The sequence below is a fragment of the Pan paniscus genome, chromosome 8 (assembly GCF_029289425.2).
Source record: "Pan paniscus chromosome 8, NHGRI_mPanPan1-v2.0_pri, whole genome shotgun sequence".
Classification (NCBI taxonomy): Eukaryota; Metazoa; Chordata; class Mammalia; order Primates; family Hominidae; genus Pan; species Pan paniscus.
In genome coordinates, this window is record NC_073257.2 from 70,389,741 (window position 1) to 70,529,137 (window position 139,397).

The 139,397-nt window shown below is 38.3% G+C and overlaps 2 protein-coding genes, 1 non-coding gene and 1 pseudogene across 4 annotated transcripts; 1 reads left to right on the plus strand and 3 right to left on the minus strand.

The window, feature by feature from the left end:
- Positions 1-6,631: 6,631 nt before the first annotated feature.
- On the minus strand, positions 6,632-86,794 carry IPMK (inositol polyphosphate multikinase). Of its 2 annotated transcripts, none has more exons than XM_003821170.5 (6): positions 86,251-86,794; positions 55,628-55,713; positions 44,939-45,035; positions 34,057-34,229; positions 14,287-14,368; positions 6,632-11,802 (listed from the first exon to the last, which is right to left on the minus strand). In XM_003821170.5, exons 1-6 carry the CDS (start codon positions 86,438-86,440, stop codon positions 11,180-11,182), a joined length of 1,251 nt encoding a protein of 416 aa, XP_003821218.2. In that variant the 5' UTR covers positions 86,441-86,794; the 3' UTR covers positions 6,632-11,179. The 2 variants fall into 2 exon arrangements, with proteins under 2 accessions (XP_003821218.2, XP_008972889.2); XM_008974641.4 differs by having other exon boundaries at positions 55,619-55,713.
- LOC129393212 (translationally-controlled tumor protein-like) lies at positions 19,416-32,617 on the minus strand (annotated as a pseudogene).
- LOC112441092 (small nucleolar RNA U13) lies at positions 56,556-56,659 on the minus strand. Its single transcript, XR_003029068.1, has one exon. It is a non-coding gene; the product is annotated as a small nucleolar RNA U13 (small nucleolar RNA).
- Positions 86,795-87,833: 1,039 nt separating the features above from the next.
- CISD1 (CDGSH iron sulfur domain 1) lies at positions 87,834-106,486 on the plus strand. Its single transcript, XM_003821171.5, has 3 exons — positions 87,834-88,116; positions 95,610-95,815; positions 106,060-106,486. Exons 1-3 carry the CDS (start codon positions 88,086-88,088, stop codon positions 106,147-106,149), a joined length of 327 nt encoding a protein of 108 aa, XP_003821219.1. The 5' UTR covers positions 87,834-88,085; the 3' UTR covers positions 106,150-106,486.
- Positions 106,487-139,397: the final 32,911 nt, after the last annotated feature.

The following is a 139,397-nucleotide window of genomic DNA, read 5'->3' on the forward strand; positions in this document are numbered from 1 at the left end:
TTTGCTTGGGAATGGAGAGAGGAAAGAGGGATGATGAGGAGGGTCTACAAGCAGGATTACCAATGGGCATAAGGAAATTTTTACAATTGATCAATATGTTCATTTTCCTGATGGTTTCAAGGGTATATGCATATATCAAAATTATCAGATCGTACATTTTATATATGTGCAATTTATTGTGTATTATGTAATAAAGCTGTTAAAAAACAAATTGATCATATTTGCTTGTGTCTACTTCTGAACTTTCTTTTCTGTTTCATTTATCTATGTATCTATCTCTCAATACCACAGTGTCTTTCTTTTTTGTAGCTTTAGAGTGAATCTTGGAATGTGGTAGTATGAATTCTACAACTTCATTTTTCTTTTTTTTAGACAGAGTCTCCTTCTGTCACCCAGGCTGCAGTGCAGTGCCACGATCTCAGCTCACTGCAACCTCTGCCTCCTGGCTTCAAGCAATTTTCCTGCCTCAGCCTCGTGAGTAGCTGAGACCACAGGCATGCACCACTACGCCCAGCTAATTTTTGTATTTTTAGTAAAGACAGGGTTTCACCATGTTGGCCAGGATGGTCTTGAACTCCCGACGTCAGGTGATCTGCCCTCTTTGGCCTCCCAAAGTGCTGAGATTACAGGTGTGAGCCACCACACCCGGCCATACAACTTCATTCTTTTTCAAAATAGTTTTGGCTGTTTTATTCCCTTTGCCTTTCCATACATATTTTAGAGTATAGATTTTTTTTAAAGGGAAAAATATTCTGCTAGGATTCAAATCACCATTGTTTCAAATCTATAGATCATTTTGGTAATAATCGACATCTTAAAAACTGAGTCTTTCAATCCATAACTATGCCATATCTTTAATTTATTTAGGTCTTCCTTGATTTTTTATCAGTGTTTCATGTATTGATTTTTAAAAATCATATGTGTGAAAAGATTATATTACCTATAAGTTTCAGTTCAGGATAGCAAATATGGTTTTATAAAGTAGTCATTATTGGAACCTATTAAGTCTAATAGATTTGAGAACCTGACCTAAAGAAGTACTACATAAAAGAGAAGACTGACTTTCAGAATACACCAAGACTCAAGGGTTGGTGAAAAGAGAATGATTCAATGAAAGGTGCTGAGAAGATAAGAGGTGGGAGAAAAATATGGAGAATGAAAGTCAATAAGGCCAAATGAAGAAAGAGAACATTTATAAAGGAGAGTACATTCAACTGTCTCCAAAGCTATTACATCACATAAAATGAGCAGAATTGAACTTCAGATTTAATAATATAGAAGTTGTTCTTGTCAAGAACTATTTCAATTTACGGGGGTGTCAGGGCTGGGGTGGTGAGAAAGCCTGATTGGAGTGAGTTAACAGAGAAAAAAAGGAGAATTGGAAATAAGTTGAGGCATTTTGATGAAAAGGGAGAAAAGAAATAGGGTGGTAGGTGTAGGAGCAAAGGAAAAGTCAATAATAGATGCTTAAGGGGGGAATATCACAGGTGTGGAAAATCTTACATGTATACTAACAGGAATGCCACAGCAGAGAGAGAAACATTCCAGTTGCAGGAGAAAGGAGTGAGCATCGCAGTAGTAATGTTTTGCTGTTGTTTTTGAGACAGGGTCTCATTCAGTTGCCCAGGCTGAAGTGCAGTGGCACCATTGCTACTCACTGCATCCTCCACCTCGTGGGCTCAAGTGATCCTCCCACCTCAGCCTTCTGAGTAGCTGGGACTACCAGCACATACTACCACAAATGGCTTTTTCTTTGTTTGTTGCTCTTTTAGAGGCAGGATCCCACTATGTTGCCCAGGTTGGTCTCGAACTCCTGGGCTCAAGAGATCCTCCCTCCTTGACCTCCCAAAGTGCTAGGATTACAGGCACGAGCCACTACACCTGGCCCAGTGATGTTTTTTAATATGTGTGAGAGTATTGGATCTAAGGGCAACAGGAGAAGAGAACTTCACATAGAAAATGGCAGTGTTCATCCATTATAACAGCAAAGAAGAAAAAAATATGGACCTAGAAGGAGGTGGATATGTAGGTTTGAAGGTGAGATGATGTGCTAACATTTTGATTACTACCATTTTCTTAGTGAAAAAGTAAAAACACGGACTAAGGGAGGCTGAGGGAGGAGGCATGGTGAAACAGCCCTCTGGAAGGCTGGTGCGGTAATTGGCTTTGAAGGTGTAGTAAGATTGCCTTGACAGTAGTGAAGGCAATCTTCAAATCACTTGGAGTTTGAAGTAATAAATTTCAAGAGACACCATGAAGATGGCTGTGTTTTTCTCCAACCATTTTCATCTAGCTCTTTTTATTAAAATAATTTCAACTTTTATTTTAGATTCAGGACGTACTTTTGCAGGTTTGTTACCTGGGTATATTATACTGGGTGATGCTGAGGTTTAGGGTATGATTGATTCCATCACTCAGGTACTAAGCACAGTACCCAACCGTTCTTCATCCCTTGACCCACCCCACCCCCAGTAGTTCCCAGTGTCTGTTGTTGCCATCTTTATGTCCATCAGTATCCATTGTTTAGATCCCCCTTTTAAGTAAGAACATGCCAACTCTTTTCATCTCTAAGGTACAGGTACTGAGTTGGTAGAAAATAAGGAAAACCAGGGTTTGAGTTTTCCAGGGAAACGCAATGAAAGGTATAGGGCTAGAAAGTCTGTGGCGTTGTGTATGGGAGTGACTATAATGAAGGACTTTTGAATCCAAGTTGTATAAGGCTTAAAGTAAGAACAGGAAGATGATGGACAATGCAAAGGTTAGAACCAACGCACTGGATCCTTGTGGGTGAAAATAGTAGAAAGAGGAAGTTGAAAGTATAGGAGGAGATAGAGTAGGATATTAATCAGTAATGTCTAGGGTGCCCATGAGAATGAGTGGCTGAAGTTGGGGTAGAAAATAAAATCACTGGAAGTGAGGAGGTCAGGGACTGAGAGGTCAAGGTATTGGAAAAATCACCTATGGGTACAAAAAATCATCAAGAGTAACTTCAGAAACTGGAATGTGGAGTATGAATGTGAGCCAGGTACTGTGTCTGACATCATTGGAGGGGCTATGGATAGATGACTGAAATAAGGAGGGAGAGCAGGTACTTCAGAGGAATTTGCCTTGTTTTGTTAAAGGAAGGAGTAGGAATAATGATGATTCTGAAAGTGGCTACAGAACATCTACCACCTCCTAGCCTGACCTTATTTAAATATGGTGAAAAAATAGCCACTGTTTACCTTAAATATCTCCTTCTGAAAATATAAGGAATTGTGCAATATCTTTTGGAAGGATTATTATAAACAGTTTGAGAACACCGTAATACTTGAAGAAATACACTTCAGTTATTTGCAGATTTGTTATGTGGAAGCTTCTAATATGTTATCTGCTATTTATGGCTTCATCTCAAATGGATAATATATTTCAAAAACTCAGATCCTTGAGCACTTTTTTGAAAGCAAGGTCTCTACAAAAGCTATATGGAAAAAAGTAAAAATTAGCCTGGAAAAGCTACATAGCACATATTTGTGTAGTAACTGAGCACAGGTCTGATTAATCCTCCTACTTAAGATTAGGCAAATTTACTTAGAGCTAGAAACTAGAAATTAGGGATAAACACACTGACATGTTTGGATAAGGCCAGAGTGCTAGACGTTGCCATTTTTCAAAGAAGATTTACTAATTTTATTATCCCCAAGAAATATATTCAAAACCAATTATTACATATGCAAATGTACATATTATTACCAATAATAACAGGGTAAAAACTTAATAGTATCCCCTCTGGGGAAAAAATGAATGGGAAGTTCATGGGAAAGGGACATTATAAATAGGCATTCCTCCTAAGACTTTTCACCCTCTTTGGTACATTATAAAGAAAAAAAATAGCAGGGAGAAAATGACAATGAATTAATGTGAAATTCTGATTTAGGATGATGAAAATCCAGCTAAACGGAAATAAAACAGCATATTCAAGTTCATCTAAAAGCTGAACTAAAACTACTAGATCTGTGAAAAGAGTTTCAACATTAACTAGTGAAATGGTGTTTACAACACATAGTAGAAGATATGCATTCTTTTGCATAATTTCTGTCATAGAAGCGAACAGTTTGTTTACACTTGAAATAAAATCAGTTGACATTGATCACCAAGGAAGCTCATGAATAAGACAAGATTGCTTAGGATACGAAACCATTCTCCAAACGATAACATCATAATTTAAAGTGGAAGATGGCAATACTCTAGGACTGCCCAGCGGGCTCTACCTAGAAGAGGTAACGGATGAAAGAAAAAAAAAAGAAACATTTTAGGGATTTTAAAACTTGCATATGCTGCTTGTCCTGCTGCCTCTGTTCTGATCCACAGAACTAAATATCCACATTGTCTAACTTGTTCTGACATTGCTGCCCCATAAAGCCACGGACTACGACAAGACAGACTTTCTTGGTGCCCTGTGTGAGTTAATCTGAGGTTGGAGCATGTGGTTGATTGTACTGTGGCTTCCCTGTATCCAAACCCTTCTTCAGTGTCCTCCCACTCTGACTCTGGATTCAGCAACGGTAGCAAACTTAAACAGAAACTTGAAACCTGTTTGCATGTTTTCAGCTTCTTCTTCTGGACTCCTAACTACAACTAAGAGAAATGCCTGGGCTAGCCTGCTGAAATATGAGACACATCGTCCTACCCGCACCCCCAGATGACCTGCCAGCTGATTCTAGAGACATAAGTCTAGCCAAGATCAGCAGAACTGCCCAGCCAACTTGCAGATCCATTCAAATAATAAAGGGGGTTAAGACTTACGCTGACACTTCGGGGTGTTATGCAGCAATAATTGCGGATAGAGTGGTCAGGCTAGTCCATGATTTAGATTGATTATCCCCTCCACCTCTGACATAACTTGGGTGGGTCAGGGCCAACCACTATGAAGAGTGGAAACTGAGAGTTAAAACGAGTAAGAATGAAAAGTTATGGTATTACAGTTTCTTTATGAATTTATAAATATGAGGATGTTCTTTGAACTGGATTCAAGACTCGAAAGCTATAAACTAGGTCTATTTACCTGAAGTCTATGATCTTTAAAATGTATGAGGTGAGACTGGTTATTCCTCCGTGCACTATCTCCACAAGATGCTTCCACACTCATCATTTTCCTTGAGTCCATTCCAAGGCACTTTAACAATTTATGTTAACTTTCATTAAATAATAATTCTAAAGACCTTCCTAGCTCCTCTTAGAAAGACTTGGTTTTCAACATTTCTTGGCATTTGAGCCAATTGTACCACGTCATTTACGCCCAAAGCACCTCTAGAATGTTGTCAGATGACAACTACAATGTAATTAACAAGCATATGCAGATTATTTTCTTAGGTTGGCAAAGTAGTAACTATTTACACAGAAATAAAAAAAGGCCAATGGCACAAATAATAGAAAATAACAAGTTTATCATTACAGGACTCCCAAAACTTGTTGCAGGAGGCATGGTTTAATGTCCTTGACATTAACTTTCCAATGAACTTTTTCTTCCAACTAAGAGTGGCCGGCGTTATATTAAGCCATTTCTGGCTGTATTTTCTTCACATTCTAAGCCCATTTCCTTTTCTGTTGCCAGCACTCTCTCTTGGCTTTCCAACAGCTCTGGTTGGGCCTCTGTTCAAGTGGTAGTGCACACCCTACCTACAAGGAACTTGTTGCAAATCTTGTTAGTCAAAAGTGTGGTCCATGGACCAGCATCAGAGTCCAGTCCAGTCTACTTAATCAGAATCTGCATTTGAACAAAATCCCCACGTGATTATTTTTACTTATTTTATAATTATTTTCACTTTTTATTCTTTCTCTTTAGCTTTTATTTAGTCTTTACACTTAGCTATAACTTGGGGACTGTGGCAGTGGGGTTCCATGTTATTCTTTCCAGCAGTTAGGCAGCTTATCTTAATCAGGAGGGAAAAAACTACTAGATCACATAGTATTGCTCCTCCCCATAGCATTCACAAAGAAGCAGGCATTAAGGTGGAATTCAATACAACCTTCTTTAGCACTATGATGTTATAAACCACACTCTCTTCTTCCTCTTGCATGCTATAGAATGACTTCTCTATCTTCACAACCCTGCTGGATATTGAGAAGTCAATCATAATTCCACTATTTTATCCCACATTGACATGTTTTTTTTCTCTTCCAGCCAGTATATATCTTGATAATAGGTACTGAATCCTTTTTAACTAATAATGAAAATAATAACTTGGTCACTAATTCCTGAAATTTCGAATACATGCAAAAAAAAAAAACAAAAAACAAAAAACCTTACCTACTTAAGCTTAAGTTACTGCATTTTCATAGCCATATCAATTTGTTTCTCCTATGGCCCACTTCTCCCTTCTAGGTTGATTCCAAAGATTTGTTTATGTGACAGAAAAAATAAATATCCATGGAAAATGGTTTACATACTTTATCATTTCCAATGTGTACACTTAAAAAAAAAATCCCTTCCCCAATTTGTCTGAAAGTATGGATCTTTCCACTGATGCACTTTGTCATCTTTGATTCCCCAGTGATTCCTATAGTTTCTGATACACAACATTCAAATATCTGTTGAATGAATGAGTTATTTTTAAACCACCATGTTAGCATGTTAAATTAATGAAAAAAGTTCCAATGCAAAACATTTTAATAGGTTGTCAAATATACAGTTATTAGAATTATGTAAATATCACTTATAAAAATTGGTATATCACATTAGATGATTCTATAAAATAAAAACACAAATCACACATTGACAATAACCCCTGCAGTCCAAGTATACCCCCACAATAGTACAAATTACAAACACATTTAAAAAAAAACCCTAAAGACATTTATACATTTAAACCAAAGTAACTGTGACTAAATACATTCATTCATCAAGTACAATAAATTTAGCATTGCTGCTTATAGTCACTAATAACACAATTTTAGGTGCAATTTCACATGCTTTCATAAATCTTCCAGTACAGTTCCCATAGTAAAGTGTCTTTGTGCACGCCATTTTCATTTATATGCAGGTGCATCATACATCATACTTAAAACTATTTCACTTTACAAACTGTTAAATTATATTTAAGTGGACAGTAGGTAAAAAATTTAAACTTTGATGACAAAATCTAAAATTAAAGAAAAGTCTTAAAAGCCTATAGTGACTTGTTTACTTGCATAAATAATATTTTCACTTAGTACAGGCTATTAATATAAGTAATGAGAATTTAAGTATTAAAAAAAGATAGAGGCTCCAAACTTTTCTAAGAAATTAATGCATTTTCAAAGTAATAATATAATCAATCTGTAAGTCAAAAGTAATTTCATATTCATTGCCAAATTTAAAATACCAGTGATGTTAAGATTGAGGCCTAAAACTGTTGTACTAAATTGTAAAATACAGTAAAGAAGATGCAGCTCATTTGCTTGGGAATATGTAATGGAATGTTTTTCACAGTAATGTTTATGTTAAACATTACTTTAAATGGACAGTCTAAATAAATGTACCTTTGCCAGCAAGGAAAGTGAAAAATCAAGGCTTTTTTATGCTATCTGTAACTAATACCCAAACTTAAATAGAGGTTACAATACTGTAAAATATTACTTCTAACTTCAACTATTGTTAGATGCTTCATTTCAACCCCACATTTATTATCTTATTTAGATGCCTATTTTTCTATATCTCTATTTTAATTAAGTCCCCAATCCCACCCCATCCACAGAGAATGCTGAAAATGGTTAGGGCCTTATCCGTTTGGTTCACAGTTGTAATACTGGGGGCTAAAAATGCTTAACACATGGCATAAATCCAAGGAATATTTTTGAATGAACTAAGAAGCCTGGCCTCCAAAGGCAACCCTACTTGTTTTTCCAAAGCATTAACAGACAATTGTTACCTCTTTAAATAATCAGATTGACAATTATTAAAAAGGAATCAATGTTTCCTAGGCTATGAAAACATCAAAAACATGTAATAGAAAGGATAACTGAGGGTACAAACATATCAAATCAAGACTAAAGGCACTGGAGAAAGAAGGTAAGCATTATAAACAATTTTTAAAGCAAAACAAGTTTTAAAGTATAAAATGCCAAACTACTAAGAGAAAATGTACTAAAATGACAATGCTTTACCATAGTGGACACAATTCCTGTAATTTCACAAACAGAATTCTTTCGTTGTTTTATCGTTTTCTTTCATCCTACATCTTCTATAATATTCCAACTCCCAGAAACAAATGTATTTTCAGTAGCGTGAAACAAAAAATTGCAACTGAAGTATCTGTGGAAATTCCTTTTTCTTAAATGATGTTATAAATTTGATACATAGACTTGATAGACATAAGAACATCATCTTGGAAATCATAAAATACTAAATTATGCTCAATGAAAATACAGACAAAGGTTCTTCAGTTGAACAGTTTAGAGCCCCATAAGAGCAAACTGTAGTGTAAAGAGGAAAAGTAAGTACAATCTTTCCAGACACACAACTAATAATGAATACTGAGTTGAAATACCACAAGCTCCACATTAGAGCCATTTAATATACACATTTTCATAACTGTTTCTTGAAAAACTATTTAGATAAAATATTTAGCATTTATCATTGATTTTATTTGAATCTATGCAATGTCTATCCATATTAAAATATCAATTAATGTAAATATTATAAAACTATTATACAATTTAAATTTTTATTAGAGAAAGGTATTATTCACATCCACAATTTCTTAAAGTCCTTTTTAAATGAGTGTATTCCATAAGAAATACACTAAAATCATTACTTATGTTTCATAGGGGAAAAAAAACTATGAGAATCCTATTAACCCAAACTATATCCGTATTATGCTTATTTCTTAAGCATTTACATGTTCAAATATACTTGGTGAATAGCGATCATTCATCCCCACAGTAGTAAATTTCAGCATAATATTAAGTGACCGAGAGAGACTAAGATAGTCACATGTAGATTAGATAAACAGATACTTATTCTGTTATACCTAAGCCTACTTATAAAGCAACATAAAATGAGCATTGGATAACAATGATAACAAATGTAAACAAACAGAATTAAATGTTAATCCCTTCCCTGAAAAACAACAGATAAAAGGGCTTCTTGCTTTATTAAAAACAAAACATGATCTATTGTATCAAAAAGGTAAGACATTGATTTTACAAAATTATATTTCCAAATACAGATAAAAAAAATCTTGAACATTAAGATTTTATTGAGCTAAAATGTGCGAAAAATCTGACAATACTTAAGTTTATTAAATTCATTGTACACAGGTTGATATCATCCCATACAAAAAAAGCCTCAGTATCTTGTTAAGATTCAAAATACTGTTTAATTATCTGAGCTTAAGATTTATTGAACCACTATCCAAATAACAACAAAATCCATATTGTAAAAGAAAAAAGTAAAATTAAAAATTTTGATTATTATGACTTGAAACTCATTCCCATTAAAACATAAAACTATAGCCAATATCCATTCAAATAGTGAAGAAAAATTGGAAGTCCCTACGATAAATACACCAATTCTAAATAAAAAATTAAAATCAAATTTTGCTATTACAAAATGAACATGATCTTTTAAGTTATTCAGGTTTAATAGATTTACTAAGGATAAAGTTCACAGAGCATTTAGTTGGTACTTCTGTTTGGACTCAGGTATTTGCAAAGTGCCCTCAGAGAAGGCTGAGAAGGTAAAATAAACATAAAATTGTGATAATTTTCTCCACACCACAATAAAGGTGCTCGGATTTAAAAATTCAATTTGTAACTCCAGAAGAAAAAGAGGAGAAAGAATTTTCAACCCCAAAATATTTTCCAGGAATATGACAAAACTGATAACTACCTAGAAATGGTATTAGTGAATGGAAGTGCAAGTAATGACAGCATTAACATCAAATGTATTTGAAGACTCAAAGTTTTAAATGTTTTAAATGACAAATAACTAGTTGATTTTTTTTTAAGGTAGTGGGTGTGAAACAAAGATAATACAAATCTAATTTTTCCAGGAACTGTAGCACTGCCCGTCCCCAGGAAATTAAGTTACAATTTCACTGGTCAACATAATATAAAACTGTTTTGAGGAAGAGTGAAATAGAAGCATGAATATAGATACGCACCAAACCCTATATTATGGACTAATTTACACACAGTATTTTTGATAACAACCTAATTAGATATTGTCTTTCATTGCTTACTATAATTCTGAGAAACTGTTTTTAACAACATACATTTACACTACCACTTAACTAAATGGGGACATATAAATACATAAATTTTTAAAGAAAAAAATTCAAGTTATTTAGAGGAGAAATAAAACTTCAATTATTTACTTTTTTGAAGCTGCATTTAGATACAAAGGTATATGGTTTATGACACTTTCACAATGTAATAAATTTATATTCCAATTTTCTCATGAATGAAAGATTGTAAAGGAAAATATTTTGTTCCTTGAAAATAACATCTCTCTTCCCCTAACCCCAGTAAGGACAATTAGTGTGCCCTTAATTTCAAGACTTTGTTGTTGTCATCCACATCAATTGTCTTTTTCATGAAGTACAATATTTTGAGAGAGAGATGTAAAAATTAAAGAGAAAACCTGCTTTTGGAATGCAACAATTCTAAATCATTTCACTAAGAAGCACCCTTCGATATGCTGGTCTGAACTTTTAATATAAAACCTAAACAGTACTTATTTCTGAAGTAGAATTTTCTCCAGTTTTAGTAACTTCATACAGAGCAATACTAAGGACATCAACCTGTGCTTTCGAGATTTTGGTAGGTGTTCTAATAATGTAATATTTTAGATATGGCTCATTGTCAAGGCTGGGTGGACAGAGATTTCATGAATTGGCTACAGAAAGCTAACTAAACTCTTAATGACTGAATAATGGTTTGCATTTTGCTTGAGCCAAAAAAGATGTTTAAGCCATGTACCACCACATTCCCTGCTTAACATTCCTAAGTTTCTTTATTCTTCATAGTTTTCTAATGAACAAATAGTTAGTTTTCCTGAGTAAGATTATAAAAAAGTTAACCATTCTTCCAAAAGTATAAAGACAAATAAAATGTCGACTCACAATACAAATTTTTTACATAGCATTAAAGGTGCAGATATTGACTGCTCCTCTTCATTATGATTGGCCCACCCCTTAAAAAGACTGCAACAGAGGATTCAATTGTCTAAAATACTTCGAAGTACAGAAATTAAATGCTTTAGCCCATAAACATATCCCTCATCTATTGTGTTGCTAGGGAACACATGAGCAAAATCTATCATTCGCACTTCTACTTCAGCAATCTCTTGGCAACCAGTGGGAAGATGGTAGAAAACTTTTTCCAGTTGGGAAAGTACATTTCCATTTAAATGTTCCTGTGACATGCTTTTCCACCCATTGTCTTGCTCCAGATTTTCAACTTTCAATGAAGTCTGACTGTGATGCTTTTTTGTATATATTTTCCTGTGACGTGCATATATCTTGGACAAGCTTTTGCCCACTGAAGACTCTATTTTTCCATTAGCTGTGGAACTTAACACATGAAAGTTATTATTGTACTCTAGTACTTCTGTGTCTGACAGTTGTCCTTTGGACAAAAACTTTTCTGCCAAAGTTCTGTCATTCAATTTTGTAGTGGTTGGCTGAGATGAACCTTCATAAACAAAGAGTAATGAACTTGCGTAAAAATTAAGCTGCTTCTGGTTTTCAAACCACTGCAGAATTTTCTCAATCTTCTGAATACTGGCAGCAACAGCATCTTTTCTTAAGCAGTACCCATTATGAAAAAATCTGGAGACTCCTATAAAAAAAAAATATGAGCGTTATAATCAAATTATGAAATAACTATTATTTGGGAAGTAAACTCATCACAGAATTCTCCAATATTTTCCCCATCATCCCTTAGAATTAAGTGAACAGTTAATCCTAGAATTCTAAGAATTCTAGTCAGATATAGAAGTCTGACCTCAGCTTGATTTTTGGTGAAGATGCTCTTATTAGAAAACATTTAAATTACACTAATATAATATGAAATATCCTATTTAGACAAAAGGAAATTTATTACAGGTAGACTGGTAGTTTACTTCTCTCACTATATTCTCTTAAGAAACAGGATTCCAGGCTGGGCACGGTGGCTCACGCCTGTAATCCCAGCACTTTGGGAGGCCAAGGCGGGCGGATCACGAGGTCAGGAGATCCAGACCATCCTGGCTAACACGGTGAAACCCCGTCTCTACTAAAAATACAAAAAATTAGCCGGGGATGGTGGCGGGCACCTGTAGTCCCAGCTACTCCGGACGCTGAGGCAGGAGAATGGTGTGAACCCGGGAGGTGGAGCTTGCAGTGAGCCAAGATTGGCCACTGCACACTAGCCTGGGTGACAGAGCGAGACTCCGTCTCAAAAATAAATAAATAAATAAATAAATAAATAAATAGGATTCCAGGCCGGGTGCGGTGGCTCATGCCTGTAATCCCAGCACTTTGGGAGGCCGAGGCGGGCGGATCACGAGGTCAGGAGATCGAGACCATCTTGGCTAACACGGTGAAACCTCATCTCTACTAAAAACACAAAAAATTAGCTGGGCATGGTGGCGGACGCCTGTAGTCCTAGATACTCGGGAGGCTGAGGCAGGAGAACGGTGTGAACCCAGAAGGCGGAGCTTGCAGCGAGCCGAGATCGCCCCACTGCACTCCAGCCTGCGCAACAGAGCGAGAATCCGTCTCAAAAAAAAAAAAAAAAGAAAGAAAGAAATAGGATTCAAGACTTGCTCTATTTGCTATCTTGAGCAATTTTACAGTAAAATTACTTGTTCGGGCTGGGCGCAGTGGCTCACGCCTGTAATCCCAGCACTTTCGGAGGCAGAGGCGGGTGGATCACCTGAAGTCAGGAGTTCAAGACCAGCCTGGCCAACATGGTAAAACCTCGTCTCTACTAAAAATACAAAAATTAGGCATGGTGACGCATGCCTGTAGTCCCAGCTACTTGGGAGGCTGAGGCACGAGAATCACCTGAACCTGGGAGGTAGAGGTTGCAGTGAGCCGAGATCGTGCCACTGCACTCCAGCCTGGGTGATACAGCAAGACTGTCTTGAAAACAAAAAACAAAAAACAAAACAAAAAACAAAAACTTGTTATTAGAATCTCATTTAGAGCTAACTAAAACCTAGAGTCAAATTTAATTATTTTTTAATGGTACCATTACTAAATACCAAACCATAACTCTACTAATTTTCATTTGCTCTCAATAATATTGATTAAGTCAATTTTTCCAAAAAGTTAAGCTCACTTTTGGGAATAGCACTTTCCCACGTTAGGTACATTATTGAAAACTGAGACCTTTAAATGTTTTAACCTATCAGATTATTAGGCCTTTTTAAAAACTATGCCTATTTTATCATACTTGGGAATTTATAGGTATATATAATTTGATTTCTGCTTTCAAATAACTTGTTCCCCCAATTTGGGACAGAAACTATTAAAAGATATATTCAGATATGACTAAATTATTAGCCTGGGAAAATATTTTTTAAATAGCCCAGCTGAATGTTATTTTGTTAAGTACTCCAAAGCAAACACTAATTGTTAAGCTCATGCTATGGATGTTTGCTTTCTATATATAAAATAAGAATTCTTCTACAAACTTTTTACACTATGCATAAGTTCTTCTCTAAATATCTTAGTAGAGCTAAGAATAAACTTGTAATATAATGTTATTTCCAGGAATCTAGGATATTGTTGCTTTTGTAGTATCTTGGCCATAAATATTTTAGAAGCATGTATGTATGTTAACAGATTTTATTTAAATCAGTTTAATGCCACTTAATTATTCATTATGTAGCTCTAGAAACTTACATAGCTCAACTACACATGGGAAAATTCAATAAAAATACATTAAATGCTACAACACATATTTTAAAGCCTCTTATGTAACAAGCAGTTTTAATATACTATGATCTATAACGTTTACTTACAAAATAATTTTATACACAACCTCTAGTTCCAGTATTGAGTTAGATGGCTGGTACACAGCTGTTCATTTTTTTTTTAAGTATATTAATAAGAAATAAATGAAAATGTAACAGAGGGTCATTCATAGTCCCATGGTCTTGATGTACTATGAACCAGGGCTTATGGTTAATCCAATTCTGTAAATCTAAGTTTCATTATTATTTTAAAAATGTTTATTATGAATCAAATCACTTTTCCAAATGACAACTAAGACTGAAATAACTTCAGAAGTATTTTAACTGTTCAATCATAAAAGCATTAGTTTTTTAGTCCTTACCATCCTTTATAGTTTCTTTTGTTAAGCTTCTTCCATAATGCTGGTTTTGTGTCTCATAGCTATCGGAATGAACATGATAAACCTGTCAAAAAAAGCAGTGAATATTAAAAAGCTAATACTCCTTGACCATGTGGGGTTATCCCAGCCACAAGGGTGGCTAAAGATGAAATCTACTCAGGTAATTCATTCTAATAGATTTGAGAAGAAAAAAAAAATCACAGTTATATCAATGGATGCTGAAAACGCACTTTACAAATTTAACATCCACTACTGATGAAAACTCTTTGTAATATAAGGATAGATGAATATTTCCAATATGATAAAACTATCTACCTCAACCTACCAGGAGTTAGTCTCAAGTTTAAAGGAGAGAACTGAAAAAGCACTTCTTTTAAAATACAAGAAGCCTTCACAAAAATATTTTATCATGATGTCTTTTATATTATTATCATCTAATATTCTGGAGTTCCTAGTAAATGCAATTAGAGAGAAAGAAATTAGAGGTATAATAATTTGGAAAGGTGGAGATAAAGTTAAAACTCTGAAGATAATAGTTGTACACTGGAAAATAAAATTAAAGACAAATACAAATAATAAAATATGTGACATGGCATTTGAATACAAATTAGTAAACAGAAAATAAGCTTTCTAAACACAAATAACTCATTAGAATATGTAATGAAAGACCCCATTTATAAAATGTAACCCCCAAAGAACATGAAAATAAGCTAGATAAGTAAAAGATGTAAAAGAAGATATCTTTAAAACATTCCTAAAACACACACCTATGTTCTCAAAAAAGATTCAGCATAATAAACTATATCAATTTTACTTAAATTAATCTACAACTAAAGTGAGATTATAATAAAAATATCAACTTTTTTTTGGTTGGGGGAGGGACGGAGTCTCTCTCTGTTGCCCAGGCTGGAGTGCAGTGGCGTGATCTCAGCTCACTGCAACCCCTGCCTCCGGGATTCAAGTGATTCTTGAGCCTCAGCCTCCCGAGTACCGGGATTACAGGTGCGTGACAATACGGCCAGGTAATTTTTGTATTTTTAGTAGAGGTGAGGTTTCACCATGTTGGCCAGGCTGGTCTCAAACTCCTGGCTTCAAACGATCCACCCGCCTCAGCCTCCCAAAGTGCTGGGATTACAGGTATAAGCCACCACGCCCGGCCTCAACAATTTTTTTTAACCATAAGCCAACTCTGAAGTTCACATATTTAAAAATAAATAAATAAATAAGAGCCAAGAAAAGTTAAAATAAGATTAATAAGGTAGAACTAACCTTGCCATCCTACCAGATATTAAAACACATTTTAGAATCAAACATATGTGAGAATTTAGTATATGATAATGGGATTTTAAATCAATGGGAAAAGATTATTTATTAAATTGTGTTAGTCTGATTAAACAGGGATCAGGAAAAAAGTAACTTGTATTCATACCTGATATCTTATGTCAGGATAAATTCCAAATGTATCAAAGACTGAAATGATAAAATGGTCCCCGAAAACATATAGGAATCCTTGAGTAACTGATAATAACTAGGGACAGCATTTCCAACTAAAACTCAGAAATGTCAGTTGGTTCTTTTTGGTAGATAATATTTGTACATATTTATGGGGTACATGTGATTTTTTTTACAGGCATAGAATGTGTAATGATAAAGTGAGGGTATTTAGGGTATTCACCACTACAAATATTTATCATTTCTATGTGTTCACAGTGTTTTTCCCACGCAGAAATCAAAAGAAAAATAGAGAAAAAAAACTGTTTGAAATTTATTTGATCAACAAAGGACATGTTTACACTTATGGGGGAAAAAACAAGAAACAAAGTGTTTAAGGTAGGTTTTGTAATAAACATATATGCAGTATTTGCATGTTTAAAATATCTCTGGAAGGGTATATAGAGAATAAGTAAGTATAATATGATATCTTGTATGGAGGCAGACTATTCAACTGTACAGGTATACCTCATTTTATTGTGTTTCACTTCATTGTGCTTTACAAATATACTGCATTATTTACAAATTGAAGGTCTGTGGCAGCTTGAGCAAATCTATTGGTGCCACTTTTCCAACAGCATGTGCTCATTTCATGTCTCTGTATTACAATTTGGTAATTTTTGAAAATTCTCAAACTTAAATATCTGTTATGGTGATCTGTGATTAGTGATCTTTGATGTTACTCCTGTGATTATTTTGGGATGTCATGAAGCACATAAGATGGCACATAACACGCACATAAGATGGCAAATTGGATAAATATGTGTGTCCTGACTGCTCCACTGACCAGCTGTTCCCCCATCTCTCTTCCTCTCCTCAGGCCTCCCTATCCCCTGAGGCACAATATTGAAATTAGGCCAATTAATAATTAGTAACCCTCCAATTAATTAATTAATAACCCCCCAATGGCCTCTAAGTGTTCAATGAAAGGAAATGTCACGTCTCTCACTTAAAATCAAAAGCTAAAAAGTGATTAACTTAGTAAGGAAGGCATCCTGAAAGCAAAGACAGGCCTAAAACTAGGCCTCTTGTGCCAAACAGCCAAGCTATGAATGCAAAGAAAAAGCTCTTGAAGGAAATTCAGAGTGATAACTACAGTAAACACACAAATGATAAGAAAGTGAAACAGCCTTACTGCTAATATGAAGAAAGTTTTAGTGGTCTGGATAGAAGACCAAACCAGCCACAACATTACCTCAAGTCAAAGCCTAATCCAAGGTAAGACTCTCTTCAATTCTATTAAGGCTGAGAGTCACCATGAGGAAGCTGCGAAAGAAAAGTGCAAACTAGCAAAGGCTGGTTCATAGACCCTAGCAGAAGTTTATGGAAAGACGTTGTTTTTAACCTAAAATGCAAGGTGAAGTAGTTGTAGAAGCTACAGCAACTTATCCAGAAGATAACTGATGAAGGTATCTACCCCAAACCACAGATTCTCAATGTAGATGAAACGGCCTTCTATTGAAAAAAATGCCACCTAGGGTTTTCATAGCTAGAGATAAGAAGTCAGTATCTGGCTTCAACGCTTCAAAGGACAGGCTAACTCTCTTATTAGGGGCAAATGCAGCTGGTGACTTTAAGTTGAAGCCAATACTCACTCATTTGTCCTAGAGCCCTTAAGAATTATGCTGAATCTCCCAGCCCTTTGGGAGGCTGAGGCAGGAGGATTGCTTGAGGCCAGAGGACAACTTGAGGCAAGGAGCTCAAGAACAGCCTGAGCATCACAGTGAGACCCCGTTTCTACAAAAAATTTAAAAATTAGTTGGGTGTGGTGGCATATGCCTGTACTCGCAGCTACTTGAGAGGCTGAGGTGGGAGGACTGCTTGAGCCCAGGAGTTGGGGGCTGCAGTAAGCTATGATTATGCCACTGGACTCCAGCCTGGGCCAAGACCCTGTCTCAAAACAAACAAAAAAATGTGCTGAATCTACTCTGCCTGGGCTCAAAGCCTGGATGACAGCACATCTGTTTATAGCATGGTTTACTGAATATTTTCAGCCCACCATTGAGAACTACTACTCAGAAAAAAAGATTCCTTCCAAAATATTACTGCTCATTGACAGTGCACCTAGTCACCTAACAAGATTACTGATGATGTACAAGGAGATTAATATTGTTTTCATGCCTGCTAATAACATTCCTTTTGCAGTTCTATGGATCAAGGAGTAATTTCAACTTTTAAGTTCTATTATTTAAGAAATACATTTTGCAAGGCTACATACAGCTGCCATTGATAGTAATTCCTCTGATGGACTGGGGCAATGTAAATTGAAAACCTTTTGGAAAGAATTCACCATTCTAGATGGCATAAAGAAGATTTGAGATTCATGGGAGGAGGTCAAAATATCAACATTAACAGGAGTTTGGAAGAAGTTAATTCCAACCCTCATGGATGACTTTGAGGAGTTCAATTCAAGACTTCAGTGGAGGAGGTAACTACAGATGTGGTAGAAAGAGCAAGTGAACTAGAATTAAGACTGAAGGCTGAAGATGTGACTGAATTGCTGCAATCTCATGATAAACCTTGAATGGATGAACAGTGACTTGCTTGCTTGTTTTATTGATTGGCTGACTGAGATAGGGTCTCACTCTGTCACCCAGGCTGGAGTGCAGTAGCACGATCATGGCTCACTGCAGCCTCAACCTTTTGTACTCAAGCAATCCTCCCACCTCAGCCTCCTGAGTATCTGGGACTACAGGTGCATGCCACCATGTCTGGCTAATTTTTGTATTCTTTTGTAGACGGGGTTTCACCACGTTGCCCAGGCTGTTCTCAAACTCCTGAGCTCAAGCGATCCACCCGCCTCAGCCTCCCAAAGTGTTGGGATTACTGGCATAAGCCACTGCCCCTGGCCTCAGAGTGGCTTCTCATGGATGAGCAAAGAAAGTGGTTTCTTGAGATGGAATCTACTCCTAGTAAAGATGCTGTAAACATTGTTGAAATGACAATGAACAATTTAGAATATTACATAAACTTACTTGATAAAGCAGTGGCAGGATCTGAGAGGACTGACTCCAATTTTCAAAGTTCAACTGTGGGTAAAATTCTATCAAAGAGCATCACATGCTCCAGAGAAACTTTTCATTTAAAAAAGAGTAAATTTATGTGGCAAACTTCATTGCTGTCTTATTTTAAGAAATTGCTGCAGGCACTCCAACCTTCAGCAGCCACCACCCTGATCAATCAGCAGCCACAGGCAAGAGCCTCTACTAGCAAAAGGAAACAACTCACTGAAAGCTCAGATGATCATTAGTATTCTTTAGCAATAAGTATTTTTTAATTAAAGTATACACACTGTTTTTTAAAAAACATAATGCAACCAGGCACAGTGCCTCATGCCTTTAATAACAGTGCTTTGGGAGGCTGAGGCAGGAAGACTGCTTGAGTGTAGGAGTTTAGATGAGCCTGGGCAATATGGCAAGACCCCATCTCTATAAAAAATAAAAAATTAGCTAGGTGTGGTAGCAAAGATATTTGTAATAAAAAGTTAACATTCTCAACCTAAAAACATGTAAATATGTAACAAAAAAGTATCCAAATTTTTTTTAATGGAAAGAAAACTGAGAAACAGGTGTAGGAGGACAGAATGATAAGCAAAAGCAAGCTCCAGCTTTTCCTCATACGTCACCATATTAGTTGCTCATTTTGTGACTTCTTTGCAGAAACTGACAAGCTGATCCTAAAATTCATGTGGAAACTAAAGGGATCCAGAATAGCCAAAACAAATTTGAAAAAGAGAGCAAAGTTGAGGCCAGGTGCAGTGGCTCACACCTGCAATCCCAGCACTTTGGGAGGCCAAGGCAGGAGGATCACTTGAGCCCATGAGTTCAAGACTAGCCTAGGAAACAAAGTGAGACACAGCCTCCACAAAATAATTTAAAAATTAGTTGGGTGTGATGGTGTACACTTGTAGCGTCAATTACTTGGAAGGCTTAAGTAGGAGGATTGCTTGAGCCCAGCAGTTCAAGGCTGCAGTAAGACACGATCATGCTACTGCACTCTAGCCTGGATGACAGAGCAAAGACCCAGTCTCAAAATAAAATAAAATAAAATTTAAAAAAGAACAAAATTGGAGGACTCATAATTCAAAACTTACTCCAAAGCAACATTAATCAAAACAGTGTAGTACTTGGCATAAGGATAGACAATATGAAAATGGAAAACATTTATGGTCAAAAATTTATTTCCAACAAGGGTATCAAGAATATTCACTGAGGGAATAACAGTCCTATCAACAAATGGTGCTGGGACAACTGGATATCCATATGCAAAAGAATGAAGTTTGACCCCTTCCTTAAAGCATACAAAAAATTAACTTAAAATGTATCATAAGTCTCAATACAAGAGATAAAATTATAACATTCTTACAAGAAAAATAGGAGTAAATCTTGATGAGTTTGGGTTAGGCAATGGTTTCTTAGATTTTACACCAAAAGCCTAGGTAACAAAAAAAAGTAAATTGGACTTCAAAATTAAAAATTTGGAGGCTTCGACAAATACTATCAAGTAAGAAAATCAGATTAGAAAAAATATTTGCAAATCAAAAGTTTGATGAATTTATATACAGCTCAATAATTAAAAACAAAATGTCTGAATAGACATTTTTCCAAAGAAGACATATGTAGTCAAAAATATTGCACATGAAAAGATGCTCAACATCATTAATCATTAGAGAAAGGCAAATCAAAACCACAAGGAGATGCTACTCGACACCTACTAGGATGGCTTATAGCAGAAAAACAAAAAGGAACAAAGGTTTCAAGAATGTGGAGAAAATGGAACCATCACGAATTGCTGGTGGGAATGTAAAATGAACGGTGAAGCCACCATATGTTCTCACTTACAAGTGGGAACTAAGCTATGAGTAAACAAAGGCATACAGAGTAATACAATTGACTTTAGACACTTGGAAGGAGAAGAGTGGGAAGGGTGGCTAGGGATTTAAAAAACTACATATTAGGTACAATGTACGCTACTCAGGTGATGAGTACGCTAAAATCTCAGAATTTACCACTATATAATTCATCCATGTAACAACAACAAAAAACTGTACCCCAAAAGCTACTTAAATAATTTTTTAAAAAATTAAATAACTAAATAAAATGGTGAAAATTTTGGAAAAACACTTTGGCAGTTTCTCAAAAAGTTAAACATAAACTTAACCTTAGGACCTACCAATTTCACACTTAGGAATCTACCTGAGAGAAATAAAACATATACCTACACAGAAACTTTTATACAAATGTTCCTAACAGTTATTAGTAGCCCAGAAGTAGAAACAACCCAAAGTCCATCAATGAATGAATGGATAAACAAAATGTGGTATATCCATATAATAGAATATTATTTGGCAATAAAAAACAAAGTACTGACTTATATGACAACATGGGTGAACTTTAAAAACACGAAACTAAATCAAAGAAGCCAGTCACAAAATACCACACATTGTACTGTACAATTTGATTTATATGAATTGTCCAGAAGGGGCAAATCCATAGAGATAGAAAATAGATTAGTGGTTCCCTAGGGACAGGGAGTTTGGAAGGAAATTGGTAGGGACTGCTAATGTGTATGAAGTTTTTGCAGAAGTGGTAAAAAATACTGTAAGTTGAATGTGGTAATAGTTGCCCAAGTCTATGAATTGATTAAAACCAGTGAACTCTATACTTTAAATGATTAACAGAATGGTATGTAAATGACATCTCGCTAAAGCTATTTTAAAAAACTAAACCTCTTTAAGAAATAAACCTCCATTTATGTCTAGGGAAACAATAAATCCCAGCAGAGTGAAATCATACAATACCCTATTTGCTTATCCTGTCCATGTACCCTAAAGGTAATGCAAACCCAAAGAAAAGTTTACTATTATTATTATTTTATTTCAATAGCTTTTGGGGAATAGGTGGTTTTTTTGTTACATGCATAAGTTCTTCAGTGGTGATTTCTGAGACCTTGGTGTACCTGTCACCCAAGCAGTGTACATTTTACTGAATGTGTAGTCATATCCCTCACCTGCATCCCACCCTTCCTCAAGTCCCCAAAGTCCATTATCTCATTCTTATGCTTTTGCATCCTCAAAGCCTAGCTCCCACTTGTGAGAGCCTATAGTATTTGGTTTTCCATTCTTGAGTTCACTTAGGATAATGGTCTCCAACTCCATTCAAGTTGCTGCAAATGCCACTATTTCACTCCTTTTTATGGCTGAGTAATAGTCCATCGTGTATGTATGTGTGTGTGTGTGTATATATATATATATATATATATATATATATATATATATATATCACATTTTCTTTTCTTTTTTTGAGACAGAGTCTTGCTCTGTTGCCCAGGCCTGGAGCACAATGGCGCGATCTCAGCTCACTGCAAACTCCGCCTCCTGGGTTCAAGCGATTCTCCTGCCTCAGCCTCCTGAGTAGCTAGGACTACAGGCACCCGCCACCAAGCCTGGCTAAATGTTTTGTATTTTTAGTAGAGATGGGGTTTCACCGTGTTAGCTAGGATGGTCTCGATCTCCTGACCTTGTGATCTGCCTGCCTCGGCCTCCCGAAGTGCTGGGATTACAGGCAATGACATTTTCTTTATCCATTCATTGGTTGACAGGCATTTAGACGGGTTCTGTATTTTTGCAACTGCAAATTGTACCGCTATAAACATGCATATGCAAGTGTCTTTTTCATATAACAACTTCTTTTCCTTTGGGTACCCAGTAGTGGGATTGCTAGATCGAATGGTAGTTCTCCTTTTAGTTCATACTGTTTTCCATAGTGGTTGCATTAGTTTACATTCCCAGCAGCAGTGTAAAAGTGTTCTCTTTTCAACACATCCATGACAACATCTGTTATTTTTTGATTTTTTAATTATTGCCATTCCTGCAGGAGTAAGGTGGTATTTCCTTGCGGTTTTATTTTGCATTTCTCTATTAGTGATGTTGAGCATTTGTTCATATGTTTCTTGGCCATTTGTATATCTTCTTTTGAGAATTGTCTATCCATGTCCTTTGCTCACTTTTTGAAGGGACTATTTTTCACTTGCAGATTTCTTGGAAATCCTTGTAGATTCTAGATAGTAGTCCTTTGTCAGATGCATAGTTTGCAAACATTTTCTCCAACTCTGTGGGTTGTCTGTTTACTGTGCTGATTATTTCTTTTGCTGTGTGGAAGCTTTTAAGTTTAATTAGCTCCCATTTATTTATTTTTGTTTTTGTTGCATTTGCTTTTGGGTTCTTGGTCATAAATTCTTTGCCTAAGCCAATTGTAGAAGAGTATTTCCAATGTAATCGTCTAGAATTTTTATAGTTTCAGGTATCAGATTTAAGTCTTTGATCCATCTTGAATAGATTTTTGTATAAAGTGAGAGATGAGGATTCAGTTTCATTCTTCTACATGTGGCTTGCCAATTATGCCAGAACCATTTGTTGGACAGGGTGTCCCTTTACCCAATTTATGTTTTTGCATGCTTTGTTGAAGATCAGTTGGCTGTAAGTATTTGGCTTTATTTCTGGGTTCTCTATTCTGTTCCACTAGTCTATGTGCCTATTTTTATACCAGTACCATGCTGTTTTGGTAACTATACCCTTGTAGTGTAGTTTGTAGTCAGGTAATGTGATGCCTAGAGATTTTTTCTTTTTGCTTAGTATTTCTTTGGCTATACGGACTCTTTTTTGGTTGCATATGAATTTTAGCTTTTTTTTTTTTGTAGTTCTGAGAAGAATGATGATGGTATTTTGATGGGCATTGCACTGAATCTGTAGCTTGCTTTTGGCAGTATGGTCATTTTCACAATATTGACTCTACTCATTCATGAGCATGGGATGTGTTTCAATTTATTTGTGTTATCTATGATTTCTTTCAGCAGTGTGTTGTAGTTTTCCTTGTAGAAATCTTTCACCTCCTTGGTTAAGTATATTCCTAAGTACTTCTATTTTTTATTTTGTGGATGTTGTAAAAGAGATTTAAGTTCTTGATTTGATTCTCAGCTTGGTAGTTGTTGGTGTATAGCAGTTTGTGTACACTGATTTTGTATCCTGAAACTTTACTGAATTCATTTCTCAGATCTAGGAGCTTTTTGGATAAGCCTCTAGGATTTTCTAGGTATACAATCATGTCACTGGTGAAGAGTGACAGTTTGATTTCCTCTTTACTGATCTGGATGCCCTTTATTTCTTTCTCTTGTCTGACTGCTCTGGCTAGGACCTCCAGTACTATGTTGAATAGAAGTGGTGAAAGTGGGCATCCTTGTCTTGTTCCAGTACTCAGGGGAAATGCTTTCAACTTTTCCCTATTCAGTATGATGATGGCTGTGGGTTTGTCATAGACAGCTTTTATTATTTTGAAGTATGTCCCTCCAATGCCAATTTTGCTCAGAGTGTTTATCATAAAGGCATGCAGGATTCTGTCAAATGCTTTTCTGCAACTACTGAGATGATCATATGATTTTTATTTTTAATTCTGTTTGTGATGTATCACATTTATAGACTTGTGTATGTTAAACCATCCCTGCATCCCTGGTATGAAATCCACTTGATCATGGTGTATTATGGTTTTGCCATGCTGTTGGATTTGGTTAGCTAGTATTTTGTTGAGGATTTTTGAATCTATGTTCATCAGGGATATTGGTCTGTAGTTTTCTTTCTTTGTTATGTCCTTTCCTAGTTTTGGTATTAGGGAAATATTGGCTTCACAGAATGATTTAGTGAGGATTCCCTCTTTATCTTACAGAATTTCAGTAAGATTGGTACCAATTCTTCTTTGAATATCTGCTAGAACTCAGCTGTGAATCCATCAGGTCTTGGACTTTTTTTCTTGGTAATTTCTTTATTACTGTTTCAATCTTGCTACTTGTTATTGGTCTGTTCAGAGTTTCTATTTTTTCCTGATTTAATCTAGGTGGGTTGTATATTTCCAGGAATGTATCCATCTCCTCTAGATTTTCTAGTTTGTGCACATAAAGGTGTTCATAGTAGCCTTGAATGATCTCTTGCATTTCTGTGGTATCAATTGTAATATCACCAGTTTTGCTTCTAATTGAACTTATTTGGATCTTCTCTCTTCTTGGTTAATCTAAAGGTCTATCGATTTTGTTGATCTTTTCAAAGAACCAGCTTTTTGTTTCATTTATATCTTGCATTATTTTTTGTTGTTGTTTCAATTTCACTTAGTTCTATTCTGATCTTTGTTATTTCTTTTCTTCTGCTGGGTTTGGCGGCTTTGGTTTGTTCTTGTTTCTCTAGTTCCTTGAGATGTGACATTAGGTTGTCTATTTGTGCTCTTTCAGACTTTTTGATGTAGGCATTTAATGCTATGAACTTTACTCTTGGCACTGCTTTTGCTGTATCCCAGAGGTTTTAATAAGTTGTGTCACTATTATCATTCAGTTTAAAGAATTTTTACATTTCCATCTGGATTTCATTGTTCACGCAAAAATCATTCAAGGGCAGATTATTTAATTTCCATGTATTTGTATGGTTTTGAGGTTCCCTTTGGAGTTAATTTCCAGTTTTATTCCACTGTGGTCTTAGAAGACACTTGTTATGATTTTTATTTTCTTAAATTTATTGAGACTTGCTTTGTGGCCTATCATATGATCTATCTTGGAGGATGTTTTGAATGTTTATTCTGCAGTTGTTGGGTAGAATGTTCCGTAAATATCTGTTAAAGTCCATTTGTTCTAGGGTATAGTTTAAGTCCATTGTTTCTTTGTTGACTTTCTGTCTTGATAACCCAAAGAGTGCTGTCAGTGGAGTACCGAAGTGCCCCACTATTATTGTGTGTTATCTCATTTCTTAGGTCTAGTAGTAATTACTTTATGAATTTAGGAGCTCCAGTGTTAGGTGCATATATATTTAGGATTGTGATGATCTTTTTGCAATGAATTTCCTAGGATTTCTTTGCGTTTCTTGTAATTGATGTCTAGATCTCTAGCAAGGCCAGAGAAGTTTTCCGTAATTATTCCCTCAGATAAGTTTTCCAAACTTTTAGATTTCTTTAGGAAGACCAATTATTCTTAGGTTTGGCCATTTAACATAAACCCCAATTTCTGGGAGGCTTTGTTCATTTTTCTTTTTTTTTAGATGTAGTCTTGCTTTGTTGCCCAGGCTGGAGTGCAGTGGCGCGATCTCGGCTCACTGCAAGCTCCGCCTCCCGGCTTCACGCCATTCTCCTGCCTCAGCCTCCCCAGCAGCTGGGACTACAGGCGCCCGCCACCACGCCCGGCTAATTTTTTGTATTTTTAGTAGACACGGGGTTTCACCATGTTAGCCAGGATGGTCTCGATCTCCTGACCTCGTGATCCACCCGCCTCAGCCTCCCAAAGTGCTGGGATTACAGGTGTGAGCCACCACACCTGGCCCTGTTTTTAAAATTTAAGTTGCTTTTCACCTTTCTCTGGTATCTCCTTGAGTAGCTTAATAATCAGCCTTCTGAATTCTTTATATGGCAATTCAGAGATTTCATCTCGGTTTGGATCCATTGCTAGGGAGCTACTGTGATCTTTTTGGGGTGTTATAGAGCCCTGTTTTTGTCATATTACCAGAATTAGTTTTCTAATTCCTTCTCGTTTGGGTAGACTGCGTCTTCAAATTGTTCTTGAATATATTTTTGATTTGACTGTTTTTTATTTACTTTTTCTCTCTCTCTCTTAAGGATTAGACTTTAATGTTCATTTTAGTCTAAACTGATTCTTGGTATTTGTAGGGATAAAGACTCTGTATGAGTTCCTTAGTTATAGAGAGTCTTTGTGTGCTGGCTTTCCCTAATGCTGGCTATAGTAGTTATATTATTAGTGTGTGGGTGAGTTCACTGTCTCCTATAGAGTTGGAATGGCAGGTATCTCTTGAAGCTTATCTTGTTCTCTCATGGTGTACACCTTATATATTTAATTTTTTCCTAAGTTGATGATTCCGGCTTCAGGCCCATAGAGGGTGTATCCCTGCGTAGGCAGCAGGTGTGGCTAAGGCAGGTGAGTAGATGTAATACCCAATGGTGGGCCAAAGTCCCAGCCTTGATGAGGGTAGCTGGGGCGGCTCTCAATTAGATGTGCTGAGGATTTATCAGAGTGAAGAGTGGGAACTACCACAGCTTCCCTACCAAGTCAGCGGGAAAACTATTTACCTCACAGCCTCACTCCTATACTAGTGTTTCAGCTATTCTGATCAGACAGGCACCTCTTTTCATCTATAGGAATGTTGGTATTCCAAACAGGGAGTGATTGTGACTCTGCCTCTTGTGCAGGCCTGAATCTGGGGGGTGCTCCTCCTGTCAGGCTGCACTCACCCTGGATTATTCCAGAATGGCTTTCTATAGGTGCCTCCATGCTGCATTCCTGTAGGAGATGCCCCAGCTATGTCTACAGTGGAGTGCTGGGGAGAACAAGGACCTCTTCTCCAAGGTCCTTCATGATCACAGTGGCTGCCTGCCTGTTGCGGTGTATGTGCAGACTTTCCCAGTTGTACCTAGCACTGCAATTGTGTCTCTGCTGTGAGAAACTACCCACCAGTGAAAAGATCTGAAACTCAAGGCCTGCTGTTCAGATTCTTTTGTCCCACAGGGTGATCCTTTGATGTGGTGCTCTCCCCATTCCCCTGGTGATGGGGCTTCCTGAGAGCCAGACTGTAGTGATCGTTATTGTTCTTCTGGGTCTAGCTACTCAGCAAGGCTACCTGGCTCCAGGCTCCGGTTTGTGCTGGGAATGTCTGCCTGTGATGCGATCAGTCTTCAGGTCTCCCAGTCATGGATAACAGCACCTGCTCTAGTGGAGGTGGCAGGGGAGTGAGGTAGACTCAGTGAGAATCCTTCATCGTAGGTAGGTTTAGTGTGCTGGCTTTCTCGAATGCTGGTTATGCTAGCAGTAAAGTTGTTACATGGACAGACTGAGGACCACTGGTTAGCCAGGGTGTTGGAGGCAGTAGCTTTAGCGGTTGTTTTCTCCTTCCTGGGAGCAGAGTTATTCTGTCGTGAGTTGCTGTAATGGCCTGAGTTGGTTGGCCTCCAGCCAGGAGGTAGTGCTTACAAGAGAGCACCACTTGGCAGTAGGATCTGAGCTTGCCCTAAGTTGGCAAGGGGGAATTATTCTGATTTCTCACATGATGGGCAATGCCATAAAGCTCCCAAGAGTTTGTCTTATCAGGGCAGGTAGAGAAAAACCATCAGGTGGGGGCAGGGTTAGGCAGGTCTGAGCTCAGACTCTCCTTGGGTGGGGCTTGCTGCAGCCACTGTGGGGGATGGGGGGTGGTTCTCAGGCCAATGGGATTATATTCCAGAGGAACGTATTGCTGTCTGCGCTGTGCTGTATAGTTTGCCAGAGAAGTGGGGAATAGCCAGTAGCGAAGGGACTCACCCAGCTCCCACGCAGTTGGCGAGGCTGGTGTTGCTCCCACAGTGCATGTTAACAGCCCCAAGTTTAGATCCAGGCAGCCTGCGTGTGAAACACAGACCTGCCCTGGGCCATAAGCTTCCCCACTGAGAAAGCAAGCATGGCTTTCAGGCTACACCCCTCCTTGTCTGCCAACAATGGTGATGACTCCTGTGCTCCTATCTGCAGCATTTCCCATTTGCCCCTGCATTCTGCTCAAGTAAGTTCGTGCCCACTTGAAATTGCCACAAAATTCAGCTGCAAGCTTCTTTCACCCTGTGACTAGTCCCTAATTCCGCTGGCTGCCTTCCCTGAGATCCCATGTGAAATATAGTCAGGGATTACTTCCCTGGGCTTGTGCTGGAGACTGGGAGTACCTACGAGGCTGTTCCTGCTGTTGCTTCTACTTTTACATTTTACGTGGCCCCCTAAATCCATTCCACCTCTAGGTAAGGTTAAATCCTCCAACTGTGATCTGGATTCTCAGATTCACTCAGGGGGTATGTGTTCGAAGGCAGGTTTTCCCCCCTCACACTTTGGGAATTCACAGTTTTTCACCTAACTCACAGAGTTTGCAGTGATCCTTTCAAAAGATCTGTGAATTCGTTTGGTTTTCCTGGTACTCTCCTGTGGTGGTTTTTGGAATGATAGTTCACATTGTGAATCTCCACACACTGCTCTGTCCGTCCACGTGGAAGATGCACATTAGCCCTGCCTCCCATCCACCATCTTCCTCCCATCTGACAGAAGAGTTTTTGAATAGGGAACATCATGATTAGATACACATTCTACAATGTTTAGAGAAAGAATTATAAAATAACAAAACTGAACTTGAGAGACTAGACTCTGGAGAGGGATAATAGTGATAATGGGACTCGAGAAGTTTAGGAATCAAGATCAGTAGGATTGATGGATGGCTGACAGGTAACAGTGATTACCCGGTTTTTTTTTTTTTTTTTTTTTTTATGAGACAGAGTCTCGCTCTGTCACCCAGGCTGGAGTGCAGTGGTACAATCTCAGCTCACTGCAACCTCCACTTCCTGTGTTCAAGTGATTCTCCTGCCTCAGCCTCTTGAGTAGCTGGGACTACAGGCGTATGCCACCATATGCAACTAATTTTAATATTTTTTATTAGAGACAGGGTTTCGTCATGTTGGCCAGGCTGCTCTCGAACTCCTTACCTCAGGTGATCCACCCACCTCGGCCTTGCAAAGTGCTGGGATTACAGGCATGAGCCACCCCACCCAGCTGACTACCCGGTCTCTAATGTGTAAAACTGGTTATATGGTGATTCCATTTACTGAGACAGAGAATAACAGGGATTTGTTTTTAGGCTGGGCACAGTGGCTCATGCTTGCAGTCCCAGCACTGCTTGGGATTGCCCAGGATCACTTGAGCCCAGGAGTTCAAGACCAGCCTGGGCAACGTGAACCTCATCTGTACTAAAACCTCAGTGCAACAGTGAAACAGTGCACAGTAGCAACAATGAAACCTCATCTGTACTAAAAAAAAAAAAAAAAAAAAAAAATCAGCCAAGTGTAGTGGCACATGCCTGTAGTCCCAGCTACTCGGAAGAAGGCTGAGGCAGGAGGATCCCTTGAACCCAGGGGTTGAGGCTGCAGAGAGCCATGATCTTGCCACTGCACTCCAGCCTGGGTGACATCTCACCAAAAAAAAAAAAAAAAAAAAAAAAAATTTGTTTTCATTGTTGTGGTTGTTGGTTTGCAAGAGGGATAATGAGTGTGTCAGTTTTGTGGGTTTTTTTTCCCCAACTAAATTAGAATCTTTTTATTCTCTTAGTAATCTCTTCCAGAGTCAACTACTTCCATTGTAGGTGATAAAATGTATAAGGCTCCACTTCAGATGTTGGCATTGCTATGAGCATGGTCTCTCCCCTTTACTGCAACTCAGAATTAAAACTTTTGCTTCTTATTTTTTATATTCCAGTTCCAGAAGCAGTTTCCACCATGAAAGTTATTTAACAACAGTCTTTTTCTTTCTAGTAGTGGCTTACTACCAGGCTCCAGCTTCTTCAGGAACGTTAGAAGATGGATTTAGTTTAAATATGTATTAAAGTAAAAGGTATTCTATCAAATGAGTTTAAATGCATTTTATTTTTAGATAACCTACATGACACGTTTTTCTTAAAAACAATGCATCCACTCCATGCATCCATAGTCAAAATAAACGAAGAGCTCAAGATGACATCAGTACCATTTGTCTTAAGTCCTGGTGTTGTATGGATGACAAGCAGCAGCCAGTTATGATGACAGGTGATAGATCCAAAGTAATTGCCGAATTTGTTAACACTTTTCCATTTCTGAACCACCCTTAAAGAAAATCATTTATGGGATCACTATCCTCATGATAGTCCAACAGAGCAACCATGCCATCTGTATTCATGTTTTCACCAGTAAAGAACTAGTAGCTTTTGCAATCAGCAAGGATGTGCAGCCTCTGTCGCAAAAGGTTTTACTTTTTCTGGTCTCTGTTCTTCAAGTTTGCCTTGGATTGTTTTCATGTAATCTTTGATGTAGTTCTTGTAGGTGTTTTTTGTGAAGCTGGTTTCTTGCAAGTGATAGTCTGTGACAGTATCAACAGTGATAACTGTGGTTTTGGTACCTTTGCCCTCGGGACCTTCAGCAGAGGCATTTCCACCAATGAGCAAGTCATCAATGTTACCCTCTGTCCTACTGACCATATTCCCCTCCACCACCAGGCACAGCCCACCTGCAATCTCCCAAATCTCATAAATGTGGAATAACACCTATCTCATCATAGCTGATGAGATGCTGGTAAACAATCATGATGGCAGCTGAAGGGAGACAGAGGACAGCAGTGCTAGCTTAGCAGGAGCCGGGAGCTCTGGGCGACAGTGGTGGAGCTAGAGTGCTCCAGGAAAGGGGAACCATGGAAAAAGCTATGTCAGTTTTTTATGTACTGAGTTCAAGATGTCTTTAAGTACTTAAGATATTTAAGTAAGGTATCCAGTAAGTTGTTAGATGTACATATCAGGAGATCAAAGAAAAAGCAGAGCCTGATGATAAACATTCATGAGTTATGTGTGTAACTAAAATGAGAACAGAGAGCCCTGCTTAAGAAGAAATAGAAAAGGAAGGCAGATGTTAAAATGGAACCAAGAGGAATACCTCAGCATTTAAAGAATAAATAGAGGCTGGGCGTGGTGGCTCACGCCTGTAATCCCAACACTATGGGAGGCCAAGGCGGGCGGATCACAAGGTCAGGAGATTGAGACCATCCTGGCTAACATGGTGAAATCCCATATCTACTAAAAAAAATACAAAAAATTAGCAGGATGTGGTGGCGGGTGCCTGTAGTCCCAGCTACGTGGTAGGCTGAGGCAGGAGAATGGCGTGAAGCCGGGAGGCGGAGCTTGCAGTGAGTGGAGATGCGACACTGCACTTCAGCCTGGGCGACAGAGCGAGACTCCGTCTCAAAAAAAAAAAAAAAAAAAAAAAAAAAAAGAATAAATAGAAATGGGCTGGCAAAGAAGATTGCAAAGTGGCCTTAGGCAGAAACCAGGAGAGAGATGGGTGTCATAGATTCAAAGAAGAATGTTTCAAGGAGGGTGTGGTTGGCATTGAAAGCTACTTTTCAAAGTAAAGTAAGGCAATGAAAAATGCCATTTGGAATTAGTGGCATGGTGGTTTTTAATGAAGAGCTAATCCATTAGCATGATGGGGCAGAAGCCAGATTAGAATGAGCCAAATACTGAATGGGAAACAGGGAAATAGAAATAACGAGTTTGGTTGTAAAGCCGAGACAAGCTAAATCTGCAGTTGGAAAGCAAAGCAGGTTAAAGGTGGGGTTTTGATGTTTTGTTTTTTAAAAAACTTGACAGTGATTTGAAGATATTTAAAGCAAAACGATAAAAGCCAGTAAAGAGGCAGAAGTTGAAAATATAAGAAAGATAAGAGAAAATCAATAGTATAAGGTTCTTGAAGAGATAAGAAGGAATGAGATTCAGAGGGCGTACAGAGGAACTGTCCTTAGATAGGACGGAAAATTCTTCAATGTGACGGGAAAGAACAATGAGGGAATAAAAGCAACTGCAGGTAAGGCATGTGCATCTGTTAGCAAGAAATTAAGGGAAATCCTGTTGGATGATTTTTATTTTTTCTAAAGCAGAAAGCAGTCATCTGCTAAAGTCAGAAGGAAAGAGGGAGGGTGAGAGATCTGAAAACAGTGGAGGCTTAAATAGTTGCCCAGTCAGATTCCTATGGGATGTTTATTTCTTGTTTGTTTTAACTGTATTCCATTACCGTTTTTTCTTTTTCTATACACTCAAATTTAATTATAGTTTTCTAAAATGAAATAACTGCTTGAACAGTTTCTCTGGTTTTATACACAACCCAAATATCAAATTCAATTTTGCTATTACCATCACAATGACAATTTATCTATCATGCTTCCTATTAGCTCTTCTGTTTAAAACTCAAAAAGGAAGATCCATATATCATTTTACATGAATTTCAGAACTACCCATTATGCTTACATATAGATAAACAAGTATTTGGTATATCCACAAATTTTACCTTCACGCATCTAGAAGGCGCAGCATTTGTTTAGAGGACTTTACACCACATTACTTTGTTTTTTCTCTTTTTTATCAAAATGGCCTCAACAAAATTCTCCTCACCCTGTGCACATTGCTATTCATGCTGTGACTTTGCCTTTCCTACCATCGGAGGTGGAGTCTGTTTTCTCGCCCTATAAATCTGGGCTAGCCCTGTACTAGATTTTGCCCTATAGAATTTCATAGAAGTGACAGCAAATAACTTCCTAACCTAGAGTTTAAGAACCCTTATATTCCTCCTTCTTAGAATGTGGTACTTCAAAATTAAAAAGCCCAAGCTAGACTTCTGACAGATAAGACCACAAAGAAAAAGACCCAGCCAACAGTACCAACTTCCTGACACAAGAACCATTCTCTGGTTTTACATACAACCCAAATAAATGAGAGAGAGTCATTTTAGACCATCTATACCCAGTTGAACCATCAGATGATTGCAGAAGGAACCCTAAATAAGATCAGCAAAAGAATTGCACACTTGAGACTAGCTCAAATTGCAAATTCACAGAATTGTGAGAAAATGAAACAACTGTTTTAACCCCAAAAGTCCGAAACAATTACCTATATTTTTTTTGGCGGGGGGGTGGCGTTGTTTGTTTTTCTGAGACAGGGTCTCACTTTGTCACCCAGGCTGCAGTGCAGTGGCATGATCATGGCTCACTTCAGCCTTGACCTCCTGGGCTCAAGTGATCCTCCCACCTCAGCCTCCCGAGTAGCTCGGACTATAGGCACACGCTACCTCTCATCCAGCTGGTTTTTGCATTTTTGTAGAGATGGGGTTTTGCCATGTTGCCCAAGCTGGTCTCAAACTCCTGAGCTCAAGCAATCCACCCACCTCAGCCTCCTGAAATGCTAGGATTATAGGCATGAGCCACTGTGCCCGGCCACACAATTACCACATTTTAAATTTCTTTTATATTTTGAAAATGCAGAAAAATGACTGAATATATATATTTAGCACTTTTCTCATGGGAAAATCATAAACAATATCACATTTACATTTGATATTTGCTTGCACCTAAATTTAAGACTTCTTTAAAACAAAATTACCAGAATTATAGTCTTGAGATTCAGCCATCCATCCATTTATTTATCAATCACCCTACTATGTTCCCGAACCAGAGAAACTGACCATATATCAGTGAACAAAAAAAAAAATTTTAAATCCTTGCCCTCACTTTTCACATTGGGGAGTTACAGACAACTCAATTCCAAAATACATTATTTTCTGATATATTAGTACTATAATGACATCCATAATTTTCAAGGGAAGAACATGTACAGAGAAATGTGCATATTATACTAATAAGCACTCTTACCCTCATGCCAAGCACCAAGAACCCAATCTCTTCCATTAATGGGTACTTGCTGACCTGTTGCTGAATCTTCTCAGATGAGGCAAAAGGATCATAGCTTTTTTGCCCTATCTTTACATCCATTATACAGGGCTTATTAAATTTATGGGTCACATCTTCCAGTTTTAGGTATAAATCTGTTATTAAAGAAAAATATTAATTAGTAATAGGCAAACATAGTACTACTCAAGTACTTGCCAGGGAAAAACAAGATGAGAAAATCCTAAAACAGAGAAAAAGTTAAAATAAATGTAAAGTCAATAATTATTCTTAACTCTACCCAAAAAAAAAACCTAAACAACAAATTTATAACAAGTATAAACATCACAGAGAAACTCTTGCAGGAGGTGAATTAAATAAATTCAACCATAAGCAAAAGACAGCAGATACAAGGTTTCCAACAATATTAAAAAGGCAATGGGATCATTTCAAAAGCTTTTCCAGAATGCATTCCCCTTGTGAATACAATTTATGCCATATGTTTCAGCAGAACTCTTAGTATTTTAATAATTTTTAAAAATTGATTCATTTAAAATTAGTAATAGGAATAAATCCTTCCCACAGAGTAATACAACAGAAGTACAGATTAAGAAAGGGTAAACCTATCCAAATGATGATAATTGTCAAATATACATTCAAGTCTCACCAGTTTCAAAGGAAAAACACAAATCTTGCTTTTTATTTTTTTGAGACATGGTCTTGCTTTGTTGCCTGGGCTAGACTGCAGTGGCCGATCTTGGCTCAGTGTAACCTCCGCCTCCCAGGATCAAGCAATTCTTGTGCCTCAGGCTCTCAAATAACTGGGATGACAGGCGTGTACCACTGCCTGGCTAATTTTTATATTTTTAGTAGAGATGGTGTTTTGCCATGTTGGCCAGCCTGGTCTCGAACTTCTGGCCTCAAGTGATCTGCCTGCCTCGGCCTCCCAAACTGCTGAGATTACAGGTGTGAGTCACCATGCCCAGCCCATATTGCTTTTTTTTTTTTTTTTTTTTAGAACACAGGCATTCCCCAAAAGTTGGTCTGTATATCATGCTGGCATCCTGCATACATCTTTCCACAAAAAAATTAAATAGAGATTCAAATACAGTATTATAAAAGCCCCAGTTATCATACACGGCTGACCTGCTTTTAGTTTTAGTTTGAAAGCCAGGGTCCAGGTCCCGAGGGAAACAGTAAGGAAAGAAATTCTTCCCTCCTTTCCTGGGTTAAAGAATCGTCTCGGCCAGGCGAGGTACCTCACACCTGTAATCCCAGCACTTTGGGAGGCCGAGGCAGGTGGATCACCTGAGGGCGAGAGTTTGAGACCGGCCTGACCAACATGGAGAAACCCCGTCTCTACTAATAATACAAAATTAGCCAGGCACGGTGGCAGGTGCCTGTAATCCCAACTACTCGGGAGGCTGAGGCAGGAGAATGGCTTGAACCTGGGAGGCAGAGGTTGCGGTGAGCTGAGATCGCGCCATTGCACTCCAGCCTGGGCAACAAGAGCAAAACTCCATCTCAAAAAAAAAAAAAAAGAATCATCTCAAAGTTCTGAATGAGATCATGACTCATTTTTTAGTTAGGAATGTAACAAGAAGTATTTCTCCTCAAACACAGAAAAGATTACTATCAACGAACATGACAAATAAGGTTAGAGAAGGTGTTTATTTTCTCTGAATTAAATAAAAGAGTACCGGGGTAAGAGAAGCCTTACTCTCTGATGTCCTCTCATTATTCCCATTGCACCAAGACTAGCATAGTTGCTGAATTACAATAAAGAAGTTTGTGCTCAAACAAAAGTGAGAACCCAGTTAGGGCTTGAAAAATTTTTAAGCCCCTCAGATTTAAAAGGAATAAATCTTCTTCAAAGGACAAGAGATACTTTTTATGCTTTAGTCAAAGAAGAGAGCAGGGTTATAACTCTGTAGAACTAAGTGAAGTTAAGCCCAAATATGACAAAAAAGTTACTGCAGTCCAAGGAAGAAGCACTGACACACCCAAGGAGCCTTCCACACTTGAAAGAAGGGTTTTCCCAGACAGACAATTTCAGGATAAGAGAAAACAAAAGATCTTGACAGAGATATGAAACTGCTGTCTGTGAAAACTAATGGGACAAGTGGAAATATCCTGCTCAGGGAGTTGGAACACACCCAAGCTTCTGTGTCTAAAAGATAACCATGGATGGTATGAGAGAAGAAAGAAGCACAGGACATTTACCTTCAGATTTTCTCCTCCCATCTCCAACCACCTTAAGCAAAAAGGAAGAAAACAGATCCGGCCCCACTCTAGGGCTGCACAATAATTTCAGTAAAAAGACTTGAATTTCAAATATCAGAAAAAAAGCTAATTAGATAGTAATACATAGTACAGTAGATCCTTGGCATTCAAAAATTTATTATCATTAATTTAGACTCAAGAGACTCCAGAAATCTTACTAGGGTCAAGTTGTATATGGGAGTATAAAGATAGTGAGAGAACATAGCTAAATGTCACAGCATCTATATCTCACTGTAGGGTTAGTGTCTTCTACCTGTCAACTTGACAGTGATTAAAAACAAACAACAAACTTTTTATGATAAGATAAAAATAAGAGAAGCTAGGGTAGAGGCTTTGCAACTCTGAAATAAAATCTCCTATCTCTTACTTTTTCTTTTTGAAAGGAGGAAAATACAAATGCAAACTCTATATATAGTGGAAATACAATAAATGTTTGCTGAATGAATGAGTGTTTGCCCTTCCCATTCCTATTGTCCAGTGAAACTTTAGACTTGGCCTTCCTCACACTATAATAAATTGAGGCACCCCTTCAGTAAATAGGGATGAATATCATGGGTTTTATTTGATATTTTGTTAGACTATCCAAATGTGTTTTTCTTTACTTTATTTTCAGGTCCTTTTTATGTTTCATATGGTTGGAATTACCAAATAACTGCTAAATTATTTCTTATTAGCCTTCAGAAATAAAACCATAAGTTAAGCCTAGTGAAGAGTGGTTTGGTGTTTTCTTTCTGTTCTCTAATCTTACATTTTTTTAAGTGAAAATAAGAATTTGAGATTCTCATTTCTATCTTTCCCTCTGAGTTAAAAAATAAACATCAAAACCTGCTTTAGAGATGCAGAATTCTTATGAAAGAATGCGATACCATGTATTTCAACAACTTGACTGCAAGTGCTTTTGAAAAAGGTAAATAGAAAAACAGGGCATGATCTGAGCATTGAGATTTTTACTGATTTACAGGCTGTCATTAATAGAAATAAATCTGATTATTAATTCACCCTGAAAAATGCTATTAGCAAATTCTTTCCCTAGAAGAGAGTTTAATTCAAGGTAGATCAATCCTGAGACTCAGTTACTTAAATGACCAAAGACATTTTACTACAGGCAGCCTCACTTACAAAGCAATGCCAAATTCTGGATTAACAAAGGACACCTTTTCGGCTAGGCCCCTCTGGGTGTATAGTGGAGCAGTATTTTTCCATTTCTAGGTCACAACCCATCATTGGATTATGAATTCAACTTAATAGGTTGTAACTAAGTTTCCTAAATGAAAGAGAAAAGAGAATATATGAGACTATCTCACAGATAGTAAGACTAAGTATTGTTGTCTGGGTTGGTCTGTCTTATAAACATTGAGTTGCAATGTAAAAATGTATTTATTACGTATCATAGACAAAGAAGTTTATTCCCCCCATGCCTAAAGGCCCAGTGTTTTCTTGTTTTTTTCCTTTTAGACAAAGAAGTTTTAAAAACACTTGACTAGATAGAATGTCACTCTGTCATTAGCATGTCTTCCCAGCTCAAGAACTATCCTCAGTCCTACAGAAGTGGTCCCTTTGCCAACACCATCATACTTTGGGAATCCAGCCCATGGCCCACAGTCACTGACTGGGGCAGGAGCAAATATCTGATACAAGCTTGGTCAGTCTTGCCAATTTGGAAATGGAATGCAGAGAAAACCTGTTGCTGACCTCTGTGGGTGACTGGTACTGTAACATGTAAGTCCCTTGGTAGGGAGGGGAGAGGTGTGGATAGCAAGGAAGGCAGAGGAGAGAAGAGGAAGGGTTAAGTAAATATGCAGAGAGAGATCTCCCTGGGCTTTGATAGGGTTCAGATTCTAGTTCCAGTCCCATCTTAGACTCAGATGCATGGCCCTTGGCTTTCATAAGACACCCTCATATCCTTATAAGAACTTTTCCTTGTTGCTTAATCACGTTCAAGTTCATTTCCATAACTTGTGCCCAAAGAATCTTAACTGAGATGACAAAGTTTAAAGCAACTGCTTTAGAAGAAGAAAAAGGAGGCTCAAATCTCAACTGCATAACTTGCTAGCCTGTGACCTCAGGAGCACTTCTCAAAACCTCAATTATATGTAAAATGCAGATAATTACAGACTCTACCACAGGGATATTAAGAAGACTAAATGAGATAATATACAGTAAAGCACTTAGCATAGTGTCAGTCCTCATCCCATAAGTGCAGGTTACACATTCCCACATCCCCTCCAAAATAAAATTTCATACATTCCATATATAATTACTGTCAAGGCACACAGGTGAAGAAAAAACCTGCCTTCATAGAGCTGCTTTTGAAGAGTTGAAATCGCATTACACTTAGCATAATTGCTGCTACGTATTTGGTACTCACTGAATATTTATTCATTTTACCTCTAAGTATATATAAATATTAAACAAGCAAGTCACTGATAAATATTAAAACCTGCTAACCATGTTAGGTCACCAATGAGTACAGGTCTAACTTTGATATTCAGTATAAATAAAAATAGAAGATGATTCCCTGGAGTCTATTCTTACCCTTCCAGATGAGACAAGCATAATAAACACAAAATTAAAAGATGTATTCATAACTCAATTATGCACTTGATAATGGATATTCTCCAACCCTCAGGCTAATATCAAGCCTTAGCCTTTAGTTATATTAAAAAGAATACTTATATGTAATAAACCTACTTATTACATATTGATTTCACCTCAAGTTAAAGTAACTCTCTTTTGCATGTATCATGACTGCAAAACACACTCAATCTGACCACTAACCTCAAGTATGCCCTTAAAGTTGCTCAACTATCATGATCTGTTTCCCAAATCTCCTCACTTTTCCATCCTCTGAGACTACCATTTCATCCTTCCTTCCCCCATCATCCATAAGCTCAGCTTGCCTATTTTTTTTTTTAATTCTGAAGAAAAAGCTACAGATTAGTCAAGGTTATAGATAGTAAAGATTACTACAGTAAAGATTACTACAGCTAGGTTTTCTTTGATGCAATAATAACATAAAAAAGATGACGGCAAATAAGAAATTTGTTCTAAGACTGATCCAAAAAAATCTAATGAACTAAAAATAAGATAGATTTCTGTTGCTGTTGTTGTTTGAGACAGGGTCTTACTCTGTCACCCAGGATGGAGTATAGCAGTACAATCATGGCTCACTGCAACCTCAAACTCCTGGGCTAAAGTGATCCTCTCGCTGCAGCCTCCTGAGTAGCTGGGACTACAGGTGCATGTCACCACACCCAGCTAATTTTTATTTTTTTCTTTTCTCTTTATTTTTGAAACAGGGTCTCTCTCTGTCGCCCAGGCTGGAGTGCAGTGGTGTGATCTTGGCTCACTGCAACCTCCACCTCCTGGGTTCAAGCAATTCTGCTGCCTCAGCCTCCTGAGTAGCTGGGACTACAGGTGCCTACCACCATGCCCAGCTAATTTTTGTATTTTGGTAGAGACAGGGTTTCACCATGTTGGCCAGGCTAGTCTTGAACTCCTGACCTCAGGTTATCCACCTGCCTTAGCCTCCTAAAGTGCTGGGATTACAGGCATTAGCCACTGCACCTGGCCTAATTTTTAAAATTTATTGTAGATATAGAGTCTTGTTATGTTGCCCAGGCTGGTCTTGAACTCCTGCCTTAAGCAATCCTCCTACCTTGGCCTCCCAAAGTGCTGGGATTACAGGTGAGAGCCACTGTGCCTGGTAAGATAGATGTGTTCTATCTGGAATAGTTTAAGTTCACTCTGTTCAAGGTCAAGAATATAAATTAGGCTATATTAATATGATGATTGGAAAATATCTTGTAAAATAATTATAATATGATTATTTCACATGATGTAGTTTACAAGTAAAGGCAGAATTCTGAATATTAGAATAGAGCTTATTTTTACATATCTATATACCCCTCATAGACGTGTGTGTATCATAAAGATAGCACAATTAACTAGATTTACTTTTATAACTCTGGAAACTCTATTTAGGACTCTTATGAAGTGAGTCCTGCAGAAGTCTAAGGACTGGCGCTTGTAAACCCCAGATCTAAGACAGAGAGTCTGTAAAGCTTAGTGCTGGTACTTGTATAATAAATAAAAGGATATCTACTCTTCATAAATATGTGGAGTTCATTTCAAGAGGTAACAATGTTTAGAAATAAAGCTACATTTAAGAGGCTATGGCTAATAACCTATCACTTATTAATTCATAGAAAGTATATAAAGAATTTCTATAGTGCCTTAATTTTTCTGAGGTAAAGATCATGAAAATACCACGTGTTCAGAAATATAACACTTCCTGCTGTTTTAAGTAGACTACATAAGATCACTCTGTGGTTTTACCAAGGATATTGTTTTCATGCCCAAAATATTTACGTATTTCATGATGCTGATGATAGTATGAGATTATATTAAGTGAAGTAACTCAGGAATGGAAAACCAAACATCATATGTTCTCACTCATAAGTGGGAGCTAAACTTTGAGGATGCAAAGGCATAAGAACAATACAATGGACTTTGGGGATTCCGGGGAAAAGGCGGAAGGTGGGTGAGGGATAAAAGACTACACACTGGGTACAGTGTACACTGCTCTGGCGATGGGTGCACCAAAATCTCAGAAATCACCACTAAATAACTTATTTATGTAACCAAACAGCACCTATTCCCCAAAAACCTATTGAAATTTTAAAAAATTTAAAAATAAAGATTACACAAGGTTACTATGAAACTTTTCTATCGTGTTAAACATACATAATTAAATATAATTATCTTAAACATAAGTTAAATATACATATTGTTTTATAAGTGTTAGGTATAAAAAAAATTCCTTTAGCTAATTTTCTACTGCTAGTCTTGATACCCTAAGAAAAAGAGGCAAAAAGAGCCCTACAGAAAAATCTCAAAAAATCTACAGATCACTAAATAGTAAAGATGAAATAACTAGTTCCTTTAAAGGGAAGGCAACAGGGAGGGCATTTAGGGAATTGAAAGAATACTTATTTACAGCCCCTTAATCAATATTGTTGATTTCATAAATTGTGAAAATATGGGTTTCAAATTTCATTAAGGTTTTCCTCATCCTATCTGGAAAATCTACTAGGTATCAGCTACCATCTTGATTTCTAAACCTCATAAAAAAGGAGGAAAAGCCAGATGAAGAACCACTGCTCGATTATGAAGCCAACTGGAAAAACAGATGATATGGTTTGGCTCTCTGTCCCCAACCAAATCTCATCTCTAATTGGAATCCCCATGTGCTGAGGGAGGAACCTGCTGGAAGGTGATTGGATTATGGGGTGTTTTCCCCCAAGCTGTTCTCGTGATAGTGAGGGAGTTCTCATGAGATCTGATAGTTTTAAAAGTGGCAGTTTCCCCTGTACTTTCTCTCTCCTGCCACCATGTAAGACGTGCCTTGCTTTCCCTTCACCTTCCACCATGATTTTACGTTTCCTGAGGCCTCATCAGCCATGCAGAACTGTGAGTCGATTAAACCTCTTTTCTTTATAAATTATCCAGTCTCAGGCAGTATCTTTAAAGCAGCATGAAAATGGACTAATACAATAAGACCTTTCTTTTCCACATCAATCTTCAGCTATTCCTGAGAACAATACAAGTTGAAAGCAGAAAGAATAATAAGTAGAGACCTTGGGTCCCCAGATTAGGGGTGAAGGAAGAGGGATGCAACAGACATGTATGTCAGCTTGTTTCAGTTCATGCCTCCTGCAACATGACTAGTAGCTAGCTCCAGAAAACTACCAATCAATCAGACTAGAGATTACATTTTGAAAACTCTCAATTTTTTCAAACCTACTCGATGTTATACTTTTCTATCCCTCCAAATAATTATATCCAACAGTTTTTGATGCTACATGTATTAGCCTTTTATGTGTTTATACACAGGTACAAAAGATATTTACTATATATAACTAGCATGAAATGTTCAAAGATAATTGCCAACAAATGTTATATTTTTAAAATTCCACTGCTCATGTTCTAAAATTAGATAATTGTGATGATTGTATAATTCTGCGAATATACTAGAAACCACTGAGTTGTATGCTTTAAATGGATCAGTTTTATGGTATGTAAATTATATCTCAATAAAACTATCATAACAAAATTAAAAGAAAAAACCTCATTGGTCAGAACATTCTTATTCTTCAAATTATTATATGATAATTTGTTGAACAAGTTGGCTTTCAGCATTTTACTACTTTGGATTATTAAAAACAGTATCAGCTTTATAAAACTCTACTCTGGACACATAAGAAAAGATACCCAAACAACAAGAACAAAAACCAACAGGAAATAATGTCATTAGTTTCAGACTACATAAAACACAGTAACGCAAACCATAGTATTCTACTAGAACTCAAGCAAATATGTTTTCATGATCCTGTGAGCTAAACATGTACATAAGTTTGCTGTCTTCTATTTCTTTCATTTGCAATCAAAAGGATAAAAACAGAAAGATGATTCTATGAAGTTGCTAGTAAAATCAAAAGAAAACAATCTGCATGGTCCAACAGTTTTGTCCCACTTCTTCCAGAGCTAACAAAGTAGGAAAGAAGTAGAAAATCCCTTGAGGCAACTGTTGGTACTACTGGACCACTCTGTTATCATATATACTTTATTCCTTGTCCTTTTTTCCCTTCAGTTTACATTTTCTCCTCTCTTCACTCAGCTTCCTCACTTCATCCTCTCATCTTAGTAGCACCAATATCTCCATTTATTTTCAAATGAGAGAATTAGAGTTTATAAAATATTTTCACATAAGATAACATGCATCTTTACAACTCGGTGGTATTACTTTCTATTTGTAGAAGAAAACGTGGAGCTCAAAAAGATTACTGAGTTAGCCAAGTTCACAACATTTGTAAATAACCAAGATAGAGGCCAAATATTTTTACTTCAAAATTACTGCTCCTTCTATATTAGCATAGCTGAACTTCAAGATTATATAGTACTGAAGACCAAAAAGGTTGATTACTAGCAATCCCTTGATTATTTAAATCATATGCTAGTAACCCTAAACTAAAAATGCTATCTTTAATTAAAATGTTTCTTCTCTTATCCAAATTCTTTCTGTACACTCTATTCATAGTAATTATGCTGTATTTGCTAGTTACTCTACTCTTTCCAAACAATCTTTTAAACTAAGCATTTAATTACGTAGATTTTCAATCAAACACCATCCTCAGCAACCGTCATTAATTTTTCAGCGTCACTTTACTGAGGAATAATGATTTACTCTAAATTAAACAGCAATCAGTAGCAAAGTTCATTGGAATCTAGATACTGTACCTTCTCCTTTCCTTTATCTCATTTATAGCATTCCTGAAAACTTCCACTTACAGCAAAGAGGGAAAAAAAAGGAAGGCATTAAATGGGTTTGCGAGAGATTATATAGGGAATGATGACCAAAGGGCAATCATAGTGACTTGCAAACTAATTTAAGCAAAATGTTGATCTGAATCATAGACAAATAGATATAGTTAGGACTAAAAAGACCTGTAAGCCCACAAAAAAGAAGGAAGGAATTAAGGGAGGGAGGAAAAAAGACAGTTAATAGAGCTTTGGCTCACTTTCTTTTTTTCATACAATTAAAGTACAGAGGAATCATAAATACTCAAGGGAGCCATCGATTTACTATCAGCTAGCTGAGGATACTCACAGAGAGATACCAGGGTTCCCTATTAGTGAAACCTGGCACACAAAGTCATTAAGTTAAAGGAAGACAAGAACTGACAAAAGGAATAGGCAGGCTCACACTGGAATCCCCTTCTCTTTCTGTCCTCAAAGTGTGGTTCAAGAACTATCCACATCAGAAACACCCATGGCTTTTATTTAACAGGCATATCACTACACTCCAACATAGACCTGTATAAACAAAATGTCTGGGAGTTGGCCTTATATATTTGCATTTTAACAAGACCATAGGTTATTTTTAAACCCACTGAAGTTTGAAGCCCTTTCCCCTCAATTCACCTTTGTCAATGGTCAGTCAGGCAAGCTGCTTGTTTAATTAAATTGTATGTGTTTTGGCAAAGGCCTTCTGGGGGCAAATACTGCTTCAGGTATTAGTTATTTAATACCTGAATTTCTCTTAAAAAAGAGAAATTCTGTGCCCTATTTAGGTCATTTTATTCTCTATGAAACTTACCAGTGTTTTTCAAAAGACTGTAATTTAAAGCCTGGAGGTGAGGGATGAAGGAACAGGATAAGAGACAGGGAGGAAGTCATGCAGAGACAATATTTTTCTTGATTTTTAAAAAATTACTCAAAATGGGAAAAGAAACTACACAATAAATTAGGACAGAACATCTGCAAATTAAGATAGTATTAAGTATATATGCTTCCATTCAACTATAAGAGATTGGCCATTTACTTGTATATGCCATTTTAAAAATGGTTATGAAAACAAAAGTATTAATAAGTTTCATTTAGTGAAAGAAAGATTAGAAAGCAAAACATATATATTTTGTGTTTTTATAATACATACTCAGTTAAATTTTAATTTTACATAAGGCCTTTAAAGAAGCTACACTCATGAATTAAAACTGAAAGATAATTTTTATGACAAGATTACCATTTGGTGCAGTGGGAGGTGACCAGATGCCATAATATTTTGGCAAATATTTTCGTAGCTCTAGAAGAACACCATCAAAACAGTCAGCAGCATAAACCTGAAACAGAGAAATATAACATTGCTAGATTCTTACAATGCTTTGTAACTGCCCTGCACATTTCTCAAATAAAATTTATTTTGAATTATAATTCATCTGGTATGGCTTCAATTGCAAGTAAATTTGGAACAAGCAAAAAATATTACTGTGTGTTTCCAATGAGTAACTATGTATTTAGAGTACACTCTTCTTGGTTATCTAATTCTAGCCTTTTACTATCGAACTATTTTACAACTTTGTAAGTTATAGATACTGATAGCAAATGCAAAATAACTCTTGTCCATAAACATGTAAATAAATTCTGGCTAGAGGACATTCTTCTGACTTTCCTCCATGCACCCTGAGAGGAGGAAATGTAGTGGCAATATGAAAATTCACATCAAACTTCCATTATTCCAGATAAATGTGTGTTTCTTTAACTTCTCTTTTGAACAAGTTTTAACATTTATCTGGTTCCCTCATTAAATAATATGTTAAAGCAAATCTTTAACACATATTTATTTTATATCTACATGGTGATTTTTGCTTTTATCTTTTTAAAAAAAAATCCTTTAACACAATGTAAGTCTAATTGCTGCTCATTTAATTCCTTGATTTGTAACCATTAATAATGCTAAAAGATATTAGAAAATTCTAATATCCTAGAACTAGATTCTAGTTTTCCTAGAAGACAGAATATTTTTTGTTTACAAAATGGCATGTAAGACATGTTAACCAGTGATCTTTCCTAAATATTCTCTACCTAATTATCTAAAATCAATGAAGTTTACTGGTGTAAAATGCTTACGAAAACTTAGTATTAGAATCTAATTATATATGCCAAACCATATTTATGTCAAGTAGTTGTATGCAACATAATTCTTCAGAATAAACTCAAGTGTGGCAGACTCTTGGCAGACCAAATATCCAAGTGGTACATTGTATCTCCCAGATTCCCCTGTTGAAATGTTAGAAGTGATTCATATTAGTCACTTCCAGGCCAAGGTAATTTAGAGTAAGTATACCTGAACGTCCCTCTATTCCTAGCACAATGACCGTGGGTGCAGTGCTGAGGATGAGCTAATTACAAGACGGAGGAATGAAGTAGATCTCTGTGTACTGATCTAAAGAACTCCATGCTATATTTATACATGAAAAAGATAAAAGGCATATTACATACAAATATATATAGCAGGTCTATGAAATTAAGTAAGATACATATGTGTGTATCACCTCTGTAAAGGCACAGAAAAAATTACAAATATTCATTTGAAACTACTCATAGTTTAATTCTGGAATGGAAATGAAAGAGAGATAAATTTTCTCTTCTTATTTAGAATATTTTTTAAAAGTAGTGGGACTGGTGTTTACGGCAACATGCCAGGCAAGATAACCTAAAAACCTTTCTTTTTTGTGTATGTGTTTTGTTTTTTGAGACAGAGTCTCGCTCTGTCACCTACACTGGAGTGCAGTGGTGCAATCTCAGCTCACTGCAAGCTCTGCCTCCTGGGTTCACGCCATTCTCCTGCCTCAGCCTCCCGAGTAGCTGGGACTACAGGTGTCCGCCACCACACCCAGCTAATTTTTTATATTTTTAGTAGAGACGAGGTTTCACCGTGTTAGCCAGGATGGTCTCGATCTCCTGACCTCATGATCCACCCATCTCAGCGTAAGATAACCTAAAAACCTTTCTATCTTGAAATGTAGAATAAAATATAACAAATATTTTCTTAAATGCATAGCTGAGCTCTCAAGGAAAAAAAGGGGAATTCTTCTTAGTTTTGCATGCCTATGAAACAAAAGTGTTAACCCAAGCAGTGATGTTTGGGCTTCACAGAAGTTCACTCAAGACCTGAACCAAAGGATCTCAGAACTCAGGGATGAGGCAGACCTGAGGACAGAGTTACTATACTGAAACATGGAGAGTAAATAAAATTCAAAATCCTGAAAAATAAAAATCTTGGCTTACTTCTCTCTCCCCCAACCACTGAACTCCAAGAATGCTGGCAGCTAAGCTTACAGAGAAAAACAGAGAAGCAGCAAACAAACAATATTAGGAAACAAAAGGGACTCTCAACTGATAGAGCAGAATTTTTTTTTTTAAATACTAGGAAAAGCTTTGTCAAGAGGGCAATTTGTATTTAAAAAATAATCTAGGCCAGGCATGGTGGCTAACGCCTGTAATCCCAGCACTTTGGGAGGCTGAGGTAGGTGGATCACCTGAGGTCAGGAGTTCCAGACCAGCCTGGCCAACATGGCAAAACCCCGTCTCTACCAAAAATACAAAAATTAGCTGGGCCGGGTGGCATGCACCTGTAATCCTAGCTACTCAGGAAGCTGAGGCAGGAGAATCACTTGAACCTGGGAGGTGGAGGTTGCAGTGAGCAGAGATTGCGCCACTGCACTCCAGCCTGGGCAACAGAGCGAGCCCACGTCTCAAAAAAAAAAAAAAAAAGTAATCTAAATATATTGTACTATCACATTAACAAATAAAATAAAAATCTGAAGAACTTTAAGAAATCAAATCACTGGTTAGAAATCTATCCTTCCCAGGAACAAATGAAAGAAAGAAAGCATGAAAAAGAGGAAAGAAAGAAAAAGAAAGAGGGGGGTGTTCCAAGATGGTCGAATAGGAACAGCTCTGGTCTGCAGCTCCCAGTGTGATCGATGCAGAAGACGGGTGATTTCTGCATTTCAAACTGAGGTACCTGGTTCACATCATTGGGATTGGCTGGACAGTGGGTCCCTCACCAGGGAAGCACAAGGAGTTGGGGGATTTCCCTTTCCTAGCCAAGGGAAGCCGTGACAGACTACCTGGAAAAACGGGACACTCCCGTCCAAATACTGCACTTTTCCCAAGGTCTTAGCAACTGGCAGACAAGAAGATTCTCTCCCGTGCATGGCTCAGTGGGTCCCATGCCCACGGAGCCTTGCTCATTGCTAGCGCAGCAGTCTGAGATCAAACTGCGAGGCAGCAGCCTGGCTGGGGGAGGGGAATCCACCATTGCTGAGGCTTGGTAAACAAAGAAGCTGGGAAGCTCGAACTGGGTGGAGCCCACTGCAGCTCAACAAGGCCTACTGCCTCTAGACTCCACCTCTGTGGGCAGGGCATAGCTGAACAAAAGGCAACAGACAACTTCTGCAGACTTAAACGTCCCGTCTGACAGCTCTGAAGAGAGCAGTGGTTCTCCCGGCATGGTGTTTGAGCTCTGAGAACAAGCAGACTGCCCCCTCAAGTGGGTCCCTGACCCCCGTGTAGCCTAACTGGGAGACAGCCCCCAGTAGGGGCCAACAGACACCTCATATAGGCGGCTGCCCCTCTCGGACAAAGCTTCCAGAGGAAGGATCAGGCAGCAATATTTGCTGTTCTGCAACATTTGCTGTTCTGCAGCCTCCACTGGTGATACCCAGGCAAATAGGGTCTGGAGTGGACCTCCAGCAAACTCCAACAGACCTGGAGCTGAGGGACCTGACTGTTAGAAGGAAAACTAACAAACAGAAAGGAATAGCATCAACATCAACAAAAAGGTCATCTACACCAAAATCCCATCTGTAGGTCACCAACATCAAAGACCAAAGGTAGATAAAACCACAAAGATGGGGAGAAACCAGAGCAGAAAAGCAGAAAATTCTAAAAATCAGAGTGCCTCCTCTCCTCCAAAGGATCACAGCTCCTCCCCAGCAATGGAACAAAGCTGGACAGAGAATGACTTTGACGAGTTGATAGAAGTAGGCTTCACAAGGTCGGTAATAACAAACTTCTCCGAGCTAAAGGAGGATGTTCGAACCCATCATAAGGAAGCTAAAAACCTTGAAAAAAGATTAGATGAATCGCTAACTAGAATAAACAGTGTAGAGAAGACCTTAAATGACCTGATGGGGCTGAAAACCATGGCAAGAGAACTTCATGATTCATGCACAAGCTTCAATACCCAATTCGATCAAGTGGAAGAAAGGGTATTGGTGATTGAAGAACAAATCAATGAAATAAAGCAAGACGACAAGGTTAGAGAAAAAAGAGTAAAAAGAAATGAACAAAGCCTCCAAGAAATATGGGACTATGTGAAAAGACCAAATCTACATTTGACTGGTATACCTGGAAGCGATGGGGAGAATGGAACCAAGTTAGAAAACACTCTCCAGGATATTATCCAGGAGAACTTCCCCAATCTAGCAAGGCAGGCCAACATTTAAATTCAGGAAATACGGAGAATGCCACAAACATACTCCTCGAGAAGAGCAACCCCAAGACACATAATTGTCAGATTCACCAAGGTTGAAATGAAGGAAAAAGTGTCAAGGACAGCCAGAGAGAAAGGTTAAGTTACCCACAAAGGGAAGCCCATCAGACTAACAGTGGATCTCTCGGCAGAAACCCTAAAGCCAGAAGAGAGTGGGGGCCAACATTCAACATACTTAAAGAAAAGAATTTTCAACCCAGAATTTCATATCCAGCCAAACTAAGCTTCGTAAGTGAAGGAGAAATAAAATCCTTTACAGACAAGTAAATGCTGAGAGACTCTGTCACCACCAGGCCTGCCTTACAAGAGCTCCTCAAGGAAGCACTAAACATGGAAAGAAACAACCAGTACCAGCCACTGCAAAAACACACCAAATTGTATAGACCATCGATGCTATGAAAAAACTGCATCAATTAATGGGCAAAATAACCAGTGAACATCATAATGACAGGATCAAATTCACATATAACAATATTAACCTTAAATGTAAATGGGCTAAATGCCCCAATTAAAAGACACAGACTGGCAAATTGGATAAAGAATCAAGACCCATTGGTGTACCGTATTCAGGAGACCCATCTCACATGCAAAGATGCACATAGGCTCAAAATAAAGGGATGGAGGAGGATCTACCAAGCAAATGGAAAGCAAAAAAAAAGCAGGAGTTGCAATCCTAGTCTCTGATAAAACAGACTTTAAACCAACAAAGATCAAAACAGACAAAAAAGGCCATTACACAATAGTACAGGGATCACTCAATTCAACAAGAAGAGTTAACTATCCTAAATATATATGCACCCAATACAGGAGCACCCAGATTCATAAGGCAAGTCCTGAGAGACCTAAAAAGAGACTTAGACCCCCACACAATAACAATGGGAGACTTTAACACCCCGCTGTCAATATTAAGACATATCAATGAGACAGAAGGTTAATAAGGATATCCAGGAGTTGAACTCAGCTCTGCAACAAGCAGACCTAATAGACATCTACAGAACTCTCCACCCCAAATTAACAGAACATACATTCTTCTCAGCACATCACACTTATTCTAAAATTGACCACATAATTGGAAGTAAAGCACTCCTTAGCAAACGTAAAAGAACAGAAATCATAACAAACTGTCTCTCAGACCACAGTGCAATCAAATTAGAACTCAGGATTAAGAAACTCACTCAAAACTGCACAACTACATGGAAACTGAACAACTTGCTCCTGAATGACAACTGGGTACATAACGAAATGAAAGCAGAAATAAAGATGTTCTTTGAAACCAATGAGAACAAAGACACAACATACAAGACTCTCTGGGACACATCTAAAGCAGTGTGTAGAGGGAAATTTATAGCACTAAATGCCCACAAGAGAAAGCAGGAAAGATCTAAAATCGACACCCTAACATCACAATTAAAAGAACTAGAGAAGCAAGAGCAAACACATTCAAAAGCTAGCAGAAGGCAAAAAATAACTAAGATTAGAGCAGAGCTGAAAGGGACAGACACAAAAAACCCTTCAAATAATCAATGAATCCAGGAGCTGGTTTTTTGAAAAGATCAACAAAACTGATAGACCACTAGCAAGATTAATAAAGAGAGAAGAATCAAATAGATGCAATAAAAAATGATAAAGGGAATATCACAACTGATCCCACAGAAATACAAACTACCATCAGAGAATACTATAAACACCTCTATGCAAATAAACTAGAAAATCTAGAAATGGATAAATTCATGGACATATACACCCTGCTAAGACTAAACTAGGAAGAAGTTGAACCTCTGAATAGACCAATAACAGGCTCTGAAATTGAGGCAATAATTAATAGCCTACCAACCAAAAAAAAGTCCAGGACCAGATGGATTCACAGCCGAATTCTACCAGAAGTACAAAGAGGAGCTGGTACCATTCCTTCTAAAACTATTCCAATCAATAGAAAAAGAGGGAATCCTCCCTAACTCATTTTATGAGGCCAACATCATCCTGATACCAAAGCCTGGCAGAGACATAATAAAAAAAAGGGAATTTTAGACCAACGTCCCTGATGAATGTCGATGCAAAAATCCTCAATAAAATACTGGCAAACCAAATCCAGCAGCACATCAAAAAGCTTATCCACCATGATCAAGTTGGCTTCATCTCTGGGATGCAAAGCTAGTTTAACATACGCAAATCAATAAACGTAATCCATCACATAAACAGAACCAATGACAAAAAACACGATTATCTCAAGAGATGAAGAAAAGGCCTTCAAGAAAATTCAACAGCCCTTCATGCAAAAAACTCTCAATAAACTAGATATTGATGGAATGTATCTCAAAATAATAAGAGCTATTTATGACAAGCCCACTGCCAATATCACACGGAATGGGCAAAAACTGGAAGCATTCCCTTTGAAAACTGGCACAAGACAAGGATGCCCTCTCTCACCACTCGATTCAACATAGTGTTGGGAGTTCTGGCCAGGGCAATCAGGCAGGAGAAAGAAGTGAAAGGTATTCAGTTAGGAAATGAGGAAGTCAAATTGTCCCTGTTTGTAGATGACATGATTGTATATTTAGAAAACCCCATTGTCTCAGCCCAAAATCTTATGCTAATAAGCAACTTCAGCAAAGTCTCAGGATACAAAATCAATGTGCAAAAATCACAAGCATTCCTATACACCATTAACAGACAAACAGAGAGCCAAATCATGAGTGAACTCCCATTCACAATTGCTACAAAGAGAATAAAATACCTAGGAATCCAACTTACAAGGGATGTGAAGGACCTCTTCAAGGAGAACTACAAACCACCGCTCAACAAAATAAAAGAGGACACAAACAAAGGGAAGAATATTCCATGCTCATGGACAGGAAGAATCAATATGTGAAAATGGCCATACTGCCCAAAGTAATTTACAGATTCAATGTCATCCTCATCAAGCTACAAATGACTTTCTTCACAGAATTGGAAAAAACTACTTTAAAGATCATATGGAACCAAAAAAGAGCCCCCATTGCTAAGACAATCCTAAGCAAAAAGAACAAAACTGGGGCCATTATGCTACCTGACTTCAAACTATACTTCAAGGCTACAGTAACCAAAACAGCATGGTACTGGTGCCAAAACAGAGATATAGATCAATGGAACAGAACAGAGTCCTCAGAAATAACACCACACATCCACAACCATCTGATCTTTTGACAAACCTGACAAAAACAAGAAATGGGGAAAGGATTCCCTATTTAATAAATGGTGCTGAGAAAACTGGCTAGCCATATGGAGAAAGCTGAAACTGGATCCCTTCCTTACAACTTATACAAAAATTAATTCAAGATGGATTAAAAACTTAAATGTTAGACCTAAAACCATAAAAACCCTAGCAGAAAACCTAGACAATACCATTCAGGATATAGGCATTGGCAAGGAATTCATGACTAAAACACCAAAAGCAATGACAACAAAAGCCAAAATAGACAAATGGGATCTAATTAAACTGAAGAGCTTCTGCATGGCAAAAGAAACTACCATCAGAGTGAACAGGCAACCTACAGGATGGGAGAAAATTTTTGCAATCTACTCATCTGACAAAGGGCTAATATCCAGAATCTACAAAGAACTCAAATAAATTTACTAGAAAAAAACAAACAACCCGGTCAAAAAGTGGGCAAAGGATATGAACAGACACTTCTCAAAAGAAGACATCTAGGCAGTCAACAGACACATGAAAAAATACTCATCAGCACTGGTCATCAGAGAAATGCAAATCAAAACCACAATGAGATACCAACTCACACCAGTTAGAATGGCAATCATTAAAAAGTCAGGAAACAACAGATGCTGGAGAGGATGTGGAGAAATAGGAACACTTTTACACTGTTGGTGGGAGTGTAAATTAGTTCAACCATGTGGAAGACAGTGTGGCGATTCCTCAAGGATCTAGAACTAGAATTACCATTTGACCCAGCAATCCCATTACTAGATGTATACCCAAAGGATTATAAATCATGCTACTATAAAGATACATGTAGACATATGTTTACTGCAGCACTATTCACAATAACAAAGACTTGGAACCAACCCAAATGTCCCTCAATGATAGACTGGATTAAGAAAATGTAGCGCATATACACCATGGAATACTATGCAGCCATAAAAAAGAATGAGTTCATGTCCCTTGCAGGGACATGGATGAAGCTGGAAACCATCATTCTCAGAAAACTATCACAAGGACAGAAAACCAAACACCACATGTTCTCACTAATAGGTGGGAATTGAACAAAGAGATCACTTGGACACAGGGGAATATCACGCACCGGGGCCTGTCAGGGGCTGCGGGGCTGGGGAGGGATAGCGTTATGAGAAATACCTAATGTAAATGACGAGTTGATGGGTGCAGCAAACCAACATGGCACATGTATACTTATGTATCAAACCTGCACGTTGTGCACATGTATCCTAGAAATTAAAGTGTAATAAAAAACTTAAAAAAAAAGAAAAAGAAAGAGAGAGAGACAACCAGTAGGCTGTTGTGACAAATTTATAGGTAAGTTCTATCAAGCCTTTAAGGAACAAAACTCTTAAAGAACTTCTTAAAGAACTTTTTTTTTTTTTTAGAGAGAGTCTCACCCTGTCCCCCCATGCTGGAGTACAGTGGTGCAATCTTGACTTACTGCAACCTCCACCTCCCGGGTTCAAATGATTTTCCTGCCTCAGTCTCCCAAGTAGCTGGGATTACAGATACGTGCTACCCACAGTGGGTTAATTCTTTTTTTTTGGTAGAGACGGGGTTTCACCATGTTGACCAGGTTGATCTTGAACTCCTGACCTCAAGCGATCCACCTGTCTTGGCCTCCCAAAGTACTGAGATTATAGGCATAAGCCACCATACCTAAAGAACAAAACTCTTATCTGATGCAAATTCTTTAACAAAATAGATACGAAAAGGCTCCTGGACACATTTATGAAGCTAAATGAAACATATCAAAAGCAGATAAAGATAATATGTGAAGAAAATAAGAGTTTAATTTCATTTGTGCACACAGCTGGAAAAGATCTTAAGCACTCCCAAGCAAAATCTCGCAATGCATAGTATTAAAAAATTAAAAAGACTTAAGTAGGTTTTATTTCAGAAATGAAAGGTGATGATACAGAAATCTATTTTTGTATTTTACCATATTAACAGATTAAAGAAGGAAATTCATATGATCATTTCAACAGATACCAAAAAGGCAGCTGCAAACTATTCAATATTCACTCATGCATTAAATTGTTTCTGAAAACTAGAAGGGCCAGGTGTCGTGGCTCATGCCCGTAATCACAGAACTTTGGGAGGCAGAGGCAGGAGGATCGCTTGAGCCCAGGAGTTCAAGACCAGCCTGGACAACTGGTGAAACCCTATCTCTACAAAAAAAAAACTGTTTTAAAATTAGCCAGGCTTGCTGGCCTGTGCCTGTAGTTCCAGCTACTGTGGGGAGGTTGGGTTGGCGTGGGGAGATGCTGAGGTAAGAGGATCACTTGAGCTTAAGTGTTTAAGACCAGCCTGGACAACAAAGTGAGACCCCATCACTACAAAAAATACAAAAATTAGCCGGGCTTCGTGGCACATGCCTGTAGTTCCAGCCACTTAGGAGGCACAGGCTGAGGTGGGAGAATAGCTTGAGCCTGGGAGGCAGAGGTTGCAATGAATCAACATCATGCCACTGCACTTCAGCCTGGGCAACAGAGCCAGACCCTATCTCAAAAAAGAAAAAATCAAACTAGAAAAGATGCTATGTATCGTCCCTTTCCCATTCCACCCTTCTCCACCCAAGAGGCTGACTTGAATCAACTGCATCAATGAGATCCCTTGCCCTCTTGCCCTTACAAGACACAAACAAGAGACTGGAGGGTATGAGAAGAGCTGAGATCAGTTATTTACTTTTCTAGCTCCCTCCTTAACAGGTCATGTCTTCTCATAAAATTACCTTCCCTAGGCTCCAGGAACCATTCTCTCCACTTCAGGCCCAGGGATGGTATAACATTATAACATCTCTTGCAGGTTGCCATAAGCTCTAACCTTACCTTTGTAAATAGTCCCTTTATGAAACCAACAGAGCATACCATTTGTTTCTTGACAAAATGTTGCCTCACACAGAGGGTAATTTTAATTTCCTTAACCTGAGAAGAAGTATCCACCATAAACACAGAAGAAGAATCTAAGAATTGAAATAGAATAGAAAATACTAGACTGCATCACATACAGTAAAGATACGCACTGCTTTCCATGAAGCTTTTGTTTCCGTTACATACACACAGTGACTATGCTGTCAAATATGTGTCTTACTGTGAGTCACCACCAGAAAACTCTGAAAAACACTTTGAAGACAACAAAACAAATCTTACCTCACTTACCATATTATAGAATTCCAGCTCTCTTGGGCCCCTTGGAGGTGGTTGTAACTGTTTCAAAACTGTGCCATCTGGATGTTGCAGTATACCTATGGAACAAAAATCAGAAATTGTTTAATGCTTTAATAATAGTAAACCTTGCTTCATTAAATAGATTTGTTCCTGAAGTGACAGGTAAACTACTTCCATTAAACTTAAGGGTTTACTTTTACTTATTTCAGAAATTTTAACATTCAACCAACATGTTTCAGTACTTATTACAGCAAAGCACCAGAACACAAATTCCAAATGCCTTCATTTTAGTGTCTCCAACCACTACCTCTTTTGGCACCCTCGGGCTTTATAATACATAAAACATATGTGTCAATTTATATAAAAAGTCCTCAGTAATAGGCTTTCTGTAAGATGTTAACTTATAGTTATAAGAAGCAAGTTAAAAGCAATAGCACGAATTGACCCCACTTTTAAAACCAGAAAAGAACATATGTGTTAACAGTGGCCATATATGAATTTCCTACTTGGTAATTTTTTATAAGTCTCTCTTGTCTAAAAGCAACTAAAATATTTGCTGATTCAAATGCACTGTATACAACTGTATAGATAGTACCAGGGCATCTAGCCAATGGGTAAAGTGAGGGCTGAAATCAGGCAACAAGCCTAGAACAGGAAAGGGCACCTTTTTATAATCTGTCCATTCAAAGAGGGAGACTTTTTATAAAGTCACCATATATATACCAATACTGGTCCTACCCCTATGCCATGAAGACTCATTCCAAATTTATATGTTAAAATCTTAAATTTTGATGTGTTGGGATTTTATAAAATCATGCTAGCTAGAATATGGCTCAAATAAACATATTTAGAATTTCAATTAAATATGCCACTTGAGTTTCCTTTTCTTTTTGGCAAGTGTTAGGAATTTTTTTCTTTCTGTCAGATAGGTAATGTGCTAACACTGTAACAAGATTGGAGTGAGGCATATCTCACACATGAGCATGAAAACTCAATCATTGTGCTTATGAACTACAAAAGGATCTAGAATTTTTCATGGCAAAAATGCAGAATTCAGCCAACAGAAGCAGAAAGTCTCAAGAGATACAGAAATCAAGTTTGTTTGTTTGTTTTTTTTTAATCTTAAGACTTAGATATAGGCCAGGCATGCTGGCTCACACCTGTAATTCCAGCACTTTGGTAGTCTGTGGCTGGAAGAGTTTGAGATGAGTCTGGGTAACATAGCAGACCCTGTTTCTACAAAACATTTAAAAAAGAAAATTAGCTGGGCATGGTGGCATGTGTCTATAGTCCCAGCTACTCAGGAGAATGAGGTGGGAAGATGGCTTGAGCCCAGGAGTTTGAGGCTGCAATTAGCTATGATCAGGCCACTGCACTTCAACTTGGGCGACAGAAAGAGAGCCCCTCTCTAAAAATATTTGTTCAAAATTTTAAAAAGGCCTAGATATAGAATAGAAAGAAGGTAAATATTAATCTTTCTGTATAAGACTGGTTGGTAAACAGTCAAAAGACTTCAAAGAGTAGTCCAATATAACTAAAAATTTCTGAAGAAGAATTCTGTTCCTGAAGGTTCAGATGGAGCACAAGAAAGGCCTTTATTCCCATGGTTATAACATTTTCTGTGGGGCTTAAAATGAGTAAAGAAGCTTTGATGAATAGAATTCCAGAGGAAAATAAAAATTGAACTTTCATAAGTAAGCAGAGAACCATGACAGCTTCCCTGCCTTGGGGCAAACACCTTAGTCTAGATACAGGTGATCTTCCCATTAGACAAATACATTTTATCAGGCAAGCAGTAATCAGCCAAGCGGTAGACAACAGTGTGGGATAGCAGGATGGATTAGAGACTGTAATAATCCCAACACAAAAGGAGATTGCTTCGTCCAATATGTCTCCCATATTACTCACCCTGCAACATAACCCCTCACGTTTGAGAAGACAGAAGGTGGTAATCTCGGCATTCTCTAGGTGAGTGAATTCCAGGATCCAAATAAACCAACAGTAAACCAACAGTATCTGAGCCTGCAACCAAATCCCCACCCCCAGATCAAAAACTGTCAAGATAAAAAAGGAGGCACCTTGGAATGCTGAGCCAATAACAGATACACTGAAACTGAGACTGCAGCCTAGCACTAGCTCAACTAAACTCAGTCCCTTACCCTAAACACAGGAAAGGGCATGTACTGCATGGGGGATCAAAACAAAACAAAAAATAGTACACATCACTTCCCACGGTTCTTTAAATAAAATGCCCTAGATTCAAGAAAAAATTATGACACATACTCAAAATATCAGGAAAACATGAAGCACAATCAAGAGAAAACATAATAGGAGATGACACACAGATGACCAAGTCATTGTAATTAGCAAGCAAGCATGTTAAAACAAAAAGTATAAATATGCTAAAGAAACAATAGAAAAAGATGAACGTAAATGCTAAACAGATTAGGTATTTCAGGAGATAAATTACAAAAAAAACTCTAAAACTGAAAAGGCACAGTATCTGAAATAAAAAATTTAATTAATGGGATTTAATCAACAGATAAACAATCACAGAAGAAAAGAGCAATGAACATTCACAAAGACCAATACAAAATATCTAAATTAAAGAAAATACAGAAAAGTATCTAAAAAGGAAAAAAAAATGTATAGAGCATTAGAAACCCATAAGGTAATACCAAGAGTTTTTAACAAATGTGTAGTTGGGGTCCCATAAAGAGAAAAGAGAATGGGCCAGAGAAAAAATTCTGGGCTTTCAGGTTTCCACCTAGGATATAGAAAGCTGGAAGAAGCATTGCTCCCACCTAAAAGGAAGAAAAAGTTAGATAATCTACAAAATCACAACTTTTCACGAAACCATCAAAGTGTTGAGATAATAACCAACAGACTTGAAATCTAAAGGAAGACATACACCACGAAAAAAAAAAAAAAAAAGACAAACGAGAGCACTGACTCACCCATGGAGCGGAATGGGAAGGTGGGGTTACCTTACAAGGGGGTTAGAATAATACAGCTAAAATTTTTAACAAATAGCTAATGGCAAAGTGTAGATTCCAGTGAGGGTATAGAACTCCCAGAAGTTGCAAACACTTGCAACATTTTCTTCCAGGCCATCAAGAAAAAGACTGGAGAGAGGCAGAAAGCCAGAAAAAGTGACCATCAGAGGTACAGGCATTAAGGAAGTGAAGCACCACTACTAAAAAAGACCCTTTTCCCCTCTGGATCAAAAGTCTTAAGTTGTTGAGGTAAGAGCAGCAAATCACGTTGTCCCCAAGAAACAGGTGACAAGCCATTTGGATGGCAGAAGAATAAAGAAAAATATTCTCCAACCCTGGGAGGGTGAAGGAAGACAGGAAATCATATGCAGTCCTAACTTTAGAGGTCTACTGCTGGGGGTGGGAAGGAAACTCATGCAAACCACTTGCTGAAGGCAGAAGGCAGTCTGACTTCTACAGGAAAGAGGGGCAGGATCCCTGAACAAATACCATTCCCCAAAACTTAGGATCACAGAGCCTACCTAACATTGAATCTGGGCCAAGACAATAGAGGATACCTCTGCAGCCTAGCACCAGGGTAGCTATCACCAAGTAAAAAATAATAGTAATCTACATTTGCGGGAGGGGCACGAACATAGAGAAAACCACCTCTGAGGCCTAGGTGCACAAAGAAGACCTAAAGTAGACAGTTAAACAGAAATACTGAGAAAAATCCTCTGGCAAATCAGACCCACCCTAAACAAAAGACGACACTAGCAGAATTTCAAATCTGTGGTGCACTGACAGTACTTTAGTCAGCCAGGGTTTGCATAACAAAATGCCATAGACTGAGCAGCTTAAACCACAGAAATTTATTTTTCCATATTTCTGAAGGCTAGAAGTCCCAGACCAAGGTGCTGGGAGATTTGGTTCCTAGTATGGACTCTCTTAGCTTGTAGAAGGTCACCTTCTCACTGTGTTCTCACATGGCAGACAGCTAACTCTCTAGTGCCTTTTCTTATAATGATACATTCTGTTGGTTCAAGACTTAACCCTTATGACCTCATTTAACCTTAATTACCTCCATAAAGGTGCAATCTCCAAATATGATTACATTTACAGGGGAGGGGGGCTTCAACATATGAATTTTAAAGGACACAAACACTCAGTCCATAACAGAAACCAACTATAACAACAATACTTACATTTATCTCAACTCCTCATTAGATTGGTTCAAATCACCAACATTACCAGTCAAGCAGAAGAGGTATAATCACTTCAGTAACAAACACTGTTGGCTTCAGTTTGCTACAGTCCTACACATGATGCCCACCAGAATTTAATAAAAATTACAACAGATAAAAAAGCAAGGAAAATAATACCGTCAAGAGATACAGCAAAATACAGACCAGTATCAGAAATGACGGTGATGTTAAAATAATCAGACAGGGGAACTTAACCATAATTAATATGTTAAAGCTGTAATAGAAAAAGTACACAACATGGATGAAAAGACATCACGAGGTAAGGAGATCGAGACCATCTTGGCTAACATGGTGAAACCACATCTCTACTAAAAATACATTAAAAAAATTAGCCAGGCGTTGTGGCGGACGCCTGTAGTCTCAGCTACTCGGGAGGCTGAGGCAGGAGAATGGCGTGAACCCGGGCGGCAGGGGTTGCAGTGAGTCGCGATTGTGCCACTGCACTCCAGCCAGGGCGACAGAGCGAGACTCTGTCTCAAAAAAAAAAAAAGAAAGAAAACAAAAGACAAGTGTGTCCATCAGAGAGAAACTTTAAGAACTTAGTGGAAATAGTAGAAATAAAATACATGGTATAACAGAGATGAAGAAAGCTTTCTATAGGCTCATCACTATACTCAAATCAACCAAGGAGAGAATCAGTAAATTTGGTGTCAGATAAATAGAAATTATACAAATTGAAACACAAAGGGAGAAAAAATAAAAAGGAAGGAGAAATCAGAAGAAAGCATCCCAGATCTATAGAATAATATCAAACAGTCTATGATAACTATCTGATATGGTTTGGTTCTGTATGCCCACCCAAATCTCATGTTGAATTGTAATCCCCTGTGTTGGGGGAGGGACTTGGTGGGAGGTGACTGGATCATGGGGGCAGATATCCCCCTTGCTGTTCTCATGATGGTGAGTTCTCATAAGATCTGGTAGTTTGAAAGTGTGTAGCACTTCCCCCTTCTCTCTCTCTCCCTCCTACTCTGCCATGTAAAGAAGGTGCTTGCCTTCCACCATGATTGAAAATTTCCTGAGGCCTCCCCACCCATGCCTCCTCTACAGTCTGTGGGACTGAGTCAATTAAACCTCTTTTCTTCATAAATTACGTCTCAGGTAGTTCTTTACAGCAGTGTGAAAACGAACTAATACACTATCCTAGGAAAAAAATCAGAGAAAGGCACACCCATGTTGATTATAACATTATTTACAATAGCTGAGAAGTGGAAGCAACTTCTATGTCCATTGACAAATGAAAGGGTAAAAAAAAAAGTGGTATAGGCATACAATAGAATGTCATTCATTATTTTGTATGTATACATGCATATGCATTGCATGGATGGATATACATTGTATATGTATACAATAGAATGTCACTGCCTTTAAAAAAAGGAAAATCCCTCTCCCTCTCCCACTTTCTACGGTCTCCCTCTCTTGCAGAGCCTGGACTGTACTGCCATGATATCGGCTTGCTGCAACATCGCTGCCTCGGGCTCCGGTGATTCTCCTGCCTTGGCCTGCCGAGTGCCTGGGATTCCAGGCACGTGCCGCCACTCTTGACTGGTTTATGTATTTTTGGTGAAAACGAGGTTTCCCCGTGTTGACTGGGCTGGTCTCCAGCTCCTGGCCTCAGGTGATCTGCCCACCTCGGCCTCCCGAGGTGCTGGGATTGCAGACGGAGTCTCGCTCGCTCAATGCTCAATGTTGCCCAGGCTGGAGTGCAGTGGCGTGATCTCGGCTCGCTACAACCTCCACCTCCCAGCCGCGTGCCTTGGCCTCCCAAAGTGCTAAGATTACAGCCTCTGCCTGCCCGCCACCCCATCTAGGAAGTGAGCAGCATCTCTGCCTGGCCGCCCATCGTCTGGGATGTGAGGAGACCCTCTGCCCGGCCACCCCATCTGGGAAGTGAGGAGCGCCTCTGCCTGGCCACCACCCCATCTAGGAAGTGAGGAACGTTGCTGCCTGGCCGCCCATCGTCTGGGATGTGAGGAGCGCCTCTGCCCAGCCACCCCGTCTGGGAAGTGAGGAGCACCTCTGCCCGGCTGCCCCGTATGGAAGTGAGGAGTGTCTCTGCCCAGCCGCCACCCCATTTAGGAAGTGAGCAGCATCTCTGCCTGGCCGCCCATTGTCTGGGATGTAAGGAGACCCTCTGCCTGGCTGGCCCATCTGGGAAGTGAGGAGCGCCTCTGCCTGGCCGCCCCCGTCTGGGAAGTGAGGAGCGCCTCTGCCGGGCCGCCACCCCGTCTAGGAAGTGAGGAGCGTCTCTGCCTGGCAGCCCATCATCTGGGATGTGAGGAGCCCCTCTGCCTGGCCGCTCCATCTGGGAAGTGAGGAGCGCCTCTGCCCGGCCACCACCCCATCTAGGAAGTAAGGAGCGTCTCTGCCTGACCGCCCATCGTCTGGGATGTGAGGAGCGCCTCTGCCCGGCTGCCCCGTCTGGGATGTGAGGAGCACCTCTGCCCGGCCACCCAATCTGGGAGGTGAGGAGCACCTCTGCCCGGCTGCCCCGTCTGGGAGGAAGTGAGGAGCGCCTCTACCCGGTTGCCTTGAATGGGAAGTGAGGAGCGCCTCTGCCTGGCCGCCGCCCCATCTGGGAGGGGAAGGGCATCTCTGCCCGGCTGCCCCGCCTGGGAAGTGAGGGGCACCTCTGCCCAGCCGCTCTTCGTCTGGGAGGTGGGGAGCGCCTCTGCCCGGCCGCCCCGTCTGGGAAGTGGGCGCCTCTGCCTAGCCGCCCCGTCTGGGAGGTGAGGGGTGCCTCTGCCTGGCCGCCCCGTTTGGGAGGTGAGGGGCGTCTCTGTCCGGCCGCTACCCCGTCTGGGAAGTGAGGAGCGCCTCTGCCTGGCTGCCGCCCCGTCTGGGAGGGGAAGGGCGTCTCTGCCTGGCTGCCCCGCCTGGGAAGTAAGGGGTACCTCTGCCCAGCCGCTCTTCGTCTGGGAGGTGGGGAGCGCCTCTGCCCGGCTGCCCCGTCTGGGAAGTGGGCGCCTCTGCCCGGACACCCCGTCTGGGAGGTGAGGAGCGCCTCTGCCCGGCCACCCCACCTGGGAGGTGAGGAGCGCCTCTGCCCGGCTGCCCTTTGTCCGGGAGGTGGGGAGCGCCTCTGCCTGGCCGCCCCATCGGGGAAGTGGGCGACTCTGCCCAGCCGCCCCGTCTGGGAAGTGAGGAGCGCCTCTGCCTGGCCGCCCCGTCTGGGAAGTGGGGGGTGCCTCTGCCCGGCCGCTCCTCATCTGGGAGGTGGGGAGCGCCTCTGCCTGGCCACCCCGTCTGGGAGGTAGGGAGCTCCTCTGCCCGGCTGCCCAGTCTGGGAGGTGAGGAGCACCTCTGCCCGGCTGCCCATCATCTGCGATGTGAGGAGCGCCTCTGCCTGGCTGCCACCCCGTCTGGGAGGTGAGGAGCACCTCTGCCCGGCCGCCGCCCTGTCTGGGAAGTGAGGAGCGCCTCTGCCAGGCCGCTGCGTCTGGGAAGTGTACCCAACAGCTCCGAAGAGACAGCAACCATCAAGAACAGGCCATGATGACGATGGTGGTTTTGTCGAAAAAAAAGAAAAGGGGGAAATGTGGGGAAAAGAGAGATCAGATTGTTACTGTGTCTGTGTAGAAAGAAGTAGACATAGGAGACTCCACTTTGTTCTGTACTAAGAAAAATTCTTCTGCCTTGGGATGCTGTTAATCTATAACCTTACCCCCAACCCCCTGCTCTCTGAAACATGTGCTGTGTCAACTCAGGGTTAAATGGATTAAGGGCGGTGCAAGATGTGCTTGGTTAAACAGATGCTTGAAGACAGCATGCTCATTAAGAGTCATCACCACTCCCTAATCTCAATTACCCAGGGACACAAACAGGGCCAAAGGCCGCAGGGACCTCTGCCTAGGAAAACCAGAGACCTTTGTTCTCATGTTTATCTGCTGACCTTCTCTCCATTATTACCCTATGACCCTGCCACATTCCCCTCTCCGAGAAACACCCAAGAATGATCAATAAATACTAAAAAAAAATAATAAAATAAACAAATAAATTAAAATAAAAAAATAAAAATAAAAAATACAAAAAGGAAAATTCTGTCTTATGCTAAAGCATGGATAAAACTTAAAGACATTATGCTAAGTGAAATAAGCCAGTGTAACAAAAAGATAAATACTACATGATTACACTTATAGGAGATATTTAAAGCAGTTAAATTCCTAGAAAACAGAAAATAGAATGATAACTGCCAGGGGCCAGGAGAAGGGAGAAAAGAGTTGTTCAGTGGACATGACTTTTAAAAGATGAAAAAGTAGGCTAGAAAATAGTGGCTCATGCCTATAATCCCAGTACTGTGGGAGGCCAAGACAGCCAGATCATGAGGTCAGGAGTTCAAAACCATCCTGGCCATCATAGTGGAACCCCGTCTCTACTAAAAGCACAAAAATTAGCCAGGGGTGGTACCACATGCCTGTAATCCCAACTACTCGGGAGGCTGGGGTAGGACAATCGCTTGAACCCAGGAGGCAGACGCTACAGTGAGCTGAGATCATGCCACTGCACTCCAGCCTGGGTGACAGAGGAAGACTCTGTCTCAAAAAAAAAAAAAAAAAAAAAAAAAAAAGATGAAAAAGTCCCAGAGAGACATATCTCAAAATAATAAGAGCTATCTATGACAAACCCACAGCCAATATCATACTGAATGGGCAAAAACTGGAAGCATTCCCTTTGCAAACTGGCACAAGACAGGGATGCCCTCTCTCACCACTCCTATTCAACATAGTGTTGGAAGTTCTGGCCAGGGCAATTAGGCAGGAGAAGGAAATAAAGGGTATTCAATTAGGAAAAGAGGAAGTCAAATTGTCCCTGTTTGCAGATGACATGATTGTATATTTAGAAAACCCCACTGTCTCAGTCCAAAATCTCCTTAAGCTGATAAGCAACTTCAGCAAAGTCTCAGGATACAAAATCAATGTACAAAAATCACAAGCATTCTTATACACCAACAACAGACAAACAGAGAGCCAAATCATGAGTGAACTCCCATTCACAATTGCTTCAAAGAGAATAAAATACCTAGGAATCCAACTTACAAGGGATGTGAAGGACCTCTTCAAGGAGAACTACAAACCACTGCTCAAGGAAATAAAAGAGGATACAAACAAATGGAAGAACATTCCATGCTCAAGGGTAGGAAGAATCAATATCGTGAAAATGGCCATACTGCCCAAGGTAATTTACAGATTCAATGCCATCCTCATCAAGCTACCAATGACTTTCTTCACAGAATTGGAAAAAACTACTTTAAAGTTCATATGGAACCAAAAAAGAGTCTGCATCGCCAAGTCAATCCTAAGCCAAAAGAACAAAGCTGGAGGCATCACACTACCTGACTTCAAACTATACTACAAGGCTACAGTAACCAAAACAGCATGGTACTGGTACCAAAACAGAGATATAGATCAATGGAACAGAACAGAGCCCTCAGAAATAACGCCACTTATCTACAACCATCTGATCTTTGAGAAACCTGAGAAAAACAAGCAATGGGGAAAGGATTCCCTATTTAATAAATGGTGCTGGGAAAACTGGCTAGCCTTATGTAGAAAGCTGAAACTGGATCCCTTCCTTACACCTTATACAAAAATCAATTCAAGATGGATTAAAGACTTAAACGTTAGACCTAAAACCGTAAAAACCCTAGAAGAAAACCTAGGCATTACCATTCAGGACATAGGCATGGGCAAGGACTTCATGTCTAAAACACCAAAAGCAATGGCAACAAAAGCCAAAATTGACAAATGGGATCTAATTAAACTAAAGAGCTTCTGCACAGCAAAAGAAACTACCATTAGAGTGAACAGGCAACCTACAAAATGGGAGAAAATTTTCGCAATCTACTCATCTGACAAAGGGCTAATATCCAGAATCTACAATGAACTCAAACAAATTTACAAGAAAAAAACAAACAACCCCATCAAAAAGTGGGCAAAGGACATGAACAGACACTTCTCAAAAGAAGACATTTTTGCAGCCAAAAGACACATGAAAAAATGCTCATCATCACTGGCCATCAGAGAAATGCAAATCAAAACCACAATGAGAGACCATTTCACACCAGTTAGAATGGCAATCATTAAAAAGTCCGGAAACAATAGGTGCTGGAGAGGATGTGGAGAAATAGGAACACTTTTACACTGTTGGTGGGACTGTAAACTACTTCAACCATTGTGGAAGTCAGTGTGGCGATTCCTCAGGGATCTAGAACTAGAAATACCATTTGACCCAGCCATCCCATTACTGGGTATATACCCAAAGGATTATAAATCATGCTGCTATAAAGACACATGCACACATATGTTTATCGCGGCATTATTCACAATAGCAAAGACTTGGAACCAACCCAAATGTCCAACAATGATAGACTGGATTAAGAAAATGTGGCACATATACACCATGGAATGCTATGCAGCCACAAAAAATGATGAGTTCCTGTCCTTTGTAGGGACATGGATGAAATTGGAAATCATCATTCTCAGTAAACTATCACAATAACAAAAAACCAAACACCACATATTCTCACTCATAGGTGGGAATTGAACAATGAGAACACATGGACACAGAAAGGGGAACATCACACTCTGGGGACTGTTGTGGGGTGGGAGGAGCAGGGAGGGATAGCATTGGGAGATATACCTAATGCTAGATGGCAAGTTAGTGGGTGCAGCACACCAGCATGGCACATGTATACATATGTAACTAACCTGCCCATTGTGCACATGTACCCTAAAACTTAAAGTATAATAATAAATAAATAAATAAAAAAGAATTAGAAATGCAAGGCTTTTGATATAAATAGAATAAGCTCTCACATTAAAAGGAGTAATGGGATGAATTAAAATTTGGAAGTAAAGCCCTCTAATAAGCTAGTGGATATCCACAGCTTGCTCCACAGCTACAGACTTTTTCCTTTATGTATGTGTTGCCCCTTTTTTCTCTTTACTAAATGATCACCTATATTAAAAACAAAGTCATCCTTCTATGATTATGCAAGTTGCACATGCTCCTTGTGAAAAATCGGGGAAAAGTGCAAAGAATAAAAAACATAAAGGGCTACAACCCACCACCTACTGATAAACACTGTTTATACTTCACTTCTGTCTATTTTATGTGATAATAAAGTATATTATTATACTTTAAAACTTAAAGTATAATAATAATAAATTAAAAAAAAAAAGTTCCAGAGATCTGTTGCACATCAATGTGCATGTAATTAAGAATACTGTACATTTAAAAATGGCCAAGATGGCAAACTGTATGTGTTTTTTAACAAAATTAAAAATGTTGTATATTCAGCAGGATTACAAATATTAAAAATAAATGCATGCTAAAATTTCTATCTGCAGAAGGCATTTTCTAAATATTTGTTTTTTGATACATAACTGTACATATTTATGTGTGTGCACATACATGTATTTTGATATGTGCTTACAATGTGTAATGATCAAATAAGGGCAATCAGTGTATCCATCACCTCAAACACATAATTCATTTGTGTTGGGAACATATCAAATATTCTCTTATAGCTATTTTGAAATACACATTTTTATGAACTATAATCACCCTATCGTGCTATTAAACACTAGAACTTATTCCTTCTAAGTGTATTTTTGCACCCGTTAAACAACCTCTCTTCATTCCTCCCAACAACCTTTCCCAGCTTCTGGCAACCATGATCCTACTCTCTACCACCATGAGATCAATATTTTTAGCTCCCTCATCTGAATGAGGTCATGTGTTATTCGTCTTTCCATGCCTGGTTTATTTCACTTCATATAATGAGCTCCAATTCCATCCACGTTGCTGCAAATGACAGGATTTCATTCTTTTCTATGGCTGAATAATATTCCATTATGAACCACATTTTCTTTATCTATTCATCTGTTGTGGACACGTAGGTTGATTCTATATCTTGGCTATTGTGAATAGAGCTACAATAAACAGGCGAGTACAGATATCTCTTCAACATACTGATTTCTTTTGGATATATATATTCAGAAGCAGGAATGCTGGATCATATGGTAGATTTATTTTTAGTTTTTTGAGGAACTTCCATACTATTTCCCAAAGTGGCTATACTAATTTACATACCTAACAACTGTGTAGTAGTGTTCTCTTTCTCCACATCCTTGGCAGCATCTGCTATCCTTTCACTGTTTTAAAAAGATGTATATGTTGTTGTTGTTTTTGAGATAGGGTCTCTCTCTGTAACACAGGCTGGACTGCAGCGGCACAATCATAGCTCACTGCAGCCTCCAACCTCGGGGCTCAAGCAATCCTCCCACCCCAGCCTCCCAGGGCTGGGATTATAAGCATAAGCCACCATGCTCAGTTTGACGTTTTAATAATAGCCATTTTAACTAGCATGAGATAATATCTCATTGTTTTTTATATTTGCTTTTCTCTTATGATTAGTGATGTTGAGCACTTTTTCATACCCCAACTGGTCATTTGTATGTCCACTTTTGAGAGATATCTATTCAGATTCTCTGCCCAGTTTTAACTGGATTATTTTTGCTGTTGAGTTGGTTCTTTATACATTCTGCTTATTAATCTGTTCTCACAAGGATAGTCTACAAATATTTTCTCCCATTCTATAGGCTGTCACTCTGTTGATTGTTTCCTTTGTAGTGCATAAGCTTTTTGGCTTGATGTAACCCCATCTGTATGTCTGCTTTTGTTGCCTGTCCTTCTGAGGTCTTGCCCAGAAAATCTTTGCCCAGACCATTGTCCCAAAGCATTTCTTCAGTATTTTATTCTAGTAGTTTTATGTTTTACATCCAATCCAATCAAATACATATTGGTTTTTTATATATGGTAAGGGATACAGATCTAGTTTCATTTTTCTGCTTATGGATATCCAGTTTTCCCACCCCACTTATTGAAGACATCATCCCTTCCCCAATGTATGTGGCTTAGCACCTTTGCCAAAAATCAGTTGGCTGGAAACATGTGAATTTATTTCCAGTTCACTATTATGTTCCATTAGACTATGTGTCTGTTTTTATGTCAGTGCCATGGTGTTTTGGATATTATAGCTATGTGGTAAATTTTGAAGCCAGGTAGTATGATGCCTCCAGCTTTATTCTTTTTGCTCAGCATTTCTTTGGGTATTTGAGGTCTTTTGTGGTTCCATACAAATTTAGGACTTTTTTCTATTTCTCTGATGAATGTCTTTGGTGATTTGATAGGGATTACATTGACTCTGTAGACTGCTTTGGGTAGTATGAACATTTTAATATTAATTCTTCCAATCCATGAACATATCTTTTCATATTGTGTGTCTTCTTCAATTCTTTCAGCAGTGTTTTATAGTTTTTATTGTAAAGATATTTCACTTTTTTGGTTAAATTTTTTTCCTAGGGTTTTTGTTGTTGTTGTTGTTGTTGTTAACTATTGTAAATGAGATTGCTTTTTTAGTTTCTTTTTCAGATTGTTCACTGCTGATGTATAGAAATGCAGATTTTTGTATGTTGACTTTGTATCTTGCAGCCTTGCTGAATTCTTTCATCAGCTCTAACAGTATTTTGGTGGAGTCTTTAGATTTTTCTAAATATAAAATCATGTTGTCTGCAAACAAGTATAATTTGACTTCTTCCTTTCTTATTTCCTTCTCTAGACTAATTGCTCTGACTAGGACTTCCACTCCTAGGAGCAGGACTTCCACTCAAATAGGAGTAGTGAAAATGAGCATCCTTGTCTTCTTCTAAGATTTCAGAAGAAGGGCTTCACTTTTTCCCAATTCTGTATTATATTAGCTGTGAGTTTTCACAAATGGCCTTTATTGTTCTGAAGCACGTTCCTTCTATACACAGTTTGGTGAGAATTTTTATCAGGAAGTGATGTTGAATTTTATCAAATCTTTTTCAGCATCTATTGAAATAATTAAACAGTTTCTGTTCTTTATTCTGTGAATGTGATGTATCATGTTTCTTGATTGGCCATAGTATGTCAAACCATCCTTAGAGACTTTTCATCTATTTAACTTCTACTAATTTTGGTTTTGGTTTGTTCTTGCTCTTCTAACTCACTGAGATGCATCATTAGGTTATTTGAAGTCTTTCTACATTCTGACATCAGTGTTTATTGCTAAAAACTTCCCTCAAAGAACTGCTTTTCTTGCATCCCATGTGTTGGTATGCTGTTTCCATTGTCATTTGTCTGAAGGAATTTTATAATTTATTTTAATTTCTTAATTGACTCCATTCATTGTTCAGGAGCATGTTGTTTAATTTCCATAAATTTGTACCATTTCCATCATTCCTTCTATATCATTTCTGGGTTTATTCTGTGTGGTCAGAAAGGACAGCTGATATTATTTTTAAAAATTTGTTAAGACTTGCTTTGGGACCTAACATATGATTTATCCTGGAGAATGCCCCATGTGCTGTTGAAAAAAATGTGTATTCTGCAACTGTTTACTGCAATATTCTGTAAATGTCTGTTGGGTCCATTTGGCTTACAGTCCAATTTAACTCTGAAGACTGTGGATTTTCCTATCTGGATCATGTGTCTATTGCCAAAAGTGGGGTGTTGAAGTCTCCTATTATTCTATTAAAGTCAATTTCTCCCTTTAGGTCCATTAATATGTTTTATATACTTGGGTCCTCCAGTGTTGAGTACATACACATTTACAATTGTTATATCCTCTTGCGGTACTACTGACTCCTTCACCATTATGTAACAAATGGCCTCCTTTGTCCTCTGTAACACTGTTGACAGTTTATTTTATCTGATACAACCATAGCTACTCCAGCTCTCTTTTGGTTTGCATTTGCATGGAATATCTTTCTATCCCTTTACTTTCAATCTCTGTATGTCTTTAAAGGTAAAGTGAGTTTCTTGCAGACAGCATATAGTTGGGTCTTGTTTTATTATCCAGTCAGCAACTCTATGTCTTTTAACTGGGGAATGTAATACACTTACACTCAAGGTATGATAGGTAAGGGTTTACTACTGCCATTTTGTTAGTTGTTTTGTGGTTGTTTTGTAGATCTTTTCTTCCTTTTTTCCACTTACTGTCTTCCTTTGTAGTTAAGGATTTTTTTCTAGTAGTATGTTTTGATTCTATGCCATTTATTTTTAGTGTCTCTCTTACAGTTTTTGGTTTGTGGTTACCATGAGGCTTATAAAAAACATCTTGTAGTTACAACAGGTTATTTTAAACTGATAACAACTCAATGTGGACTGTTAAGTATCAAAAACAAACTCTATACTTTAACACCATATCACCCCCGGTACTTTGACTTTCATGTTTCAATTTATACCTTTTTATACCTCTTAACCAATTGTTGGAGTTATTAAGAGTTTTGTCTTTTAGTCTTCATCTTTAAGATATAAGTGGTTTTACTTACCATAATTACAGTATTAGAGTATTCTGAATTTGACTGTTTTTTTTTTTTAAGGTTTACTTTTAGGCTCAGCGGTCCATGTGCATGTTTGTTCTGTAGGTAAATTATATGTCATGGAAGTCTGGTGTACAGATTATTTCATCACACAGATAATAAACATAATACCAAATAGTTAAGTTGTTCTACTTTTATCCAAGAGTTTTCTTTTCTTTTCTTTTCTTTTTTTGAGATGGAGTCACCTTCTGTCACCCAGGCTGCAGTGTAATGGTGCAATCTCGGCTCACTGCAACCTCCGCCTTCTGGGTTCAAGTGATTCTCCTGCCTCGGCTGCCTGAATAGCTGGGATTACAGGCACCCACCACCCGCCTGGGTAATTTTTGTATTTTTAGTAGAGATGGGGTTTCACCATGTTGGCCAGGCTGGTCGCAAACTCCTGACTTCAGGTGATCCACCCACCTCGACCTCCCATAGTGCTAGGATTACAGGCATAAGCCACTGTGCCCGGCCTTATCCATGAGTTTTTTAACTTCAGATGTTTTCTTGTTACATCTTAGCATCCATTTCCTTCAGACTGAAGAACTCTCTCTAGCAGTCTGACATGGTTTGGCTGTGTCCCCACCCAAATCTTACCTTGAATTGTAGCAATCCTCACATGTCAAGGGCAAAGCCAGGTGGAGATAATTAAATCATGGGGGTGGTTTCCCCATACTGTTCTTTTGGTAGTGAATAAGTCTCTGATAGTTTTATAAATGGAAGTTCCACTGCACAAGCTGTCTTGCCTGCTGCTATGTAAAATATGACTTTGCTCCTCATTCACCTTCTGCCATGATTGTAAGGCCTCCTGAGCCATGTGGAACTGTGAGTCAATTAAATCTCCTTCCTTTATAAATTATCCAGTGTCAGGTATGTCTTTATTAGCAGCATGAGTACAGACTAATACACAGTTCTTGTAAAACAGGTCTGGCATTGATGAACTCCCTCAACTTTTGTTTGTCTGGAAATGTCTTTATCCTTCCTTTGTGTTTGAAAAATAGCTTTACTGGGCCAGGCACAGTAGCTCAAGCCTGTAATCCTAGCACTTTGGGAGGACGAAGCAGGCAGACTGCCTGAGCTCAGGAGTTTCAGGAGTTCGAGACCAGCCTGGGCAACACAGTGAAACCCTGTCTCTACTAAAATACAAAAAATTAGCTGGGCATGGTGGCATGCACTTGTAGTCCCAGCTACTCGGGAGGCTGAGGCAGAAGAATGCTTGAACCCAGGATGTGGAGGCTGCAGTGAGCCATTACACCACTGCAATCCAGCCTGAGCGACAGAGTAAGACTCCATCTCCAAAAAAAAAAAAAAAAAGAAAAGAAAAGAAAAAGAAAAATAGCTTTACTGGGTACAATAGTCTTGGAGGACAATTTTCCTTCCTCTCTCCCTCCCTCCCTTTCTTCGAATATAGCACTCCAGTCTCTCCTGGCCTTCAGGGTTTCTGCTGAGGAATCCACAGAAAGCCATATTGGGGCTCCATTGACTGAGATATGTTTCCTTTCTCTTGATGTTTTGAGTATTTTTTCTTTGTCTTTGATTTTTGCTTATTTGATTATAATGTGCCTTGGGGAATTCCCTCTCTAGGTTGAATTTGAATGGTTCTCTCTGAGCTTCCTTTACCTAGATGTTGTCATCTTCCCTCAGATTTTGGAAATTTTCAGCCATTATTTCCTCAAATATACCTTCTAGGCCTTTTTCACTCTCATCTCCTTTAAAAATTCCAATTATCAGAGGTTGCTTCCCTTATTGATGTCTCGTAATTCTTGCAGGCCCTCTTCATTCTTTATTCTTTTCTTTTTGCTCCTCTGTTTAGGTAACTTCATAGCTTCTACCCTCAAGCTCAATAATTCTTTCCTCTGTTTCATAAGTTTGCTGTCAAAACTTTTTAATGAGTTTTTCCATTCAGTTATGGTACTCTTCATTTATAGGATCTCTCCCTTTTTTAAAAAATCCCTTCTATTTTTTGTCAAACTTCTTATTTCGTTTCTGGAGTGTTTTCCAAATTTCATTTAGATTTCTATCCATATTTTCTTGTGATTCCCTGAACTTCTTCAAAAAAAAATTCTAAATTATCTTTCAAAAATCTTGTAGATCTTCAATTCTTCTAGTTCATTATTGGAGTTGAACTGGTTTCCTTTAGTAGTACCATACTTCATTGGATTTTCACAATCCTTGCATCTTTATGTTGATGCCTGCACATTTGAAGAGACAGTTACCTCTTCTAGTTTTTGCAGGTGTTCCTTATTGGTGTCAGATCTTTACTTTTTAGTATCAGAACTTAAACATGGCCTGTTGTTTCTTCCTGTTCAGTGGATGACTTATAGTAAGTACTGGAACTAAAACCCTGCACTAGAACTAATTCATTGCCCTGTCATTGTTTCCTGTTCTGGGGGAAGACTTATAGTGAACATTGAAGCATAAATGCTGTTGCAGGATGAAATCGCTGCCCTGCCATTGTTTCCCAATCCAGGGAAGACTTACAGTGAGCACCAAAGCTTAAACACTGCCACAGAACTACATTGCTGCTCTACCACTGTTTCCCAAACTGGGGAAAACTTTAGTGGGCACTGGAACTTAATCATGGCTGTTAGTTGTTTCTATCCAGGGAAGGTTCCATGCAAGCACCTGGGCTTTGTGGAAAGCCTGGGACTCAGGCTATCCCACAGACTGTCCCCCTACAGCTCTATGGCATCAGCCAGTCTCTTCAATGTGGTTTCCCAGGTGATTGGAGTACTGAGTAGCCACAAAGATCCACACACCTGTCACTGCAATCACTGACCCACTTTTGTTCCCAATACACTCCAGTTGGTTCAGCCCTTCTGGCATTTCCAATGGTTCCTGTGACATGGAGCTGGAGTGGGCTTTCCATGAAGATTCCCAGACCAGTGAGAAGACCAAACATCCACCTCCAATTCTCTCCTCTCACCTCAGAAACCACGGGTCTAGGGAAATTTTCTGTGAGTGGTGTCATGCCAGTTTGGGGGAGGGGGTGACACAGTCTGAAATGATTTCTCTTATCAGTCAAGGTTTCTCTCAGGTCTGTGGATACAGGGGATTTCTCTGATTCTCCCCTGGGCTCTGGTGTATTCAGGCTGGTGCTCTTGTCTTTGAATGGTTTCTAATTGTATTTTTATGAAAGCAGTGAGGTAGGGGATCTTCTATTCTGCCATCTTGATGATATCACCATCTAGGTAATTTATATTTCTTTTTTTTTTCTTTTTTGTAAATTTCTCCTGGAATTTTCTATGATAAACATATATTGGCCAGGTGTGGTGGCTCACACCTATAATCCCAACACTTTGGAAAGCTGAGACAGTGTTCCGGGAAGTCAGAGACCCCGAATGGAGGGACTGGCTGAAGCCACGGCAGAAGAACATAAATTGTGAAGATTTCATGGACATTTATTAGTTCCCCAAATTAATACTTTTATAATTTCTTATGCCTGTCTTTACTGCAATCTCTGAACAGAAATTGTTAAGATTTCATGGACATTTATCATTTCCCCAATCAATATTCTTATAATTTCCTATGCCTGTCTTTAATTTCTTAATCCTGTCATCTTCATAAGGTGAGGATTTATGTCACCTCAGGACCCTGGATTGCATTATCTGCACAAATTGTTTGTAAAGCATGTGTGTTTGAACATTATGAAATCCGGCCACCTTGAAAAGAACAGGGTAACACCAATTTTCAGGGAACAAGGGAGATAACAATAAGGTGTGACTGCCTGTGGGGCCAGGCAGAACAGAGTCATATTTCTCTTCTTACAGAAAGCAAATAGGAGAAATAGCACTGAATTCTTTTCTCAGCAAGGAATACCCCTGGGAAAGGAATGCATTCCCAGGGAGAGGTCTCTAAAATGGCCCTCTGGGAGTGTCTGTCTTATGCAGTTGAAGATAAGGGATGAAACACACACTGGTTTCCTGCAGTGCCCTCAGGCTTGCTAGGATTAGGAAACTCCAGCCCAGCAAATTCTAGTCAGACCGGTTGTCTGCTCTTGAACCCTGTTTCCTGTTAAGATGTTTATCAAGACAATGCATGCCCAGTGGGACATGGAACCTCATCAGTAATTCTAATTTCGCCCTGGCCTTGTGATCTTGCTCTGCCCTTCTGCCCTTGTAATCTTTTATTGCCCCTTGAAGCATGTGATCTTTGTGATTTACTCCCTGTTCGTACCCTCCTCCCCTTTTGAAATCCCTAATAAAAACTTGCTGGTTTTGCAGTTCAGGGGGCATCACAGAACCTGCCGACATGTGATGTCACCCCCAGAGGCCCAGCTGTAAAATTTCTCTCTTTGTACTCTTTCTCTTTATTTGTCAGACCAGCTGACACTTAGGGAAAATAGAAAAGAACCTACGTTGAAATATTGGGGGCTGGTTCCCCCGACAGACAAGAGGAAAACTTGAGCCAAGGAGTTCAAGACCAGCCTCGGCAACATGGTGAGATCCCATCTCTACAAAAAATAAATGAAAATTAGCCACGCATGTTGGCACATGCCTATGGTCTCAGCTACTTAAGGGGCTGAGATGGGAGGATCACTTGAGCCCAGGAGGTTGAGGCTGCTGGTAAGCCGTGATCACACCACCATGCTCTGGTCTGAGTGTAAAAGACCCTGCTTCTAAAAACAAACAGAATAAAACAAACGAAAACAATATTTTGCTTTTATTATTAGAAAAGAAAACCTGTGATATAGGAAAGTATATACATTATATACATACTAAGAGAATTATAGATTCTGTTTAATCTCAATTAAACACAGGGTATTTCAACAGCCAGGCCCGGTGGCTCACACCTGTAATCCCAGCACTTTGGGACTCCAAGGCGGGTTGATCGCCTGAGGTCAGGAGTTCGAGACAAGCCTGGCCAACATGGTGAAACCCTGTCTCTACTAAAAACACAAAGATTAGCTGGGCATGGTGGCACGTGCCTGTAGTCCCAGCTACTCGGGAGGCTGAGGTATGAGAATCTCTTGAACTTGGGAGGCAGAGGTTGCAGTGAGCTGAGATTACGCCACTGCACTCCAGCCTGGGCAACGGAGCAAGACTCTGTCTCAAAAACAAAAATAAATAAATAAAATAAAATAAAAAGATAAAGAACATTTTTAAAATGTGAGAAAGGGACTGAGAAAATATTTGACAAGGCAATGGCTGAAATGTTCTAAAAGTATTAAGAAACATAAAAACGTACAGCCAAGATGCTCAGAGAATCTGAAACAGACTGAAAAATACCAAACCCCTAGACACTTTTTAAAGACACAGATGAGTTAAAAGTGAAAGAATGGAAAAGATGCATCAAGCAATTATTGCTCATAAGAACGCTTGATATAGTAATATTATATATCAGACTACATAGTATTAGAGACAGCAGACTACAAGAAACAGAACATTAAACATAAAGAGAGACATATCATAACAACAAAAAGGTCAGTTCATTAAGATGATACAAAAATCCTAAATAAGTGTGTACTAAATTATTTGGTGGTTCAAAATACATGAAGCAAAAACTGACAGAACTGAAAGGACAGACAAATCCATAAAGGACAAATCCACAATTACTTTCTCAATAATTGATAAAACAAATAGAATAGGCCAGGCGTGGTGGCTCACACCTGTAATCCCAGGACTTTGGGAGGCTGAGGCGCGCAGATCATGAGGTCAGGAATTCAAGACCAGCCTGGCCAACATGGTGAAATCCCCATCTCTACTAAAAATACAAAAATTAGCCAGGCATGGTGGTGCGTGCCTGTAATCCCAGCTACTTGGGAGGCTGAGGCAGGAGAATTGCTTGAACCCAGGAAGTGGAGGTTGCAGTGAGCCAAGACTATGCCACTGCGCTCCAGCCTGGCGACGGAGCGAGATTCCATCTCAAAACAAACAAACAAACAAAAAATAGAATATTAGTAATGATATATAAAACTTGAACAGCAACAAACAAGTTGACCAAATTGACACCTGCAGAATGAATGCTATATCCAACAGAATATACATTCTTTTAATATATAAATGGAGCATTTACCAAGATTGAGTATGTGCTGGACCATAAAACAAGTCTAAAATCTAACAAGATTGGAATCACACAGAATATTCACATAGGGAATATTCTCTGACCACAATGGAAGTAACAATAAGATATTTAGGAAAATACCAAATAGTCGGAAAGTAAACAACACCCTTCTAATTATTAATGGATCAAAATTCACAATGGAAATTAGAAAGTATTTTTAATATAAATTACAATAAAAACTCAATCTATATCAAAATTTGTGAAATGCAGCTAATATATTGCTTAGTACTTAAAGGGAAATGGGCAGTTTTAAATGTTTGTATGAGAAGAAAAAGGAAGTCTCCAATTTAAGATGTCAGAAAAAAGAACATATTAATTCCAAATAAATAGAAAGATAGGAATGAAAAATCAAAGAAATAAGAAATGGACAATGAAGAAAAATCAATGCAATTTTAAAAAGTGTTTCTTTTAGATCGTTCTGGGAAAATAAGTTGGTTTAAATATTTCAAAATGAATAAATATACTGATGTTTTGAGGAGACAGAGTTCCCACTGAGGAAGAAGGGAGATGTAAATACAGAATGGAGGGAGGCAAAAAAGAACTTTGTGGTGCTGAATTTAAATTATAGGTATGGGGATTAACTCAAATGTTTAATAATATGAAATACATTTCTTAGTCCAGTCTGTGAATGGACAAACAGCAATCACACCCAAGGAACCATGAGCACACCTAGTGGCCAGACCATAGTTTCTAAATACCATTTACCCCTAAAGGAACAAGGGTTTCTTGAAGAAAAACGGCTCATTTCAGGGCCGAGACAGGGAAAACACAAAAGGAATGTGGAATATCTTTTTATGGCAGAAAGTTAAAAAATGCTTTGAAAGAAAAAAACAGGAAATATCAAAAAGACACAGGAGCCAGCTTGAAGTTCCCACTGCTCAAATCTGAGACAACCATAACATCAAGGAGCAACAATAATGGATATCTATCCACTGAAATTTGAAAAAAATCCACCTTAATAATGAATGAATGAATGAATGAATGAACGAATGAGGACGGAAATCTATTCCTTAACATAGAATGCCAACTAACAAATGTAATAGGAATGAGCGCTGGGCAGAATGGCTCACGCCTATAATGCCAGCACTTTGAGAGTCTGAGGTGGGTGGATCGCATGAGCTCAGGAGTTCAAGACCAGCCTGGCCAGCATGGTAAAATCCCATCTCTACATAAAAAAAAAAAAAAAAAACAATTAGCCAGGCATGGTGGTGCATGCCTATAGTCCCAGCTACTCAGGAGGCTTCGGTGGGAGGATCACTTGAGCCTGGGAGGCGGAGGTTGCAGTGAGCCATGACTGTACCACTGCACTCGAGCCTGGGTAACAGAGCAAGAACCTGTCTCAAAAAACAAAAACAAAAACAAATGTAACACAAATGATAGTTAGAATATTACTATTTTGCAATTATCATAGTACTATATGAGTCTGTCAAATATTATCAATCAAGGTAAAGTTTCATGAGGAACAGAATATCTAACAGTCTCAAAATATTCCTCTCAAATTACTTAACAGCAAAAACGATAACTTTCCTGTGGAAAAACCTGGCAGAAATCACTTAACCAGGTGATCAAAGTTACATCACCAATAATGCAACTGACATCCTACATCTTATGATATGCTTTGAGGACATGACATAGTCATATAATATTCTTACCAAAAATGCATAATCTGAATATAATCATGACAAAACAATCAGACAAACTGAATTTAAAGGACATTCTAAAATGTCATACACCTATACTCTTCAAAAATTCCATGGTTATGAAAGATACAGAAAGAAGAAAGAAGTGCTCCCAATAACAGGAAACTAAAGAATCATAACAACGAAATGCAATGTGTGATCCTGGATGAAGAAAAGTGCTGTAAATGATATTATTGGAATAATGGCAAAAGCCAAATGCTTAATACTCTGAATTTTGTAATTTTACTATGGTTAGGTGAGAAAATTGTCTTATTTTTAGGCAATATACACAATTATTTAGAGAAAAGGGGTCATGATGTCTAAAATTTATTCTTAAATGTTTATGCACAATCATAATATACAGAGTAATAAAGCATATGTGGCAAAATTAATATTAACAATTGATAAATCCAGATGAATGGCATACATTAGTTCACTGTACTATTCTGGCATATTTTTAATAAATTTAAATTTTTTTCAAAAAAAAACTTAAGGCAGTACAATTTACAGTAAAATCAAATACTTAAGGAAAAAGCCTAGTAAACAATGTGTAAGACCTGTACACTGAAAACTATGACTCACTGAGAGAAATTAAAGGACTAAATAGAGAGATATACCATGTTCAAGTATTGGAAGACTCAATATTGCAAATAAATCGATTCTCACCAAAGCTATCTACAGATTCAAGGCAATGCCAAATAAAATCTCATCCTGTTTCTGGGGAAAAGTAATGAGTTGATTTAAAATCTGTATGTAAATGCAAAGGACCAGAAAAAGCCAAGACAATCTTGAAATAGTAAGTGGGATGCATGAAGACTTATTATAAAATAACTTGAATCAAGATCGTGAAGTAGGATAAACAAGCCAATGAAAATAAAAGGCCAAAAGCAAATCCAGGAAATTGATTGAATATGCACGGCTGAGCTATAAAAAAAAAAAAAATGAGGAGGAACTCTATGAACTGATACATATGAATTTCTAGGATATAGTCTTAACTCTTACAAACCATGTGAAAAACAGTATATACAGCATACTAGATTTTGTATCAGAAAGAAAGGGAAATAAAACTTCCATAGATCTATTTAATTCTGTAAAAAGAAACTCAAAAAGGGTAAATCAGAAAACAATGAAATTGATTAACTACAAGAGATGCTGAGGAGTGGATGGGGTGGAGTGATAAGGGAGTGAAATTTTTTATTATACTTTTCTGTAAAGTTTTGTTTTTTGGAAGCATGTTAATGTTATAAGCTTTCAAATATATAATCAAACAAACAAAATTTGAGGAAGCAGGGATGAATTTAAACAGAAACAAATGAACCCAACTGTATTTCAAATGAAAACTACTACTGCGAAAAGGGAGAAAAAGAAATAACAACCAAAAACAAAAAACCTAATCCAACTAACTTTTGTTTGTTTGTTTGTTTTTAGACAGTCTTGCTCTGTCACCCAGGCTGGAGTGCAGTGGCACAGTCTCGGCTCACTGCAACCTCCGCTCCCAGGTTCATGTGATTCTCCTGCCTCAGCCTCCTGAGTAGCTGGGACTATAGGCGCCACCAACACATCCGGCTAATTTTTGCATTTTTTGTAGAGACAGGGTTTTGCCATGTTGGCCAGGCTGGTCTCAACCTCCTGGCCTCGGCCTCCCAAAGTGCTGGGATTACAGGCATGAGCCACCGTGCCCAGCCCCAAGTAATTTTTGAATACAGTTTATACCCTCAGTATAAGAAAATCTCATCCTGAATTCATGAGTTGATGTCCTTTGTAGCGACATGGATGAAACTGGAAACCATCATTCTGAACAAACTATCGCAAGGACAGAAAACCAAACACCGCATGTTCTCACTCATAGGTGGGAACTGAACAATGAGAACACTTGGACACAGGGCAGGGAACATCACACACCGGGGCCTGTCGTGGGGTTGGGGGGATGGGGGAGGGATAGCATTAGGAGAAATACCTAATGTAAATGACTAGTTAACGAGTGCAGCAAACCAACACTGCACATGTATACATATGTAACAAACCTGCACGTTGTGCACATGTACCCCAGAACTTAAAGTATAATAAATAAATAAATAAATCTCATCCTGAATTCTTTATTCTAGGCTTGTTTTCTGAAGTAGTATGGGTGTAGAAATTCTGAAAATTGTAAGATTAAGCAAAAGAATAAACATATTAATATCACTGGGAACCAGGGTTCTTACTACGGAAGAAGGGAAATACAAATTTAGAATCAAGGGAAAGGAAGAACTCGGGTTTAAATGAAATTTGAAATATGAAACTATAATTTCTAAAATATTTATACATACTTTAAAAATCATGTCCATTGAAAAGTCCTGGAAGAAATGATACTCCAACAGTTATGACAATACCTAGTAACACAGATCTTGGTTTCTAAATACCATTTTCCACTAAAAAGAAACCAGGGCTCCTTGAAGAAATGGTTGACTCTAGGGCTGGGGAAGAAAGTTATGAGATAATTCTAAAAAATCTGTTATGACAGAAAGGAAGTGCTCTCAATGGTCAAATTTGGGACCATTTGAGCAACAAAATAAATAAGTTCCTTTTTTAAAAACATTGAGATGTGATTAAAGTCCAATAAGTAAGTTCCATAATGGGTAATGATACATGTTATCAAATAGGAATCCATGATGCAAACTGATTATAAATAAGGACATAAATACTTAAGGGTAAAGGAAGAGCTATTTCTTGGAATGCTAGCTGTTAAAGCAGAGGGAGTGAAAGAATGGGGGGAAAAAATCACAATTTTGTAACTATCAGAATAAACACAGCTTCAGGCAAGAATCAACAGATGCCAAATCTAGGGGTGAAGTTGATGAGAATCCAGATAGCTGCATGACTGTAAAGTGTCTCCTCACATATAGCTTATTAATTGTAGAACAGAAAACATTAACTATATACTGAAGCCAGGCATGGTGACTCATTCCTGTAATCCTAGCACTTTGGGAGGCTGAAGCAGAAGGATCACTTGAAGCCAGTAGTTCAAGACCAGCCTGGGCAACAAAGCCAGATCCCATCTCCACAAAAAATTTTAAAATTAGCCTGGCCCAGCAGTGGTTCCCGCCTGTAATCTCAGCACTTTAGCAGGCAGAGGTGGGTGGATCACCTGAGGCCAGGAGCTCAAGACCAGCCTGGCCAACATGGCAAAACCCCGTCTCTACTAAAAATACAAAAATTAGCCAGGCATGGTGGCGCACTCCTGTAATCCCAGCTACTTAGGAGGCTGAGGCACGAGAATCACTTGAACCTGGGAGGCGGAGGTTGCAGTCAGTCAAGACCGTGCCACTGTTCTCCAGCCTGGGCAACAGAGCGAGACTCCGTTAAAAAAAAAAAAAATTAGCCTGGCCTAGTGGTGTGCACCTATGCTCCCGGCTACTCAGGAGGCTGAGGCAGGAGGATTGCTTGAGCCCTGAAGTTTGAGGCTGCAGTGAACTACATCACGCCACTGCACTCCAGCCTAGGTGACAGAGCAAGAGCCTGTCTCAAAAAACAAACAAACAAAACTATATACTGAAGAAGCCAGACTACACTTGAATCAGACAACCAGAAATAATCCACTACCAAAGGGCAGCTATTGTTGGCCTCCACTTACACAATGTTCCAGCTGGAAAAGTATCATCTGAATCCCATCATAAGGAACTATCAGAAACCCAAATTAAAGAACATTTCATAAAATAATTGGCCTGTACTCTTCAAAATGACAATGTCATAAAGGACAGGGAAAGGCTGAGGATATGTTACAAATGAAAGGACACTAAAAGACATAACAACTAATTGCAATAAATGATTCTGGACCAGATCCTGTACTGAGAAAAACAAATGTGATAAAAGACATTACAGTATTGGAACAGTTGACAAAGTGAGACTATGGACTATAGATTAAAGTATTATATCCCTGTTAAATTTCCCATAGTTGATCAATGTGCTGTGGCTACACAAGAGAATATCCTTGTTCTTAAGGAAGACACACTTTAGTATTAACATGTAAAGTGGCATAATGTATGCAACCTACTTGCAAATAGTTAAGAAAAAATTATTTGCATTGAGAAACAATAAAACAAATTTTGCAAAATGTTACTTTTCTATTGTTCTTGCAACTTTTCTGTAGGCTTGAAATTATTTTAGGTTAATTAGTTTCAGAGGATATCTAATAAAAAGAGACTACTAAGCCAAGATAATTGTAGGTCTTTCTCCCCGACAACAATTATCAGTTTAAATCCTTGTTTTCCCTATAGACTACCCCATTTCTACATCCTACATCAGATCAAGAAATATCAGATTTCCATCATTTGTTTAAAACTTTAAGGACTTTTTAAAGAACTTAATGATACATATTAAAAGAATTTTATGCTAACTCTGGTGAGTTTTGGGAATTTATATTGATCTTTTTTTTGCGAAAACTTCCTACAGAGATAGGTACACAACGTGCAAGGTATGCTATTATATACAAGAATGTTTAATAAGTACATTACTTATCACAGCAAACAAATGGTGAAAAGTCTAAAAATCTACAATTAGAGAAATAGTTAAATAAATTGTGATACATCCACGTTGTAGAACACAATTTTTAGAAAGAATAAAGTATACCGTAAGTGCAAAAATATAGGTATAATACATGATATAATACAGAATGAGAAAAGTTGCTGATAGATTTATTTGTATAAAAAAACAGAACTGCGCTAATGTGTTTATGTATGTGCCCAGAAACAAAGGCCTGAAAGGATAGGCAGGAAGTAGTTACCAGTGATTGCCCCTGGGAGAATGAGTAGGGGGAAGGGCACTACTTAAACTGAATTTTTTTCCTAAAAGATCCGTGTACTATACAATTTTTACAGTTTAAAAAACAAAATACTTTGTATTCTTAGAACTAAGATTTAAATGTATTTTGATGAAATATGGTTTCAGTGAAGAACATAAAATATAACGGATGTCTGAACTACTAATATATGCTTGTTACTTAGCATATATAACAAGATCTATTTTTCTGTTCAAGCACCTTTGTTCTATCAAGTTCCATGAGTTTAATTTTTAAACTAACAAAGCCAACAACTCCTTTTTGGAAATAGGTAAAATAATTCTAAATGGAACATTTCTGGTTACTTACTGATAGTAACACAAATTTAAAAACAAAACAAATACCAACATAACATCCTTAACAAAGCTTATCCTGATAATTATTTCAATTGACAGACCAAAGCATGATCTAAATGATGTAAACTGTACATGACTTATGACAGTGGAGAAACATAATAAAACTGTTGAACTTTGAATTAGTGACCATCTTATCCATTTTACAAATAGGGAATATATCATCAGTCAAGTATCCTTTTACTTAACAATACAGTCAGGATTGTATAACTATCTGAGAATTAAATTCAACAAATATTTATTAGGTTGCTAGCACAGTATGTTTAAGCCGTTCTACTATGGTGACACAAAGACTGTCCCTACTCAAAAGACCCTTATGAAATTGCAAAAAAAGTTTATTTTACATTGAATGCCATAATAAAATTAAGGACTACTACCTCTAGAATCTAAACTTTTCCATTAATTAGGCAATTGGGGTGACAAATTAACTTTTCAGCCACTATTTGCAATCACTCTGAATGGGATCACTATTACATACTGTAATAAGCAGTGGTTACACTCTTAAGTGACAATTATTTAGATTGTTTTTATGTTGAGATTTTTAAAATCTATTCTCCTTTGCATATAAGTCAATCTCTAGGGACCTTTAGGGAAACATTTACTTTTTCAGGCATCTAGAATATTATTAGGAATATTAAAATCACAATGTATTAATATAAATCAATAGGCATTCCTCTATTAACAGAAACCCCATGAGTACTCTCAATTCTCATTACAAGACACTGGCACACAGGAGGAAATGTCTATGCTGAGCACCTTGAGGACGTTCTTTCTTTACCTCGGTATACTAAAACAACTGTCAATTTTCACTATTCAACATTTCCTGAGTGTTACTGATTCCCAGTCCGTGCACAAGGCTATGAGAATACAGATTCTCTAACATCTAGGAATTCACAATTCAGTGGGGAGAAAGGCACACAAACAAACAAAGTAGGTAAAAATAAAAGTAGTGGAAAATGTCGCTTTGAGAAATAGCATATACTCAAATTAACACTTATCCATTTTCTAAAAGCCTTGAGTTGTTTCAGCAAACACAATACATGGTGAAAAAATACAGTACTCCAAGGAAGAACTCTTGGTTTCACAATTCTTAACATATTGTAACGTGACTTCAGGCACGTCATTCTTAACCAGGGTTGGCCTTAGTCACCTCGTCTAAAAATGTCAGTATTAGCAACCTAAACCCGAATCGTTTTACCGGCATAAACTAAATTGTCTCTAGTGGCTCTTCCGGGTCAAAGATCCACAATACTCACATACTCATCCATCAGATTACCCCAGTAATCATGGCCCAGGGAACCACTACGGGTAAACTAGATGAATTAGAGTTCCTAAACTGAGATAGGCTTTAAACTTGTGAACTCAGAAAATGTATTACAGTGGCCATGATACAGCCTTATAAAATGAACAAGAATAGCTGAACATTTTGTGTATCATTCTGGTACAATATGCGTGTGAATTTCCTACCAGGAATCCGAGTTTCTGCACTACTGGAACCACGCCTCCCAGACAAATCAAGGAGACACCAGAAAAACCTCCTCAAGGGACAGGGAAAAATCACGGACAAGCTTTCTTCCCTTCTCACCTCCCCCTAAAAAAGCCCAGTGTTTTTCTTCCCCTCCAGCTATGCAGCTGCACCCAGCAGAGAAGTACTAGATTAGCATCATCTGCATTTCATTCCTTTTCTTTTGCAATAGCTACTCGCCTATAATAAACAGACCTTGTGCTCAAGGGAGAATTTACTTCCCCGTCCAGTAAAAATGAAGTTCCTTATTTTCACTAACAACGCCGTCTCCAATCAACACCCAACCTCCCTGGGGGGTGGGTGAGACCAGACACGCCTCTCCCTGCCACCCGTGCTGCAAGCCTGACGACCCACACCCTAGGAATTGTCCCACTTTCCGAGCCCCTTCTGCTCGAGTGGTGAGGCTTCGGGGGACAGCGGAAGAGGCCAGGGATTTGGCGTGCACACCAGGGGGGCGTCCAGGCAGGCCCGGGAGCGCCAGGCTGCCTCCGCTGACAGGGGGCTCGCACAGGCGGAAGGGGAGCGGCGAGCCCTATGCCACCCCCACTTACCCACTTTGTCCTTCCCATACATGTGCCCGGCCACCTGATGCGAGAGGGGCACGCAGCCGTTGAGGAAGAGGAGTCTGCCGCCCGCCGGCTGCGGGGTGCCCTCAGGGGTGGACTCGATCGCCGGTGAGGTCCGCATTTCTGGGGGGCCCGGCGCCTCGACCCGGAGGGGGGATGGTGGCTCTGTTGCCATAACGGAGAGCAGAAGCGGTAGCGGCAGCGAGAGTAGGAAAAAAAATAGGGCGAGGGAGGGGGCGCCGGAGAACCCGAGGGTCGCTCAGGCTCGGGCGCGAGGAGGCCCGGGGGTTCCCGCGGCTGGTGCCCTCTGAAGCACGGGGAGGGGGCCCATGACGCCGCCGGGGCGCGGGCGCTCCTCTGCCCAACTCTCGGCGGAACGCGGCTCCCGGCTCCTGTTCCTCTGCCGCCGCAGCCGCCGGCCCCGGCGCTGCCCGGTAGACAGAACCGAGCCGAAGAGCAGCAGCAGCGGCGCCCCGCGCTCCCTGGGGCCCTGACGGCGACGGCGGCCCCACCTCCTGCGCCCCCGCCCCCTCCCGCCGTCCTCCAGTCCCCTCAGCTGCCGCGCGCGCGTCACCGCCGCCCGCACCGCCGCTGCCGCCGCTACTGAGCATGCCCAGAGGCCGTCCGACGGGATTCCGGCCCCCCCAGTCAGCGGGGCGGGCGCCCCGTGCTGCCGGGACCTGGCGACGGCGACAGGGATGGGGCGAGCGCACCCCTGTTTCTTCTCACCCCCACCCCGCGGGCATTTCGAAGTCACGCGTGCTGCTGTGGCCTCATTCATTCAACACGCTTCTCAGCGCGTCAGCTCAGAGAAGCCAGGGACTTATAAGTGTGCGGAGCAGTCCGGCAAGAATTGGAAGGCACTAGCATTGCCAAGGGTGGCTCTAAAGGCCACCCCTAACTGCACTCAACTCCCTCCAACTCCCACCCCGCACGAAAACAACAGAAGTAAAAGCAGGCAGCTTATTAGAGATGCGCCTTCAAAATACCCTTCGAGTTAATCTCAGCCCCCCTCCCCGGATTGCTGTCTCTAAACCGCTCTTACCAAAAAATAAAACATATAAAAATAAAATAAAATTGGAACCGACACGAATTTCAGACTGTAGAAGACAGAGAAAACTTCTAATTTTTTTAAGTGAACATGTGTTTTAAAGAAAGGAGCAAGTTTTTTCTCTCTCCCACTCGACCTTTAAGATAGTGCAGGTTCCAAGGTCCTGAGTAGATAATTATATCAAAAGCAGAAAGGGATGGACACCGGTAGCTACGCGAGGTTCTGGAATGGGACTCAGTCATTGATTCCTGTATGTCCGCCACTGGCATGTTATATAAAAGCTGGACCTGGCCTTGAAGGTAAATCGTCACAAGCCCCGAGCAAGAAAAACTGGGGTCAAATCTTAGGTATCTGATTAAAGTAAGTGTCCTATTAACACCTGTTTCTGCCCCCAGAAGCCCACACACCTGGAAGAGACGTAAAATCTGGCCTGGATTCCCTAATCCCAGGGCCCTGCCCCTCGGCTTCAGGGCCCCGCCCCTCGGCGTTGCGCAAACTCTGTTGCTACCTAAGTCTTTTCCTCCTCCCCACCTCCCGTAGCTGTCAAAATCCGGAGTCCAGACTTCCTTAAGGCCCAGGACAGCTCCACGCATGCTCAGCACCTACCAGGGTCGAGCTCACACACGTGCTTACGACCCGCTGCGGCGCCTGCGCAGTAGCAGCGCGGAGTCGGTGCTTTAGTACGCCGCTGGCACCTTTACTCTCGCCGGCCGCGCGAACCCGTTTGAGCTCGGTATCCTAGTGCGCACGCCTTGCAAGCGACGGCGCCATGAGTCTGACTTCCAGTTCCAGCGTACGAGGTGAAGTGGGGCCTGGGAGCGGGTGAGGCTGGTGAGGCTCAGCGGTTGCCGCGCCCGCAGTTCGACTGGGTTGTTTTACCACTGCCCTACGCGCCCGCCGGTCCTATAACCTTGAGATGCAGAAGGGCAAGCGCTCGGCCCGGCTGCGGGCCGGACGGCGAAAGGGGGCGAGGTCAGGGATGGATTGATGGTTTGGGGCCATGCCGGACCAGGGTCCACGTTTACCCCAGCTAGCCAAACCCTAACACCTAATGACCGCGCCGCTAGCTTTTCTTGTTCTCCCCTAAGACGCTTTCATGTCCTTAAGTCACATAGCCTGGAAAAGAAGGAAAGGTGGGAGAAAACAACAGCAAACCTGTTTGCCCTTCTCATGTTTCAGTCAGCGTCGGGCCACAACGTCGATTTCCTGCAATCCTGAAGCATTGCGTGACTAATCACATCTTAGTTTTGCAGATTTTTTTTTTTAAGGGATGAAACGCAATCCGAGGTTTTCAGTTTTCCCGGTTTTTTATTATTCCTCTGGCATCTGACACTCGGTGGCAGTAGTCCAGGATAAAGGATTGAAAACCGCGTTCGTTGAACCTTCAGCTTTCTGAGTCTTCTTTCCCCTGTGTTAGTACCTAGCGTTTGGAAACAGTATTTCGCAGAAACTCCCGTTATAATAAAATTAAGAGACTTTATAAGCAGTCATTTAATGTGGAGTTTCACTTTATAACAATTCTTGGTGATGTTATAATTGTTAATATAATACTGTGTACCAGACACACAATATATGTGATCTTTGCCCCTCTATAAAACGCCACTTCGCAAGGTTTTGAGTAAAGGCAAAGAGACTGTCTAGAGGTTAATTAAAAATACGTTCAGTAAATATTGAACATCTGTAGTGCCAGGTAATAAAAAGTCCCTACTAACTTGAGCCCTAATTTTTTAATAGGTAGTTTCCAAAAATTGGAGAGTTCCACTTCTGTTGACAAAATTTACCTGGCTAAGGGTGATATTCCATGACATTTCGAGGTTACTAATGATATAGAGATTATTATTTGCAAAAATTATATTAAAGGATACTCATCTTGAGACTTTTTTTAATAGAGGCAGCTTGGTGCATTTAAAATAGGGTGTGATTTTTGTTTTTGTTTTTTAAAAAACTATATTCTCTTGGGATTAAGACTTGTGAAATGAGATGTGCATGTGACTTGTGCCGCTGATATTTTTGATTTTACAGGAAGACTGCACATGTTTGAGGTGGACCAAAAGATTCCACAGTGTGTGTTTAAAATACGGGATCATTTTGTGTACGTGAACACTAAACTCTATTTAGGTTGCATATTATTGAAATGTGAAACAGGTGAACCCCTTAGGACTTACCACTATCTGCAGGCTAGTCTGCAGGATTTCTTTTTTAGACAAGACAAGGTTTTTTGTTTTGTTTTGTTTTTCAAGTCTAACCATAGGGGAATTCAAAGGCAACTTTCCCAATCATTTTCCATTGCCTAAGGAATAGGAAATCACTGAAGCAGGTTATTGGCTTCAACTGGAAGTATTCAACTTTGTTAGGAGGAGTGATTATTTTTTGAGACAGAGTCTCACTCAGTGGCCCAAGCTGGAGTGCAGTGTTGTGATCATAGCTCACTGCAACCTTGAACTTCTGGGCCCAAGCCATCCTTTCTCCTTGGTCCCCTGGCTTCCCAAAGTGCTGAGATTACATATGTGAGACACCACACCTTGCCATGACTACTTTTTTATTTCACCAAAAAGCATGCAAATTGTCATGAGGACTGTAGGGAGAGGCCCAAAGCCTTTGTAAATCTCTTCTACCAACACTTTCCTCCTCAATATAGTAGTAGGTAGGCAAGGTAGGGAAAGAGAATGTCGAGGGGATTTAACTTTTAATGTTTAGATCACACACAAGTTTGGTTCTCTTCTCAAACTTTAAACCAAATTTATTCCTACAGATTGAAAATCAATTTAGATCTTTTAATTGGGGGAAAGATATCATGTCTCTTCTCAATTAAATGAATTTGTAATTATAAAGGGTTTAGAATGATATGTGACAGTGGTAAGCACTATATAAATATATGTTAAATATAAAGTGTGTACGTGTATGCAGAACTCTTGTTCATCATCAGAAGAAAAATAAAAGGTAGTTTATAAAAAAAAATTTAACGGGAATCAGGCCAGGACTGGAATCAGGCAGAGGCAGTGAGAATGAATGATTGGAGCTGAAATACTCTTAAGATCCTGATCATTGAGATAGCTCTTGATACCAGTATGGTCGATAAGACCATTAGTTTATTATATTTTCTAGTAGTAAGTGGCCTTCACTGCCTACTCGTCCAGTCTCTTATGATTCCTCCTCATATCCAAATAGATGACCTTTCTGAACATCATCCTGCTCCTTGATAACTCTAGCACTCATTGATCACTCTCGCCCTTAACCCTTTCTCTTCTATTTGCAAGGAAGATGTTAACTCTTAGGCTGTTCTCTCTCCATGTCCTCCAGATGCCGTTTTCTTTTGCTTAAGTCTTTGCCTCAGTGGTACCTGTTGTTCGTAAATATTTAGCGCCTCATAAAGATTTTCTTCAGCCTTAAGTCACTCATAATTCACCCTCATCTTTAAAAAAAAAAAAAAAGCCAACTATACCAGGTAATTTTGAAAGGCCTTCCTTAACCTGCCTTCCCCTGAAATCACTTTTTTTTTTTTACTTTACCCTCAAGTTGCAACATAGGGATTTGTCTGTTCATCTTGTACTTCATTATCTATCCCAAACCCTGATCATTACAACGCTTGTAACCAAAATTACATTACATAAATTCTTATTCTCTTTTATATTCTTGTGTATTTTATTGAAACTAATTTTCTAATTCATTTAACCACAACATAGGAAAATATTGTTTTGGTTCACTAAATTCACCAAGTCATTTAAAGTCACTATTTAAGGGTTTTTGTCTGAAAAGAAAGGTATGGATCATGCTGAAAATAAAAGGGATAGCTCCTATAAGTTATAAACAATAAATGAAAAATAAGAGGGCTGGGCGCGGTGGCTCACGCCTGTAATCTCAGCACTTTGGGAGGCCAAGGCGGGCAGATCATGAGGTCAGGAGTTCGAGACCAGCCTGGACAACATGGTGAAACCCCCGTCTCTACTAAAAATACAAAAAATTAGCCAGGCATGGTGGCGCGCACCTGTAGTCCCAGCTACTTGGGAGGCTGAGGCACGAGAATTGCTTGAACCCAGGAGGCAGAGGTTGCGGTGAGCTGAGATTGCGCCACTGCACTCCAGCCTGGGCAACAGTGCGAGACTCCATCTCAAAAAAAAGAAAGAAAAATAAGGGGGGAGTTTGGAGCTATAGATTGGCCAAATTGATGGTTGTTAGAGCTAATTGAGGGTAAATGGGGTTCATTATAGTATTCCCTGTGTGTGTCTGAAATGGTCCATAATAAAGTTTTTTTAAAACATAGCTTCTTATATATACCTGAAGTTTTTTGTTTGTTTGTTTGTTTTTAATATATGTATCGGAGTAAATTCCACACCCTGATACAGCAGGTTAAGAAGAAGGTAAAGATAAGTCATTTAGTATAAGAGCAATGCAGTGTAAGGATAGAAAAATTGCACATAGGAATTGCAAATTTAAATTAGTCATCCATTATTTCTTTTGACTCAACCAACATTATTGAATATCACTTATATGCCAGGCCTTGAGAAAAAAAAATTACCGGGCACGGCCTGCCAGCCTATGGGAGATCTAAGGGAGGGAAGGGTTTAAGCACAGCTCCCCTCCCCCTCTCCTGATAGAAGAGGAGAAACATTATGATTCTATGGCAGTTGATGGTGGGCTGGAGAGGGCAGTTTAGAGCAGAAAAGGGGCTAAGGTAAAAGAAGCCGAGAGAGATTTCTAAGTTAAAGCAAAATAATGCTCACAGTAAAAGAAAAAAAAAGTCAAAGATTGGGTTATATACAAGGCTGATGAGTTTGGGAACAAGTCCACGTTTTCTCTCTCTCTGAATAATTTTAAAGAGAAAACCAAAGATTATACAATAGTACTCCAATGGAAGAATAAGCAAATGGGAGGATTATTTAGAAATTATTGGAAATGTTACCTTTCTCTACATTTGTGATCTTTAATGGTATTTGTGTAGATATAAAGCATGATTACACAAGGTCTGGTAGGGTGGGGTTTGACCTAACTACAGGAATTAACTGTCCTTGAGAAATGTCTATAGAAAAGAAAAGCGAGGGCTGGTCATGGTGGCTCATGCCTGTAATCCCAGCACTTTGGGAGGCCGAGGCAGGCGAATCACCTGAGGTCAGGAGTTCAAGACCGGCCTGGCCAACATGGTGAAACCCCATCTCTACTAAAAATACAAAAATTAGCCAGGTGTGGTGGTGGGCGCCTGTAATCCCAGCTACTTGGGAGGCTGAGGCAGGAGAATTGCTTGAACCCAGGAGCAGAGGTTGCAGTGAGCTGAGATTGTGCCATTGCACTCCAGCCTGGGCGACAGAGCAAGACTCCATCTCAAAAAAAAAAGAAAAAAGAAAAAAGAATTGGGTCTCAGTAAAGTTCCTTGTTGCTTCTGAGATTATGACAATTCTTAATAGGCATATACCCATTTATCAAGGATTATTGGATGTTGCTATTTTTATTTGTTCAATTTCTCAGGTCTTCAGTTCATTCTTTATCCTAATTGTTGATTTTTGGACCTGTCATCATTTTTATCTATCTCTGTATAGTTTCCTTTTCCTTTAGAGTTGCCAGTGGCATCCACAGCTTTTTGCCAGAAAAGACTGATGATTCAGGCTACACTCATGAAGTGATAAAATAACAACTTTCTTTTTTTTTTTTTTTTTACTTCTGGGAACTGTTGCATTTGTCCCTAATGAGATTACAGAATTAGAATTTGGGAAGGGAAAAAAAAAAAAAGAAATGGAAATTGTTTTCTCAAGACCTTAGAGCAAATACAAAGCTATTTTCCTCGAACACATGGTACTGTGACATTGGCATAGGGTCATAAGTGGCCCTTGCTAGGGGTTAGGGGGTAGAGCACAAAGTGTGTGTTTTGATTCCCCATGGGGCAGCTAGTCTTGGGTATCTGGACTCAGTTTCCATTTCTTTCAATGATGCCTTTGGTGTTACCCCTTTTCCATGTCAGTTATTCTGTCCTCTCTCCCACCATCACAAAATCCAAGGGAGGTAAAGCTTAAAAAAAAAAGTGACCTGTGGGTGCAGTTGGCAAATTACATGAGAAAAAAGAATGCAAGAAGAATGGGATTTAATGACTAGGAGAGATTATTTTCACTTATCATGATGAGTTTCATGTAGAAATTCCTATAGTATTCTCTTTTTAGGTCATGAAACAAATTAACCAATACTAACCAATTGTAGTTCTTTGGATCTCAGGACTGTTTGCAATATGCAGGTGCCATCAAACAAATATGTTGTGAAGTACTTTATAATTCACCTAAAAAGTAAAGTGTAACTAAAATCGACAGCATTAAGGAAGTTGTGTTATTTTAGTCTTTTGGGATATTGCCCCCCTTTAAGTTTGTACTAAAGATGATGTTCAGCAAATGTTGTGGTGCATATACTATGCAAAGCAGCGTTTTTGCCCATTTTGTGATAGGTACATTAGCTATTCAGAGTGGCTTTCCATTAGCTAAGAAGTGGATTGCTACAGCTCCTGGCATAGGAAATGTTTTCTCAAGAAAGTTCCATGGTAAATAACATTAGAAAGGAAGATCATGAATCTAGCCAGAAGTCATAGCAAAATTGTAGACCTGCTTGGAATAACCACAGGGTAATACCATGAAGCAGCACTAAAGTTGGAGATAAATCTACACATAATGTGTACCTACTTAAAAAATGTCTTCTGATGAGGCCAAAGGTTTGAAGCTGTCAGGTGATATATTAACTTGTCTTCTCAGTCATGCAGGACCTGGGAAAGACGAAACGTTAATGTTTATTAGGGAATTATAGCAAGAAAGAATGATAATGCTATGGGAAAGAAAACAGTATAAATTAATTTGTTAACAAAAATACTACCGTGGTTGAAAATAAAATCCAAGGAACACGTTAATTAGAAAGTGAGGATAAACCGGAAGAGGCAGAAATTATGCTCTCTTACGAGATGAGCAAAATGCAGGAATAAGTTAGATAAAGTCTAAATTATTAAATAAACTAGAAAAGAAGACCAAGATACAAGAGACTGAGAATGATCCTTTATATTACAGTTTTAGAAGATTAAGCTCCAGTTTTATGTAAGGTACTATTAGGTATGGTGAAATAAGAAATTTGACTCAATAGTGCAAGTAAACTATACAACTAATTATTCATTATGTGTTTTTATTTGGCCTTGGAATTTTTTTTTGTACTTGTCTGTCTAGGGTTTTATTTGATAGTCTGGGAACTTATTTCAAACACTGAAGATCTGACTCAGGAAGTGCTGGGAAGGAGTCCAGTGTGTTTATCCTGACCCCTGTTCAACTTCTTCCTGCAGCCCACTCCATGCTGGGAATAGACAACTCTCCTCTGAGGCTGAGGCTAACCAGATTATGCAGAACTTTCTTCTCTCCAACATTGCCTGGAGCTGGGGTAGTTGTTAAGTCCTTGGGTTTCTAAAGACTTGAAAAGCTGCTTGAAAAGAATAACTAGATGGCTTGTTAGTCAGTTTTTTTATTATTAGAAAGCAGAATAATGCCATTAAATTTAAAATAAATTTTATAGAAAATTAAAATATATTTAGAATTTATTAAATGAGAATATAACTATACTTATATAATCATGTTTTCTACAAAATATGAAGTTAGTACATTCTGATTTTTATTTTAATGAGAAAACACTTTGAAATTTTAAAAAAAGGACTTTTGAATGAAGAATGACTTTGAAACCTGGAATCCTGCTACATATATTCCTTTGAAAATTAACATTAAGGGTGGTTTTCTTTTGTTTATCTGTTTCTTTGGGTATCATTTCTCTTACAGCTTTCTGTGATAGTTGCAATTGAGTTTTGGTAAATTAAATAATTTAAAAATCACTAAGGGATCTTACTATTTAAATAAACTCAAAGGAGTCATTTTGTTAACATAACAAAATGTTATTTGTAATCTGAATTTTTATGTTTCGGGGCTTTTTTTTTTTTTAAGCAATAGTTACCTGCAAGTTCACATGTTATTTAAAATTTACTTATAAACACTTTTTAAATGATTATTGAGCTTTGGGTTTTTTTTACTCCAGTTCTAAAATAATAATTTTAAGTTTCTTCTACTTAATGTAGCTATCATCACTCAGTAGAAAATACACAATTGCTTCAATAAGGGCCAGGGAAAGTCATAACAAAGGACTATTATACCAGTGTTTTCTGATCATTTTGTTAACATTAAAAACCTTGGACTATTAGGATGCTTAATACTCAAAAACTGGATTTTCTGACATGCATGTGATATTATTGGTGTATATTTTGGTTTTGATAATTATTTGTTTTCCTTCCCTGCTCTAGTTGAATGGATCGCAGCAGTTACCATTGCTGCTGGGACAGCTGCAATTGGTTATCTAGCTTACAAAAGATTTTATGTTAAAGATCATCGAAATAAAGCTATGATAAACCTTCACATCCAGAAAGACAACCCCAAGATAGTACATGCTTTTGACATGGAGGATTTGGGAGATAAAGCTGTGTACTGCCGTTGTTGGAGGTCCAAAAAGGTGAGGAAAGCAATTCCTTCATACACTACCATTTTTAATGTTATATTTCTTTTTAAATTATTCTGTCAGACTTGTTCACCAGATATTGTTATGATATCCCTTTTTTGTTGTTGTTGAGACAGAGTCTTGCTCTGTCATCCAGGCTGGAGTGCAGTGGTGTGATCTCAGCTCACTGCAACCTCCACCTCCCGGTTCAAGTGATTCTTGTGCCTCAGCCACCGAGTAGCTGGGATTACAGGTGTGAGCCACCACGTGTGACCTGTTATAATATCACTTTTTCTTTCTTTTTTTTTTTTAATGAATCCTATTCTTCTTTGCCTTCCATATGCTCTTAAAGGAATATATTTTCTAAAATATCTAACCAGTATGCAGTAGAATTACGTTGTACCCTCATCGAGTTCAGGCAGATTTAACCATATTCTTGGCCAAAGAAAAGAAGAAAATCCCTTTAATTTGCTCTTAGGATTTCTTAGCTTCCACTGTCCCAGAAAGTGAAGTGTACAGCCTAATCACAAAGAGAAGCAGAAGAAGTAAAAATTTTTTTTGAGCTTTCAAGCACCAGATACTAAGACAAGTGTTAGAAATTTGAAAAGAAACTTCTTTAAAATCACCCGTAAAAACTTATCTGGTAAATGTCCTATACCTTCTTTCAGCTGCAACTCCTCTAGTTAAATATCTAACAATATAGGATCCTAAAATCTTATTTTCTTATATGAGAATTGTATTTTATCAAGTCCCTTTTGGAGGTGTCATCTATGAAACCTGCAGGTTTTAGACATGATGGCAGCTAGTGATCCACAGTTGATAAAATACTGTCTCGAGCATCTCAAAAGGATTTGTACACCGAATGACTTCAGGATTTCTGGTGTGTTGTGAGAAATATGGTATAAACACTCTACTACCACTCTTGGCATTCAAATAAAATGGATTTCAGCAGGGCGTGGTGTCTCACACCTGTAATCCCAGCACTTTGGGTGGTTGAGGCAGATCACTTCAGCCCATTAGTTCAAGAGCAGCCTGGGCAACATAGTGAGACCATCTGTTGAAAAAAAAAATAGCCAGGCATGGTGGCATGCACCTGTAGTCCCAGCTATTCAGGAAGCTGAAGCAGGAAGATCACTTGAGCCCAGGAGGTTGAGGCTGCAGTTAGCTGTGATTGCATCACGCTGTGATTGCATCACACTGCGTTCCAGCGACAGAATGAGACCCTGTCTCAAAAAATAAAATAAAATACAATGAAAAAAATAATGTTAAAGGGCCCCCCAAAAAATCAATAAAAATGATGTATCTGTTTTTGAAAGCACGTTATGTTGGGGATCTCTTCCCATAGTAGAGGGTCATTTTCGCAAATAACTTGTCACAAATATGGAAGAAGCCACATACTAGGTACCGGTTGAGCATCTCTATCCAAAAATTTGAAATCTGAAATGCTCAAAAATTTGAAATATTTTGAACACTGACATGACACCACAAGTGGAAAATTCCATACCTGACCTCATGTGACAGTTCACCGGCTGAAGTCAAAACACAGACGCAGAGGACACAGTTAAGTCAGTGACCCAAAGGGAAAAAAAGGCCCCCCCAGCTGCTGATGTAGGTATTCTGGTGGTGCTATTATGCTGCTTAATTTCCCAGAGCACTTTTTTTGTTAACTGAATTAATGGTATGTTATGTTTTTTACTGTTAAGTACTGACATGTGAATACATGCAAGAAAATGATTGCTTATCAGTAGCATATAAATTCATAGTCGGGAATGATGGTGATTCAAGATAACCACAGATAGTCCACATGTGTGACTAAGATGGTGACACCTTTGCTTTCTGATGGTTCATTGTATACAAACTGTTTCATTCACAAAACTATGTAAAATATTGTATAAAATTACTTTCAGGCTACGTGTATAAGGTATATATAAAACATAAGTAAATTTTGTGTTTAGGCTTGGATCCCATCCCCAAGATAACCTCATTATGTATATGCAGACATTTCAAAAGTTGAAAAAATCTGAAATCCAAAACATTTTGGATTTCAGATTTTCTTTTCATTTTTATGAAAAGTCCCAAGCATTTCTTTTCATTTTTTATGACCAAGTATTTCAGATAAGGATTACTCAACCCATACTAGAAAGCATATTTCACTCCTTTCTCCCAATAAATCCAGTGATAAAGTACTTAGATTATGCCATTTTGTTCAAAAACTCCTTGATGAATATATTGAATATAAACCAGAAATTAATAGGCTCATTACAACAAATTATGAAGAGCACTATTCATTTGGAATTTGAAATTGTTGATAAGTATTAGTGGGGTTACTAGAAAATAATAAAGTAATCTAGAAATTGTGGAATTTCTAAGTTGGAGTTTTATAGTTCCTTAGTGATCTTCAATAGTTCATTTACTATCTACTATATATGCATGCGTGAGAAACATTAAAGAGTAAAACAGCAGATGTCACAGATGTATATAGTACATGCAGTGTAAGTGGTCTAAATAAATGGAAGCTAAAAGGAAGAAATTACACCATGAGGCTGGGTGCAGTGGCTCACACCTGTAATGCTAATACTTTGAGAAGCCAGGGCAGGAGGATCACTTGAGGCCAGGAGTTCAGTACCAGCCTGGGCAACATGGTGAGACCCAGTCTCTGTTTTTTGTTTGTTTTTGTTTTTTCTTAATTAAAAAAACATCACATCTTCTGGGAAAGCATAGTCATATACTTGGGAGTTAAATTGCTCTGAGAAAAATTGGTAGCATTTGAATAAACTGCATATATTGGAGACTCTCAAAATCTGCAAGAAAGGACTTGTGAGCAAAGGTGAAATGAATAAAGAATCTAGTCTGGTTCTTGTACTGCCCTTCCCAAGGAATAAATCTAAACTGAGGAGAATCTTGAGGACCAGTGTGAGGAGTCTGTGACTCCAGACATGGGGAGCTCCTTGACAGGGGTTTCAAACATAGAGTTATGATACTTTTACCGGGGTGCTAGCTATGGAAATGGAGACAAATGATCAGAGAGATAAAAGATTTCGGGGAAAGGATCAGCCAAATGCACTGACTTCTGTGTGAAAGACTAGGGGAGAAAAACTAAAGCTCATTGAAGGATCTAAGCATGTAAGATTAGAAGAGCGTTATGCCATTAACAGAAATAAGAGATTCGAGGTGAAAGGCAAATTTTCCAGGACATCGATAAGGAGTTCTGTTTCAGAGAGCGAATTTGAGATGATAGTTGAATGGAAATGCACAGCAGACAACATGAAATGTGAGACATCGGGGTTGGAGATAGAGATCAGCAAAACTGATGAGTCAAGTGTAGGAATGCAACTGATCTTTGATATGGATAAAAATCAAGGGCTAAATATGAAATCTTGGGGAATTTTCTGCATTTTGGAAGGGGGACAAGAGCCATTTAAGGAGATGGAATGGGCCAGAGAGGTTAGAATAAAACTAAAAATATCATAGCTTCAAAGTAGAAGAGGGAAAAGTTTCAAAGATCTGGTACTGAACATTGGCCTGTGCAAAGACAGCTACATGAATAGACAAGACTATTAGATTAAGCAATTGCCATTTTGGTGTCATTTCAACGGAGTAATTAGAATAGAAGCTATGTCCATGTGAGTTAAAGTGCAAATTAACTAATAAACGACAGAAGTCTATGTCATATTTTCCATAGATGCAACAGTGAATGGAAAGAAAAGTAACATAACTGCTTGAGTGAACACTACAGCTTGGCTTTGAGATCAAGTAAAGGGTGTTTGCTTTGATTGGATTTTCCCAGAGGGCAAAGAATCCAATAAACTAAATATGGACTTTCATGAACTAAGATCTCAAATATTTCAGGAAGAATCACCAATGGACACAAACTAGTGGTGTAAATGTTTATTAGACTTTATAATTCAAAACATTCCAGGATTATTCTTTCATTTTACAATTTAGAGTTTCCAGATGGTTAGGCCAGGGACTGCCATTTCCTGTAGGTGGACTGAGAGAGGACTAAGAGAGGGAATGAGACCAGTCATTTTATTTCCAGTTTTCTCATGCCTTTTTTTCCCCCTCTGGCTTATCTTTTATGCCATTTAGTGATCCTCTTTGTGTCTTGAATTTGTCAGTTCTGAATTTTCATTGCATCTTGGGCACTTATTCCTGCATTAATCAATTAACAGTTTGCTTTGAATATTACCCAAGTTAACAAATGTTGTTATTCTTCAGACACTTTTGGAAACTCACCACATTCCTGTGGTTCTAAGGTTATCACACAGGTGCCAAGTCACACACTTAAACGCCAGTTCACAAAGACTAATTAATACCTTTGATTAAGTGGCTACATTGAGTTTATAGTCAGTAATTTTTCCCTCATACAAACCAGTTGTATTTATAACAAAATTTAAACATCATTTTACCAATGGAAAAAATGTTATATGCGATACAAATTTCAAATCTAATTCATTCTTAAGGTGCAGTCACTAGTAACCTGTTGTGTGTCTGTAACATTTTGAGCAGGTTTCCTAACCCTAATGAATCAGATTTCTTAGTAATGTGCAGAAATTACATTTTTTAAAAACATATCCCTCCCTTTTGTCCAGTGCTTCTCTTGCCAGCATTGGTATGTCAGCTGATGTTTCAGAAATTGGCTTAGCTTTTTTTTTTTTCTTTTTCTTGAGACAGAGTCTCACTCTGTCACCCAGGCTGGAGTACAGTGGCGTGATCTCAGCTCACTGCAACCTCCACCTTCTGGGTTCAAGCAATTCTCGTGTTTCAACCTCCTGAGTAGCCGTGATTACAGGCATGCACAACCATGCCCAGCTAATTTTTGTATTCTTAGTAGAGACAGGGTTTCACCATGTTGGCCAGGCTGGTCTTGAACTCCTGACCTCAAGTGATCCACCCGCCTTGGCCTCCCAGAGTGCTGGGATTGCAGGTGTCATCCACTGTGTCCGGCCAAGAAATTGGTTTATTTTATAGTACAGGCTTCCCTCGGTGTCCATGGATTGGTTCCAGGACCTCCCATGGATACCAAAATCTGAGAATGCTCAAGCCCCTGATTTAAAATGACAGTATTTGCCTATAAGCTATGCACATAATCCTGTATACTTTAAATTATTACATCATCTCTCAATTACAAATAATACCTAATACAGTGTGAATGCTATGTAAATAGTTGTTATACTGTATTGTTTAGAGAATAATGACAAGGAAAAAAGTGTACATGCTCAGTACCCATACAATTATTTTAGCGAGTATTTTCTATCAGCAGTTGGCTGCATCCATGGATGTGGAACCCACAGATACAGATGGGGCCAATTGTATTTCACAAAAGGGCTATCCATATTTGAAGTGAGAATGAAAGGAGCCAGTATAGAGGAAATGATTAAAGTGACTACAGGGAAAGATACTATTTGAGTCAGCGGTATCTTGACAAAGGGTGGAAGGAAATGAGAGTAACAGCACAGATGTGAAACTCAGCCTTAAAAAGGAAGAGATAGTCTTACTTTCGAAACAAGAAGATGAAAGGACTCTGATGTAAGAGGGAAGGGTATGGGATGTAGTATTGCTAGGTTCCTTTCCCTGCAACTTCAGGTTGGTTACATCACTTGCTGAGTTGTATGACGGCCACCTAGGAGGCAGTTCAAACAAGGACAGCAAAAGAATACAGACTAAGAAGAAAGAGAGGAAAGTCTTACCAGTTAACATCAGGAGCTGAACTGAAATTGAAATGAAATGCAACTGGACATATTTAGACTCATTTTCTTTCATTTACAGTGTAAGATTTGAGTTGTGATACTTTTGTCGTTGGTAGTAGGCTTGATCCTGGATGTTTTTTTTTGGCGAGGGGGTGGGGGTGTTGGGGGAAAAAGAGAAATCCTCCATCCTGTTAATGGCTTAGAAGTGCGTTTTACTGAGTCTTTCTTCATAAAAACGATATTCTGAATGTTGGTGACATTCCTTGGCCAATCCACATAAAGACAGTCTTATAAAAATCTTAATTTATCTTTGTACATTTTCATATTATAGCTACTGTCTTAGGTTTATTGAAATAGGTACATAAGAATGGTATAAAATGTCATAATCTCCAGGTTAGTCTCAAAAATCTCATTACTTCGTTTTCGTTCTCAACCAAAACAACCATATTTTTCTGGACAGTTTATGGTAATGAGCCAAAATGGTGCCAGGCAACTTCCTTGGGACAGAAAATCAAAACTCTAATACAAAGTACGAAGTTCAGAGAAGGAAGATAGTCTTTAAAAGAAAATTGTTTCAGGTGGAAGAGATAAGTCAAAGAGGAGCATTTACTAAAACAGAGGCATAACTTGAGATGTGGGGCCATTAAAAAGAAATGTTGTGTTTTTATGAAGATCCATATAGCATTGCTAGCTTTCCAGGTGGAGAGCAAGGACCTCCATTGTTTTTTCTACTAAAGCTTTATTCCAACTTCTTCTAACCCTTTCTTCCCCCACTTTTAAAGATATTTGGGATTTGTAGTGTTCAAATTGGGTTAACAAACATAAAAGGATGTTTTCTGGACATAAAGGAAATTTGATTTACAGACTTTTTCCAGGATTTGTTAATAAACAAACACTGACATCTTAGAATAAATTAAGTATCAATACTACATGAACTGAATTTAATATTCTTTGTGTGTTTTTTTCATAATTTAAAACAATTTAACAAATTTCAAAATGTTTAATGAAAGAGTTAATAAAATTCTCATATTTTTGTACATTATTTAATGTAAAAATTACTGTACTTCCTACATTGTATTTGAAAGTATATAATGCCAGACACAGTCGCTTAGGCCTGTAATTCCAACACTTTGAGAATGTAACGGCCAATGTAGTGAAACCTTGTCTCCACAAAAAAATGTAGAAATTAGTTGAGTGTGATGGCATGCACCTATCTAGCTACTCAGGAGGCTGAGATGGAAGGATCCCTTGAGCCTGGGTGATTGAGGCTTCAGTAAACTGCGATTGCACCACTGTGCAATCTAATTTAATCTCTTAAAAAAAAAAAAACTGTATACCCACCACATATTATCTTTCTCCTGCATAGATCAGAAATAAAGCAAGACACATAAGGCAGTAATTCCTAGGGTTAAGTGATATAAAAAGTACCATTAAAAAATATGTCTGCACAAAATTATTTTTAACACCTGGTTTGCATTATAAAGGTATAAAAGCTTTATACACTTTAATCGCATGAAAGTTTATTAACAAATAACCAGGATAAACTACTCATTGCTTTTTAAAGAAATATTTATTTGTTTGCTTTTAAGAATATGAAGAAACAGGCTAATTTCAGTTTTTAGGCAGAATTGGGTGATGAGAAAAAACGTATTCTCACTTTTGATATATGACTTTCTTAATATTTTGTAAGATTTTCTTTGTATATTTTTCTATAGATTTCTCTCCTATTCCGTATATGGAGGAAAATAATTTGAGAAAATGTTAGTTTCTAATATTTTCAACATAAGATTAAAAAAATAAAAGTTAAACATGCCATTTCAATAAGTTATTTAGAAATATTTCATTTTTCAGAAATGTAGCCTGCATGGATTTAATTTACAGTGAAGTGTTTTGTGTGTGCTATTTATAAAAAGAGTCTTTACAATGTAAACTTTTATGCTCACTGTAAAATCATCTGTGTTTGTTTATTAAACATATGTCACTTTGAAATGCTGTACTTTGCTGTGGGATACATTTTAGTTTAATTTTTATCGCCTCTTTCCTCATCCATGCCAAGAAAAAACTGAAAGCTTGACTTTATGTTTTTGCATCAAGGCTTGTTTCTAATATGAATATACTGTGTACCACATCTTATTGACCTCAAAAAAAGAAATAATATAAACTTTACATATATTACATTTACACTGCCCTCTATGACAGGATAGAATTTGTATCTGGAAATATAAGATATGCCAATACCTTGAGTTTTTCTGTAATTTTTAGCTAATTTAGTGCCTCTTGCAATTATTTACAGATAGATTAAAATTTGATTACTTTAACATCAAGTAGCCTTTTGGATATCAAAGTTTAAGATTAAATACCATCATTGTCAAGTTTCACTGATCTGTTATGCTCCCTTCACTGCACGTAATGAGGTACTTGTTACTCATAAGGCTAAGAATCCTCTTACTTTACTCTTCTAAATAGGCTTCTTCAAAGCAACAGTGTACCTTAGACTAAACAGTAAAACTCTAGATTCTAGAGTGTAGATACATTCAAAACACCAAGATTAATGTAAAGATGCTAGCTCTTGTCATTTGACATGAAATAGAAATAAAAGATACAAATATAGAGAAACAAAAAAATTACTGATAATTATTCCTTCTAAGTGTAAAATCCTGAAGAGTTACGTGAAATATTATTAAATTCCTATTTTTTCATTTTACAATAGAGGATATACTTGTTAAAAATGATTTTATATAGCAAGAATGTTCAGATATGAAAATAACTTAATTATAATAGTGATTAAAAATATGACAGAAATAATCTTACCAGAATATACATGAGATCTGAGGATGAAAACTACAAAAGAAATTAAAACTTGGCAAAAAACATTCTCAAGCTTATCTGGAGGAATAAAGTGATAAAGTTTAATAAAGTTAACAGGCCGGGCGCGGTGGCTCACGCCTGTAATCCCAGCACTTTGGGAGGCCGAGGCGGGCGGATCACGAGGTCGGGAGATCGAGACCATCCTGGCTAACACGGTGAAACCCCATCTCTACTAAAAATACAAAAAATTAGCCGGGTGCGGTGGCGGGCGCCTGTAGTCCCAGCTACTCAGGAGGCTGAGGCAGGAGAATGGCGTGAACCCAGGAGGTGGAGCTTGCAGTGAGCCGAGATCGAGATCGCGCCACTGCATTCCAGCCTGGGTGACAGAGCAAGACTCCGTTTCAAAAAAAAAAAAAAAAAGGTAAAAAAAAGAAACAATGAAGGAAAACTAGCCCTACAAAACACTGAAATGTTTAAAATGCAAATATCCCAGCGTAGTAGGCCGATCAACATAACATAGAACCTATAAATAGGTGCTTTTACATGTAGAATTTATTTTGATAAAGTTACGAATAAAGGTAATAATGTGGGAAGCAATAGCCTACAGTAATGCTGAAGCAACAGGATCTTAGAACAGCGTTTGCAAAGTGTGCTCTACAGAAAACTATGATAATAGAAATCAAAATTTAAAGTGTCCATAGTCCAGTCACCTTGAGAAACTCTGGGATAAAATTGTGTTTTTTATAGCAAAATTAAAATAATGTGTGCTGTGATTCAAATGGGCTATATGATATGTTTTTTTAACACAGAATGAAACCAAATCAGAGTGTCTTGCAGGATTCAGCTTCTTTGGACCACACTCTGCAAAACACTATGTTAGAAATTTAGTTTTGTCCCTTTCCCTCCCACTGGACACCAAAACATCAGTTATATCTAAAATGTGAATTCATGAAAATGAATGGAAATTTGTATTTGTCACATTTCTAGAAGAAAGCTGTCTCCATGAATAATGTTAAAAAGGGAGATATTGGCATATTTGTATGAAAGTGTAGAAATTGAGAATATGAAAAAATAAGCAAAATGAAAAGATTTGGGAAAGACTGCTGCAAAAATAACAAAGGAATAATATGCAGTTGATTTTTTTTTTATTTTTTATTTTTATGTTTTTTGAGACCAAGGCTGGAGTGCAGTGGCGCAATCTCGGCTCACCGCAACTTCCGCTCCCAGGTTCAAGCCTCAGCCTCCTGAGTAGCTGGGATTATGGGCACTCGCCACCATGCCTGGCTAATTTTTGTATTTTTAGTAGAGACAGGGTTTCACCATGTTGGCCAGGCTGGTCTTGAACTCTTGACCTCAAATGATCCACCCACCTCAACCTCCCAAAGTGTTGAGATTACAGGCATGAGCCATCGCGCCTGGCCGCAAATTGATTTTAAATAAATGAACTTAAACTCTTAGAAGTAAATAGGCAATGGACATGTTCACTAGAAAGGAATGTAACTAATATATAAACATAAAAAAGGCCTTCAACACTCATCACAATCACACTGAAATTCAATAAATGATGTGTGTATTATGCACAAGTCAATTTCTTCATCTTACTAAGTAGCATATGTAGTTTACATATGCTGTTTAAGAAAGCCTATATAAGATAGCCAAGAAAATCTTTATGTTATATGAATTAAGCATCACCTTCCACTCTGCCGAGCATAATACTGATTTTGAGATTAGATGTTTCACATTCATTCTTTCTCTTCCTAGTTCCCATTCTGTGATGGGGCTCACACAAAACATAACGAAGAGACTGGAGACAATGTGGGCCCTCTGATCATCAAGAAAAAAGAAACTTAAATGGACACTTTTGATGCTGCAAATCAGCTTGTCGTGAAGTTACCTGATTGTTTAATTAGAATGACTACCACCTCTGTCTGATTCACCTTCGCTGGATTCTAAATGTGGTATATTGCAAACTGCAGCTTTCACATTCATGGCATTTGTCTTGTTGAAACATCGTGGTGCACATTTGTTTAAACAAAAAAAAAAAAAAAGGAAAAACCAACCTCATGGCCTGTGGGTTATTTTGGTCTTGTAAGGATCCATTTCTTTAAAATACTGACATACAGAGTTGTACCTTATATAGAATATAGTTGTATCTTGAAGTCAACATATTAAATTATTCTCAAAATTATGTATTTGCAGATTGTACTTTTAAGTTTCAAAGAAAAATTACCGTCTTTTCATATTGACCTGGAAACTAAATAGGATGTGATTCAGCTACATTAATTTCTTAATACAATCTAGGAAAGACCTGTTGTAGCCTTGATTTTCTTGACATTGGTAATGACACTGAGAAAATATGGCTTCTGTTTTTCACCGTTTTCAATCAAAATGATTGATAAATGTTATTCTGCTTAATTTCATAAGTCAGGTCAATAATAAAGGGGTGGTAACTTCCTCATATTTATCTTCACAGATATTTAATGAAGATGGATCCATTAAAGGAGCCAATAGTGAAAATTTAGTTAAAGGTGATATTAGATTTAAATTAGTCATGAAGAATGTCTTAAAATCTAATGTTCCAGAATTCTGGCCCAAGGAATGGTAAGCACTTGAACTGAGGATTTTGAAGGAATTGGAACACATAATGTCAAGTCTTTTGATCACTAAGCCACATATCCTGACAGAAATAGTAGTCACAAGATTAGATCAAAGGCGTGGGAAGATTTTTTTTTTCCCACTCTAGCTAATCAAGCACATGGCTTTTAAATTGTATGATCTTTTTCTTAAAAGCAAAAATTTGAAGACAAGTGTTTGTTTATGTAATATTCTTCAAAGACTCTGAGCAGAAACATTGCATTCATTGTTGATTCAGAAAAAAGAAAATATAAAAACTGAAAATAATTAGCAATAAAAGATTTAAGACAAATAGTTCATAAATATTTTTAAAGAGATTAGGTTTTTGAATTTCACAGGTTAGAAGGAAAATCGTGGCAAAATTTATAGAAAATTGGGCAAACAATTGAAATTGATAAAGCAGGTAAACATCATCATTTATTTTAGTATACATGAATTCTCAGTAGTAGTCAATCACAAATTTCTACTTGCTAAAATCCATTTACCTTGACAGGAATCAAACCTGACAGCAGCATATCCTATGTAATATATGATCATGGCTATTTTTAAATATGTAGTTTTGTGTATTACTGTAGATAAAAGTTGGTAACAAAATTGTACAGTGGTTTTAAGAAGCCCATGTAACTAACTTGGACATGTCTTTAAGTCACATATTCATCATAAAATCTAAAATCCTACAAACTGATTCTATTAGATTCTTAGGGTAAATTTTTTCTTTGCCCGCCTCCTTTTTAAGATAAGTATGCATGTCAGCAAAACAGAGCAATCATGCTTTTAAAGATGAACTGTTTTAAAGAAAAATAAATGCATCAACTCCCAATGTTTCTGATAAAGGGACATCCTTCTAACTTAACAGACTATTCTTTATCTTAAATTTGAAATTATATTGTTAGTCATGCATTTTTGTAATGTCAGGGGGAACCTGGTACCAGTTCTCAAAACTATAGGATTATATGAGTGTGTGTATACGTATGGCAAAATTATAAATGACCACCTTACTGTGAAATATAGATCTTGAGCATTTTGAAAGGCCAAAATAATTAGGTAAATGTATTTTCAAGGTCATGTTAAAATGTTTACATGCTTTTGAACTAGCATTCATTTATGATTAAAACCCTTTTCAGGTTATTTGACCTAAAAACCAAAGTGAGTGTGGTTAGGTTAATATGAGATTTTTTTACACAAAAATCATTGTGTGCAATTACTGTTCTAGCTAAGCACCTTAATGCTTCTAAGTGCTTTTCATTTCGTTGAGGCAAGACAAGTGGGGCTTTCATCTTTTTTTACTCTATGTCATTTATATTCTAGTTATTTCTGAAGAGTGTACTAGGTTGAGAAGTTTCTAATGTGAAAAATCTTGTTCATCTGTTCATGCAACAGACATTTATTAGGCATCTGTAGACCATATAATTGAGACAGAGAAACATTTTGGAGAATTAGAAGCTCACACTATTTATGGCATAGGTTATATAATTATGATAATTTATGATTTACTTTCTTGACAAAAACAGCTACAACCATGTATACCTACTATTTCTCCTACAAAGTAGGTGAGATTTTTTGATTTTACATTAGTTAGGGAGGTTTTTGATTTGGTTTTGCTTTAAGATAGGCATTGACTATAGCTTCTGATTAGCAACACACAGTATTTTGTGCTTGGGTATCTGTGAGGGTGTGTAATTCTAGTTGTCAGAAGCTGTGCTTTTTCTCCTTGATTTTAATACTAGCTGACCTCAGGCAAAGCCACTCACCTCTCAGCCTTTTAAATTGTGAAGTGAATGGACTAAATAGCATTTTAGGCAATTGTTCCCAGATTCTAGGCCAACAGTAAATATTCAGCTCTCCTCAAAGGAAAAATATAAGTAATGCTGATAGCTCAAATTTGATTTTTTTATTATGATTATTTCAGCTCTTATGGTATTTAAGTGTCTTTTATGAAATGTTGATTGTAGTAGCTTGGCAAAATAGTAAGGTGGCAGCCCAATGTTGATCCCTACTTTTTTTTTTCACTGCTCCATGGAATTTAAAAGTCTGGGAACCACTAAGCCAACATCCTATCTAAAGTTCTGAGACTTATTAAGGTATTAAAGTAACAGTTTTATTTTGAGATTTAGCTTGTGTTATATGGAATTTTTCATTAGCACAATGTGTTGAGGTGAGACTTCATGGAAAGTTACTGTAAAAAACAAAAAAAAGTCCTTACTTCCATTCAGTTTACCATCATGGATCCAAACTAAGGGTAAAGCCAATACATCCTAATATGTGCCCAACCCATAACTTTAAATGATTAAATGAAACACACAACAGGGAGATCTATTGTTAATGTGTTAACCAAAATTGCCAGGAATTGCCCTAAAGGGGAAAAATTGTTTAATCAGTAAATCAGTGAGGAAATACAAGATTATAAATTAGAAGTGTTGCTATGGTGTTAGCTCTTATATCCCTGAACAACAAAAAAGACAGTTCAACCCCAAGCATGGAACAGAAAAATGCTGAGCTTAGAATGTTGTCAGCTAGATATTGTGTAAAATAGATGTTCTCTTTAATACCTGTATCTCTGTGGATAATGTATTTCTAGTTCTTCCAACCTGTCCCTTACAGATAACCAGAAGTCGATTCATGTTAATATTTTGTTCTTTAATTGTGACATTGTTTTCATTTGTAAATATGCAGCATTATGTAGATTCCCAGCTTTTTCATTTAAAATAATTTCGAGCATTGCCCACCTGCCTGAATGCTCATTACTGGGAGGTAAATAATTTTTCTGCTGGTGATACTGCCTGCCAACAATTTCATAAGCAGTGGTTTATCTAACTCATTATACAAGATCGACATGAGATACAGACGAGAGATTATGTCTCTTATGGCTTTATCATCAATTAAACTTAGCAAAGTCTGTTAAATTTATTTCAGTCTCCCAGCTGTGAAAAGTAGAGTTCCACTTATGTCATCCATATCTGCACAGTAATCTTTTTTTTAATCCTAAACTTTCTTAACAGGTTTCTTCTCCTTATTCTAGACAATAATGCTATGTGTTTTCCTTGAATACCATGATTTTAAACTTTTAAAATGTCTCAGCCTTCATCTTTCCAATGCAGTCTACCCTGTAGCCTTCACATGAACCTTCTATATCTTTTCACTTTCACATCCCTCCCAGCAAAGAACATTTTGATCATTAGTTAAAGCAACCTCACCGCTTTCTCTTTTAAAACTGTTTCTCTTAGAATCCACAGGGAAGCTGCATCTAGCACAGAAGCTAGTATGATTGGCTTTCCATTGCTAGTTACTGCTTTCAGCCTGACCCTGGATGCCACCTAGTGTTGAGTCTCTGATAATGAAAATATGAAACCATAAATTACATTTCATAATTTAACAATGCCATCTAGTATATCCATTTGGTATATGTCCCTGAACTTGCAGTACCTTTGTACTCCAAAAAGTTTGGTCACTTGCAGCAGTTTACATTTCTGTGACTCCCTTATGCTTTTGGCATCTGGTTTGGAAAATAATTATAATGTTCAAGCACTCACCTTTTTTAATCCCTGAGAAAGAAAATAATTTTTAAAATTTTGATTATTACAGTAGTCTCAGTACCCAGAACAGTTACAAGTACATAGCAGATGTTCAATAAATACTTGTTTAATAAATAGATTTGAATGCACGATTTTTAAAGGATACAAAGGTAACTGCCAAGAAGTCAATATTTTGTCTTGTTCTGCCCCCAAACCTGATTACCTTTTTTTTTTCATATTTGTTTACATCATGTATTCTAAATTTTTGAACATGCCTTTTAGGAAAATGTACTGAATAGCTCTTATTCTGACAAGATTGGCTATAAAGTAGTCTACCTAATCAGCACTTCTGTGGCTAAACTTGTGGTATAAAAACCAACCAACCAACAAAACTGCTGTCCAAGTCAGCTTGTTTTAAACCAGTGTGCACATGGTGTATCATACATAACTGGGGAGAGATGTGGTACTTGGTTATTTCAAATCTGGCCAGTGCTCTGGGAGAAAGCTGCTATAAAGACAACTAAAGTTTCTAGTGTTTGTCAGCCTGGAAGTCCTGGTGATTGCCCTTGGGGCAATGTGGGGACAACAATCATGGAATTCTAAGTCAGACTTAAAATCAGATCCCTGATCTGCCCCCTCATTATTTGAGATCTTGAAGAAATTATTCTCTCTAATGGTTAATTTTATGTTGCAATTTGACAGGGCTACAAGGTGCCCAGATATTTGTTCAGACATTCTTCTGGGTGTTTCTGTGAGTGGTTTTGGATGAGATTAACATTTAAATCAGTAGACAAAGTAAAGCAGATTACTGTCCCTAACATGGGTGGGCCTCATTCAATCCTTTAAAGGCTTCAATAAAGCAAAAATGTTGTCCTTCTCCAGGAAGAGAGAATTCTTCCTGCTTGACTACTTTGAACTGAAATAAGGAATCTTCCTGGATCTCAAGCCTGCCTACTTTCAGACTAAAACTATACCATCTGCTCTCCTGTGTCTCCAGCTTGCTGACTCACCCTGCAGATCTTGTCAGCCTCCGTAATCATGTGAACCAATTCCTAATAATCTCTCTCTCCATCCTATTTACTTTTTTATCATGTAAAAGGGAGATTGTCCTTACCCTTCAAGCATTAGAGATAATGAATTTAAATATCTATCACAGTATCTCACACATAATATAGACTAGCTTAGCCTCCTTAGCCTAAAATCATGTCACTTGCTAAAAGTAGTACAATGATTCAGAGTTGTTTCCTACATAATTTTAATATGGAGAAATGATTGAACATTGGCAAACTTGTTAACCTCCTAAAACAATTTTGGAAAAAGAAAATTTTTAGAATTTTTATGCATGAGAAAAAAAAGGGCCATTTTATAGTAATTTCTACAAATAATTATTGTTGGCTTAAAGAAAGAAACTGAGTCAAAATTAATATAGGCAAAAAGTTTACCTGGGCCATATTTGAGGACTGCAACCCAGGAGACACAGATTGAAGTTGCCCTGAAGGTATACCCTGATTAGCAGCAGTTACAAGTGGGTTTTTAAAGGAAAAAAAAGTGTGTATGGTGGGGGTGGGGGGAAGGGGGGGGCAGTAGTTCTTACATTGGTTCATTGGTTCATTAACCGTAATAAGCTATTGATGGGCTATACATCATTCTTCCTATTACAAATTCCAGTAACGTGAAGATAACAGGTAAGGGTTACATTGTGTAACTTGTGATAACATTTTAGGTAATTTATTAGCTAGTCTGGAAATTACAGGAAAGGAAAGGAGAAACAAAGTGCCCTTAAAAAATTGCCCCCAGGCATGAGTGGGTGGGTCTATTAGTCTGTTTCCATATTGCTATAAAGTACTGCACAAGACTGGGTAATTCATAAAGGAAAGACTCAATTGACTCACAGTTCAGCACCGCTGAGGAGGCCTCAGGAAACTTAAACGCATGGCAGAAGGTGAAGGGGAAGCAAGGCACCTTCTTCACAGGGCAGCAGGAAGGAGAAGTGCCAAGCAAAGGGGGAAGAGCCCCTTATAAAACCCTCAGCTCTCCTGAGAACTCACTATCATGAGAACAGCATTGGGGAAATGACCCCCATGATTCAATTACCTCCACCTGGTCTTTCCCTTGACTTAATGGGGATTATGGGGTTTACAATTCAAGATGAGATTCGGGTGGGGACACAAAGCCTGACCATATCAGTGGGTAAGGGTGTGATTGAAGTCTCTTATTCCTGTCTCTCGCCTGATTAATTCTGCATACCTCACATAGCTCAGACTGCTCTGAGTTACTTTTCTTTCACATTATCGAGCACCTACTGTTTGCCAGACTGTAGGTAACAAGACGGAAACAATTTCTGCCCTCATGGAGTTCATCAATACACATACACACATCCCTCTTAGTAGGAGAAAAGGCTAGTGTTAGAGACAAATAAAAAGGTCCTTATTAATTAATATGATTAGAGCTATGAGGTGGGAGAGTGAAGTACAAAAGCTATATAAGTACAAGGGGCATAAATCTAGAACCACCCATGTCAGGGCAATAATTAAAAAATGAGTTGGCCGGGCGCGGTGGCTCACGCCTGTAATCCCAGCACTTTGGGAGGCCGAGGCGGGCGGATCACGAGGTCAGGAGATCGAGACCATCCTGGCTAACACGGTGAAACCCCGTCTCTACTAAAAATACAAAAAATTAGCTGGGCGTGGTAGCGGGCGCCTGTAGTCCCAGCTACTCAGGAGGCTGAGGCAGGAGAATGGCGTGAACCCGGGAGGCGGAGCTTGCAGTGAGCCGAGATCGCGCCACTGCACTCCAGCCTGGGTGACAGAGCGAGACTCCGTCTCAAAAAAAAAAAAAAAAAAAAAATGAGTTATGTTTTTGAAGGGAAATGGAGGCAGCAAGTTTCAAGGCTTGGAGACCAGTTCAGAGAAATACACCTTGCCCTCTCCAAGATGGATGTGATTGGTTCCACCACTTGTTATGTCTGCAGTGTGCCTTCTGGTAGAATAATATCATTAATAGTTTTTTTTCTCTTGACTTTTAATATGCAAGATGAAATCTAGTTGTCACTCCTGACTCAATGTCAGGATTAAATAGTTAGAAGAGGCAGCTCACATTGCCTTGGCCAAGACTTAAAAGGTCTTGTATTCAAATGTAAATCAAAAATAAAACTCTAAGCCTCCCAGCCCACTAAATGGACCCCCTCTCAGCCAAAGTGATGCCAAACAAACATGAAAAAACAGATCAGGTCATGTTGGGAAGTGGGAACTCAGATATGCCTCATTATATCCTCTTCCTTTTGGGGTTTAGACACAACAAACCAGCATTAACATTAAAATAGAGATCTTAAGACTGACAGACTTAGTAGCAACAAGACATGAAATTCCAGCCGGGTGCCATGGCTCATGCCTGTAATCCCAGCACTTTGGGAGACCAAAGCAGGTGGATCACTTGAGGTCAGAAGTTCAAGACCAGCCTGGCCAACATGGTGAAACCCTGTCTCTACTAAAAATACAAAAATTAGTGGGGTGTGATGGTAATCGCAGCTACTCAGGATCCCGAAACAGGAGCCAAGGAGGTGGAGGTGACAGTGAGCCGAGATCGTGCCACTGCACTCCAGCCTGGGCAACAGAGCAAGACTTGGTCTCAAAAAAAAGATGAAATAACCTGACACTAGTATAGCATTACATGACAAATAGCAGGCCCTGAAGGAAATGAAAGTATTTTGTCCCAAAATATATTTCTTTGACATATTTTATAATGGCCCTGCAAAGCTGCCTCGTGTGGGGGAAATGTGCATTCCATAGAGAATCCCCTTCCCTTTCCAGATCTTTTTCTGATCCTGAGGAGATTAGCTGAGAGTCTCTAACATCTTTTAAATGTCTGAAGAGGAAATATTTGCCATCTATTGCCTCTAAAAGCAGCCACCTTTGAGGCTTTACCTACATAATAACCTTGATCTTCACAACTGCTTATCTTAACCCAGACACCCTGTTCTGTTTATTCCCAGCTTGTATATAATAACTTAGATCTTTCTACAAATTGCCAATCAGAAAATCTTTGAATCCACCTATGACCTGAATGGTCCTGATGTTCTGGATAGAACCAATATATACTTCACACAAAAACCAAGCTATAACCCAGCTACCTTGGATGCATGTTCTCAGGACCTCCTGAGGATATGTCATGGGTCGCAATCCTTAACCTTGGCAAAATAAATCTCTAAATTGATTGAGACCTGTCTTTGATACTTTTTGGTTTACACAACCATGATCACTTCACCAGAGAGGCTAAAATGTTAAATCACTGGTGGTTATGTCCTCTCATTTCCTAATGAAGAAATACCTGACCTGGATACAAACGTTTCATGACCTCAGTACAAACAGTGATGTTTTAAATTAAGCTATACCGGCCACATGTGGCGGCTCACGCCTGTAATCCCTGCACTTTGGGAGGCTGAGGCAGATGGACCACTTGAGGTCAAAAGCTCAAGACCAGCCTAGCCAACATGGTGAAACCCTGTCTCTACTAAAAATAAAAATACAAAAAATTAGTCGGCTGTGGTGGGGGGTGCCTGTAATCCCAGCTACTCGTGAGGCTGAGGCAGGAGAATCGCTTGAACCCAGGAGGCGGAGGTTGCAGTGAGCCAAGATCACACTACTGCACTCCAGCCTGGGTGACAGAACAAGACTCTGTCTCAAAAAAATTAAAAATAAAAATAAATAAATTAAGCTATACCACCATGTGATTTTTGAAGAAGAAGGCTAAGTGGGTATTTATATCAAGACCATTCTTTTCATTATTCACTGCTCATTATTGAGCACATTGGGGGAATCCCTAACAAAGAGCTAAGGACGTTAGGTCAGGTCATTTAGCCTCTTTAAGAACCTACAAAACATGGATAAGCCTGTAATCCCAGCACTTTGGGAGGCCGAGGTGGGCAGATAACAAGGTCAGGAGATCGAGACCATCCTGGCTAACACTGTGAAACCCCGTCTCTACTAAAAAAATACAAAAAATTCTAGGGTTTTTATGGTTTTAGGTCTAACATTTAAGTCTTTAATCCATCTTGGATTAATTTTTGTATAAGGTGTAAGGAAGAGATCCAGTTTCAGCTCTCTACATATGGCTAGCCAGTTTTCCCAGCACCATTTATTAAATAGGGAATCCTTTCCCCATTGCTTGTTTTTCTCAGGTTTGTCAAAGATCAGATAGTTGTAGATATGCGGCGTTATTTCTGAGGGCTCTGTTCTGTTCCATTGATCTATTTCTCTGTTTTGGTACCAGTACCATGCTGTTTTGGTTACTGCAGCCTTGTAGTATAGTTTGAAGTCAGGTAGTGTGATGCCTGCAGCCTTGTTCTTTTGGTTTAGGATTGACTTGGCGATGCGGGCTCTTTTTTGGTTCCACATGAACTTTAAAGTAGTTTTTTTCCAATTCTGTGAAGAAAGTCATTGGTAGCTTGATGGGGATGGCATTGAATCTATAAATTACCTTGGGCAGTATGGCCATTTTCACGATATTGATTCTTCCTACCCATGAGCATGGGATGTTCTTCCATTTGTTTGTATCCTCTTTTATTTCCTTGAGCAGTGGTTTGTAGTTCTCCTTGAAGAGGTCCTTCACATCCCTTGTAAGTTGGATTCCTAGGTATTTTATTCTCTTTGAAGCAATTGTGAATGGGAGTTCACTCATGATTTGGCTCTCTATTTGTCTGTTATTGGTGTATATAAGAATGCTTGTGATTTTTGTACATTGATTTTGTATCCTGAGACTTTGCTGAAGTTGCTTATCAGCTTAAGGAGATTTTGGGCAGAGACAATGGGGTTTTCTAGATATACTATCATGTCATCTGCAAACAGGGACAATTTGACTTCCTCTTTTCCTAATTGAATACCCTTTATTTCTTTCTCCTGCCTAATTGCCCTGGCCAGAACTTCCAACACTATGTTGAATAGGAGTGGTGAGAGAGGGCATCCCTGTCTTGTGCCAGTTTTCAAAGGGAATGCTTCCAGTTTTTGCCCATTCAGTATGCTATTGGCTGTGGGCTTCTCATAGATAGCTCTTATTATTTTGAGATACGTCCCATTAATACCTAATTTATTGAGAGTTTTTAGCATGAAGGGTTGTTGAATTTTGTCAAAGGCCTTTTCTGCATCTATTGAGATAATCATGTGGTTTTTGTCTTTGGTTCTGTTTATATGCTGGATTACATTTATTGACAAAAACCCTAGAAGAAAACCTAGGTATTACCATTGAGGACATAGGCATGGGCAAGGACTACATGTCTAAAACACCAAAAGCAATGGCAACAAAAGCCAAAATTGACAAATGGGATCTAATTAAACTACAGAGCTTCTGCACAGCAAAAGAAACTACCATCAGAGTGAACAGGCAACCTACAAAATGGGAGAAAATTGTCGCAACCTACTCATCTGACAAAGGGCTAATATCCAGAATCTACAATGAACTCAAACAAATTTACAAGAAAAAAACAAACAACCCCATCAAAAAGTGGGCGAAGGACATGAACAGACACTTCTCAAAAGAAGACATTTATGCAGCCAAAAAACACATGAAAAAATGCTCACCATCACTGGCCATCAGAGAAATGCAAATCAAAACCACAATGAGATACCATCTCACACCAGTTAGAATGGCAATCATTAAAAAGTCAGGAAACAACAGGTGCTGGAGAGGATGTGGAGAAATAGGAACACTTTTACACTGTTGATGGGACTGTAAATTAGTTCAACCATTGTGGAAGTCAGTGTGGCGATTCCTCAGGGATCTAGAACTAGAAATACCATTTGACCCAGCCATCCCATTACTGGGTATATACCCAAAGGACTATAAATCATGCTGCTATAAAGACACATGCACACGTATGTTTATCGCGGCACTATTCACAATAGCAAAGACTTGGAACCAACCCAAATATCCAACAATGATAGACTGGATTAAGAAAATGTGGCACATATACACCATGGAATATATGCAGCCATAAAAAATGATGAGTTCATGTCCTTTGTAGGGACATGGATGAAATTGGAAATCATCATTCTCAGTAAACTATCACAAGAACAAAAAACCAAACACCGCATATTCTCAATCATAGGCGGGAATTGAACAATGAAAACACATGAACACAGGAAGGGGAACATCACACTCTGGGGACTGTTGTGGGGTGGGGGGAGCGGGGAGGGATAGCATTAGGAGATATACCTAATGCTAAATGACGAGTTAATGGGTGCAGCACACCAGCATGGCACATGTATACATATGTAACTAACCTGCACGATGTGCACATGTACCCTAAAACTTTAATAATAATAAAATTTAAAAAATAAAAATAAATAAAAAATAAAAATTAGCCGGGCGTGGCAGCGGGCGCCTGTAGTCCCAGCTACTCAGGAGGCTGAGGCAGGAGAATGGCGTGTACCCGGGAGGTGGAGCTTGCAGTGAGCCGAGATCGCGCCACTGCACTCCAGCCTGGGCGACAGAGCGAGACTCCGTCTCAAAAAAAAAAAAACATGGATAAGAAAACTATCTCACAGAGTTGTCATGAAGGTGTAATGCACAGGAAGCACTTTCCACTGTGCACAACACCTGGTAAGCGTGTTCCATTATTCATTACTGTCCATTTTGGTTCAGCAGTTTAACAGCATGTCAGAATGAGTAGGAATCATAACTACTGCATAGTCTTGAGTGTTTCCATTCAAAGAAGCCATTTTCTTTATTAGAAACTATAGCTTAGTGGTAACTATAGTCAACCAACTACAGTTGTTTTGGGGACTAAGGTTGCTTTCTTTGTTATACCCTTTGATTAATAATGTTAAAAGACCCAGAAGAAGAAACTGGAGAAGGACAGAAGCAATAAACACATCACACAAAGGTGAGGAGGTTGGAAATCTGAACTGAGAGAAGTAGCTCAAACATTTCTACTTTTTTCTAGTTCCTCTTTTGTCCTTTAGCCTCCTTTATTAATATCTGCTCCATAGGGGGAAAGCCTAGCGAGAAATCCAAGTTTTAGGGACCTCTATGCACTTGTTACCATGTCCACCAGGGGGAGGCCTGACAACACATTTCTGTGGTAAGGTATTAGGTGGGAGTGGGTCAAAGTCTCTTTTTTGTAGAAGTTTCTCATTAACACTTCATCAAGATTAGAAAAACAGTGATACTGTTGACGAATGCACGTGTGCCACTTGATTTCAAAGAAGCAAGTTGATTTCAACCGTCTAATTTTTTATTGGTGTGCTAAGAAAGGGGCGAATATAAACCCTAAGGGCAGAATCAAAAACCAGACTGTAAGCTGATCAAAGTAAGGGGATCTTAGACTGTTCTTTTATCAGTAGGACAGAAAAATGCACACTGGCAGAGAGCTCTAAGAAATTCCACATGTAATATCAAATAAAATTTCTAATCTCACATTGCCTTCAAATACATCTTAAATTATAGGAAATGTTTAATACACTTCTGGGGTGAAGCACATTTCTCTACCCTTACTCTTTTAAGTTTATGGGTTTTTTTTTTTTCCTGCTGGGTAAGAAGGATTCCATATATTCATAATTTCTCACTCGGATGAAATGAAGAGTCAACTTTCTATGGTATATCTGTGTATTTATATATTTGTAGTATTTATGATGTCTTACAAATACCAACTGCAAGCTAAAAAGTCACTTTACAGATAGAAATCAAGGTATAAAGTATGCAATTAGAAAAGAAGTAAACATGCCTTTGGGGATTATTATTTATTTATTTATTTTTGAGACCGAGACTCGCTTGGTCGCCCAGGCTGGAGTGCAGTAGTGCGATTTCTGCTCACTGCAAACTCTGCCTCCCAGGTTCAAGTGATTCTCGTGCCTCAGCCTCCTGCGTAGCTGGGATTACAGGCGTGCCCAGCTAATTTTTGTATTTTTAGTAGAGACGGGGTTTCACCATGATGGCCAGGCTGGTCTCGAACTCCTGACCTCAAGTGATCCACTGCCTCAGCCTCCCAAAGTGCTGGGATTACAGGCATGAGCCACTGTGCCCAGCCTGATTATAATTTATATTGGAAGTTATTGTATAAGCAGAAAATTCAGAGAGATCCAGAAAAGAGGTGGGAGCTCTTTGGGTTTTAATAGTTGGAAAACACTGCATGGAAAAAATCCAGCATGACCTGGGTCTTTATAATAGTATACATAAGGAAGAGACCTGTAAGGAAACACCTGTCATACTTGTCTGTTCAATGGCACTAACACAAATAAACAAATAGGCTCACTCTCAATGTTTGAATACAGCCCAAACAATAGAAGCAGAGCTCAGTGTGACATGGAATTCCATGACAACCTTCCTTCTAAGCAAATTCCATTCAATTTTCATCCCCACTTAATCACTTGCACCATCAGTTTAAACTAGATTTTATAAGAACCTGCCTGCTAATGAATACTATTATTTCTGCATAGGGTTTTATAGAGATTTTAAAATGCTTCTCATATATCATCTCAGTTGATCTTCACAGCAAATCTGTAAAGTTGATAGGGTTTATTGGTCCTTATTTTATAGATGGCCTGAAAAGTTAGGTGCCTTGCAAAGATCATGCCATTAACAAAGAAGGTATATAATGTTGACGTGAAGTCCTATATGCTTTCTGCAGCAACAGATCACCTCTTGTATCATGACCAAATGTGAATTTAACTCATTTTAATTCATTTTTTCTCTTCTGTCCCTTCCTCTATCTCCCTGCTTCTTTTTTGAAGATCTTCCCTTAATTTTTTTTTTCCTGAAGCCTACAAATTTCTCCCACTTATTTATCTCTTTATTATTTATGTAGCTCTGATCCTTCAGGCTACACCCCTTTTGCAAGGATATGGGTAATGTCTACTTTCCTTTGATTTTTTTGTCCTCCTCCTGTTTGTTCTATTCTGACTCTAGAGACAACAGGCTATTTGGCATAGATTTTATATGTGAATTGGTCCCTTTCCTTCTTATCTGAGGCATTTAAGCATGAGTTGACCCAAATTGACATGCTCTCTGGACTTCTATTCATTACACAGACTTCAGCTTCCACAACATCTAAAATAGTCTCTAACTGGATATCAGATTTCAGAGTGTTTTTTTTTTGGGACTTACTGGTCACAGTGCCACCAAACCTTTATATTCTCAGGTCCACATATCAAAAATCTGCCCTGGATTATAATATTATGCTGCTTTACCACAATATGTCTTCCACCTAATCATATGATCTCCAACAATTTTATTCCTGAATAATAATGTATGTAGACAAATATTTAGCTTGCTGCTTAATCCTGTGTCCTTTAAAAACTGTTCTTCAGATCTTATTCAGATGTTTCTTCACACATAAACCATAAGCTTTACATCACACTCCATCACAGTCTGTCTAAAACTAGGCAAAATGGGATTTCACATCAAAGTTTCACCTATATAATCCCTGAGGACCAGCTGACTTGGAAACTAATCCTAGCAACAGATAATCTTCGCAGAGTTTTCTGATGAAGTGTTTTTTTCCCTGAGACATTGCTGGCAGTCCTTTTTAATTCCGGTGACCTTAGAGGAATAAGCAGATGTCCCAACCCTATCAGAAGTTCCTTTTGCCTTTTCCCCTCCTCAAGGTACAGCAGAATTTATCTGTCTGCTTTTTTTTGTTCCATCCTTTATACATTTTAAAAAAGAGATATTACAACATTTCTTTTGCTTCTTTTTCTACTACCTTTCTACTCTTTGAGACGACTATTATCAGACAAAGCTGGCTGCAGATCTTGGCTCCACCCCACTTTATCACCTGTGTGACCCTCAGCAAATGAACCTCTGAATCTCTGAACCTCAGACTCTGTGTGTGTAACATACAAAAGGTGATAGCTACTTCAAAAGGCTGTTGTCAGGAACAAGGCAGATAATATACCTAAAGCACGTAGCACAATGTCTGGTTCATAAGAAGTGCCAAGACACCATGTTATTATTTATTATTATTATTTTTCCTCTTCTCAATTTCAGTTCTTCCCAGTGCTTACTTCCCAATTACTTCATGGCATAATCTTTTTACTCTCCATCGATTATTTTTCAAGGACTCTATTCCCTCTCAAAGTGGACTACTAGCTAACCTTCTACCAAAGCAGCCATCAATATTCAGGATGCCAATAATACTGATTAAATATTCACTGTAATGTCTAGTCCTATATTAGACATGATGACCTCAGAGATGTAAACTGACCTCAGAGAGAAGGGCTCTTAAACAGCTAGAACTCCCACGTTTCGATTCCTGGACAATCCACAAATAAATATCCAAAGTAGGATACATTTGCATTTGTCTTCCCATTGTCTTTTGATTACTCTATTTAATTTTTTTAAAATCTGAAAATAAACATTTATGAATAATGTCCATATGAACTAATGGATTAAATCTGAACCCCTCACTGGATATTCAAGGCCCTTCATAATATAGCCCTAACTTAACTTTCTTATCATTAAATACTCCCTAATGCCTGCCTTACGTTTCAGCCCTTGTCATTATTCATTATTCTGCAGTATTTGCCTTCACATTTTGGCCTCTGTATCTTTGCTTATGCTATTCCATTTGCATATGTCTTCTCTCATTCTTTTTTTATGTTAAACATTACCTATTCTTAATGTCCATTTCAAATTCTCTGTCCTCTGACATCACTGACAATCTTACTCCTTTTGCATTTCCAAAACACTCATATGCAGGTATCTATTCATTCAGGGAACAAGTACAAGGTATCATACTGATGCTTTGGATACAAAGATTAATTTTTAAAATTTAAAACAATTCCAGCCTAGCAGGAAAACTAATAATAATACCTATAAAACAATAACTAGTGTTAAAATAAAAGTATATGCAAAGTACAGTTTTTCAGTCTATTCAAATTCTGTTCTTGGGGGCTACAGGGTGGTTAGACTGACTGTCTTTCCAGAGAAAGTGGCACTTGAATTGGTACACAAAGAATAGATGAGATGTGCCCAGTCCAAGAATAAGAGGAAGTTAAGAGGGGCTGTGGGGGTAGGGGTTGGGGGGCGGGAAGCCACTGGGGAAAAGAAGAGGCATTAAGTTGCGTAGTATGCTAGTGTAGATCAAGGTTATTCAGTGTAGTTCTTCAAGACCAAGCTTGACTACCCCTCTGGCACTGTCATCCTTCATCTGCAACCCATACCCTAGAAATCAGCTATTCCAATCTAATCTAGATCCCACAGCAAGCTGCTCTAATTTCTTGCAACACCTCCCCACGTCTCTCTTTCTTTCTTTCTTTTCTTTTGTCTTTCTGTCTTTCTTTTCTTTCTCTCTCTCCTTCTTTCTTTTCTTTCTTGACAGAGTCTTGCTCTGTCACTCAGGCTGGAGTGCAGTGGCGTGATCTTGAGTTCACAGCAGACTTAACCTCTTGGGTTCAAGCAGTTCTCCCACCTCAGCCTCATGAGGAGCTGGCACTACAGGCATGTGCCATCACACTCAGCTAATTTTTGTATTTTTTTGTAGAGACAGCGTTTCACCATGTTGCCCGGGCTGGTCTTTTTTTTTTTTTTTCCTGGGTAAATCTGCATATTGCTTCCTCTGCAGAGCCATCCCTACTCCTTCAGTCAGGTAAATTAGGTGCCCCTTCCTTATGGCCCTTAGAACTGTGCATAGCTTTTGTCAATAGTTTTACAATGACTATAAACCTTTTTACTTAAGCTATAAAGTCTTATATATTTCCCTGCTGTCTAACATATGTTGAATGAATGAATGAGTCAATGGGCACCTGTTATGTGCCAGAAATTCTGGTAGGCCCTAGGAGGGAAAGTGCAGTAAGACATAATTCTTGCCCTTAAGGAGTTTAAAGCTCAGATGTGTCATAAGGGGTGTATCAGTGGCTGAGGATGAAGAGAGAAGAGAGAAGGAGGCATTGAGTTGTGGGAGCCATTGGCCGAGACTGGAGAGAGGAGACAAGGAGACGGATTCCCTTTGTGTGTTCCCAGCACCTACCAACATAAAGACTGAAAGCTGTTGGACTCATGCTCAAAAGAATCATAGGCAAGTTGTGTTTGTCCCATTAAGCTAACATTTAAAAATCAGAAGATTTTATCCAAAAGATGGATTTCCAACTTCTTTTGAATGATCTGGTAACATGGGACTGTAGTCTCAGAATGGAAAAACAGCTGACCTTTAAAGATAAGGTATTAACTCTCACATTTTTTATTTTAAATAAACCTATTTCAGTTAAGAAATGAATTACTTTAAAGAAAAATAAAGGTAAATAACTAGACAGGCAGTCCTTGGACATGGCCTAAAAAGTGAAGGGGCTCTTAAATGATGTTTCAAGGCCATAGAGAGCAACACATGGGCCTCCAGTTTGTCTACCACTGCCCACCCTATCCCAGTTCCAACTTCCAACATTTTAGTCAAAATGTATACATAAGTTGGACATATCTGTAAAATCGTTGTGTATTGCTTCCTTTATAAAGTGCCATCTTTGTAATTATTTTCCAAATTTAGTCTCATCTGATGTTTATATTGCAACTTCTACTTTCCTGTTATTTGTATTTTCTTAGAATGTCTTTGTTCATTCTTTTAAAGTTTTCTAAGTAATTTTAATTTAGTGCTCTCTCTATATACAGAGTATACAATGTAAATGTTCTTTGCTTTATAATCCAAGCAGATTATTTTATAATAGATAGGTTTAGCATATTTACATTTATGGATATAACAGATGAGTGCTAGTTCTATCATTTTTTGATGATTTCTTTCTTATTTTTAGCTTATTTTTAATGATATTTCACTATATGTTCTATGCTTGTTTTGTGTTGTTACATTTTTTCTGACAATTGGAAAAATTTGTATTTTTGTTTTATCTTTATTGTGAAATATACATACTCTTCTATTTGTTTTGTTTGTTTGTTTGTTTGTTTGTTTTTAGATGGCATCTCTGGCAGCCAGGCTGGAATGCAGTGGGTGATCTCGGCTCACTGCAACCTTTGCCTCCTGGGTTCAAACAATTCTCCTGCCTCAGCCTCCTGAGTAGCTGGGATTACAAGCACCATCACCACGCCCAACTAATTTTTTGTATTTTTAGTAGAGATGGAGTTTCACCATGTTGGCCAGGCTGGTTTAGAACTCCTGACCTCAGGTGATCCGCCTGTGCTCAGCTTCCCGCTGTGCTGGGATTATAGGCATGAGCCACTGCACCTGACCCTATTTGTTTAGACGGTATTTAGCTACTACCTATTAAGAAATTATGACATAGCATATTTACACTTCTTTCTCCCTGTCTTGCGTCTCTGCCACCATCCTAAATGGATAGCTGAGGGAAGCAAGTTCCAGGAAATGGGAATGACAAGGGTAAAGGTATCCTGCGGTAAATTATGCTTAGTTTGTTGATGTATTTGCTTAAGAAATAGCTAAAATGCCCGTGGGGCTGGAGCTGAGTGACAGAGGGAGTGGGAGGGGATGAGGTCCAAGAGGTCATTAGAGCTGTGTTAGCCATGGTGGCTTTTATTCTGACCCAGGCTTCTGTGTGGAAACTAAATAATAGAGACACCAAGCACAGAAGCAAGGAAATCATTTGGGAGACTATTGCAATAATCCAGAGGACAGAAATGATGGTGGCTTTGTCTAGGATGGAGTGCTAGAAAGTTGGTCAGATTCAGGATATATTTTGAAGGTAGAATGGGCCAGATTTGCTTATGGATTAAATGTGGTGTGTGAGAAAAGGATTACTGCAAGGCTTTTGACCTGAGCATTTACTGGGATGTTCTCCAGATTTCTGTAGGAGGATAGCAAAACCTATTATTAAACCCCAAATTACCAAGCCAGATAGTTAAACCTATATTTAAACTACAATAATAATTGGAATGATGTGATAAATGGAGCATATTTTTTTAATCTATGAAAAAGAATAGAAACTTTTAAGGATCTTAATTCAATATAAAAGTAACACTTCAAATCATCATAAAAAGGATAAGAAATCCAAAGTATTGTGCTGAAACAACTAGATAGATAGCTGGGAAAAAAATAGTGTTGGATACCTACCACTACCTGATATATCTTACAACAAGATAAATTTCAGATTCATGTACCTCCCCAAAACTGTGAAGACAAAGAGGGACTATAAAGCTCTAGAAGAAAAGATAGGACAATATTCTTTAACTCTTCAGGTAGTAAAGACTTTTATAACACAAAATACAGAAGCCATAACTTTCGAGTTCATTTTAAAAAACAAAACAAAAAAAACTTCTGCATCACAAACACCCAAGAAATAAAGTCAAAAGATGAATAAGAAATTGGGAGGAGGAGAGGGTTATATATGCAAGTATTACAAACATATATAATGTTACTTTTCAATTTTTCTGTATTAATAAAAATTTAATTCAAAAATCTCATATAAAAATATGAAGAAGGAACATAAACCCTACGGAGAGTCAGGAACTGAGCATTAACTTTGAACATGGTGGGAGAAGCTTGGCACTGCAAACAGAAGGATAGCTTAACCATCTGACCAAGGAGATGTAGACACCTCTTACCAAATATCCTGTCATACTCACTTGGGCAGATGGCTGTCCCTCTGCACATTTTCTGAAAGACGATTTGAGGTTTACCCTGGGGAGAAGTTGTCATGGAGGGACACTGGACTCCAGCACCCTAGATACGGTGAAGAGCTGAATTAAGAACCAAAGGGCGAAGTTAAGATATATCTATTAAATGGTGAGCCTTATAACCCTTTTACTGACAGCTTGCTTATAACTCCTTCCCATGTCCCCTCTCCACTGTAGCCTGACAGAGTAGCCAAGCGAAAATACTAACATTTGTAACACAAATAAATAACCCTAAAGTAATACCCATCATCACTCCTAAATGTGAACCGATAGACAATCATTGACAGACCTGTGAGGTAAACCTTTAATGTGAAAAACTGAAGCAAAAAAAACAACAGCGAAAAAATTTTAAAGTTAATAGATGCATTATAAACTCCAAGACAAGTAAGTGTGATATAAGACAATAAAAAGTTGTGCGTAGTTCTGCTGTGAATACTATTTTTCTGATTATAATAATTAAAATATTAAATTTGATTTTCCCCAAACTGGGTAACTAAGAGGACAGCTGTTTTCTCTTCAGAACCTTGTAGTATTATTTGACTATGAAAATTATGTACAAGCCAGGCATTGTGGTGCACGCCTATAGCCCCAGCCACTCCGAAGGCTGAAGCTGGAGGATTGCTTGAGTCCAGGAGTTTGAGGCCAGACTGGGCAACATAGCAAGACCCCATCTCTTTAAAAGAAAAATTTAAAAACTATATACCGACAAGTCCCTGAAGGTCCTAGTCAGTCAGTGGGGAAGTTGGGCGAGGGAGACCAAGAAACTTAAATAAGAGACAAAAGAATTGATAAGGATGAATACAATTCTAGGTGGTCTATTTGTCTGTCACTTCATGATTTCCAGAGTCTTAGCTGTCACCTTACAATTACTCTTGATTTTGGGATATAAATGGTACCCTAAAGATTGTTGACATGAACATCTTGGAATCATTAGAGCATAGAAAATCATACAGGTTGCTGAATACAAGCTCATGATATCAAAATCCATTATATTCGTATACAACCAATAATTACCAAAATACCAAGAAATAAATTTAATGAAAGATGTGAAGATCTTTATGGAGAAAAGTATACAATTTTAGTAAAGAATACATAAGAAGACCTAAGTAAATGAAGAACACAGTGTATACAAAAATTGTAAGAACTGTCATCATAATGATGTCAGTTTCTCCCCAAATTAATCTTTACACTTAATGTAATTACAATTGAAATCTCTACAAGGCTTTTCATACACATTTACAGGCTGATCTTAAAATTCATATGAAAGAATAAAGAAAGGCAACATAATTTTCAAGGCAAATAAGAAAGGGACGCTTATCTTACAAGCAAGGCAAAGCTCATTATAAAGCCAGAATAATTGAAACAGCATACTGCAATATGACACAAAAATAACAGTGAAAAAGAATAGCGAGTTCATAACAGTTCCACACAAATATGAACAGTAGCAAGACAATTGTCTAACCATATGGAAAAAGATAAAATCAGATAACTCTATCATTCCATACAAAAACACATTTCAGGTAAATTAAAGATCTAAATATAAAATGCAAACTTTAAAATGTTTAGAAAACAAACAGCGGCCAGGCGTGGTGGCTCACGCCTGTAATTCCAACACTTTACGAGGCCAAGGCAGGCAGATCACTTGAGGTCAGGAATTCAAGACCAGACTGGCCAACATGGCAAAACCTCGTCTCCATTAAAAATACAAGAAATTAGCCTGGCATGGTGGCAGGCACCTGTAATCTCAGCGACTAGGGAGGCTGAGGTCGGAGAATCACTTGAACCCAGGAGGTGGAGGTTGTAGTGAGCCAAGATCATGCCATTGCACTCCAGCCTGTGAGACAGAGTAAGACTCCATCTTGGGGGAAAAAAAAAAAGAAACATACAGCTAAACAAATTTTAATGAAGTTGACGTAGGGAGAGATTTCTTAAACAAGATCCGAAGAGCACAAACTCTGAAGAAAAAGACCTAATTATATAGATCACACAGATAATTGATTACATGGATATTTAAAACTTCTACTTAACAAAATACAATCCATCTAGAACCTGGAATGTATAAAGAATTTCTACAAATTCATAAAGAGAGAAAAGATTTTAAGAATGGCAAAAGATGTGAACAGGCAGTTCACAGACAAGGACCCCCAAACCCAAATGATCAATAATCAGGGAGAAGGTGCTCAACCTCTTGAGTAATCAGGAAAACGTAGTATTAAAAATAAACAAGAAAATACTGATATAATTTGGATATGCATCCCCTTTAAATCTCATGTTCAATTGTAATCCCCAGTGTTGGAGGTGGGACCTGGTGGGAGGTGACTGGATCATGGGAGTGGTCTCTCATGGTTTAGTGCTGTCCTCACAATAGTGAGTGAGTTCTCTTGAGGTCTGGTCGTTTAAAAGGGTGGAGCTTTCCCCTCTCTCTCTTACTCCCGCTGTGTCGTGTGAGATGTCTGCTCCCTCTTTGCCTTCCGCCATGATTGTAAGTTTCCTGAGCCTGCCTCAGAAGCCGATGCCAGCACTATGCTTCCTGTACAGCCTGTAGAACCATGATCCAATTAAACCTCTTTTCTCATAAATTACCCAGTCTCAAGTGTTTCTTCTCAGCAATGCAAGAACAGCCTAACACAAATACCATTTGACATACATCTGATTATCAAAAAAGTCTGATAATACTAAATGTTGAGGAGAATGAGGGAGTGTAAGTTGGTACAACAAGCTTGGAAAACCATTTGGCGAAGTTGAGTGAAATTGAAAATGCATGTACTCTATGACCCAGCAATTTCATGTCTAGAATTTAACTCAGAAAAACTTTTGCTCAATTCTAAGATCCAAAAAGCAAAAGCCGTCAGTGGTGTATTATTAGTAAAAATAAAAAACTGAAATAATCTACATGTGCATTGACATGAGCTAATAACAAACTGTCATATATTCTTATATAATATACAGCAATTAAAATTACTTAATAAGTTCTATGGACGTCATTATGCTAAGTGAAATAAGCCAGCCACATAAAGACGAACATTGCATGTTTTCACTTATTTGTGGTATCTAAACATCAAAACAATTGAACACATGGAGATAGAGAGTAGAAGAGGGGTTACCAGAGGCTAGGAAGGGAAGTGGGAGAGGGAAATGGGGATGGTTAATGGGTTAAAAAAAAAAAAAAAGTTAGAAAAAATGAATAAGACCTAGAATTTGACAGCACAACAGGGTGACTGTAGCCAATAATAATTTAAGTGTACATTTAAAAATAACTAAAATAATGTATTGGATTGTTGGTAACACAAAGAATAAATGCTTCAGGGGATGGGTACTCCATTTTACATGATGTGATTATTATACATTGCATGCCTGTATTAAAAAAAACTCATGTACCCCATAAATATATACAACTACTATGTACCCACAGAAATTAAAATTAAAAATCAAATAGTAAAGAATAAAAATAAAAAAATCTAAAATTACTTAAGAAGTTCTATATGCATAAAAATCAATAAAACTAAAAGATATTTTTGTTGAGCAAAGAAAGGAGATTATAATTTGATAAAATGTGATACCATTAATGTACTATTTTAAGACACAAAGCAATATTATATATAGCTAATAATATAATATGTACAGCTATATGTTTGTGAATGTATAATAAATTTATAATAGCATACACAGGAAGGATCACACAAAACTTCAGTATAGGAACTACCTCTTCAGAAAGAAGTAGGAGATGAAATGTCTTTAATTTTATCTGAAACATTAAATATTGTAAATATATACATTCATTGAATCTAGGGTGTGGGCATGGGAGTGGGGATTTTTCACATAATTTTGGCATTTTCCAAATGCTTAAAATAGATCACAATTTAAAGAGAGAAAGAGAAGCAGACAAACTTAATCTAGGACCAAAGCCTTAGTCATCACTGAGAAGGAATGATTTTAAGTAACACATAATATTTCTACTCAGATTCTTCATTGAGCCAAGTCTCCACCATCACATGGGCTCATGCCCAGAGTTTTCTGGGAAGGACAGGAGGCTAAGAGAGGGAGAAGGAGGGAAATGCTGTAACTATGAACTGCAAGTATGCTATTCTTAAAATTCTAGAAGACATAGTGGTGCAAGGCATGGTGGGGCAAATTTTTTTCTTGCATTTCCTTTTTGATTCCTGGTACACACTAAGGCTGTGAAAACACAGAAGAGCAGTACAATTCAACGCCAAGGAGGAGACAGGCATCCTTTCTGTATACTGGAGCTATGCTGACAGGAGGCTAATTTCAACAGTGTGAAAAGTTAGCTTTCTTTTAGGTCCTCTGCTGCAAGTTAACACTAGCTGGCATTGCTGTTGAGAGCCATTAGCCACTCATTACTGCATTGAGAGCCCATTTTTTATAGCCATTATATTGCAAGTGAAATTCAGAGACATTAAATAACTTGCCCAAGTTCACATTGCTGTTAAGTAGAGAGGTCAGGATTCAAATCTAAGTTTCTCTGACTCTAAAAATCCAAGCTCTTAGGCAGGACGCAGTGGCTCACGTCCGTAATCTCAGCACTTCGGGAGGCTGAAGCAGGCGGATCACCCAAGGTCAGGAGTTTGAGACCAGCATGGCCAACATGGTGAAACCCTGTCCCTATTAAAAATACAAAAATTAGCTGGGCATGCTGGTGGGTACCTGTAATCCCAGTTTCTTGGGAGGCTGAGGTGGGAGAATTGCTTCGACCCAGGAGGCAGAGGTTGCAGTGAGCCAAGATAGCACCATTGCACTCCAGCCTGGGTGACAGAGTGGAAATTCCATCTCAAAAAATATAAATAGATAAATAAATAAATAAATAAATAAATAAAAGAAAAGCTGGAGATACCTCAATAGAAAGAATTTAAAGAAGAGGGAAAAAAAGGAATCAGAAGAGAAAAGATGGATGGGAAGTATATTCGTTACTTATTATTGCAAAGCAGTATTCCCAGAAATTTAGTGGCTTAAAATAACACATTTATTAGCTCATACTTTCTTGTTCTTTTTTTTTTCAACTTTTATTTTAGGATCAGGGGCACATGTCCAAGTTTGTTACATGGATATATGGTGTGATGCTGAGGTTTGGGGTACAAATAGCCCCATCACCCAGGTACTGAGCACACTACCCAATAGTTTTTCAACACTTCCCTGTTTCCCTGCCTCCTCCCTCTGGTAGTGCCCAGTGTCTGTTGTTGCCATCTTTATGGTAAACATGCCTTCCATGTGTACCCAATGTTTAGCTCCCACTTATACGTGAGAACATGCAGTATTTGGTTTCCTGTTCCTGCATTAACTTGCTTAGGATAATGGCCTTCAGCTGCATCCATGTTGCTGTGAAGTTCATTGTTTCTTTCTTTTTTTATAGATATGTAGTATTCCATGGTGTGTATACACCACATTTTCCTTATCCAATCCATCCTTGATGGGCACCTGGATTGATTCCACGTTTTTGCTGTTGTATGACACAACTTCTGTAGGTCAGGAATCCAGGCATGGCTTAGTGTCAGGGTCTCACAAGGCTGAAATCAAGGTGTTGGTCAGGTTGGTTTGACTGCGAAAGATCTGTTCCAAACTCAGATGGTTGGTAGCAGAAGTCAGTTTCTCATGGCCTATTGGACTGAGAGCCTCTTTTTCTTGCCGTCAATGGAGGCCGTCTTCATTTCCTGCCTGGCTGTTGGCCAAAGACCACCCTCAGTTCCTTGCCACATGGGCCTCCTGAACATGACCCTTTGCTTCATCAATGCCAGCAAGATGGGCATTGTGGGGGGCTTGTTGGGGGCAGAAATGGGGATGGTTAATGAGTACAAAAAAATAGAAAGAATGAATAAGACCCAATATTCAACAGCTCAACAGGGTGACTATACTCAATAATAATTTAATTGTACATTTTAAAATAACTAAAAGGGTATATATAATTGGGTTGTTTGTAAGACAAAAGATAAATGCTTGGGCAGATAGATACCCAATTCTCCATGATGCGATTATTACTCATTGCATGCCTATACCAAAATATCTCATGTACCTCATAAATATATACAACTACTATGTATCCACAAAAACCTTTTCTAAAAGATGGGCATTGTACCTTAATAATGTAATTGCAGAAGTAAAATGCTGTATGCTATCACCTTTGTAGTATTCTGTTGGTTAGAAACAAGTCACAGATCCCACCCACAATAAAAGGGAAGGGATTACACAAGGGCATGATACCAGAAGATGGGAATCTTCAGGGGCCATCTTAAAGTCTGTCCACAACAGGGAGCAGAGAAGGTTAGGCCTCCATACTCTAGCTTGCCTCTCTGTAAGCCTAAAAGAAATCCCTAAAACCAACATCTTCTCAAATTTTGTTCCCATTTTGTCACCTGCCAGATGCATAATCATCCTTCAAAATGCAGATCAACTATTCATTTAACCATTAAATTGTTTTCAAATTTTTGTCTCTTATCTACACATTCCATTATTCCCTCCTCTGTTGTACCGTGGTGTTCTGTTCAAACTTCTAATAGAGATAGGACTTAACACTTGGTATTATTATTTGTTTATATGCCCCTTTCGTACTATCAGCTTTTGAGGTCATAGACTGTCTTATTTATTGAAATACTCATAGAATGTATGCAAACGCCTGACATATATTATGGATTGTTCATAGGTGTTCACTGATGAACTGCTATATTAAATATCTCAAGATAAGGGATAATAAGTCCCAGAAAAATGACATAGATAGTAAGTACTATAAGCAATCAGAGGAGTGAGAAATTACATTTATTTCATATGACTCTAGAGATAGCAATTGGACAATAGGTAAATGTTACAAGGAAAGCAAGTTTAGGCTCACTATAAGGAGGAGTATGAATAATCAAACTACCCCAGGAGCTGATCTGTTTCCCCAAACTCACTAGTTTCTTATTATTACAGGCCAGTGGTCTGTGATTCCTGTATTTGTTAAAGTATGGGACCAAGGACCCCTAATATCTTTTCCTAACTTCTAATCTATGATTTCATGAAGTTACTAAGCGTTTGCTTCCATTAGGCATCTCATCTGTATTTTATTCTTGAGTTTGATATTTAAGAGGAATTCTTCTTGGAGGACATGATGAAGAAATTGGAAATAGAGTGAGCTCAGAGCTTTTCTCAACAAACCAAACCTTAGGCTGCATTCAGGTGATGGATTTACCCTGCATCATGCATCCTGTCTATTGGGATGAAGAAGAGGTACAGGAATAAGAATTCTGGTTCATAAATGGGGTAACTGTGTGCTTAGGTTTGCAGTAACCATTTGGTGCAGAGAAGGAAAGAAGCAAGGAAGTGGAAGGCAAGACACCAAATGTTTTGGCCTGTGTCACGTGGAAGAAGATCAAAAAGAGAAAAACAGTCTTTTCAGTGGAAAGAAAATGGAAATAATTTGATTCTAGGTAGTAAGAACCCATTAAATGTCTTTCGGTGGAAAAAGCCTGAGAGATAATGACAGTAAAGACAGCAATGAGCCTTTTTCAACAAACCCTACCGGCTTCTTTTCTTGTATGACCTCTCTAAGCTGCCTGTCTCCCCATGAGCTTTTCTCTTTGCCCACCAAGGAATCCAAACCCCTCTTCTTCTCTGTTTCCCCTCCAAAGCTATTTTCCTCTTCTTCTTCAGCCACCCAAACTTTTTCTTGACTGATCACCTAAATTGTGTTCATTTTCTCAGGGTATTTATTCCAAGTTTGATCTCTGTTGCTGGATTCTCAAGACTGGGGCACCAAAGACACCACTGACCTCATCTGCCCCGAGTGTCTCAAGGTTTTGAGAGCAGCCCAGGGAAGAACAGAAAAGATGTCTTCTTTCAAGATTTCTCTGCACGCTGTTCTTAGTGCTTTCCACCCGTGTGAAAGTGGATGTTTGGTGGAGTTGGTAGTTTTGTATTCTGTAGTATTTGTAGTGTATCTCTACAATGTCACCTCCCACAGTTCATTTTATTGCTCACTGTTTTAAAATATGCTTTGCACATAGCACAGGCTCCTGTACCATGGGATTAAATGAATTGAATGTGCTTTCATAGCAGGCTGCTTCGGTGAACCCAGCAGACACTACAAAGCATTAATGAATCAATCTTTTGTTTCTACAAGAAAATAATTAGGTTCCAGGTAAGTTAAAATCAGTGCCAATGTCTATGAAAGGAATATTGGGACTATCTTTAAAAATTAAAAAGTCACTTAACATTTGGCCCAAAAGCTTTATTTCTAGGAATTTGTCCTATAGATTTATTCACACATGAGTAAATGAGATAGGTTTAAGATTACTACATGGCATGGAAAAAATTTGTAATAGCAAACCAAAAGAAACAACCTGAGGTTTAAAGAATAGGGTTCAAATTAACTATATCACAGCACATGGTCACAATGAATTAAAAGGCAGCCCTTAAGAGAAATGAGGCAGATATTTTCATATTGATATGAAACTCTATACAATATATGTTAAGAAAAGTAAGGTGCAGAACAGTATGTATATGCTCCATTCGTAGCTACCATTTCACAACATTTGCGTGAAAATATATATTCAGGTGTATATTTGTGCATATATACATATATAAGTAATTACAATACCATAAAATTTCAAGAAAAATCAATGCAAAGCTTTATCCATAGCTACCATTATCTAAATATTTGTTACACTGAGTGCAATGGCAATAGTTTCTGAAATCCAAGCCTAAACTTGAAGATGGCTGGAAACAATCCAGTCTCTGTTAGCTAAGCATGCAATGAAATAGCTAGCCTGCACCTGTGGGAACAAAAACAGTAGGGTTTTGCCTCACTTACATCAGTAGACCAAGAGGACATTAACTTTCTTCTCTAAGCAGGTCCCTCTAAATCAATTAAATTCAGTACTTAGAGTCTTAACAGGCCAGGAGCAGCCCTTCAGATTTCCTCATGTTTATTCCTCTTTTTTTTTAAATTCTGAATCAAAATACTTCTTTTTCAGGCCCTACTCAAGCTTTCCCCCACAAAACATCTCAACTGTGAGAGCCCTCAGTAATGGCACCCTTTCCTGGCCCTATAGAGGTTTTGGTCCAGGTCTTTTCTGGGTACTTGACATATTACTTATATTATCTTCATGTACGTGTTCTGAATTCCTAATTAGACCATGAACACCTGCAGAGCAATGTCACTCATTGGAGATAGACAGATGTGGATTCAAATCCACTAGCTGGAAACCACATGTTACTATGTAACCTTGCACTAAAGCTCTCTAAGCCTCATCTATAAAATAAAAATGATAAAACCTACTTTAGGGTTTTGATGTGATGATTGAATCAAGCAACACTGCCTGCCCCAGAATCTGATACATGTATCAGATGTGAGTCATGTTGCCCCCCTAGGCTCTAACAAAGTAATTTGTAGAAAGGAAGTCATTGGTGCATATTTATTCATTATAACATGGATTTTTTTTAAAGAAAAGAAAGCAAACATAAACATAATTTTCAAATATAAACAGTGCAGTAGTCAAATATTGTGCAGGGCAGAATTTTATATTAATATCCCCTCCATCCATTCTATATGACAAAATTATTTTCAGTAATACCGTAAAAAGAAATGACTAATAATGGCCAGAAAAGAAACGCAGATGGAGAAATTTTCTTTTATCTAACTTCAAATACATAATCATTTTGCTAAAAGTAAGAATAAAAAAATTAAACATTTCAGTAAAATAAAGGAAAATAAAACATTGATCTTTTTTAACCACACTAACAGTTTTGATACAAAGGAAAATACCTATATATTGGTCTATAGCAGTAATGAATAACATTACATTTTCTCTTTTTAAGTGTTAACTTAGACAAATTTATCAATGACCTCATCAAATTTGACCTTCGCATCTTCACATTCAATGAATAGTCTAGCAGGATTTACCTACCAATCTATCTTGAGAGAAAACAATATGTTATAATAATTTTAATTTGGAAGTTTCTTTCACATGAGGCAACAGACTTACATTTAAACATGAAGATAATTTTGGCAGAGTCATAAATATTGGATTTAACAAGAAATTTTGGAATTTGTAATATCCTTATATCTTTGTCTTTAGGAATAATTCTAAGGGCTTTCAAAGGTCTCCCAAAAAATTTCTATTAAAATGCTATCTTCACCAGAAATATTTGTCAGAAATTTCTTTTCTATAATTTAGTAGAAGCTTCCCGGTTTTCATCTTATACAAGAATCTGAGAAAAATGATTGAATAATAGTAAACATTGGCTTTTGGTTTTTTTAATCCATTGCTTTAAAATGGGTATCCAGTGCTTGGTATTCAAACACTGACTTTTGATTTCTTCTAGCAATGAAATACCAATTTTTTCATTGTTTGTCTTGGCATTCTTTGAACTTTTATCCTTTGTTAAATGTAAATATCCAAATTTCTTACATTTTGTTGTTGTAGAGCCTTCTCTACAATATCTATACACAGATCTTCAAGGAATAATTTTAAAGTTTTGTGTTTCATTGTATATTATTCAAGTCTGATTGTGGCTATTTGCAAACACTTTTATATCTGATTAACCTCATCTAAAAATTTTGTGCCATAAAAAAATTCAAAAAATATTGCTTACATCTATGATTGTTTGTCTTGAATCCACTGTTTAAATGCAGGAATGTGTAAGTGATGGAGTTGGTTGCCCAGAAACTTCAAACAATTATCATCTGTTATGAGCTTACTTTCAAAACAAATGCATATAGTTTAATTCCATGGGTCAGAGGCTAACAGTATAACTGGAAATTCTCCAAATTAACTTCCACGTAGTAGTATGCAAAGCTATTAAAGGATTAGTAATGTAAATGTACTAATTAGAAGCTTATGTAAGTGTATTAAAACTCAATAGGTGATGAAAATATTCTAAATTTAGATTATGATGATGGCTACACAACTCTGTGAATATACTACAAATCATTTTATTGTACACTTTATATAGGTCACTTTTATGGTATGTGAATTAAGGTAAAAAACCTTAAGAGGAACTGCAGTGATTATTTAGAACTTAAATCAGTAATATATTTTGGGGGATAGGAGTATGTCATCACTGGCATTCTGTAGAATTACTGAAAGATTTATATTATTCTTAAATTCCCTACAATAAGCCCGCTATGGTCTGCACCAGGGCAAACAGCACCTATATCCTTACAACCTTGGCACACTGCTGGATCAATTAGTGTATTCATAATTCTATGTAATGTAATTATTATTAAATTCTACTCCATTAGGCTTAAACTCAGAGCAAGGATCCAAATATATGCCATATCTATTATGACTGCCCAAATGCTAAACCACAGTTATCCAGGGGATTGTGGAATCCAGCACTAAATGACGTATTCAGGAATGACCTGGCAGTATCCCTGCTTCCAATACTGAATTTTCTGTCTTGCAGTTTCTTATCTGTTTCTGTCTTTCTCCCCCTCACTCTTTCTCTCCTTCTTCCTTTCCTCTCTCCAGCGTTCTATGTTAGAAATATCTGAAAATTATTCTGAGAGGCTTAATGTTCTCAAACCTGCCAGTTGCCTGAGACTTTTTAACACCAGCTGAATACGGTGATCCTTCTTTGCTAAGGTGCAAAGGCTACAGCAGCTGTGTAGTTAAAACACCTACATTTATACTAATTCCACCTCCTTTTCCTACACAGGCAGGAGAAATTTTAATCCAGATACCAAAAGTTTGCTTTGTTTTGAGGTGGGCGGGATGTTAATGTTAAGATGTGACTTAGTTGTTTCCCATTCCCTGCCAAGGTGGTGGGCTGGGGAGAGTTCAGAAATTAACAACAGAGCAATCACTTATGTAAGCACATCCTTTATGGGATATTTCTGTCAAAACCCAGAAATTGTGGCTCTCCTTTCCATTTCTAATCAATTGCCCTCTCCCCACTCCCTATTCCAAACAGCACAGTCTCCTGTAGCAAGCAAAAGGGCCTCGCCCAAAGTCTTAAACCTTTTCTCCCAGTCAAATATGCTTTCTGTCCACTTTTTCCCAGGAAGCTGTATTCTTTTTTTTTTTTTTTTTGAGATGGAGTCTCACACGGTTGCCCGGGCAGGAGTGCAGTGGCGCGATCTCGGCTCACTGCAACCTCCGCCTCCTCCTCCTGGATTCAAGTGATTCTCCTGCCTCAGCCTCCCGAGTAGCTGGGACTACAGGCGCATGCCACAATGCCTAGCTAATTTTTTGTATTTTTAGTAGAAATGGGGTTTCACTGTATTGGCCAGGCTGGTCTTGAACTCCTGACCTCGTGATCCACCTGCCTTGGCCTCCCAAAGTGCTGGGATTACAGGCGTGAGCCACCAAGCTTGGCCGGAAGCTGTATTCTTTTTACTTTCAAGTTTCACAAAGTGTGCTGACACTCTAATTTTCTTTTCTTTTAAGTTCCTAGATACATGTGTAAGACGTGCAGATTTGTTACATAGGTAAACGTGTGCCATGATAGTTTACTGCACCTATCGACCCTCTCATTTTCAATCTCTTCTCACTTTTTCCATTTTCTGATCTCCTGATAGAGTATGTCCCTTTTCCCTAGGACACCAATGGATGGAGCCCTTGGACAAATAAAAGCCCAAGAGACAGACACACAACATGGACAGGCTCACCGAGTTGAGGGTCACTCATCTGTTCTCCCTACAATAAAGGAATAAGCAACATTTCTTGGCCTGACTTTCCAGGGCTTACCAGGGTAGACAGTGAATGCCAAATCCCACCCTCTGAGAGATCAACTATCCTCAAAATAGGATTTGTGTGTGTGTGTGTGTGTGTGTGTGTGTGTGTGTGTAGCATATATATTTTGAAAAAGCATATAATAGTGCAGTGGAAGGCAGTACAGTGCCCTGGCTAATAGCATGGCCATTAGTGTGGTCACTGACAGGCTATGGGATCTCATAAGATTATTTTTTCTCTTTAAACTTCAGTTTCTGTATATGTAAAATGAGGCTAATAAAATATCTCCTTCATTGGAAGGTAGACTTTTTTTCTGGTATTTCAATGTTTATGAATTGTCTTACTTCATTTTCTGTTGCTTTTAACAGAAAACCTCAAATGAAGTAATTTATAAAGACAAGGAATTTATTTCTTACAATTATGGAGCCTGGGAAGTCCCAGGTTGAGGGGCCACATCTGGTGAGAGCCTTCTTGCTGGTGGGGACACTCTGAAAACTCCCAAGAGAGTGTAGTATATCACATGGTGAGAAGGCTGAGACTGCTAAGATGCTCACGCCCTCTTCTTATAAAGCCACCAGTCTCACTCCCATGATAACCCATTAATCCATGAATGAATCAATCCATTCATGAAGGAAAAGCCCTCATGATCCAATCATCTCTTAAAGCCCAGCTTCTCAATACTGCCCCACTGGGGATCAAATTTCAACATGGGTTTTGGAGAGGACAA

What these genes read in the sequence shown, in the direction of transcription:
- IPMK (XM_008974641.4), bottom strand. Translation starts at nt 86,440, where the DNA reads ATGGCAACAGAGCCACCATCCCCCCTCCGGGTCGAGGCGCCGGGCCCC. An exon ending in GTATGGGAAGGACAAAGTGG is followed by an intron (nt 55,714 to 86,250) that starts GTAAGTGGGGGT and finishes TTTGTTCCATAG; the next exon opens with GTATACTGCAACATCCAGAT. An exon ending in AAAAGAAACTATAAAGGATG is followed by an intron (nt 11,803 to 14,286) that starts GTAAGGACTAAA and finishes TTTTTTTTATAG; the next exon opens with GAGTCTCCAGATTTTTTCAT.
- CISD1 (XM_003821171.5), top strand. Translation starts at nt 88,086, where the DNA reads ATGAGTCTGACTTCCAGTTCCAGCGTACGAG. An exon ending in TTCCAGTTCCAGCGTACGAG is followed by an intron (nt 88,117 to 95,609) that starts GTGAAGTGGGGC and finishes TCCCTGCTCTAG; the next exon opens with TTGAATGGATCGCAGCAGTT. An exon ending in GTTGTTGGAGGTCCAAAAAG is followed by an intron (nt 95,816 to 106,059) that starts GTGAGGAAAGCA and finishes TTCTCTTCCTAG; the next exon opens with TTCCCATTCTGTGATGGGGC.